General features: G+C 40.8%; 6 protein-coding genes across 8 annotated transcripts in view; 4 read left to right on the top strand and 2 right to left on the bottom strand.

Annotated features, from left to right (window-relative positions):
* The first annotated feature begins 9,179 nt into the window (after nucleotides 1–9,179).
* vax1 (ventral anterior homeobox 1) lies at nucleotides 9,180–14,995 on the top strand. Its single transcript, XM_067236962.1, has 3 exons — nucleotides 9,180–9,396; nucleotides 11,527–11,714; nucleotides 14,456–14,995. Exons 1-3 carry the CDS (start codon nucleotides 9,180–9,182, stop codon nucleotides 14,993–14,995), a joined length of 945 nt encoding a protein of 314 aa, XP_067093063.1.
* A 6,653-nt stretch (nucleotides 14,996–21,648) lies between these two features.
* atp6v1ba (ATPase, H+ transporting, lysosomal, V1 subunit B, member a) lies at nucleotides 21,649–40,935 on the top strand. The gene is made up of 14 exons (XM_067236083.1): nucleotides 21,649–21,843; nucleotides 30,236–30,291; nucleotides 30,448–30,546; nucleotides 30,985–31,078; nucleotides 31,821–31,898; nucleotides 32,524–32,663; nucleotides 34,788–34,889; nucleotides 35,740–35,837; nucleotides 36,245–36,368; nucleotides 37,687–37,837; nucleotides 38,141–38,223; nucleotides 38,336–38,440; nucleotides 38,608–38,737; nucleotides 39,893–40,935. The coding sequence occupies exons 1-14, from the start codon at nucleotides 21,735–21,737 to the stop codon at nucleotides 40,033–40,035; spliced, it is 1,512 nt and encodes a 503-aa protein (XP_067092184.1). The 5' UTR covers nucleotides 21,649–21,734; the 3' UTR covers nucleotides 40,036–40,935.
* Nucleotides 40,936–41,086: 151 nt separating this feature from the next.
* Nucleotides 41,087–65,580, top strand: shtn1 (shootin 1). Its single transcript, XM_067236082.1, is given in 18 exon segments — nucleotides 41,087–41,209; nucleotides 42,416–42,468; nucleotides 43,277–43,337; nucleotides 46,408–46,502; nucleotides 50,923–51,088; nucleotides 51,313–51,410; nucleotides 51,670–51,751; nucleotides 54,070–54,164; nucleotides 54,641–54,787; nucleotides 55,678–55,831; nucleotides 56,035–56,102; nucleotides 56,104–56,162; nucleotides 56,393–56,475; nucleotides 59,409–59,515; nucleotides 60,114–60,164; nucleotides 60,378–60,498; nucleotides 61,179–61,325; nucleotides 65,138–65,580. Coding segments are annotated over 17 exon segments (1,599 nt in total). The 5' UTR covers nucleotides 41,087–41,151; the 3' UTR covers nucleotides 61,280–61,325; nucleotides 65,138–65,580.
* On the bottom strand, nucleotides 65,576–77,332 carry eno4 (enolase 4). Its single transcript, XM_067235680.1, has 13 exons — nucleotides 77,156–77,332; nucleotides 76,559–76,687; nucleotides 75,244–75,437; nucleotides 73,166–73,308; nucleotides 72,394–72,563; nucleotides 71,919–72,047; nucleotides 71,645–71,713; nucleotides 69,439–69,603; nucleotides 69,093–69,218; nucleotides 68,083–68,278; nucleotides 66,751–66,812; nucleotides 66,215–66,332; nucleotides 65,576–65,693 (listed from the first exon to the last, which is right to left on the bottom strand). The coding sequence occupies exons 1-13, from the start codon at nucleotides 77,330–77,332 to the stop codon at nucleotides 65,632–65,634; spliced, it is 1,740 nt and encodes a 579-aa protein (XP_067091781.1). The 3' UTR covers nucleotides 65,576–65,631.
* A 13,050-nt stretch (nucleotides 77,333–90,382) lies between these two features.
* On the bottom strand, nucleotides 90,383–97,836 carry LOC136943484 (cytosolic phospholipase A2 zeta-like). 2 transcript variants are annotated; one of them, XM_067236825.1, is made up of 20 exons: nucleotides 97,801–97,836; nucleotides 96,946–97,024; nucleotides 96,458–96,594; nucleotides 95,859–95,993; nucleotides 95,619–95,659; nucleotides 95,490–95,532; nucleotides 95,225–95,270; nucleotides 95,013–95,149; nucleotides 94,825–94,923; nucleotides 94,671–94,705; nucleotides 94,438–94,576; nucleotides 94,131–94,267; nucleotides 93,287–93,509; nucleotides 92,964–93,081; nucleotides 92,405–92,542; nucleotides 92,217–92,324; nucleotides 91,820–91,999; nucleotides 91,479–91,651; nucleotides 91,091–91,277; nucleotides 90,383–90,980 (listed from the first exon to the last, which is right to left on the bottom strand). In XM_067236825.1, the coding sequence occupies exons 1-20, from the start codon at nucleotides 97,807–97,809 to the stop codon at nucleotides 90,724–90,726; spliced, it is 2,421 nt and encodes an 806-aa protein (XP_067092926.1). In that variant the 5' UTR covers nucleotides 97,810–97,836; the 3' UTR covers nucleotides 90,383–90,723. The 2 variants fall into 2 exon arrangements, with proteins under 2 accessions (XP_067092926.1, XP_067092927.1); XM_067236826.1 differs by having other exon boundaries at nucleotides 91,820–91,996.
* Nucleotides 97,837–128,186: 30,350 nt separating this feature from the next.
* LOC136943467 (cytosolic phospholipase A2 zeta-like) overlaps nucleotides 128,187–130,189 on the top strand; it is a 7,686-nt gene continuing 5,683 nt past the window's right edge. The window contains exons 1-4 of one of the 2 annotated variants that reach the window (XM_067236801.1): nucleotides 128,187–128,226; nucleotides 128,827–128,905; nucleotides 129,256–129,392; nucleotides 129,857–129,991. In XM_067236801.1, coding sequence (XP_067092902.1) covers nucleotides 128,218–128,226; nucleotides 128,827–128,905; nucleotides 129,256–129,392; nucleotides 129,857–129,991 — 360 coding nt within the window. In that variant the 5' untranslated portion in view covers nucleotides 128,187–128,217. Of the gene's footprint in view, nucleotides 128,227–128,826; nucleotides 128,906–129,255; nucleotides 129,393–129,856; nucleotides 129,992–130,189 lie in introns of those variants that run through there. The other variant, XM_067236802.1, reaches the window with a different exon arrangement.

Raw genomic sequence — 130,189 nt, 5'->3', positions numbered from 1 at the left:
CTATTCATGTTCTCTCTCTCTGGTCTTTGGACAGCTTACACTGCAGCCCCTCAACCCTCTTCAGTAAATCTTCTAACAATAACAGTCTGTTCAAGAACTGGGGCCTAATGTAGTTTAGATTCTCAAGAGCACATGTGAGTTCATGTCATCAAAATGTTATAGGTCAAGCTTGCTTTAATCTCAAAATGTGTTATATGTGTTTATGTACTAGATAGTACCCTAAATCATTCCTGCTATAAATAAGATAATAGCTTGGCTTTACTAAAAACTAAAGTTGTACAATTAATTTTTTCCCCCAAGATGCACTGTCATTGGAGGTTGAACTTATCAACCCCCCTACAACTCAACAGTGTAGTGTGGATTCATGTCCGTCTGCATTCTGTAGAGGAATGGCATTGCATACAACTCCTCACTATAAAGCTAAATGTTCCCACGTCAGGGTGTGTAAGTGTTTTTGTGTGAAGGATCTTGTGAACTGCTATATACAGTCATTTGAAATTGAATCTCTCTGTATGTGTACAAATTAGAATGGGTTAAGTTTCCAATGAGTAGCTCGACAGCCGGGCACTCTGCAAAGTTTATATTTCACATGTGTCCTTTTTAAAATCCAGGGCTCTCAAGTCTCACGCATTTCACCTATTTCTCACGCTCTCACGCAACACCTTGTATTTCTCATGCATTTCAACCATTTCTCATGCTCAGAAATAAGGGATAACTTGTCCCACTATGTACAATAAATGGACGAGCACAGGCATACTGAGATGATAGTTTCCTCGAGTTATACAAGTAGTAATATCTCACGCCAACATCACCACCACTTTATGACCTGCATAAGTGACTAGAATAGATAATGTGGACGTTGAACAAGTACTTCAGAAATGACAGAGAATCTCAATTGTGATCTGAGAAATATACCAAAGCTACTGAGAAGAACTGTCATCACAAGCTGCATCACAGGCACTGCACTATCTTTAATTCCAGGAATTTGTGTGTGTGTGCCACCAGTTTTATGACAGGCACTGAGCACTATCTGTAGTTCAAGTAATCTGTATTTGTGTGTTTCACTGGCATCTTAATCACCGACTGCATCATGGGCACTGTGCACTAGTAAATAGCATGTGCAACCCGCCCTCTTCAGAGGATTCAGAACGCGGCGGCCCGCCTGGTCTACAATCTACCCAGACGCTCCCATGTTACCCCGCTCCTCATCTCTCTCCACTGGCTACCTATCATGGCCCGTATCAGATTCAAGACCCTGGTATTGACCTTCCGAGCAGTGAACGGGACTGCACCCGTCTACATCAAGTCTCTCCTGCAGCCTTACACCCCCACCCGCCACCTACGGTCTTCTTCAGACAACCGCCTGGTGGTCCCACCACTCAAGACCGCCCGGTCCCAACACAAGCTCTTCTCCTGTCTGGCCCCCCAGTGGTGGAATCAACTCCCCACCTCCATCAGAGACACTGACTGTCTCTCCACCTTCAAGAAAAGGCTCAAGACGCACTTGTTCCGGGAGTACAACGGTACTTAGGAACGGTTCGCTTGACCCGATGTTAGTTTCCTCAAGGATCACAATGACTCTTGCTTAGAGACTTGTTGCTCTTGTGGTTAGTGGTAACTGATTTAAATTTTTGGTTCTCGCTGTGATATATTGTTTTATTACTGTTGCTTGCTTTTTTCCACAGGTACACTTGCACTTATAGCTGTTCATGTTGTTTGGTTGTGACTTGCTTAACTACATGCTCTTATGGTTCTTCCCTTTGGCACTTACTTTGGTTGTTCACAATGTGTGCTTCATGTTTTGGCTACTCGCGATGTTTTTTGGCTATCTTGTTGTTATGATCAGTGACCTATGCACTTTGTAAAGCTCTCTCTTGGAAGTCGCTTTGGATAAAAGCGTCTGCTAAATGAATAAATGTAAATGTAAATGTAAATAACAATAACAGATATCTAAAAACAAAACAATACCTCCATGAAACATCACCACATGAGGGCGCCAGAGGCTCAGATGTCACCCTTTAGCAATAGGCTCAAGTTTCTAGAGTTGTATTAAAAGACTGTCCAGTCCCACTCACCCATAAGTCCCAATGAACCTATTCCTTTTTTTTCATATATTCTCTACCCAATGGAAAAGCACAAATATGCATACTGTCTTTTTTCTTCACCCCATAGATGGGGTGGTGGAAACATTCTCACTCCTTATATCTTTATATACTCCCACACTGCATTTTGACTGATCTTCATTAATCATCAATTTATCTAATGGTTTCTGTTCTCAAATTAGGGATGTCTGTAGATACGTTAATCTCAAAATAACCCACATCCAGACCTTTTTAATACCCAAATCAGAGTCTGATTAAAATAAAACGACTTCTTCCCCCCAGTTTACCTCCTTGGACTTGTTTCAAGAAGAGGGTGATGGCTCAGAAACATAAGATCCAGACAGACAAGTTTAAATACCTCACTAACAGATTGGAGTATTTAGGATATTCCTATAAGTAGAGCTTTAAGGCCAAAGTGCTGATACCAAGCTAAAGTGGGACACTGTCCCTTGGGGGTGAGGGGGGGGGGGACTGTATGGGAGCAAGGGGGTGGGAGGGGAATAGTGCACTCATCTTTCGGCTAAAGTGTAAATGACGACACCATTGTAAGATCTAGAAACCATAATAAACATGTTCATCTGTGATGTAGCCAATGGAACCTTCGGTGTTCTGTGCATTAGGTTACATGCAAGAAGGCTGCGACTATATCCAGGCTGAATGTGGAACCCAACGTTCGGATCTCGGCAAAAAACAAATAGCAACACATAGTTATTTATTGAAATATTGCCCTGCTCCAAATATTACAATGTGACAGAGTGACGTCTGTGGTTGGACCTCACTCTGGTTACAGGCCTGGCCAGGCTCAAAGGTCAAGTTGCAGCTAAGCTGACATTCGTCATTGTTTTAACTACCTGTGTCTAATTATTATCATTTATTCATGAATTATGTACATTTATGTCAATGTTGACAGTGTTGCACAGTCCTAACAAGTACTTACTGTACATTAAATTGTTTCTACATTTTAGTTTTTTTAACTTACTATTGACAAATCAGTAAAGTTTGTATTTTGAAGGTGTAATCATCATGCAAAATCCAATATCAATTGATATAAGTATGAATTTATAACTGTAATTATGATAGGTGGTGGACAATCCATTCATGTGTTTGTGTGCTTTGATGAAGTTTACTGCACTATCATGTCTGCTGAAGGAGTGTTTGTGTATGATAACAATTGATCCATTTTCCCCTCTGAGACTGAGTGATGGAAAGAAAATGATTTGCTACAGTTTGAATACCATGTTGTCTGAATGAGAATATCCTTCACTGTTTACATACTGTTTGTAAGCTTATAGTCACTCTACATATTGAATGAAAAAGGCTGTCAGGAGCCTGTCTACATATTTTTCAATAATTCTTCTACTTCTTCTCTCTTCTACTAAATCATATTTTTACATTTAAGGGTAAATGCAATAAAGAGGCTCTTCCTTTTTCGTAATATCCTAGCCAAACCCTTGAAGTGTAGCTCATTTTAGAACCACACAACCTTGAGAGTTTTAGAATCCCATGTTACTATTCAAACTGCCTTTAGAGCTACAAGTCCTCAGTAATACACAAGCGTATTCCATCCAGTTCATTTCTCCAGTAGTCTCCAGCAGGCTTGATAAAAAAGGGTAAGCTTCTTGAGCTGCCACAATATAAACGTGAAGACTCGCAACGTCAGTGTCACAGTGTCAGTGTCAGTGAAATACAAAGTGACTCCTGTCTACGTACCTTCCAATGATATGTCTGCAATGATGCAATTGTGCTGTTTGTTTGTTTTACATAGCATGGTGTCACAACAATTATAGTATGTCTGGATCAGGCCTGCGGTGCATGAAAATGTAACACAGGGAAGTGTAGTGAAGAAAATGGATTGATAAAGTCCTTATGAGGTGCATATAAGATGAATGAACACTTTGCCAAACATGTATTCATTTATTCCACTGCATTTCACTGTTGAAAAAGAAAATATAGACAGGAAATGTCTGAGCATGTCTGAATTTATGTTATTATTCAGAGTTTAAGAGCACAAAACATTACGAGGGACATTTGAATAAGTCTGTGTGAAAGACTGTGAGGGGTTAACATTTCTTTGGAAGAAAAGCGTCCTTCTCTGTATTCCTGAGTAGTTTTAGATGGCACTCTTTTGTTCCAGTGTATCTCCTCAGAGCAGTTATTGCCACAGGTGTAATTTAAGCTGCTCCTTTGTATCTTTGAAACAGGCTATGTGCCATTGTCAGTCAGTCAGTCTGTTTACGCCTTGACTATAGCATGAGGGTGGAAGTGAACAGTACCATAAAGGCTTTGAAAATAGATTATGATTTTTAGTTTTGTTGCTTCTGTTGCTGCTGAACAACAATATATGTTATTTGTAGGAGTGGCAAGAGCTTTTTTGGGGAGGGCAAATCTTTGTCAGTGTTTGGAAACATGGGAGGCCTAGCTTTGGAAGGCAGTGGTGCTCTTTGTTTAACCTCATCTTAACTGTGTTGTGTGATAGAGAATTACAGTGGATTACCCCTGCTGGGAGTTGTAATGATTATGCTGCGTACGGTTGTTGAACAGTCACTACAGAAGGACTAGCCCGGTGTGTGATGCAGGGTTTACCTATTGGAAATATTTCACTCTCTCTCTCTGTCTGTCTGTCTCTCTCTTTCTATATCTGTCACTCACTATTTTTATTTCTCTTTCTCTGGCTTTTGTTTCTTGTCGTCTCCCTCACTGTGCTCACAAAGGCAGCAGCCGAGCATGTCTCAGGCTAAATCTGTTGGTATAGTACAATACAAATTGTGCCCTCATTCATTTTTAACACGATTCAGCCTATTTAGTTACTGTTAAAATAAAGAGGTGTGCTATGGTAAGAGATGGTAAAGAAGAAGTATTCTTTCAACTTTAGTTACAGAAGGATTTCTTAGTACTGTAACAATATATAGAAATAAAAAAGCTTATATGAATAGCTTCCATATTTCATTGTGATCTGGAGTGAAGTAAATGTACATGGCTGTGCTTCTTTGTAGCACCATTGAGTGAACCTGTTGATTAGGTTAGATTAGGAGGCCCCCTACCTCTGTGAAGACAAAGGAGTTGTCAATAGAGGGTTAAACAGGTCGGAGAACATATGGCATGTCTTGCCGAACACAAACCTCATTAATCCAAATTATTATCTCAGTTTTCAAGATTGGTCATGATTAGAACCTCTTCTATTACCAGTGTGTGTGCCATTCTCTTACAATGTTGAGTGTAATTGGAAGGAAAGTTTGTTTTCACAATATTGGATGTAACTATCAGAACTCCATTGTGAGACATAAGATGATTTGACAAGAAAAAATCCCAGGATCAAAATTCCTAGTGAAATCCCCATGCAAAACTACCCAGCTTAGCAATTAATTTTCCCTCACTAATAGATGAAAACGACTCTCTACAAAGTCGGGTCCAAGAATAGCTGTCTTGGCTGTATGGGACATGGAAGAACAATAATTGCAAACACAAAATGAATTCATGTTCATGCAGAATACATTAACATTAATGTATGCAATCGTTTTTCATTGACCAAGGCCTATTCCCTTAACATTAACTTAAGTTGTTGAAGTCAATGTTAAAAGCTGTGTTGGTAGGTGCCAAGGAACATTAGATTGAAAAGAACATTTCTGAAGAGAAGCTAAAATATTAGACATTAATAGCAACAAGATTATTACATGGTTCTCTGTCTCTGTTGAATGAACAGGTACTGTGTGCATGCCAAGAGTGCCTTTACCTGTCAAGTAAAGGAATTATGATAGAAATGTGTAACAGATGTCGGTATCTAGTCAATTCTTTTGAGACAACAGTTACAGTACCATTTTACTGTCTTTGAAATAGCTTGAAATTTTGCCCCCGTTTATTTGCTCCAATTGAACCGATTTGGATTTGATTTGATTTCCTGGAAGCTGTTTGTAAGACACATTGATTTCTATCCAGGCATTAAATGTGTTTAGAGGAGACCTCCGCTTTCCTGCTTTGATTGATGGAAGCATAATGAAATGTCCGCTATCAGTCAAGCCCACTGTACAACACACAATCAGACTGCAGGGGAAAGGCTGTGGTTTTGGACACTGTGGTCTCTACAATCATGTTGCGTCTGATGTTGACGTGATCAGGATGTTTATGATATAACTATTGGTCTGTACTTTCTTCTTTTTTATGAAATTCCAGTCATTGTTATGTTAGTTTTCTTATTGTGACTCATGACAAAGTTCACAATAGATGTGTGTATGTCCAATGATTAAAGAGTCACTCTTGATGCAGAACAGGCAGTAAACGATTAGGACTTCTAATGTGTCTTGCTAACAGGGATGCGGAACAGTACAAAAAGACACTAGTCCTGAAGGGATGTGCGTGAAACTTGTATGAATTCGTCAACTCTTCAGAGATGGCACAAATAAAGAAAAATAATATATCAGTTTGTTTATTTGAAAGGGACCAATGAAAAACAACAACAGACAGTAAATGTGTTTGCAGAGTTTTGACTAAACCTACAGTAAAAAGTACTTTTTAGTAGCCACCCAAAGGGATCCATGGCCCTGGGGAAGGACTACTGTTCTTGGGCTGAATAATGACCCTTTCAGAAATTATGTAACCTCCTTTTTTGATAGAGTGGAAGAGACTAAGTCTGCACCTGCTCCGTGGGGTGCAGCCGATAAGTGTAGCTGCTTTGCTTTTGCCATCTGATCCAAGGATGTACTGCTGTGCCAGGAGTGATCCAGGCATGGGCCGTACCCATTTAGCTTTAAAAGCGACAACTCAGCACTTCCTTTCACGCTATAAGACGAAATAAGATCCATATCTCAGGGAGACAATAAAAACATTTTTTTTTTTTTATTAAAACATGGCTATGTACAGCTTGTGAAAACATCACATGATAGCTAGGCCTCTGTCTTGTAGCTTACAATAAATGCTTCAGGGAGAAGAGCATAACATATCAGGGAGTCAGGTGGCTGAGCGGTGAGGGAATCGGGTTAGTAATCTGAAGCTTGCCAGTTCGATTCCCGGTCAAGCCAACTGACGTTGTGTCCTTGGGCAAGGCACTTCACCCTACTTGCCTCGGGGGAATTTCCCTGTACTTATTGTAATTTGCTCTGGATAAGAGCGTCTACTAAATGTAAATAACAAAAAATATTTTCTACTTTATTTTAGTGGGTCTCTCCATTAACACGTTGATACACATATACATACACTTTAACAGTATGCCTTCTGAATTCTTGACAATCTGTGGTGTTACATTTGCAATGGCAGACTTCTTCAGATATAGAAATTCAAGACAGCCCTTTTTTGTAGAATGGCCATTGTTGAGCAGCGAGAGGCCACTGTGCTGTATGCACAAGCTGTTTCCCAGGCTTGGGGCTCAGCAACACAGCTTGAGAAGCACAGGTCTCCTTCAGTCGCTCCCTTTTTAGCCCCCTTTTTTACCTTTCTCAAACAATCGCTACTTTCCCACTCCAAACAGCCTCCCCCTCCCAAAACACTCTGTGAATAAAGTTAGTGCAACATGCGGCCCTTAAACCCACCCCAAGACTGCTGCCTGGCGGCCATACTCTCAGAATTGTTTGTTAATAGTCCAATTATATAATTGCCATCTTTCACTCCTTTTCCTCTCTGTTTCCCATAAAGGAATGAATGGTGCTTAGGGAGGGGGGCAGTCTGAAGAGGGCTTCTGGGCCAGCAAGGTGACGAGAAGGGCCGGAGAATGCTCCTTGCACAAGGCCATTGGTTTGAATTGAATCATTGTAGCCTAATCAATGGTCTTATTGGATTACTGGCCACTGATGTGGCCTGAGATATTGTTGAGCTGACAATGAAAATAGCTAAGAGTTGGTGGGCGGATGGGTAGCAGGGTGGAAGGAGAAGGTGGGGGCCCATTCCAAGGGTGTGTGTGCAAAAGAGAGAGAGAGAACGACAGAGTGAAGGGACTAATTGACTGGTTTTGTCCCTCTTTTTGTGTTTCTCAGATCTGGAGGTTAAAATTATGAGTGCTGCAGACTCTCTGCTGCGTATATATTCATTGTGTGGACGCACCACTAATGACCGGGACCTGTTTGGGTTGCTCGCCATATACGTTGCTTGCTGTGAAGAGTGATGTGGGACAACACTGGAAACTTTAACACAGTTCCCATATACCAGAGACAAGGTGTCAATTGAGCATCAGTGCTGTTCCAATTTCGAAACGGGATGGATTTTTTTTTTGCATCCTCTGTCTCTCCGCCTCTCCAGTATTCTCTCTCTCTATAGCTTTCTCTCTCCCGCTCTCTCTCTCTCTCTCTCTCTCTCTCTCTCTCTCTCTCTCTCTCTCCCACTTGCCTATGATAGCACAGTAGCGGCGAAAGCTGTATGTTGCAGAGAGCTGGTGATTGGTGAACGAGCCAAACGTAAATGTGATTAAAGTTAGCCGTCGTGGCCGGAGGAGACCAGGTCCCGCGTGAAAAGTCAGGAGAAAATGGCTGGCCATGTTTTTTAGATGGAAGAATGAAGTATTTTGGAACTTTTTTATGGTCTGGAAGTGTCGAATCCCTGTGATTGTGTGTGTGAGTTCGAGGAGGCTTTTTTTGCAAGGCAAGACCAATCATTTGTCTTGATTCCCTGGGCTGAGAGCTGGCTGACAGAGGGGGACGGAGCGAGTGAACCCCTCCATTAAGACCTGATCTATTTCCCCAAACAATTTAGTGTATTCATGAGGTTACGCAAATGTGGAGGCAGCAAAATTACCGTAATCAATTGAAACTGCGAGCATGCGTCTGTCCATGGCTCTGATTATTTGGAGATCATCTATCAGGCTGATGTGTATGTAACTAGGCGAAGGGGCATTAAATCGCTGTTGAGTTTCACCGTCAAGTCCATGATCATTGGGCAAGTGAGTTTGGACAACCATAATAGGGCACCATAGTCCGGCAAGGCAAGTGTTCTCTCAACATTAGGTAGCCGACTCAGCCATCTGAAAGGTGCCGTTTTGAAACAAAACACCACAGTTCAGACAACTCAACGCTCAACCCTCTCAGTAATCGTATTTTTACACCTGACAAAGACAAAAAGAAGGTGAAGAAGAAAAGAAGTCCCAAAGGATAAGTGAGTATGGAGGTCAGATACAATCAAGATACGGATGCAGGGATGGTGCTGAAAAACGGACTAAAGGAGGGAAAAGATGGTAAGGAGTCCCAGGGAAGCCTGTCCAAAACGTTTCTCAAGGAGCAGCAAGAGTCTTTCTCCCCGTCTGGGCCAGTGGAAAACTGTGAGAAGAACCGGGGTAGCTCAGGAGACCCAGACTACTGTCGGAGGATACTGGTTCGAGGTAAGGGGATTTCTAACATAAACTGTGTTTTCCGATATGCTCATTCATTGATTAAGATCTTAATGTATTACAGACGTTTATGTTATGTCTGTATGAAGTGTGATGTCGGATGAGTAAGCACAGAAATTATTTTCTTCACCATGTACTGTACAATAAAATAGTATAATGCATTCAAGATCATTTGTTGAAATGACCAATGGGCAAATCTTGCCAAATCCCCGTTAGAACTTAGATTTTTTTTATTTAAAGTGAGGTTTGTGTCTTTTTCATAATCAGAACCGCTCATGAAAATTAAGCAGTATTGCTTGTCTATGTGCTTTCATCTCGCTTCCAGCTTCCGGGGCATTCTTGGGTGAGGGTGCAACTTCAATAAAAAAAACACTTATCCTTATGCATGGTTGTGTAATTCATTATCTTAGTATGTTCGACTTTATTTGTATAAAAATCATTCTGAATGAGGTGAATGACAGAGATTTAGCACTATTTACTTTTAATACATTCTTAATCAGGATTTAGTCTTTATTCAGCTCTGTCAAAGCATTTTTATGTTTAATGTTGCTTGCAATTGACGTTATACAATGTCTCATTTCAATTTACTGTAATTTGTTGAAATGTAACATGGTTTAGAATACGTTTTGTTTTTCTGAAAATTTGATTTTCTATAAGAAAAGAAATGGTTTAGGAATATAAAATTCTAGTTTTACGGATAATTTGATAATTATCATGTAGGTTTTTACATAGATTTACTCTAATTCACTCAATTCAGACTGTAATATACAAACCGGAATATCAAAGGATGTGTAGTAGCCTATAGTGTTTCCAAATATGTTGCAAGGTTGGTTCTGTGCAAATATAAATAAATATTTTTGACCCTAAGAAGAAATAGCAAATGTGAAGTAATAAAATGTGTATAGTTATAAAATGAGATTGTCTGAATCAAGTCTACAATTTAGACAACAAATCATCTGCAGGGGGAGGCAATGGGAAAAATAAGACAACTTTATTTATTTTATTTTCAGATTGTCAAACATGAGAATTGTATCAAAGTATGGACATATTTGTGATAAATGCATGTAAGTAATTACAGTACCAGTTGAGCACTGATATCAAGCATTGAGTTGAGCTGTTTTTATGTTCATGAACAGCTCAGCGCAGATTTAAATCAACTGCAAAATATATTTGTTATGGCCATTTGTCTTCCCTCAGCAAACAATATTAATTACACAAGGAATTAATCTTTGTCAGTATTTTGGTTAGTTGGTTAAAGACAGGCTAGTGTTTTTATGCTTTGCTACTTTTGTTTGCTTTGTTCATGAACAACACAGTGCAGATTTAAAACAATTGTAAAATAAATTTCTTATTGGCCATTTGTTTTACCTTAGCAAACAATACTAATTACAATTTGAATTCATTCTTATGTCCGTTGTTTTGGTTAGTTGGTTAAATTCAGATGAGTGTTTTTATGCTTTATTGATAAAGCATGATGACTTACAATAGCAATAAAAGCAAATGAGTGAACAAGAGATTAAATGTCTTTTTACACATATATTTATTTTATATTGTGGCATACTCATTTAGCAGTTCAAACTGCTTAATTTTGAAGAATTTTGTAATTGATTGTTATCAGATCAACCATATCCACAGTATAGAACATTTTTCATTACACGGAATAATGTATATGGTAACACAATTTAATAAAATTATTATTGTAGATGTTTGTAAAATATTTGTGATTTGAAACTTATGTTTTGTATATTTGCACAGATTTGATGCCCATAAAGCCTTTAATTGTATAAAAATGGGAAATACGTTTCTTTAAGAACAATGCAATTAACTTAATGGAATAAATTTAATAGTTGCACAACTAATACAGATTTCCCTCTTGCAGAAAAGCGGTTGTAATTAATGGGTTTACACATTTTATACTAAACTTTACATATTGTAGAAAACTCTTATGGTATTCCTTAAGACACCATTTTTTCATTTGTAGAAAACTTGGTAACAACTTGGAAAACTGGAACATAAACAATTATGTTGAATGTGTATTTTATTGTGATAAGATGCATAGTAGCAAGATGAAATCCCTAAATGTTGCCTTCTAACAAGATAATGTCTTGTCCTTTGTGGTAGATGCCAAAGGCTCCATCCGAGAGATCATTCTGCCAAAGGGCCTGGATTTGGACCGGCCAAAACGAACTCGGACCTCCTTTACAGCTGAGCAACTGTACCGGTTGGAGATGGAGTTCCAGAGGTGCCAGTATGTGGTCGGGAGGGAGCGAACAGAACTGGCCCGCCAGCTCAATTTGTCTGAAACTCAGGTATGCTGGTTGTGTTACTCGATGCACAAGGATTCTTCCAAAATACCATTTCATGCAGAAATGTATGGATGAGACAGAAAGTATGCTATAGTTATGATATTTGTTTCATAAACATGCTACGTATATAAAACGTTGAAGGTGGTGTGGTATTATTTTTGACAAAAAAAAATGCTTACCTGAACACACCGTAACAATGTATTCACATTATATACAGTATTACGTTGTATATAATTACATTATATTTGCACTTGATTTGACATTTTTGGGCAAGGCTTAATTTTATATTCATGTGATTTCAAATAGAAAAACAATGAAACAGCAGAGAACACAACAACAATTCTGTGCATTGTGTTTCAATTAAGTTTCGATATGGACTGCAAATTCACATTTGCATTTTAGCATTTTTCTATTGAAATTGATAGCTCAATGTATTCCATAATAATGAAAACTTGTGTAAGCAAATGTCCTTACTGAAAAAGGCAGTTTCTAGTTCACAGCCTTGTATTAAGGAGAGAAAAGCTTTTCTACCTCATGCTTAGCTTCGGGGTCAGTGAAAGGTCATGCTGCGCCCACTGAGTGAACTGTATTTGCACTCGTCTGCTTGCTCTCAACCAGACATACCAAACTTAGTCACCCTTCAATGTATAATTCTCACTTCAGGGAAATCCAGTTCAAAGTTCGGGACAGCATGTTTGCAGCAAGATATGACTTGTTTATTTTCTCTTGCAAGCTGACTACTGGAACAGTTTGCCTTGTGTATATGTTGATAGTATACGTCATGAATGTTTCAGTAAGATTAAACAAGCGTGACATTGGACAGTGGTCAGTGTTAGTTTCTTTGGGCATAGTACTAGAAAGTCTTCAATTTCATACATTTCTGACTCGCAAACAATTTGACAAAAGTCCGAGGCACATTGAATAAGCCTCAAGTTCAATATTTGTGCATTTTTAAGAGTAGAATAAGGAGTTCACGTAGACGTTAGTTTAATCCTGGAGGACAATGGGGCTTGGATATAAAAAATACTTCTAATGCAATATTGAATGTTGCACACAGCCATGCTCCTTGATTACATTCAATTTTCAAATGTCTCCTTCATGTCTTGATGAAGTGGCCTCTAATGACAGCATCGTGAAATTAACATTTTGTTCCGTGGTACTCATGGGGTGTTACATTAAGAAATGACAGCCATTTGCTGAAGGGTGCACACCTAATCATCTTTGTTTAACGTTTTGGCTTCAAAGCACATCTTTTCACATAAAATAACGCAGTTCATGTTAAATGTTTGAGCAATTTTCAAAATTCTATGGTACACATGAAGACTTTACGTTTGCAAATACATCTGCTCACTCTACATTAAATGCAAGATAACTTCAACAAATAAATATCACAGAGATTTCCGTTTCCGTTCAGTAACCTAGCCTGTATACATCTAATATGAACTGTTGAATATGATAATATTATTGGTACTATATCCAAAACAACATGGATGAAAATTCTATATTCAAATGTGATTGAAGTAGTTAGATTGTTGAGGGACAGTCTGACTACTGATTAGGACACATCCACCCTAATCATTGGTCGTCTGAAGCAATCAGGTATGATTGCCCCAGAGTTGACGTGGATGGGAAAAATAAATAAAATAAACAGCACAAATAGAAAGTCCAATTACCACTTCTGAATGCATGATGAAAATCGGCAAATCGAAATTTGGATAATTTAAATAGCATGTTAGGTATATGTAGACTGCAGAAAGACTATCCTGACCATGCAAAATTAAAGTGTTTACACTTGCCTTTAGCTGCAATTCAATCCCTGGCCTCAATGGGAACACATTCTTCTTCCTGCAGTCTGCATTGTCATTCATTGTTAAATGTGTATTTAGAGCCAGCTACTGGATGTGTCCGGTTTGGTTCTTTGCATTTCTTTGTGTAGAGGAAAACAGATTAGGGATTTCTTGGTCATGGAAAAGTGGAGAAGGTATATGTCATAATCACCACATCACCTCTGTTCTTTCTAACGTGCTAAATACTTTGTGACTGATTAATTATAATAAAGACAAGATTAGAACTCAATTCAGTTGACATAGTCAGAATAGCCCACTGGATATAGTAATGTGTTCAAGGTTAAATTGTTCTCAGAGATCTGTGAACATAACTCAGGTGTCTGATGACTAGCAAGATAGATGTTTTTACAGACCAAATAATGTTTATATTACTATTCATACAACTTTTATCATGGGTAAATACTTCTACACCGAGAGAGACTTGATTGAATATTAACTTACGAATTGAACAACATGGGCAGCTAGACAACATTTTTATGACTGCTGTCAAAATTCACCACCACTGATGTTTAAGTTTTTTATAAATAAATTAGGAAAGCTGTGTGTGTATGTGTATGTGTGCTCCCTGCAGACACTGAGAGACTGCAAACATTGTAGTGTAGGTTTGATAGTATTCCTGCTTCCATTGGCATGAAGGTGCTGTCATTACATCAAACTCTATTATTATCTTTGCAATTATTGTTTTGTGTACTCTTGTGGCCCGAGGGATATGATTATTTGCAACAACAACGTAATGATTGCATCTATTGCAAACCACTGAAAATCCTATGGATACAGATGTATCAGAAGTTAAATAAGTACAACATGTACTTTGTGAAGTTTATACAATGTTATTAAGAGGTTATTCATAGTTTTGGAGGATGTTTTTTGACTGTATGTGTCACTCATTCCTGGCAGGTAAAAGTTTGGTTCCAGAACCGACGCACCAAGCAGAAGAAGGACCAGGGCAAAGATTCAGAGCTGCGCTCCGTGGTGTCGGAGACAGCAGCAACATGCAGTGTACTGAGACTTCTGGAGCAGGGACGCCTCCTCACTCCACCAGGGCTGCCGGGCCTCTTGCCCCACTGCGGCAGCAGCACGCTGGGCTCAGCTCTGCGCGGGCCCTCCATGGGCATGGTTAGCAACGGCAGCAGTAGCAGCAGTAGTGGCGGCAGCTCAGGGACGGCTGGCTGCAGCCCCCCTCTGCCTGCAGTGACCAGCTCAGGGACCGTGGCAGGCCTCCAGGGCTCCCCGCCGGCCCACGGCATGTTCAGCTTTCCTATGCCCTCCCTGCTGGGCAGTGTGGCCACCCGCATCTCCTCTAACCCACTCTCCATGGCTGGATCCCTGGCCGGGAACCTACAGGAACTGTCGGCCCGCTACCTGAGCTCTTCAGCTTTTGAACCTTATTCCCGGACCAATGGCAAAGAGTCCATGGACAAGAAAGTTTTGGAATGATTTAGTTTTTCTCTCAAAATGTGGAACATTTTTAATTGTTTTGTTGTATCCCTAGCTTTTCGTCATTGTTTTTGTCTGTTCACTATTTTGCCTTCCTTTGTCTGATTTGTGTTGTAGATGTCGTCCATGTAAATCCAAGTACACATCTGAAACCTCACAGAAGGAGGAAAACAAAGGCATACTGCTCATTCTTACAAAAATATGATGATTTTTTTAAGCTTTTGCACTAGATCCAAGTTTCCTATGTTTTGAATTGTAATGCAAAAATCTAAAATAGTCACTTGTCTTAAGATTACATGAGGACTGGGTTAATAACTTTCATTTAGAAAGATATTATCTTACATTTCAAACATAATGACAATGGACAATTATAGCAGAAATATATATATATATATAAAAATCCACTTTCTTCAGATGATAACTTTCAAATAGTTAAAAATATGAAGCTGCTCTGAGAAAAATAACACAAAACAAAGCATTGATTGGTTAGGGATGGTGTAACATGATGGTGCCCTTTTGTGAATGTTGTGTTTCATTATTTGGTAGTCTTGGATGGACTTACGTCATAAATGTGCATTGACAAAGAGAGTTAGAAAGCATTACAGCTTGTGAACTATTGATGACAGGTGGGCTTGGGGAGCTTGAAAGTCCTTATCAAACATGATTAAATGATGGAGTAAGTGTCAAATTACTTATAACTTCACTAGCAAAGACTTGAATGACATATGACATGAGGAACACAGATCTTTAACTTGTGAACCACAATTGACATATGCAGGTGTTTTGCAATATTAAGCTACAATAACAGTCTTTTTTAACGGTTTGTATTCGTTTTTCTGTTTTGGGCAAAAACAATCTAAAGGAAAATGTTGTCATACAGTTTGATAGTTAAATTGTTCTGTGTTAATTGTTTTCTAAATGGCTTTGTGAGGGTTTTCCCCTATATGATTTTTAACACAGTCTAAGGTTCGTGACATTCATGTCTTAAAGATGCAGTATTCCACTTTTCGTCTGTGATTTTAGTACCAGAGTGGTCATTCTGATTTTCATGTGTAGGTAAAAGATAGAGAACAGCTTGAGTCCCTTGCAGTTGAAAATGTGGAGAGGGGCAGAAAGAAAAAAAATGGAGTTTTCAACTTCAGTAAGCTGCTTGCAGAGTTGGATATACTAGAAATGGAAATTCCAGGAATATGATGAAACCAGTAGAAGGTTTAGCAAACTTTAAGACAACATGATACCTTTTTCCTTGTATGAAATCTTTTAAGATCCGCAGCCATTGTGAATGGCTTACAAGGAAAGCATGAGATGACTGCGTGGAATTACTGTAGTATAAAGGAAAGGCAAATGAGAAATGTACCTAAAATTGTTATTTTATTGTAAATTATTCACGTCTGTAATTAATAGATGATTAGTATATCTGCAAAATAATGAATGATGAATGTAATGGAGGGGGTGATAAATCAATCAAAGCTCTTTGGTGCTGTTGTTGTGAAATATCTTGAACTTTGTGAAATGTGTGGTATGAATGTGGATATATATTATATATATGGCTACAAACAAAGCCAAGTGTGTTTTATTCATTTTCTTTTGATACATGTTTCCATTATAATGATCCAGTTGTGATAAACTTCGCTACTGTTATAACTTCTTTGTCAATGTTCTGAAGTGCTTAATTGAATTAGTTATTTTTATTCAATCAAGGCATAATGCTTTATAGAGATGAAATGCACATTTTCTATTGTAAGACCTGTTTTGTATTATTATATTGATCATTTAAGGACTGATACTCTTAATTAGCATCAAATTCACATAAAATGCTATAGTTTGAAACAAATAGTATTATTAGAGGACACAATTTTGTCAGAATCAAATCCAAGAATGTGATCTAGAGCTGTCTTTTGACACACTCTGGAAATACACCTGTTTAAGAATCCAAGAATCATGCATAGTGCAAAAAACATTTTCCTACTGGAATAGATATAACGCACCCTAAAATATATCTTAGAACAGAGCAGAACGGTGATTTCACTTGTTTAAGTCTAAAAGATCACTGTTTAAATCCATTTAAAAAAACTTTTTTTAAATCTCTGGAGACAAATATACAACATATTTTTTAATTGGTGTAGGTGGCAATGAATGGGTTTAGGAGAGACGACAAAACTAAAAAACCTGTCAGATTCACCTTTGTGAACATTTTGGTACAAGAATATGAGGTTGGTTGAAAATGTACAATTGGGAAGAGTGTTATTGAACTGTCAAAATGGACACAGAAAAAAACGTAATTTTGGGGGGCCAAGCTGTGCAGCGAAAAGGTGCTTTGCAGTTTCTATCTTCAAGAACACTTGGGGGCCTTTTCAATAGCATTTTTTTCTAAAGACAAGGAAAAAAACACTCGCCTATGAAAGGACCCAAGTTTAACCATTCGAAACACAACACACAGACTCAAGGAGAGATTGAAAAAGCCACAGTAAAACCACAGACATGTGTGTAAAACAAAGTGGAAGGGCATTAAACCTTTAAGGCTTAGATGCTATGCATCTATTACAGCAAAAATGCATATGGTACATCATGTGACCAAGACTTAACATTTCATTCTACAAATTGTACATGTGGCATATTGCTTGAAGGTTGATTAAGTGTTTGTGCAACTATGCAATCTATGAACCTGCAATGACTATTGTATTCAATTTCAATTCCATGGAGTCAGGTGGCTGAGCGGTTAGGGAATCGGGCTAGTAATCTGAAGGTTGCCAGTTCGAGTCCTGGCTGTGCAAAATGATGTTGTCTCCTTGGGCAAGGCACTTCACCCTACTTGCTTTGGGGGAATGTCCCTGTACTTACTGTAAGTCGCTCTGGATAAGAGCATCTGCTAATTGTAAAATGTAACGTAAATTGCGTGTGACAAACTTTATGTTCTCTGACATGATTTGCCATACAGCAACCTTCTGGCCTGTTTCAGCTGTTTGGGCATTTCATCACATTCACAATTAACTCAAAGTCATGGGAAATAACACACATTTCTTTAATCCTTACATTAAACACATGTGGCATCCAAGAGAGAATTTTCCATACGAAAAAAAACAAACGTACACGCTATGATGAAATGAAATAATATTACGGTTATTCTGGCTTTAAAGAAGAAGCGTTTGCACCTGACTAACCACAGTGTACGTATTCAAATGTGTATTATATTATTCAATGCAGCTACTGTATATAGTTTGTTCACAGTTAAACAGTTTTCTGGTCACGTACCGTAGCCTATAGATAAACACCCATTATGTTACACTCAAGTTTTACAGGGTCATATGTCCATGTCATACTCTCAAGTTCCATGCAAGTCCCAATTCCTGAGAAAGATTCTTTGAGGTTCAATACAAGGATGGTTCACTAGCATTGGAAAACAGAAGGTCTTTTGTCCATCAGCGAAAGCACTAGCTGAGCGCATAGGCAGAGAATCCTTCCTTCCCTACTGTGTCTTGGGAATCTCCCCTGAGAAAAAAACGGTCACATTTGTGCCCCCCTTTTTCTAACCCCACCTATTCTCTCCCTTCACCGAAGTCCAATTAGACAGAAGGTCGGAGAGGTTTTGTAAGTGGGGGGTTCGGGAGTGGGGTGGAGTTGTTGGGGGGGTGTCATAGCTCAAGACCACCAACACATTTTTACCATCACATGACCCTGTCTATAAGCCCAGGCCTTTGGGGTAGAAAAGAAATGAAAAGCTGCATCCTGTCTGTTATCTATGTGTTTTTATTTTGCTTGTCCTGTTTTGCTTTGTGTAAATTCACTTTATGATTAGAATGTAAACAGGCCCTAACAAAGAGCTTGCATGTTTCATACAGCTGCTGCAACCCCGGTTTCTGAAGTGCATGATATCCCCAGGATTTTCAAAAAGCCTTCCAAGACTCAAATAGGCCAGACTGCTTAAGACAGCCTTGTCAGCTCACTGGATAATTCATCTAATCAAGCAATCAAAGTATTTAGAGGAGACCCGAAAATGAATTACCTCCTATGTATATGTAACTAAAAAGAGGTAGCACCTAGTGAGTTCATGGGCCACATTAGGAGAGATGCAGCCCAGGTAGCCACTACACCTTTACTAGTCTCCTTTGCTCTTTCCAGGAATATAACTCAACCTGTCAGCATCTGTCCAGTTGAAATGAGTCATATTTATTAGGCTACCTGAAGTCTCTGGTAAGGCTCGTCCCTATTGATTTCTATTACTCAGCAGTCCATGTCTTAACGACTGTCACCTGTTATGTATCTACATTAACTTTCATAGCGGGTTTGTGCAGTGGCTTACACGAAAGCTAAATGCGTATGCGTTTCCGAAGTTGAATTAACGGTCCATCCTGTAACATATTAATAATTTTCTTGGACGGATTAACGCCACTCGTACGAACGGAAGCTCTCCAAGGTGCTGACATTGATTGTTGATGGCAACACTTTGAGCATGTAGAAATACATGCTCAAAGTGTTGCCATCAACAATCCAGAAATGTGCCATTCCCAATGCACATAACCTATTTGTGTATTAACTGTCACGTACATTTATTTAATTTGTACATAGGCCTACAACTTTTTAAAGTTTAAAATTACTCAAATGTATAGGCCTACTTAGACGGTCTAAGAATACTGTTCAGGAAGTTCTTAATGAAAACTATTTGCCTAAATGTAGCCTACTTGTTACCATTGACGTCGCGTATTGATTACTTAGGTCTCTAAACAATGATTTTTAGATACTTGAATTGCTTAATTGATTGAAAGAGGGATTAGCGTGTGTGACAAACTCATCTTTTGCAGCCTACAGAATTTCAAGTGCATAGAATTTGATTTGTAACTGGAAAGCCTCAAACTGTGAAGTTAACACGCATGAAGTAGCGCACTCAGTCCATTATAGCCAAAGGTAAGCTAAATAACGCGTTGAGAAAACATTTGTTCAAATGGCTTGCCCAACGTGGATCATATACAGCTAGTGGTTCGAGGGAAGGGGACCCAATAGCCTACTCATTCTTTACTGAAAACATTTAAATCTCGAAATTGCACTAATGGTCTTCCGCGGAATATCTTCCTTTCGGTTTCATTGTCAGAGGAGCATAAAATAAGCCTAAGCCTAAGGCTTTGTGTTGGACTCAAGAACTCAAACAAAATAATTTCATCAGTAGAAATTGAAGCAGCAGTTTTTAAAAGAAAATTATTCCCATGAGCACGGTCACTTGATTTAATGTTGGTGCACTGACATTCAGGAGCATTTGGTTTAAAAAAAGTCATGCTAGTTGAATTAACTGCCACCAAATGTCCAAAGGAATCACCTTCTAGATGCAGGACTCATCAAAACACAGTCTCACTACATTAAGCTCAAATGTATTGATAGTACTGGTATACTGTTGCTTGGGTGGGTAGTAATTGTGTGAAATCATATCCTTTTGAACTCATTGTAAAATACTCTGGAGAAAGCTGATATTTTTAAAACGAGGGCAGTGCTCCTGTAGGTGGGAGCTCTTCACTTGCATTAATTTGCTATTTTTTGCATGCAGTGTGAAACGTTTGGATAGGCTCTCCAGGGACTGCAGGAATGGGTTGTGCCATCAGCCTCACCACAGCAGCGCTTACCCACTTCAATCTGTAGTGCTTTTTTCTGCCATCAGTGAGCTGTACTGTGTGTGTGTGTGTGTGTTGTTGTGCCTGTGTAAGAGAGGAAACAGAGAAAGAGAGTTGGAGAGATGGTTGAGTGAGAGTGGTGTGTGAATGTGATATGAGAGTAAAAAATTGTATGAGTGTGTCTGCATAGTGTGTTAATATGTGTGATAAGGTAAGAATTACGTGTGCATGTGTGTGTGTGCGAGAGAGTGAGAGAGAAAGAGATAAGGAGAGAGAGAGACTGGTTGCCGGAGAGTTGGTAGGGGGCACAAGTTCAAAACCATCTTCAAACAGTCGCGTATAACCTATTGTGCTGAACGTGCTGCGTCAAGTGAGACAGGATCAGAGCTTCAAAAATGAGAAAACAGCAATAGAGATTTTGAGGGGAAAACATGTGCAATCATGCCGTTTTACCTGTCACTCAACAGAAGTGATAATGCACTCACCAGGACATTGTGCGGGTGAGTGTGTGCCACATGTGGATCCAGCAATCTAGAGCCAGCACTACCTCAAACCAAGGTCACAAGGCAATATAACAGCTGCACTGACTAATAGTTCCAACATTCAATGTGACAGACGAATCCTGGGCCACTGTGTGTCATTCATTTTTCCAATTGTTGTTAATATAGTGAATATACCAATCTAATTCTAATAAGCATTTTGAATGTAGCCTACATTCAAAACTGGGCCTTAGCCCCAAATTAGTTGGCTCTGCTAGCCTACACTATAGATCCTTAACTCAACACATACGTGAATGACCCATTGGTAACGCCCATATATGCAAAAATGACACCATACATGCTTTGTCTAAACACTAACTTTCTCTATCCAAATGCTATGCTTTTATAGTAGGCCTCTCAGAACAGTCAGGACATCTTTGTACCAGCTTCAGTCTCCTGACGTGCTGAATTGTGTGAGTCACACAAAAAGCGCGATCACGCCCGTGTGAACGCGCGGCTCTTTCGTAGTTTCCGGTTCAACATCCTGATTCCAATGTCATATGACTAGCTAGCAACACAGTACCATTGAATACCCTTAGCCATCATCAGTACGTCGTCAATACTGTAGACTAGCACAGGCTCCCTGGTTTAATTAATTCTACAATGGCAACATTGGTGGGAAATAGGTTGATGGACCTTAACGGCCCCGAAGCTGCAGCAAGAGAACATGCACAAGCTGTCACAAGAAACTACATCTCACAACCAAGGCTGAGTATGTACTCTGCTAGTTGCAAGCTAGAAATTATTTGAAGCTAATATGTTAGCTAGCTAGCTGGCATGGATGTGTGCACAAATCTAATCATTACATTGAAATGGCAATGAATGTACAAATATACAGCCACTGCTGTTGCAAATAAAATGATAGCACATCGTCATACAAATGTTTGCCAGGTGTTAGAATTTGCTGGCTAACGCTATTAGCTTATTAGCTTCAAGCTGACGACGTAACGTTGATATCGATTGGCCCTGCTCTGGCTAGCTAGCACCTTGTTTGCTAATGGTATTCGCTTACTTATTTGGATAGATGGAAATGTAAAATTACTACATTTCTAACTACAACATTTTGCAATCGATGTATAACTATGTAGCTTAAAACGTGGCAGTAATGTATTTCATAGTTTAGTCGACGCCAAGGCAGCTAGGTAATAATAATAACGAATCCGTTTTAGTGAGTGTCAGTCTTAACACAGCTTGCTATGCAGGCATATTAGCTAGCTAGCTAACTTCTTGGTTACGCTGACAGCTGAATAATTGTTTTGATAAACACTTTCTTGTTTATATAATGTTCATTGGTTTTGTCAGTTTAGGTAATTATCATGATTTGTTGCTAATTATTTCGGGGATGGGACATGAGACAAATAACGACAGATGGAAGTAAGTGATGATCCTTCGCGTGACATCATCACGTGACACTCACAAGGTTGCAGCTGGGAGGATGGTGACATTTTTATTCCCGTTACATTGATTTAGGTCTGCATAATATCTCTCTCGACATAGTTTTGACAATTGCACTTCGTTATAACATGATCCTGCATTGTCTCTAAGCACATTGATAACTTGAAAGACAACCAAGGCTAGAGTTCAGATTTCCTACATTCATTTGTAGTATCAGAATCAGAATCGTGTTTAATGCCAAGTAAGTGGTCTCAAACAAGGAATTTACTTTGGTGGGCAGGTGCATACAGTAAACACAATAATTGTGTAGAGAAGTAATAGGGATACGCTTTGGTTTTGGTCTTACTAGTAAATGTAAGAATAACATGGTTAATTACATAATGGAATAATAATGGAATGGTTACGTAGACAAATACCATCTATTCCATTTCTTATGTTCCTTATGTTTTCCACAGCTAATGGATGTTTTCCACAGCTAATGGATTCAACATCCATCTGCGATATGCAACAGTATTTTAACAGAGGTATAGGATATTGGGAGGAGGTTGCCTTTCAGGCATAAAGTCTGCACCAATGTGTGAAAATAGCCAAAGGCAGAGACAGCCTGCTTATTTTTGCTGTGTTGGTTGAATGTTGAGCATTGGTGAAACTCATTTTCAAGACAAGCTCATTAACTGCTAGCCCCAAATTGCCCAATACTGGCGTTTCTAAGATAAACCCAGGCTGTGGTTTCAGTGACTTGAAAAACACTTGCTTTAAAGTTAGTACTGTACGTAATGTACTGTAATGTTCCTATACATTTGAATATTTCTACACAGTTTATGGCAATACCTTGTGAACTAAAGAGTTAGATGTGTAATATTTCTTTATGAAAATCCTGTTTTTGGGGTTGATTTTGGATGGTTCTCTTTTATTTACCTTTGCCCAGGACACAGAGGACACCTACACTCCTTCCCCAATCCATATATGACCATATATGTTAGTCACTGTCCCTCTTATTCATTTACACCTCAAACATGGCCTATCATGGGAGAGCAGCCAGGTAGTGTTTTTTCTTATAAGTGTCAGTAAGGGAAGCATGGACTAAAAGCCTCTTAGCAAACTGGAAGGAAATGACTTAATGGAGCCAAGGCCATCTGAAAGCTAAGGGGTGAAGACGTTGTATGTGTTAGAACCCCCATCCTGAAACACGCCTCTCCCATCCTACTTTTCAAATGTCCTCTCTAATGTAGGCAGGCCAGATTGCAGCATTTTTACTCTCTCCAAACAACTCAACGAGCAGCCGTCACTCAGAGTGCATACTGATAGTCCAGCATCAATTTTAAACCCAAATGACGAACAGGAAGCAAGAGCAATCTTTCAGAAACTGTTTAGCCTCTCTGCTGTGTTTGTCTAGAACTGGCATGAGCCAATACTAGTCGGTTTCAAAGGATAGGGTTTTGTGTTCTAAGCAAAAAGAATAGTAAACGGCTGTAAAAAGCCAAGCTTGTCACCCATGTTGTCTCAGTATAACAAAGCTGTTTCATGAATGATAATGATAGAACTCAGGCTTTTTAGAGTTAATTTATATGTGTGCGTTACACAGATAGTTGGCCTAGTTAGAAAAACTATTTCACAGGCGTATGCGTACTGTAACCTGTGGGTGAAGAAAATGTTTCAAGCATTCATTCCCAAAGCTTGAATACAGCCCATAAGATCAAGACGTTCCAATGCTTTGGATAACATCAGTGGCTTGACAGGCTTCTGAAAGAGGTGGTGACAAGATTCTATAAGGCGGGGGTGGAAAATAAACAAATAAAAGAGGTGTACAGTCAGAGCAAGTCCTAAGATATAAAGGTCCTTTGTCTCTCACATGTCAATCGCAACAAAGGCAATTAACCCACTAGATGGCTTGCCATTGTTTTAGCTGCACACAGACATTTAAATGCTATAAAAAGACATTGAACAAGGCAAGATGTTTCCTTTGTGAAAAGGCAATTAATGGTAATGATGTAGGCTTAGTTATGATAAACAAATGCCTCATCTGTCACCATGGAAAGTAAGTTCTAAAAAAGAAAAATCCCCCCCAATTTTTATGTGCATTTTTTTTGTTCATTCTTTCAGTTTTTCAAGTAATTAAGGAGTTAGCTTGTCAGTCAGAAATAAATGATTGCTGTGGGCGTTGCTGTCTTCCTGAAAGAAACTGTAAAATGTGGGCTAGTAACTTGGAGCAGTATTGGATAGTGATAAATGTATTTAAGTGAGATCTGATACAATTCACTGGCTATCTGTTGTTCTCCTCTGTGTCCTTCACAGACGTGAGCCATAGAGAGAAGTGAAGCCAGCGATTTTCCACTGCACTTCTCAAAAAATCTCCCCGTCATGCTCCATGATGACTTCCTTTTTAGTTACCATACAGGCTGGTTTTCCCCTTCCCTGCCTGTGACCGTGAATACTGTTTTGTTTTTTTTGTGCTTTAAGTCTCTTCTAGGCCTACATCTGTTTGAGAGAGAACAGTTGGTTGCGAATATTACGGGTTACAGGACTTTCGCTAAAGATGGCCATTTGCCCCTGCCGACAACAAGGGGTCCAGTCTCTAGGCAGGCTGCCAAAATTGTGGAGAAACGCACCCCTCCACCCCATAAACGAATGCAAACTGTTGTTTTGACATGGCGCCTGTTTTGATCTACTGTAACTGGTCCATTTTTGCCACCTTTGCATCGTGACTCTGGGGTAAACCAGCTGTCCCTCTTTATAGGCTGTGTCACCCCATCAGTATGCTCCCTGCCAGCAAAAAGACCCCACAGATAAGTGTTCCCTGCCAGCCAATTCTCTCCCGTCCAAGTCTGATTACATGCTCTTCCAATCAATGCAGTCAGGTGGGGAGTCCTCTTTACATACTAGGGCCATCTACCTGTGGGGTTAAAAGCATGCCCATTTGGTTGGGTTGCCATCACCATGAGGAGCATTGTTAGTGAAGGGTAGTGACGGCACAGTGGAATAGAATTTCTGTGTAGCAGGAGATGGACTTAGTGGCTTTGTTTTAATGGAATGTCCTTGTATTGAATATTTACAGAGTTAATATTGTAATAAGTGTCCTAGAGATTTTAAGAATTCCATGCATGTCCAAAATGTTCACCTGCTTAGGTTTATCAGAAAGGTTTTGGATATGCTTTGAGACAAATTATTCTATTGGCCTAAACCCATTTTTCATTGTTGAACTAGATACAAGTGAGTTCTATTTGACAACAAATGTTCTGTAGGCATTTCGAAACAGATGTACACAGTCAATAAAGCAGATGTGCTTCTATTCAGACAAGCCTTTTGTATGAAACCCAGGCCTAATTAGACTACAATGTTGGATCAAGTAAATGGATCCCATTTAATTTCCCTCAATGAAATGTCTGTTGTTCAACTTGTCCTTGTACTTCTGAATTGTATATTCAACTGATCTCTACACATCTTAGTAAAAAAAACGTATACTAACAATTTACATCTGCACACCTATTGTCCACACTATTGTGACCTCTGCTTCTATTTTTTTATACTATTTAGTACAATTTTTGGTGGAGTCTGAATGAATCAGTTTGGCAAGAATAGTGACTGGTTCCCCAATGATGCGGTCAGTATCTTTGGTTAAGCTCTCTTAGGAAAAAGATGTAGCATTGCCATTGGGCTCTGAGCTTTGTATTGTGAAAAAGAAACTTTTCTTCCAGAGTTCCAGACACCTGGGATGGGGAATTTGGACTTTGTTTGTTTTCAGACCAAAGGAGGGAGAACAGGTTGAATGAATCAGGTTCTAGGGCCATGCTAGTGATTGGATCTGATTATGTCGCTGCATGTGTGAGGAGTTGGTTCCAGGGTTGAGGCTTGAATCCATCCCATTTGCTACAGTAGCTGCCAGTTGTGAGGATGCATCTGTGTGCTTGTGGCCGGACAACAGTTAAACATGGGACTGGGAGCCCTGTTTACATCCACAGAGCACCACTGCTTTGTTCATGGATGACCAAAGGATGATGCGACCCCCCCCCCCTCCCCCCCATCTCCATCCCAACACCCCACCTCTCCTTCCCCCACCCTATACTCCCCCTCCTTACCCCCCCCCCCCCCCCCTCTTTTTTTTCAGCTGGGAAATTGAATTGTGTTGGAATGCTCTGTGCCTCCTTTCTCTGGCACTTGAATGGGCCCTTTAGTATTTCACACCAAGGTGTCCTTCAGGGTGCGAGGTCAGGCTACCAAAACAGCTTCTAGTGGCGGATTAGGACCAATTAACATCTATATACACAAAGGACTCTGGCAGCTGAACAGGCCGCAGGGTGACCCACACTGCCGTTGCATGCCAAGCCAGGGGACCACCGCACTTGAGCTCAAGTAGTAAAAGAGGGGTGGAGAAAGTTTTTCAAACCTAATGGGAAATGTTGCTACTTCACACCATATGAATGTATAGTCCCATTGATTAATTGTTATCTTGTGAAATGAGCGGGCAACTGAATTTTTGGGTTCAGGCTGCAAAATAAGAAAGAATTTAGCTCTGCGTTAAAGAGCTACTATTTTATAGAAGAGAATATGACTTCTTGTTTCTTATTAGCAAAGTGTTTCCTTGAGTTCAGTTTATTATTTAAGTTGTTTGGTTTTATAGGTTGTTCCCTTGATTCTTTGTTTGTATATGGGTGCCCTATCCCACCAACTACCCTCCTTTGAGGGAATGCAACAAATGCCTATATTTACCCACAAGAAATCAAAATATGAAGTCCTTGTAAATATCTAGAAATTGCTTTCACGTCCTCATTACTGTTTCCAAAAATGTTCCATTAGAGCTTTGTGGACTTTGAAATATTTCTAAGAGGTTGATGCACAATTACACAACTGCAATTTTCTCGCATCATAATTACCACCGCCCTTCAGTAAATAGCCATATGTATCTCTTTTGAGACATATGGGCAATTTGTAGGCTAAGTGTAGCTATTAAGCACATTTATAAACACAACCCACTACTGAACAGGACGCAATTTGTCTGTGGGAATGGAGGGGAGGGGGGATTGTAACGTCTTGGAAAATTTCACTGAATTTGCACAAAGCATAATGTATGTTCCTGGCCCTTGATAAAAGGGATATGGGGTTTTGTCGCGAGGCCGAAACACAATTATGTCAATCATGATGCTTATCCTTTACTTATACAGCTGTGATTGTAAGGCCTGATGATCTTGTCGTCCCACCAAAGTGCGTGATGATTCGCTGTTTAAGATTCTGGGCAGGGAATCAGAGACTCTTGTTTGTGGTGTATCTGTGGCCTTTGACCTGAGGTTTGGGATCTGGTTTTATTTTGGAGTTATTAATGAATTTAGAAATTCTTTACAGTTTGTTTTTATTAGTTAGTTTATTCTGTGGTTTGTTTAGAGTATTGACAACGTGGCCCTTTGCTGTGATGTAGAAACTTTCACAGCCTGAAGATCTGAAAGAATCGTGAAGTTTTCAAATAGAACGGTGTTGCATAGTTAATTGAAGGATCATTACAGCAGTGCCTTGGTGGGAGGGGGTGGGTTGTGTGTTAGCTTAGCACTGGGGCTCTAAGATGTTAATTCATGCTAGATGGCACATTAGTCCACATCCAAGGAATGTGATATGGAGCAGAGGGGATGAAGACGAGAATCACTTGGTGACTTTGCTATCACAAGGATATCCCACCATCAGCAAATCATGTTTCTACACTGGAGACAAAGTAAGAGGAACAGTTGTACTATATTCATTATACACTGCACCTACAATGCTGATTTGACAAAGCGGCCACTGGAGAGAGACAGTCCACTCAGAAAAGTAAAGGGCAACTAGCTCCCCCGTGTTGTGGTGCTCCTTTTATCACACTTGGAGCTCTTTCTCCGTCTCCTCTCACCGTCTCCACCCTCCCACCCTGTCCTCCCCACCCCCTCAGCTCTCACAGCCTGTGGCTAATGGGGGGCGAAATGCAGGTGTGTGGGAAATGGCTCAAGCGCTATAGCGCATTGACAGGTTATTTCGTCGGGCGCCGCCTAATTAGTGGCATAGTGGATGCACCCTGCTAGGCTTTAGTGCTTCGTGTTAGAACCAGTCTGCTCTAATTTCCCTCGCGCCTTTGATTTTGGCGGAGAGATTGACGGTTCACCAAAAAAAAAAAAGGGGGGGGGGGGGGGAGAAACACAAGGGCAAGATGGAAGACCTGGTGGAAACAATGCTCTGCCGCCCCTGGTGCTCCTTGTCCTAGCCTTCCTCCCCGTGCTGTATGTGCGTGGAGAGACGGCCTGGAAGTCCCAGGCTGTTCCGCACAGACCCGGCCCAAATTGGCTCCAATGTCAGCGGAGCTAATGTTTTCCCAAAGAGATTGAATGGGACAGTGTTGTCAAGACCACACCCAGGTTCTATTATGCCTTTTGGTCATTAATGACTGGAAACAGCCCTCCCCCACCCATTGTCGTCCCAGTCAATCAATATCTATAAAGAGTTATGGTCCAGAATATTGATAAAGCTTCATGTTGTTGAAAAAAATAATCAAAAGAAAGTCACTGGTAAGATGAAACCTGTCACAGGTTTTGATCAGGCCCACAGACTAGCTGTGGCTCTTTCACGACTACATCATAGACACCTTTTTTACTTTTATCCACTTGCCTTAAATGGAGGCCATCAGACACTGGAAGTAGGACTATCTGCTGTTCTTAAGTGCCCTACATGCTTAGCTGGCAAGATGAAGCTGATGTGGCCCAATCTGCCTTTGGTAGAATGAGTCTCTGTGCAGACTGTGTGTTTTGAAATCAGGAAATATGTTGAAGCAAAGCAGACCACCCACACTTGTGTAAAGTGAAAGGATCTCTTCTGTCTGTTGGGCTTTGACCACTGCCATCGTGTTTGGGTCTCTAGTTATTTTTTTGGTGTGCAGTCAAATAAATGTAGACCTATTTACTTTTATTTTAGCAACAAACACTAAGCTCACGTTTGTCACTAACATGGTAGAGGCAAAAAATCTATATATTAATAATAACAATGATAACTTTAAAAGTATGCTTGCTATATGAAGCATGAAGAGGGGTACAAGGTAAATGAACCAAAGGATGACAGATAGCAGTGAATGTGTTGCTCAGTTTGCAGATGGGTGAATGGATTCTCCTGGGATAGTCCACAGTATACTGTATAAGCCCCAATTGCACAAATATTTGCACTACTTTAAATACAATCACCTTTAGGTACAATACCATGTCACAGTAATTATAGACTTTGATCTTCTAGGTATTTTATTTTATTTTGCCCTTCATGTAAAGTACATGTATTTCCTTTGACATTTGCCTGGCCTTGACATTTGATCATCTAAATGCGTGAAAGCCATTAGCCCCCCATAAAAGGTCAGTTTGTGGTTATTAACGTAGCCCTTACAGGAGACTTCATTTCAATTCTGATTGTCGGCTTTCACGCTAAAATAACACTAGCTTCATCCATAGCATTATTTTCCTAAGTCACTTCCACCTTTAATATTTCAGTGTCTCTGTACATCTTATAAAAAGCATTTAGTCAAAGCCAAGTTTTGTTTACATTTGACAGATGGAGTAGGTTTTCCGAGACTTCATTTTGAGCAACTAACTTTTAATTAGAGCGGAAGTCATGTGTATTGTTTTATAAAGACATTTATCAGATGAACAGGAGCTCTGAAAATGGGAAAGCTTTTTGTTGATATTTTGACGTGAAACTACTTAATTTCTCTATTTCAGCGTACTCCACTGTATCTGGTGTGAACGGCCCTCTGGTGATTTTAGATAAAGTGAAGGTGAGTTATGTTTTAGAGAATTATTTATATTTTTTAACCCTTTACCTATTTATATTTTTTCAAAAGAATTGGCGGAGTTAGTATTTGACCTTTCATTTTGAATCAGGTGTATGTCAAATGTTGAATGTTCGACAACACTTTGTCTTGTTGATCTAGTTTCCCAGGTATGCTGAGATTGTGCACTTAACTCTTCCTGATGGCACCAGAAGGAGTGGTCAGGTTTTGGAAGTGATTGGCACAAAGGCCGTTGTACAGGTAAGATGCCAGGAAACGCAGGGAACGCTCCACACGACAGACATATCTGGACAGATCATGTTCACACCAAGTGTGCTCACATCTAACTATGAAGGCAGGAAGCTGTCTGTCTACCAACGGGCACTGCATAAGCATGCACCGTTGCCGGGGCTCTGTACTAGTACGTCATCATTTTCAGAGACCATAGTTATACCTACCAGAAAGGAGGTAAGGTGTAAGATCACAATCAGAATCAGAATTTGGTTATATCCGCCATGTAAGTTTACACAAACACGGAATTTACCGGACTTTCACGGATACAAACCATAGTGGCTTAACTGCAGGTATTAAGCCACTGTAGTCTTCTGTAGTGCGAGTCATTTGATTTTAAAGACAGGACATTGTGCACATGAAAAGTTACAGTGAGCTGAAGCTCTCAACTGTCTTTTTTCCCCCCAGGTGTTTGAAGGGACATCGGGCATTGATGCCAAGAAGACCGCCTGCGAGTTTACTGGCGACATCCTGCGCACACCTGTGTCTGAGGACATGCTTGGTAAGACGAGCCTTCCACCGTTGAGCAAAGTCGCCCACCAGAAGGAAGCGTGAAATCCTTCGCTGATTAACCTAACATGCGTCTCCTCTCCAGAGCTTTCCCTGCATCTGGGTTTTCATCAGTGCCTCTCACTAGTTTTCACCCCTCTCACCCACAAGAGGAGAACATCGGCTGATAAGCGTTTCTCGCTAATTGCCCAGAATCCAATTGTTTTGCACTCTTTTAATTCAGCCGCTCCCACTCCCTGGTATTTCAAGCATGCACCATCTGCCTAGGAAGCAGAAAAAGAGGAACAGAAACATGAGACGTGCACAGTTTTTAGTATGTCGCAAAATTAAATATATTTGAACTTGTGTTTTTTCTGAAAATAGATGATTAATTTTTTACTTTGGAGAGGTCACTGATCTTAGGAGTGGATGAGTGGGGATCAGCGTTGCAGCACAGATCATGGCTGGATCATGCAAATCATACGAGATCCAAGATAACCTTTCAGGGAATACCGATGGGTGCATTTTAAGAATCTTAACAAGATCCGGCTAGCACTTCTAGACTAGACCAATGGACATGGGTTAACTGAAGAGGTCTTCATCCACCTAATCTATTTATAGATCTGTAAAACAGAACAAAGTGTCCTTCACAACTTGTAATGATGTTTGAAATCCATTTCCACGTACTCTGTGCTCTTTGTGCTTGTAATTCACAATGTGAATTGATGTGATATAAAGTACCTGTCACACTTCAGGGCGTGTCTTCAATGGCTCAGGCAAGCCCATCGATCGCGGCCCCAATGTACTGGCTGAGGACTACCTGGACATCATGGGTAAGATACAGTTACAGCTCCTACAGGTCATTTTTTAGTATAAAGTAAATGTCAGAAAAGGACAGTCTCTGGCTGTGTTAAGCATATGCCTTTTCTTTCATCTTCCATCTGTTGCATTCTCCTTTTGCACCTGTCCACGTTGCAACCAAGATTGATTTAAGTACAATAAATACATTTATCTCTTTCCGAATGCAAAGAGACACATTGATACGTAACCGTGTCTCCTGCTTTTCATCAGTTGCATAGTATTGCATTGCATGGTATGGTATGCATGTGAAATGAGAACTGATGCTGGGTAGGAGTTGAATGTGTTGACACTGCCTTGATCTGCATATCACAAAACCAAAGAAAAAGCCGGTCTTTATGCCTGCTGTCGAGTTCATATTTAGCTCCTTTCAAGTGCCCATGTACAAACAGGGAAAGGTAAGCAACAGCCTGTCCCTGGCTTTTATGTAACTGTACAATGTGATGGCTTAAAGACCCACAAGTCCCCTTCTAGTTAAGTAACCATATGTGTGCTCTTAGGTAAACCTTATTGACGGTTACTGCGGTAAAACATACAAATGTTCATAGGATGGACACTTATGGGGGTCTAAGAGAACCTTGTCAAATCGTCCATCCCCAGGCCAGCCTATCAACCCCCAGTGTCGTATCTACCCGGAGGAGATGATTCAGACGGGCATCTCTGCCATCGATGGCATGAACAGCATTGCCCGAGGACAGAAGATCCCCATCTTCTCCGCTGCAGGGCTGCCCCACAACGAGGTGAGTTTGGAGCCCGTGAAGCTGTTAAGGGTCAGGGTCGGCACGCAAACCAGACGGTGAAATCGCAAAGGTGCTTCATGTGAACCTGGAGGACTTGCCTTTTGTTAAGCACTTTCACCACTGATGTTTTGAAAGGTTTCTCCCCCCCCCCTCCCCCAATAACTCTAAAATGAAGAAACTGGACTCATAGAGAAGATTCTCCAGAGACAGTAGATTGTTGTTGCCAGGTGAAGCGTCATACGGTGGCGTCACATTTGTCATGCTGTAATCTGTCCATCCTGTTATTTCATGCACTGTCAAACACCTCTTGTGGATCTGTATATGTCTGAGTTAAAGGTGTGCCCACAGTAAATCTCAATAATGAGTGCTAATAGCTGGTGGAGAGTTAATTTCTTAGTCCCTGTAGTGTGCACGTTTGTAAACACTGGGATGTGGGTCACAGGGATGTGGTAGGAATGCAGTATAACATTTCCCTGCCTGTGGAAGGCAGTTTGTGACTCCACACAGAGCGCTGTCCTATCCCTTTTTCTACAGATGGATCTGTGTGACATGATTCACCTCTACATGAGATTTTGCAGGGAAAGGTAGTCGATTGAGGGCACATTGGAGAGGCTCTGTTTTCACACTGTGAAAAGAACCCCATCCTTTTTGGTATGAACAGAAAGGAATGGCAGTAAACTAGTAAAAACCGTTCCACCACAACCTTGAGCACCTTGTTTGACCTTTGGTTTAGAAGAAAATAGGAATTCTTGACTCACCGACACCCCTGCATTTTGAAACGAAATAATTCTCCATCCTCACGTGTCCCTGATGTGTTCTTTTCATCACACATCAGGGACAAGAAAAGGAGGCATGAGCACAGTTTCCCTCATCGGGAATAACAAACCACAGCCCCTTGACTTGAGAGACATGGCGAAAAGTTCACACTGTTTATTATCACACTGTGTCAAGACGGCTGCCTTGGAATACCAAAGAGCACCCTTGATTGCGACCTCAGAGCGAAAGCAGGACTGCAACGGGTTCAAAAGCGCTTACAGATGGAGTTGGTGAGAAAGAGGCAAATGAGGTCCCGACGAGGACCCCAAGGTCTAACTGCTAAACTAATTAAACTAATAAGACAATGGTGGCAATGAAGGATTAGGCGATCATGTGAATGGCACTGATTAATATAGGATCGGTAGCCCATGCCATGAGACTGTTAACGCTTGAGGTGGCTGTCCTGTCACCGGACATCACCATTTACCAACAGCCTCATTATGACCTTGGGGCCTAGACAATAGGCCTCCCCCATTTTCCAACTCCGTTTTTGTGAGCGGGGAAATTGTGAGAGGCCCGTGTTGTCCGTTAGCTAGGCCTGGCATCCAAACAGAACTTGCACAATAAGTTTAGAGGGACTTTAGTTCCTCAATCGAAGGCTTTTAAACCGTACATCCACAACATGGCACAAGCGCCAAAGCTCAAACTGTGTTTATGAAATGAGAAAACACCGGCGTTATTGTTTCGACTTGCTCTGGTTGCATGATCAAAATGAGCTGGGCTTGAATGAGAACCTGTCGCCTGTCAAAGTCGACTGTAAAAACAGTGGAACAGGAGCGCGCCTTGTCTGCCTAATGATGACAGTTGGCCTGGCATGTCTTTGGAGCACATAACCCCTCATGCCCCCCCCCCCCCTTCTCCGTCTCGTTTCATTAGCCAGATGTCACGGGGGTCATCGGCACACAGTCCCTGTATGGACCAGGTGTCTCAGCTCAGGGTGCACTGAGAGGTCAGGCCGGATCAGCGGACAGCCTGCATTACATTAAGCGATAAGCGTGAAATTCCTCCCCCTTCGACAATCATGTTGTTGCCCTCAAACTAACCGCCCTCCACCCGTACTGTATCCTTTGTTCACACACACACACACACACACACACACACACACACACACACACACACACACACACACACACACACACACACACACACACATACATACACACTAACAAAAGGAAAGGCATGGATATAGCATGAAAACGTGTCTCCCAACATTTTTGAAAAGCCTTATTGTTGTGTGCAGTTGAAGTGGCAAGTTTATTTATTTATCCTCTAAATTGTAATCAATTTCTCTGCTGTTTCCCTTTTCAGATTGCTGCCCAGATTTGTCGTCAGGCAGGCCTGGTGCAAAAGTCCAAGGATGTGATGGACTACAGCTCCGATAACTTTGCCATCGTCTTTGCCGCCATGGGGGTGAGGACGATGGCTTGTGATAAACTGACCCCCCCCCCCTCCCTCATTTCCCTCTTCCTCCTCTTCTCTCAGTTATTTTTTTTTTTTTGTCTCTGTTTTTCCTATGTGGTGTTAATCCCCCCTCTTAACCCCGGTGTGACACTCTTCCCCTCACCACTTCTCCCTCTCATTCACCAGGTGACTTGGTGCTAAATCTCCCCGTATTACTTCTGCTCCCCTAGGCAGGGCACGGCCACAGCGACAGGTTGCTTATTCTGAAGTCGTCCCCCCTTTAACACTCATCCAGTCAGTATCGAATTCTCTCCAGTTCAGCTGCTCTCCTCTTGACTATTTAACTCCCAGTCGGGAGGGGTAGGTGGTGGGTGTTTGTGACCTGTGACCGGGATGTTAGAGACCCTCCCACACCTCTGCTCCTCCCCCACCCCTGCCCTTATCCCCAACCTTCCCATATGATGTCTAATTCACACCCCATTGAGGACCTTGTAACACAAGCACTAAATCTCTAATGGAGCGTGGAAATTCAAGGCAGATGGGTATGAATAGGGATTTGGACACATGGACACTCACATTCTCAAAAAAGAAACCTCCAATTAAGGAAAAAACACTGTATAAAGCAGGTGATTTTAGCAAATTATTGAATGTTTTTACAGCACTGGAAGATATCAGGTTTACCAGCATATAAAAGAGGCTCAACAATTACTGTGTCGTTTGCATCCTTACACATGGGTAATCTGTGAATACATGCATGTCTAAAAAAGATGTTTGTAGAGACAATGGATGCATAATTTTTTAAGGATTTCCACTGTTCCAATCCGAAACTAATTTTGTTCCTCACTTTTCTATGCTTCAGGTCAACATGGAGACGGCTCGCTTCTTTAAGTCAGACTTTGAGGAGAATGGTTCCATGGACAATGTCTGCCTGTTCTTAAACCTGGCCAATGACCCGACGTGAGTTCCCCACACCCACACACATCTCAGCACATCAACAATGCACTAGCTGCTATAAAGTATTTTGTATTGTACTAGCGACTCAATAAGTATTGTAGAGGCGTCAGGTGGCTGAGTGGTGAGGGAAGCAGGCTAGTAATCTGAAGGTTGCCAGTTCGATTCCCGGCCGTGCCAAATGACGTTGTGTCCTTGGGCAAGGCACTTCACCCTACTTGCCTCGGGGGGAATGTCCCTGTACTTACTGTAAGTCGCTCTGGATAAGAGCGTCTGCTAAAATGACTAAATGTAAATAAAGAACAACCTACCTGTTAAATCACCTCTTGGTGGCTGTACTGCATGTGCTGTTTGAGAGACTTAACAGATGTGCAGAGGCCAAATTCTCTAACGACAGTTTGTCATCCAATCAGGATTGAGCGCATCATCACTCCGCGCCTGGCTTTGACCTCAGCAGAGTACCTGGCCTACCAGTGTGAGAAGCATGTGCTGGTTATCCTGACTGACATGAGCTCCTATGCAGAGGCTCTGAGAGAGGTAGGGGAACTTAACAAATTCTGAATGGAACATCCTCAAAGTATGTTATCTTGGCAGAATGGCCCTGCCATTTGATCCTTTTGATCTATTGGGGCAAGATCGGTGTGATTTCTGAAGCATACATGTCCAAGTTGGAAATGGCTTTTAGGCTTTATCTATCTAATACACACACCGAGGGGTCCTAATAACACGCCTCAGGAACACACAAGCGCCCCTCAAAAACCACCATAGAAACCATTCACCAGTGGTCAACATTACCTGAGAGGAAGTGGGCTGGAACCGCATGCACATATACATGCCTCTAACCTCTTCTCTCAAAAACATCTGTTAATGTGTTGATTGAGTGATAAGCTCACTATGGTTTCCTGTGTTCTGTTTGAGAAAGGCTGGATAATGTGCCCTTCAGCCAAGATGTCTTAACGTCATTATTCCCCTGCTTAGCATGGAAGGAAAGAGGAGGCTTTTGATTACACCGCCCTCTCCCATGCTTTTTTTCTCTCTCCAGGAGTCAGGCCTTCTCCCCTCCTCCTTTTATGGCTATAATAATCCTTTTATACAGCAGAACATGTTTTGATGATTCAATGTGTCAGCAGCACAAAATCAGGTTTTAAATAGTTTATGCACATGTGAAAGCATGGCTGCCTCAGTGCATTGTCCGTTCGTGACCTTGGCACACGTGCTGTATCAATAGAGCCATGGCTAAGTCTGTGGCTTGTCTGGTATTTAACCACTTACAATGAGCGAACGGGGCATTTTCATTTAACTTGCGCTCCCATTCACTTTCGTGAAGGTTGAGTTTCAAAATGAATCCACTGTTTACAAGTGTCAGGCTGTCTGTGCAACCTCCACAGGCCAGGGTAAATGCAAAACTGACTGCACTGAATATAGCTGTAGAATTGACTATGAACGTTTGTCATTCTTAAATCTTTTCTGATGAGAAAATGGCAGTGCTTGACTGCTCCAACCTACTTGTTTCTTTAAACCGTGTGCATCAGAAATAACAGGTGGTTACTTCAAATATCTGTTTTTAATACATGCTTATTCTTGATACAGATATATGGAATGTTTTTCCATGATGGGGAACATCCTTGAATTGAACTAAACTGTATAGGGTTGCATGTATAATTAGGATGTGGTAAAACAAGTAGGTCAACTAGATATTATTTGTCGAAGTTTTCACAAACCATGTTTTGGAGCTTTATTGATTTTTTTGCTCTTTTATTGATCCAAATCCTCCAAAATGAACAGACTTACCATTTAAAGGAGACGCGAAGGCATAGAACCCTGTGGATTTCTGTCTGCTCTCTTGTCCCTGTAGGTGTCTGCTGCCAGAGAGGAGGTCCCTGGACGCCGTGGCTTCCCTGGATACATGTACACCGATCTGGCCACCATCTACGAGCGTGCCGGCCGTGTGGAGGGCAGGAACGGTTCCATCACCCAGATCCCCATCCTCACCATGCCCAACGATGGTGAGCGCATGCAGGCACTCTGAGTAGATCATTTGCTTGCCACACAAATGGGAGACTAAATGTAGAATAGACCAGGAAATATATATGCCGTACACTGATGCTGTAGGTAGACGGGTTGGGTTGACAGAACTTTATTGATCCTGGAACATCACGCCAAAACACCAATAGTGTTCCTTATAGACCGCGAGTCAGCATAATGAGCACACAGTGGCAGCAGCCTGGTTACATGTGTATATTATTCTGCAAGTTCTCTTAAGACCTGTGTTGTGAGGTTATGGTGTTTAACTCTGTTTGTTTTAATAGACATCACCCATCCCATTCCTGATCTGACTGGATACATCACTGAGGGCCAGGTCTATGTGGACAGACAGCTACATAACAGACAGGTACTGGATGGAATGTTACACCGGTTTGTTTCCCCATCAGTACTGTTTTAGGTGAGATTTTAAATATGCAATTGACCTTGATTGAAGCCGGGGGATCCCATCTCACTTTCAGATCTATCCACCAATCAACGTGTTGCCCTCTCTGTCTCGACTGATGAAATCTGCTATTGGTGAGGGAATGACACGCAAGGACCATGCCGACGTCTCCAACCAGCTGGTAACTGCCGAATTCCCCGCACACACAAACCTGACACACAGACCTGACCTGGGGTCCGGAGCTTTTTTCAGGTCTCTGTGAATGGTAGTAAGCTCCCCTAGCTATGTCACGCTAATCATGTGATCTTCCGTTGTTGCTCTGTGCTTTGATCTTCCCCCTTTTCCCAGTACGCCTGTTATGCCATTGGTAAAGACGTGCAGGCCATGAAGGCTGTGGTGGGAGAGGAGGCCCTCACCTCAGACGATCTGCTCTATCTGGAATTCCTCCAGAAGTTTGAGAGGAACTTCATTGCTCAGGGTAAAACAGCCTCATAATCACACAGCTATTATATATATATATATGAGTACTGTAGATTTTTTTCGGGGGGAGGGGTGACATGACGAAGATAAGAGAGTACAGGTATTGAGTTTCCAGTTTTCATGGCATGATGAGGGTCATACGGTGAACTCGGCAGCAGCGTTACATGAACTTGCATGTGAAATTCCCAGGGGGCACATGACTCTGTGTTGGGGTGATTAGGAGTGTTGGCAGGCTTTTCACACCGTTAAGTGAGAGGCATTAGATAGCACCCAGACAGGTCAATGGCACCCTTCTGGCTCTGGCGGCTTGTTCTCTGAATTTATCTACTCGTCAAAGTACCGCTTCGGAGGGGTATGCATGGCTTAATTTGGCTTGACCTGAGGTAGTTGACATGGAGAAAACAAAAATGCATAATTCAGTGCCGTGTCGGAGATCAATATATAACGGCGTTACTCTCAATTCATGCATTTTAGGGGGAAGAAATTGTTTGTTTTTCGATGGGATATTTATTTCTACGATGCCTAGGCATCTTTGGTTATATTCAGGTCCTTTGTTGTTCTTGTAGATTTGTCTGTTGCTCTTCCATAATATTTCTAACTGAAGAGAGGAAGCAACAACACAATTTTATGAAGTAATTAGATGAAACGAATAAAGTCATAGAGCCTTTTGATAAAAGACAATTGTAAACTTTCATGGCATATTCATAGATCTTTTTCATTTAGCCAGTAACATCTCTAAGAGTCCTTCAGAGATAATGTTTTGCCAACCTTCAATGCATTTATCCAAATATATTCTCTTCTATGTCCTTGGTGCAGTGAGATGTGCTAAAATGACAGGCAAGCATTTCCATCCCTCATGTTGATTGCAGAGAGCAATGGAAAGCTCCTATGTTTAATCATAAAATTGAAATAATCTAATTCGAAATTAGGAAGTCCAGGGTTACGGCAAAGTGCCGTTCATTCTTAGGACAATGAGACTTAGAAAAGGTATTTTATATTCAGACAGTTGTTGGAATATAATGCTGATTATTCTGCCATGGCCCATGGTTTAAACTGATATAATTATTGACTCAACACGTAAAAAATTAGAGGCCAGAAACATTGTAGGGCATGACCCATTGGATTACATTGTTCTGCTGATGTCCCTCCTCAGGTCCCTATGACAACAGAACCGTGTACGAGACTCTGGACATCGGATGGCAGCTTTTGCGTATCTTCCCCAAAGAAATGCTGAAGAGGATTCCCCAGAGCACCCTGGCTGAGTTCTACCCCAGGGAGTCTGCTGCCCGCCACTAAGAGGATGCTCTCAGGGATGTTCTGCATCCACCCCCACCTGATTCCACCCATCTCACGCCCCTGCACCCCAGGGGAGATACTCCACCTCCCACCCCTATCCCCACACAGAGAACAGAGCATTAATCTTGGCTCCCTCTGTAGATGTATTGTACTGTACCTGTGTTCCAAATCTTGTATTAATAGTGTCTGTGATTGTAATCTATATTTTATTCTTAAATGTAAACTTACCCTTAGAAAAATTATAGAAAAATACTGTTATTTATTGGGGTATGTTACTGCTGAATATATATTTGGTTTATGGTATGTTTTCAATCCAACACAAAAATGGAATTGAGCCTTTAAAAAAGAACATCCTTTAAAATTCCCAAAAGGGAATTGCTGTTATAAGGCTATATTGCAATGGTTTTAATTGTCCAGTGTACATTTATCATTTACCTTATTTGATTTGGATGTAAGTGAACAAAGTATTGATTGCAAAGATCTGATAGAATGTGACTATTGTAAACCAGCTTGTGATCAATTATATTCGTTTGACCACATCATTGGTACTTCAATACATCATTGGTTTGGTGGGGTATTTGATAATGAACAAGTTGGTTAACTTGAAATGGATTTCAGTTGTAGATGTTGATTTTCCATTGAACCTAAAATGATTGATACCCGTTGCTTACTACTTTTTGCCCCTCGTGCTTGGTGTTATTATTTTGGAAAAAAAAGTGCAAAGGAAGTTTACATTGTGTTTGTCTGTTCTGTGTGATATGTGAAATGAGAAAAGGTATACTAAACATTCCCGTCTCTCCCACAGCAAATTATCTGTTTTGTTTGGATAAATTTAAATGTATCTGTATTGGTATTGATTCGTGTTTATCTGACCGTAAATACATTAAATTATATTAGAGTGGACAATGTTGATTTACTCGTCCTTAAATCGTCTGCTATTCATTAAATACAAATTTCCTTGGGTTTTCTTTACAAGGGCACTACTTTGTAAAAAATTAACAGCACTGAAGGACAATACCTGTACAGGTGTGTCATTTCCTGTTGGAAGCAACAGTAGCCTACTGTGTAGCACAGATTATTAAAATGCCCATTTAGTGTACTTCATTTCTTACAATAATGGCGCACGAAGAGGAACGTAAACATATGGAGAAATTTGCTGACCTGTCCAATCACGGTGAGTGTGTTAGACCACGATGTCACTGAAAGCTTTGTAATTATACGTTCATTTGTCTCTACGAAAGACTTGCGATTCAATCCTGCTACAAAAACGTAACATTAGCCTAACGAAATTACAGAAGGCAATTCGTTCTCTGGGTCCGAATCATATAGGTCCGAATAGCAAAGTCGACCATTCTAATGTGGGGATTGATTTTGGGGGCAAAGTTCAACATTAGGATGTGTCGCTGTCGAGAACTTATTTTTTGAAATGTCATTCGTTTGATGTTGATTGTTTCCGGACGTACTTTGAGATTTATTGACATTTAATTTTGACTTCATCAGAGAACAGTCATTCATCTCACCACCAACAACAAAATTAGAATTTCTGCCAAATTAATTGCCCAATGGTATCCGGTTGTGTAGGCAATGATTAAATCGTTTTATTCCTAGTTAGTAGTCGAGAGATATGAGACATCTGTTTACAGAAAGACTGCTGCTAACCTACTTATGAAAGTGGGGTTGTCGACACAGAATATACATTCAAGTGTTGACCTAGCAGAGTTGGACTAAGTCAGACTTTATCCTTTAATTCACCTGTGCAGTTCATAACCTGATGAATGTTGCACTTAGTCTGCAACCTTAACAAATACAGGATGAATCACTGTGTCAAGTGTTTTTAGTTATGTCACGTGGGAGAGAGGGGGCGGGACGGAGAGCTATAACACGATGTGTGGTATAGCAAAAGGGGTGAGTAAGCACATGTGACCTGAATGTTGTACCATAGAGGAAATAGTACTTGACCTGGTTTGCAGATGGAAATATGACTTCAGAATCTCACTCTGGAGTAGAGCATCTCTGTTACAGCCAGGTTATGTTCTTTATATTAGAGTGCCCTAAATCTTCTGTTTCTATCAGAGCAGTTGTACAACAGTTACCATACCAGGAGACATGTTCCACTTCGTTCAATACATCATTATTATAAAGTCGATGTACCTTGTGGGGAGACATTGCTAACTGTTTACTTTAACACACAAGCAGTACTTTGAGACTAGAGTGTGATTCATTGTCATGTTAGACTTAAGTCATGAGCAAGTCACTTATTCTTTCCATGTGGCTGTTCTGTATTTAGAGTTAAGGAACTGGTAAAGATTCCAAAGGTTTTAATATGGGGCTTGTTGTTTCCTCCAAAGTGTGACTGGCTGGTACTGTTTGTGTCCCACAGCTATCCAAGAGTACGAGGGCCTTCAGAGGGAGCATGAGAGAGCAGAAATGGAGGTGAGTGTTTTAAAAGTCTGGGTGTTAGTAGAAGTCTACTGTTTTCTAATGGACATGTTGTATGGTGGTTCTTATACTGCACTAATCAACATTTTATAGGGATAAATAATTGATCATGTTCATTTACAACATGTTCGTATGTGCATAGATGGAAAAAAGGGACAGTGTGTTTTATATGGAGTGATGGGAGGGGGGGCGGGTCAGGGGGTCTGGGTAGTTGGATGGGGGTTATTGTATTGTATTGTAGTGCTGTGGCAGGCCTTATAATTGTATATGGCAGACATGGCTTGAGACAACACCCGAAAGGTAAATTCAGTGAATTTCCCCATAGTTCTTCAGTTCAGTTAATTTACTGTAGCATGACAAAACAAACATGAACTGTCTTAGGAATATGATGCTTTCCAAACTTATTGTACTGAACTAATGTGTATTCTCACTTGAAAAGCTGTTCTTCTATCCCCCACTAAAAATGAAAATATAAATCTGTAATTTTAGAATTGTTTGTTTAAAGTCAATATAATGATAAACATATTTTCAAAGGAATCCTTTTCAGGAATACAGTAAATTACAATTGATTACTAAATTGATCGGTATCACCTTTTTTATTTCACTGCTGGATATGTGGACATATGTATGATTAAAACTTAGCTCTGGAAAGTTGTATTAGCAAAACAGCTACTTCAGCTATTTTGACAAAGAAAATATCTTAATGTTGAGCTCAAGTGGAGTGTGATGTCACATAGACAGTCAAGGTAAACCACAAGGTAAAGTATTTTAACGTTTGTTTTTTTCCACTTGGGTTTATCAGTGCAAACGCATGCAGATAGAACGAGACGAAGCGGTCAATAGACTAAAGGAGTTTCAGCAAGGTGAGGTCTGATTCATAATATGTCTTTGCATCTGTTTGAAGTTTTTACACTCATATCTAATGCTCTTATTATGTTAAATGTTTTTCCTCCCTACAACATACTCAATATGACCCGGGTTGTTAAAGGTCTGTGACAACTTGATTTCTACCTTGATGACAAATCATATTGTCCAGTCATGCACCTATTTCTATTTTGTTGTATTGTTCATGTTGAGGTGGCCAACCAAGGCCAACCTGCTTACAATGTGGAATACAAACGACTGACTCTTAAGGCCACATAAGATGTATAGAATGTGTACCTCAGTTATATCAGATTGTTTTTTAACGTAACTAAAATGTTGCAGAAAAACTGCTCGGCCTGTTATTTGAACTGTGGAATTCGTATAAGTGTACAATGTTCAATATACAAAATGTTAAAGGTGGTTCAAATAGTTTTCCTTTTATCAGGGCAGTTGTGGGGAATTTTATATGAATAATTTGGCCTTTGCTCATGTAGCCAGTGGTTCTCCAGCCAAAAATACATATTGTGTTTGACTTCCACTTTAATAGAGGATGCCTCGCAATGCCAAGCAGCTGCATATTAGGACCTATTACGTGATTTCATAGCTCTTAGAAAATTGCTCCTATTCACAACGAAACGGCGGGGGGAGAGAGGGAGAAAAAGCTCCCCAACACACAATCACGTCTTTTCAATTGGGGATGGCAAGGTTGATGACAACATGACCATTGTGTTATAATGATAACACCACAAAGGCATCTGCCCCCCTCATCAAGGCTTCGGTGCGGCTGCAGATACAATTTAATTCACTGCTCTGTCGGCGGCGCTGATACCATTATGCGCCACGTCGACACAGGGGTAATCACTGTCTTGGAGGGGAAAAAAGAGGAGTGGGAAAAAAGATGGAGTGATGATGGGGAGGCTAAAACTTACAATTAAGACTGCCAATTCTGACATGTAAGAACCCCCGTCGCCACACACTTGTACACTTTCCACTTCCAGCGCTGTTTATTTACCATGTCTACCAGTAATTATAATTAACGTGTCATTTAGTTCAAGGCGTCCTTTGCTGGTTTTGAGTGTGGCTGGGCATTATAGAGTCTGTGAAAGAGCGGAAAGAGAGAGAGGCCGGGGATGAAACTGGCAGCTAAGTGCTATTGAATGACTGACGTGGAGAGGACGCGAGAGGAACTTTGATATCGCGAGGCACAGGCCTACCAAGTTTTAATTAGGTGTCATTGGAAAAGGAAAATACCAAACCAACGGCATTCATTTCTATTTTTCCCCTTCGACCACAATGTTTAATTAGTTAAGTGGCAGTAAGCCCGTTCTCCTCTAGCCAGGGTTTTTTGATTACAGCTTCAAATTATGTCAATGTTTGGAACATTAAGCTTGTGACATGTCTCTGAATTATATATTTTTTTCTCTACGAACTAGCTAAAGGGGATATTTTGTACCTTACAGTTCTTGAAAGGTCTTTGAAAAGAACATCAGTTGTTCCTATTAAAGAGATAGATCTGTTATTTTGATTTGTGTCTTTACTATCGATTAAGACAGAATTACGTTTTAATCTTAAACGATAGAAGATGAAAGCACAGTGATTTTTTGTTGTTGACAAAACACACATAATTATTATAAGCCTACCAACATTAAGTTCATTTAAGGAGACAGAAATGTAAAATAGCTATCCCTTTATCTTTAGACCATTATTACATAAATATTAATGGTTTCACCAGACTGTCCTACTAGAGTGTTTTATAAGAAGCTTTTGTTAGGAATTTCTTTTTGTAGGTACATTTTTTGAATGGACAGTCTGTATCATGTAAGGGGATAATAAAATGTGTCAATAAGTGATACAGTAATGGAGTCTGTAGACAATTGTGACTAATAAAGTATAAGCACATTACTAGAAATGAAGACAATGAAATTAAACTGATTTCTTAATTGTGAAGAAAGGTGAATTAAGGTCAGCCAAGTTCAGCAACAAAACTGGAATGCACTAAGCATCAGTTTCAAACATTATCGTTGTAGTCTGAATACATTTCTATTGGTTAATCACTCTTCTGGTCTGTCTGTGTTCAGCCACAGTGTATCAAAATGAAGAGCAAATGTAGTGTATATGATGTTGCTTTTTGTAAGGAGAGAATGATGAATAAATCGAAAGCATTGGTCTTGTATCTGAATTAGCATATTCTCTAAAAGGAGCACATGCACGCAATCATTCATAGGATCCCATTCACTGAGTTTCTTTACATGGCATTTTGACTGAATGTAAATATGAAAAACATGACAGAGGGTTTATTGTAATATCTGAGTCAAGTTGAAAATTGCAGTGTGTATAATTTAATTTTGAACTGGGTGTGGGGAGTAATATTTAATTCTGAAAAATAATTCCACCAAAATGCCACTTTGTCTGTTGTTCATTCCAATGTATAAAACACTCTAAACAAGACATTATTTTGCCTATATACACTTCCATGTTCCATCCTAGTTACTTTATCAATGAAGACAAGTGATCCAGTTCAAGTGTCAGCCAAACACTCCAGCCATTTCAATATCTACCACGTTACATAGATGAGGGTTATAGTTTGGACCCCAGGTTGTTTATATTTTTGTCCACCATCTGTAACTCATCTACAGTTTCATTTGTATCTTCGTATATGGTCAATACATCCCTGGATACATACTGTTTTGATCATTTTATTTGTACATACTTAGCAACTACTCTGGCAGTCATGAAAAATCCCAGTTATAATAGACCACAGGTGACAGATAAGTGTTTGTTTTGAATCTTAATTCCTTATATAGTTGAAATAAATGTACAGTTTTGTCATTCATTAATTTTTGAATACCAGGCAATTTTATTAGTCACTGCACTTTGCAAAAATAATATTCAAAGTTGCAATTAGATCCAAACCATAGATCAGGCCACGTTGTATCAATTTTCTCATTTGTTGATTAAGGCAATAATTTGTGCTCCAGGCTATATACAGTATATAATAAATTATTTTGAATGAATATGAAATATAATGTACCGTATAATATTTCTATGTATTTTCTTTCCCTCTAACAGTGTCTCATATGGTTATTGAAGAAGTAAACACTATTCAAGAGAACCTTGAAATTGAGAGAACGTGCAGAGAAAATGTGGAAGTGCTGGCCTCCAAGGTATGTCAAATGACCATTTATATAATTTTGTTATGCTTTTTCTCCTTTTTTGTTTCCTTTTTTAACCAACATGACCCTCATGTGTCATGTGCCATCGGTTGTAGTCCACTTTGTTAGAGTTAAAATGGCAGCACCTGACTCTTGCGATGCAGAGCACACTTTTTGGGTGTACTGCCTGCCAAAATGTTTGTTGTGATTAGGAATGGGCAGGCTGGTGCAGAGTGATTTCTCAGCTCACTGCTGGACTCATCACGGTAATCATTACCCACACAATTTTCCGACAAAAGCCCCCCTGGATCCACCTGGCAGCGTCGGCTTGGGGGACTGGTGGGCAAGTAGGGGTTTGTCTGTGTATGTGTGTCATGGCCTTTCAGCTTCTGCTTTCTCCTCTTTCACAACCCTTCCATTTCTCTCATTCCTACCTTTTCCTATTTGTCTTTCTTATAATTCTCTTACTCTGTCAACATAGATACATAATCGTAATTACAATTTACAACAACATAGAATTTCATATCGGGTCTCTATTGGATTTGCATCTATTCATTACATTATAATGTTAAAGTCTGTTCAATATAGACAAGGAATAATAATTTGTCGATATTGTCTATCATAATGTAATATATCATTCACATATTGACTCATCCTGTTTCTCTTTAATCCATAGAATTGCTTTCCCATATCATATAAATAAATTGATCGGATTGATTCATCGCTCTAGCATATTAAAACACTGTGGGGTCTGTGTCTCTTGCAAACATAGATTAAATAAATAATTGTGGTGATGCAACTCTGTCAGTTACAGTATCAGTGATTTGTTTTGTGTTACAATCTGGGAATTGTGATATGGCTGAGGTGTGGCTGAAAATCAAATCAGTTTAGGAAGATGAGGAGTGGAGGCCAGAGAGTGCCTATAGAAAATGTAATAAAGTTTACTACTTGCAATTCTAAATGTGGCACGGTGTAGACATAAAACAACATTATAGAACTCCTAAATGGCTCAGACCAGCCTTGTAAACACAGCTTTGTTCGCATTTGTCTCAAGCACAACGTTCCAGCTTTCATTCACTATGATGACAGACATGCTTTTATTGAATCGACTCAAAATGGAATACGTCTTTGAATGAACTAAAAGAGCAGAGAACCTTGAATATCATGTTATTTTGTTTGTGCTCTATTGTGCTTTGTGGAGTGGACATTGAGGTCACAGCAAATAACAGACAGAAAGGTCTAGAAAGAATTTACTATATAGAGTGGACATTGAATTCCATACTGTGGAACAAAACAAAAGGGTGTATAAAGATTGTAAAACTCATATATGATAAGTAACAATCAATTTGTGGAATTATTGCAGATCTACAATGGAGATATCACATCTTGTAAGCTGACTTTGCTTCCCTTTATTCATTGACCATGTCTTTGTTTCTTTGTTAAAAGGAACACAGCAGTACCAAGCCATAATTTATACCCACTAAAATGGATCACAAATTGAAAGAGGCAGCAGTGGAGCATCACTGACTTACTATTTACCCCATCTCTCAAATACGGCAGAGGCCATTTTGGGTTCTTTAAGGGCATGCTGACTAAAAGCATGCTAGGCTATGCTCATTTCAACCACTCTTTCTCTGTCTTTTCTTGGTTCCCTTTATCAAGCTGCACCAGCACTCACGTTTGCCTCTCTCCAGGGGCCTCAGTGCCTCTGGAACCTCTTGGTTTGAGCCACACTTTCATTGCAATCTACTGTACCTTAGCTCCTTAGCTTCTTTCTGGGACAAAACATACAGTATTTAGTATATATGGCACAGTTTTTCACCTTGCTAGGTGTAATGCAAAACAGTCCCCAGTGTTTCACATTTGTCTTTTGTTGAATGTGATATGGTACTGTATGCTACAACAGATGAACTAGTAAGGTGACAAGTTACGTGACATGCCATACTGAGTAGGAGTGTGTTTTAACCATAACCACTTCCTATTTCTATAAGGATCTGTTTGTTCACTATCATTCATATCTTATGTTTTAGGTTCATAGCTCATTTACATTTAAATCAGACAAAAATATTTTGGAAGATATTACAAGAGAAAGACATACAAATCTACCTCCCTTTCTTCTTTGTTTAATATCCTTGTTTTCCAATGTTGGTCATTTTGCCGCCCCATGCCCCAAGTCCTGTAGGAAAAAGGAGGAAAAAATACTATTGAACATTTTGAATTAAAAAGCAATGATAGAGGGTGGATGTTATTTGCAACCAGTCAAATCAGACAGCAATTGCGACGTGTTACATTCTTGTGTTGATGTTTTATCAAAGAAGATAAGAGGGCCGTGACTTTGTAATTGTGACCTCTGTAGCGTCCGTCCACAAGCCAAGGCCTGATTTCTCTGAGTATGTAATTTCATTCATTCGCACTCATCAATTGTAGATTATTATCAAAAGAGTGTGATTCTGCGTTATGTGTTGTTGATTGCATTTCAAGAAAGATGCACTCTGAAGGGCATCATCAGAAAATGGAATTGCTGCAATCTGCTCAGACCGGGACATCATTAATAAACGCTCCTTTGCCATATCTCAGCTTTCTCTCAGCTTTATTCTCCGGACACATGTTCTTCGTGAAATGACATCAAGAAATATGCATAATTTGCATCCATCTTCTTTCTGTGGGGCTCATTAGTCTTCACTTAGTGGTAGTACCCTTAATTGACTCACATGGTAATCTCAATGATAGAACTTTTAAAAAGGGAACATTCCATAGTGGAAGTTCAATAGCAATGGCTTTAGCAACACATCAAATTGCCAAGCATCTGACAAGGGAACGTGTGAGACCATACCAGCACAAAGTGCCATCCAGGAGTGGTGCATGTAAATAGGCATGTTTCTCAGAGCACTGTGATTATCTCTAAAAGCAAAGATATTCTAGGCTTTTTCTCCCCAATGTCACAACTACTAATAAGATGTATGTTATTTCATACCTGAGTATGGCTTTTTCACTTCTTCCCTTGGGATATTACTTCCAGGTACAGTGTGTGATTAAGGGGAGTGAAGAGATTGGAGCAGCCTTTCATCTGGCATATCCTGCACAACATCACCTATTATGTTAGATTTGTTTCCTCATAGGATTCATACAAAATATCCTTGAGACAGTCTGCACTGATAAAAATGTAACGTATTTTTCGGAAATAAAGCCGCGGTTTATTTCCCCTGATTTAAAATTGTTCTCGTGGTGGTGCAGTTTATATTTCAAAGCAGCTAGCATATTTTTATTTAAAAAACCGGTAGAAACACTTTTTTCATGAATGCTATTTAACCTGTTAAGGAGTAGCGTCGCACATATGTGATCGTCCCACATTCGGCGTATTATACCGTGTTAATATAATATAGCGTGTAGGTAAGGGATAATGTCGCATATGCGATTTTGAACATTCCAACTGAATATTTTCCGATGGACAAAAACTATGCCACTAACGCTTTAGTATGGCTTCAAAATGTACTAATGAGAAGGCTATGGTAGTAACATTGCTACGAGTATTATGCTAGCTAACTTAGCCCGGAAGCTAACTAAAGCTAGCTAGCTACCGTTTCTGAAAAATAACTTTCTACTTTGGGGACCGTCGGAAATATTTATAACTCACGCGTCTAAAGGTAAATATGAGTTAACTGAATTCCCAGGAAATAGAAAACATACATTACGCACTTACTTTTGTTTTCAAAGTGTGTTACACAATGGCATGCTGTAAGATTATGGAACGCCAACTGTGCCAAAACGTCTGAATTTGTCGTTTGTGTACAGACGTTACATTTTAACGTGTACAGACGTCAATTTTTGACGTCTGTACACGGCTGTTTTTAACGTCTGTACACGTTTTGATGTCTGTACACGTTAAAATGTAACGTCTGTACACAAATGAGAATTCAGACTTTTTGGCACAGTTGGCGTTCCATATAAGATCACCTATACTCGTGCATTGCTTGGTATCATTGTTCCCGGATCAAGTGCGGCATATATTCTAGTGCAGTTTATACTCAGATTTACAAACACAAAGCTCCCATTCTGGTGGGGTGCGGTTTATAGAAAATGCGGCTTATTTTCCGAAAAATACAGTATGTTATATAAATTCTTGTGTTTCTACGTTGTGGATTCCATGCATACTGAGTTGGTATGCAGCAACCAGTCTGAAAAGATGCCAGTCTCATAACAGCATTTAGGTGCCCTTGAGAACACTACTCGTCTCCTTGAGTGTAACAAACCATCAACTAAATCTGATTTAAGTGTAACAACTAGAATATCTTATTTATTTATTTATTTTTTGTTGGACATGGATTACGACCCCTTACCTTTCATCTTCCAAGGTTACTTGCATGTAGGACCACTTTTAATTGTAGTATCATTCAATGTTAAGGTCTCTCGCTTTCTTTTTCTCTCTTACCAGTTGAAACGAGAGAATCGCTCCCTGAAGAGGAAGAGTATGCTATTACTCTCTCACCTGGGATCAGAAACTATTGCTGAGATCAGGTTGGAAGATGAAGAGAAGGAAGAAGAAAATGAGGATTGGGGCAAGGCCTGCTCCTCTGCCCAATGCCAAAGCATCATCACAGGTACTGGGTGTCATCTTGGCACCTGTGCATGTACTTTAAATGCATACACCAGTAGACGCTGTTGTCAAAACTATTCCCCAGACTGGGCCATCACTAAAATAAATTCTATTGGTTATATGATTTTCATGTAAGATTTTTATTGAAATATTCCCAGTTCTCATTTGATTGAACCAGTATATCCTGCACTCTAAGACTGAAACAGTATTTTCATTTTCATGGACCAGAGCTAAGTGATAAATTGAAGTTGACGCTAGAAGAGAAAAAACAAGTGGCCATTAATCTTGAGGGAACAAGAGAGAAACTAAAGGACCTCAGAGAAGATGTAAGTTCTTGACTTAAAATATTGATTTTCCAGAACAGAAAGAATTCTGTACATGGTATATTTACTGCTGTTTAACTATCGTCAGTATAGTGCAAAGAATGTAAATCCAGAACGTCCTACAATGAAATGGCTTTCACTATCTTAAAATTCAGTTGCAGCTAAATCATGCCTAAATCCTACTAGTGTAACAAATCAATTAATGACACAATCCAGTGAATTGAGTTCCTCCCTTCTCTCTCCGTCTTTATCCATATTGTAGCTGCAGAAAGAAAGACATGATAATACGGTTTTGATTGCTGAGACGGTGCGACAAAAGAAGCACTTGGAAAAATACAACAGAGGTCAGCGATGGTCTGCTTCGATGGAATATTGTCATGTCGATCACTGGCGCTTGTCCCTGGAAACAAGCATGACATCTGTGTGCACCTTCAATGCTAAGCAATTAACAGACCCGACTCTCCTGCTCTCTTTGTGCACAGTAACCTTGAGTGGTGTTATATTTTATAAAAAGAAGAGTCAAAGTCTGAACCTACGTCCATGTGCAGGAAAAGCTGGGTGAAACTTCATGACTGGAAGCACATATCTCCCACAGATAATGCCTAAATTGGCTAAATCACTAATAATACAGTTAGGTCCATAAATATTTGGACATTGACACAATTTTCATCATTTTGGCTCTGTATACCACCACAATGGATTTGAAATGAAACAATCAAGATGTGCTTTAAGTGCAGACTTTCAGCTTTAATTTCAGGGTATTTACATCCAAAACAGGTGAACGGTGTAGGAATTACAATACATTTTATATGTGGCCCCCTTTTTAAGGGACCAAAAGTAATTGGACAATTGGCTGCTCAGCTGTTCCATGGCCAGGTGTATGTTATTCCCTCATAAAGGGAGTTCGTTATTTCATTGACAAGGAGCAGATAAAAGGTCTAGAGTTCATTTCAAGTATGGTATTTGTGTTTGGAATCTGTTGCTGTCAACTCTCAATATGAAGTCCAAAGAGCTGTCACCATCAGTGAAGCAGGCCATCGTTAGGCTGTAAAATCAAAACAAACCTATCAGAGAGATAGCAAAAACATTAGGTGTGGCCAAATCAACTGTTTGGTACATTCTTAAAAAGAAAGAACGCACTGGTGAGCTCAGCAACACCAAAAGACCCGGAAGACCACGGAAAACAACTGTGGTGGATGACAAAAGAATTCTTTCTCTGGTGAAGAAAAACCCCTTCACAACAGTTGGCCAGATCAAGAACACTCTCCAGGAGGTAGGCGTATCTGTGTCAAAGTCAACAATTAAGAGAAGACTTCACCAGAGTAAATACAGAGGGTTCACCACAAGATGTAAACCATTGGTGAGTCTCAAAAACAGGAAGACCAGATTAGAGTTTGCCAAAAAACATCTAAAAGAGCCTGTACAGTTCTGGAACAACATCCTATGGACAGATGAGACCAAGATCAACTTGTACCAGAATGATGGGAAGAGAAGAGTATGGAGAAGGGAAGGAACTGCTCATGATCCAAAGCATACCACCTCATCAGTGAAGCATGGTGGAGGTAGTGTTATGGCGTGGGCATGTATGGCTGCCAATGGAACTGGTTCCCTTGTATTTATCGATGATGTGACTGCTGACAAAAGCAGTAGGATGAATTCTGAAGTGTTTCGGGCAATATTATCTGCTCAGATTCAGCCAAATGCTTCAGAACTCATAGGACGGCGCTTCACAGTGCAGATGGACAATGACCCGAAGCATACTGCGAAAGCAACCAAAGAGTTTTAAGGCAAAGAAGTGGAATGTTCTGCAATGGCCAAGTCAATCACCTGACCTAAATCCAATTGAGCATGCATTTCACTTGCTAAAGACATAACTGAAGGGAAAATGCCCCAAGAACAAGCAGGAACTGAAGACAGTTGCAGTAGAGGCCTGGCAGAGCATCACCAGGGACGAAACCCAGCGTCTGGTGATGTCTATGGGTTCCAGACTTCAGGCTGTCATTGACTGCAAAGGATTTGCAACCAAGTATTAAAAGTGACAATTAGATTTATGATTGTTAGTTTGTCCAATTATTTTTGGTCCCTTAAAAAGGGGGGGGCCACATATAAAATGTGTTGTAATTCCTACACCGTTCACCTGATTTGGATGTAAATACCCTGAAATTAAAGCTGAAAGTCTGCACTTAAAGCACATCTTGATTGTTTCATTTCAAATCCATTGTGGTGGTATACAGAGCTAAAATGATAAATTGTGTCAATGTCCAAATATTTATTGACCTAACTGTAAGTCTCTTGACTGGCTGAATGGAATGCTGGCTGGTGGATGTGTTTGCTTGCTTTTAAGACAGCACATTTCTTATTAGAAGGAGGTAGAATGTTTTCTATATTCTGCATCTAGACAAACCCCTAAGTTTAGTTACTAATAGCCAATCAAGGAATTCCTAAAGGCAACGTCTATAGTTCTGAAACCCTGTTAAAGTTTTTACTTTTAACCTTAGAAGTTTTAACCATCATTTCAGACATTTTCTCTGAGTATATATTTTACTGATCATTCATAGCAGGTATACTGATTTATTTATTTTTATTGTTATGTTGTTTATGTACAAATGATTTAAGTAGGCTTGCAAGTCATAACAAAATGCTACCAATGATTTCTACCCAGTGTCCTTGTACGCAGTGGAGGAGTATGAATCCTTGCAGGAGAATCTGAACCTAGAGAAAGACCTCAGGGCAGAGGCAGAGAACTTTGCAAGAGAGGTAAATCATCTCTCTTTTTCTCTCACCTCTCTCGTTATCTCTCTACTTTTGTCTGTAACCATAATAGGTTTAGCAGCTTTGGATGGATATTTCGGTCTGCTCAACATGCCATCTCAGCTGTGATTAACATGGCGTTGGTCTAATCCCATTTCACACACCTGATCATCCACCTGTTGATGCTAATGACTCATCATCGCTTGGATATTAAAGCCTGCAATGTTTTTATATTATAAAATACAGCCATTAGTTCAATCACATTGGGCAATTTAATCACTGAATTAATAAAACAAAGTAACCACATAGTGCCACTAGTCAAGACATATGTTTGTGAGTTTTTTATTTTATTATTGTAGCTTTGTTAAGCCTTGTACAGTAAACTAGTCATCTTTGCGATTTGGTAGAACAACCTCAGAAGGTATTTGTGATTGATTCCTATAGTGGCGATGCTAGCTCTGGTGTCTTGTATGACTGTATAGATGTTGGTTGAGCAGAGGAAGCTGAGAAGACAAAGTCAGGTCCTGCTGCAGAGTACGAGTCCTGGTGAGGCCCTGCAGTGTGCCCTCAGTGATGTCAGCAGACTCACTGAAGCCCTGGAGAGAAACACACTGGAGCACCAACAACAGGTCAGACACCAGCAACGTGATAACCTGTGGGCCTAATCCCTTCATAACCACCCTTGAATGAATGTTCGTTATCAGGCTTCTGCTGAGCTAAATAATGACTTAATCATTTGAATCATGTGTGTTGGAGCAGGGAAACGTCTAAAACATGACAGGGGTCATTGAGACTAGGGTTGAGAACCACTGGCTTAGATGTTTGAGACAATGTATATTGTTTCACTTAAAGATTGTTATTCTTCCTATTTTACCTGAGATCGATATATGTATCAGTAATAGAAAAAATTGCAATTGACTGGCAAGATGGTCTTTGAATAGTAATGGCTGCTTCCAGCTCTCTGGGCAGCAACTTGCTAGATCCATAATGATGAGGAGCATTGCGAGTGCCATTCACTCTTGTGCGTGCTTACATTCATGAAAACAATTACACAGGAGTGGGATCAGTGATCTCTCTGGGTCTAGGAGTGGAGGTGAGCCAGACCCTCCATTTAAAGAACAATTAACACATTATCTGAGAAAAAAAAGAAAAAAGAATGTGTACTGGCACCAGCCCAAAGCTACTTATCAGCTATTATCACCACAGGAGCTGTTTATCGCAGGGGCTTTGAAAAGCTTACTTCCTGGTCAATCTCTTTTTAGGAAAAGACACACAGTTGCATGGTTCATTGCGATGTTCCAAGTTGTGTTTCAGCCTGTCTTGAAAAAGGATGGCAAAAAAATCACTTATTTAATGGGAATGTCATTGACAGTATGAGTATCAGTTTGACCAGAGCATCACTTACATTTATAATACATCTGTCACTATTTCTCAACGTCAAGGGTAGGACTTAATACTGTCTTCCTAAAAGCACTACTATTCAAACTCATGATAAGAAATGATGTGCGTGTGTGTCCAGATGAAGGTGATGGAGGAGCAGCTTCGAGGCAGCGTGCTGCAAAAGGAGGTGGTGGCATTACAACATCAACTGGAACTAGTGGAGGAGGAGAAGAACGAGAGCAGGAGGACGTGCTTCAAGGCTGAGGGGGAGGCCAAGGATCTTCGCTATATGGGTGAGTCAGTATTGGGTATTGAAGGACTGAACATAACATAAGAACAGCATAAACCATAGCGTGTTGCTCTTAATCTGGCGTAGGAAGGTTATAGCAATAGTAGGTCAAAATGTTTCGGTTATGACCACAAAATGTATTTGTTCCCTCAAAGCACTCTGTGTCCAATAGCAGTTAAAGAAAGACCTTCTTTTTTGATGGATCAGTCGAGGAACTTCAGAAGAAACTCCAGGCAGTGATGAACCCGCCTCTTGCTTCAGCTTTGCCTCCTCCTCCCCCCCCCCCCACCCCCACCCCCTCCACCCATTTCACAACTGCCCTCCAACCCTCTCAGGTGAGATGTCCATGTACCATGCCCTCTTAACACATTCATAATATTATTATGATTCTTCGATCAACAGCATGAACCAAAGTCATACAGAGTGTCTGACAACAAAATTGGTTTAGAGTTTTGCTAACTCGGGACCATAACAAATACATTACATCAAAATATCAATCAACCTTAGCAAGAATTGGGATGTTCTAAAATGAATGCCTTGCTTCATATTAACTGTCATTTTACAGTGCACTTCTATCCATGCTCGTCAAAAGAAAAGATAACAGTAACAACATTCCATTAGTGGTCCAAGACTCCTCCAAAAAGCCAGGTACTGTTCAGATCTTCTAGAACTCTCAAAACTTACGATTTCCTAAATTCCTTTGCTCCATCAGTTGTTGTAGCAATCATCCAAAGTAAGGCATTATTTGTCTCTAAACACTGAACATTTGAATGGACATTTTTTGTTCAGAAATTGTTGTTAGGAGTCATTATGCCATTATGCATGACTTCAATTACAAAATATACAAATATTACAAAATAACAAATCAAGTAGCTGAACAGCATAAGAAAGTGGTACTCTTTGTTGGTTGATTTCATTGTGGACCTAAATGTGTAAGTTACTAAAAGTAATAAAATACATATTGTGCTTGGTTATTCCTCTGTGTAGCCTTTTAAATATTGCTTGATTTCATTCCATCTTAAAACATTTATAACCTTTTTCACAGTTGGAGTTAAGTTAGAATAAAATGTACTCCTGTACAAATATAAAAGCCCACATCAAGATCAACAAGGACAGTGTCGGATTATTATTTATGAATTGAGCATTGACTACTCAGGTCAGTTTGAGTACCATTCTTCCATTTTTAGTTACATTCTTCCATTTACTTGAACAAAAGAAAACCTTGAATAGTTTGAGCAGATGAGATCTATGAACATACAAATGTTTTTAACCATTGTTTTTTTTTACTGGTACACTGTCCCTTAATGTTTTTTTTTTTAATGCCAAAATGTGGCTACCCCTTGACAAATAGCATATTATTTTGTATTTCTTTTAAACTAATTATGTAAATGCAGTCTCTCTAGGTTATGGAAAAACTAAATGTTCAGCAAACATTAATGCATAGTTACTTGTTATGCCATAAATTGAACAACAACAAAAACATTGTGGTGTGTGAAAAAGTTTGGGAAACCTCCTTTGTGATTAAGTAACATTAACTCTGACAGATAATCACAGCTTGCAAATGCTTTTTGTAGCCAGCAAAAAGTCTTTCAACCTTTGTATTTTAAATTTTCGCCCATTCTTCCTGGCAAAAGATTTCTAGTTCTGCAATATTCTTGCATGCACAGCTCTTTTAAGATCTACCCACAAATGTTGAAATATGTTTGAGTCAAGGGATTGTGATGACCATTCCAAAAACTTTCAGCTTGCAGTAGCCTTCGAGTAGTCAATTGTGGATTTTTAGGTACTGTATGTTTAGGATCATTATCTTGTTGTAGAAGCCATCCTCTTTTCAGCTTTATCTTTGTAGAGGTTGTGACGTTTGCTTCCAGAATATGCTGGTATTTAGAAGAATCCATTCTTCCCTCCACCAGTGCAATGCCCCTTGCTGCAACACAGCTCCAAAGCATGATAGATCCGCCCCCATGCTTCCATGAAATGCTGCTCCTTATTTTCTCTAAACATACCTTTTCTGGTTGTGGCCAAAGAGTTATATTTGACCTTCATCAGTACACAGCACTTGTTTACTAAATACATTAAGCTTCTGTAGATGATCTGTTGCATACTTCTGATGTTGGATTTTATTCTGAGGACGCAGGTGAGGTTTTCTTCTGCTGATATGAAGGTCTTGTTTGTGCAAGCATTGCTGCACAGTGGAATGGTGCACCATTATTCCTGAGTCTGCTAAACCTTCCTGCAGGTTTTTGCCTTTCTGACCTGCATACGAGCGGTTCCCTCCTAGAGTTTTCTTGGTCTTCCTGATCTAATTTTGACCTCCACAGTTCCCCCAAACTGCCATCTCTTAATTACATGTCCCACTCTTGAAACGGCTAAGGTTGATTGACGGCGCTTGACGGCGCTTTGCTGTCTTCTTTTGGTAGTTCTACCTTTGGTAGTTCTACCTTCCTTTGCATTGTGGGCATGAATAACTTTTATTGTCAGAGTCTTACACAGTTGGTTAAAGGACCCATAGTGGCTGAGTGCTTGCACAAGGTTTGAAGTCAAGAGCATTTGTAAAGCTTTGAAATTGGCACTAGCTGACATTTACTAATTGTTGACATGCCTCAGGCCTAATGATCTGACTAAGGTCGGAGACCTTGTAAAATGAATCTGACACTTTGGGAACTCTAGGGGTCCAAACTTATTCAATATATGACTAAAACATTAACCATGCATTAAGTTTTACTGAACATATCAAGTTTTTTTTCTATAATGTAGAACAGGGGTTGGCAACCTTTTTCATGTAAAGAGCCATCTTTTCATTTTCAACTAAATTAGGGTGCATTGGGAGCAACAATGGATGAATATCTTAATTTGAGTCTATGTTAGATTGGGCTAGGCTCCACTGGTAGAGTTAGATGGGCCAACAAAAACTGCACGTTCTTAAAGGTCCATGATGCTCATTGTTGCACCCTATGGCTGCATTCCAAAACCCTATTTGTGATTCCTAAGTTTTAGGCTACTTACTATTAATTGTATAACAAATCAAAAAAAATTGTGGGAGCCACATAATAAGTGGTTAAGTAACCCCGGGTTGCCAACCCTTGAGACAGATTCTTGGATGGAAAGAAATTGCCAATAATGTTTTTTGTCAAGGGTAGCCAAACCTTTGCATACAGTTGTATAAAAACACATTTTTATACAGTTTAGAGGCAAATTTTTGCAATCAATCTTTTGATTGTGTAATTTTCAATTACAAGTTTTGGAATGAATGATTGTCAACTACAGCTCTGCTATTTTTTAAGATTACGTTTCTTTTGACGTTGAACTTTCCCCACTGGAACAAAGTACAAAGTACTGTCTTTGTAATGTCTGTCTTGCAAAGAATTGAAGGTTCTCTATTCAAAATTCTCAACAGCACTCCAGCATGGCTGGAGTCTCAGTTTTCTAAACACTTTCATGTTCATCTGGACCTTCTAATAGAATACTGTTCTGTCTATAATAACCTCTCCAGGAGTATTGTCGGTTATAATAGAATAGGTGGAGATAGCAAGCTCCTTTTTGTCCTTGTCCCTCTCACTGTCCATCTGTGTCTGTCTCAGAGCCGGACATCAGGCAGCAGGCGGTGAACGAGATGATGCAGAGAATCAAGAAGGGGGTTGCCCTCCGTCCTGTAGGCCAGTCACCCAACAGGGCCAGACCCATACAGGTACAGTGTCTTCTCACTGGTGGCCACATAGCAGCGCCACAGTAGTCCTCAGAGCAATAAACTGTCTGATGAAAGACTATGGCTGAATGACCAAACCCGTCAGGACCATTGTTGCACAACTGCAGCACTCTTCTGTGCTAAAATAGACTGTACTGTAATACTGTAGCATCTGTTCAGACAGGATTATTAAATGATTAAATATTATTAAATTACTCGACATTTAAAAAAAAAATCCTTTCAAAAAACACTGGCTCTTTTTAAGGTTTACGACATCTTGAAATGCATGTTGTTGTTGGCTTTCTTACACTACTCTACAAAATGATGTACCATGAAAAGTTATACCTTGACATGATTATAAATAATGTGAAGATTAGAACATTTTCACAAACTTTTACAATTCAATGTTATGTTTCCTTGGTTTCAAATGAAGGCATGAAATCCCCAGGTTATTGTACTTGTACTTTTGTTATTGTGACCAGATGCATAATTTAGCCTCACGTAGTTTGATGGATAACTGGAGCAAATGATAGAAAATAGGACTAATGTGTCTATTTTCAGTTTATTCCAAAACCTTTCTATCTTCTTTTGCTTTTACCAGAGAGAAAGAGTTCCCTCTAATTCTGCCATTCACGAACTTAAAGGAATTCTGGTAATGTACTTCTTGGTGGAACATTTAGATGAAATGTCAAATGTATAAAACTCTGTTGCTTAACTTTTTGGGGGTTTTGTTTTTGTTTTGTGTTTGTCCAAACTGAAAGCTAGCAAGGAAAATCTTTTGGCAATTAAAAAAGGAAATATCACATTTAAAATCCAATTTATGTTGATAAGACCATAATAGAAATTTGTTCTTTAAAATTTACAGGAGACTATTAAAAGACCCTCCCCCCAACCTAAAACAGAATCTCCGTCAACAAACAATGAATCAGAGCTGGATAGAATTCTTCAGAGACGACGGGGCACATTCAAGACCCCACTGGATAGTAGTGAGTTTCTTTTTTGTATTGTACTGCTTAAGTCTTATAAACTGTGACTTTATGTGCTGTTAGGAAACAGTATTTAGTTTTGTGCAAACATTTCTTAGAGATAGTAAAACTGTAAAAGATATTGTTAAAACGTAAATTACTTGTTCATTATTCACATGCGGTAGATAGGACCTGCAGTAATGTTTCTATAATCTTCCTAGCAACATAGGCTCTCAACATAAGTGCAATAAAAACAATCATGTTATTCTAAAGAAAAAAATAGGAATTTATCTGGTCTATACAAACTTCTTATCTAATCTTCCCTCTGAACTGTACGTTATACTTGTGTGCAATGTCCAGTAGATCATTATGTATCTCACAGTGGGCAGGTTGATAAAGCTTTCATTAACTCAGATTGTAGAGCATTGCTTGCGGTTTGGTTGTTAATAGGTGGCTACAGTGAGAGGAGCTAGGGTTGGTGCTTCCTTTATCTGTACTTTATTGTTGAATCTCCTGATTACTCGGCAATCAATAATGTGTCCAATATCGCAACAAAACTGTCACCCTGAGACATTTCTTTTTAAAGCAGAAACTCAAAGCCAGGCGTACGAGAGCCGTATCTAATGGAATATTTGGATTGTAACTGTGAGCCCAAATGGTGTTCACATGTATGTCTGTGTGTCCTTGTACTGGTCCCCCAGCCTCCCCTCAGACCTTCCCCAGCAGTGTGCTAGACCTTACCAGAGTGAAACAAGCCCAGCGCCAGCCCACACATATCTCCCAGGACTCCAGCCCATGTTAGGCCCAATCAACTGATCTGATGGCTGGGTGCTTCAAAGGCCCTGAGTGTAAGTATGGTTCACATGCTTCAGTCTTTTAATGTTGAATTAGGCCTAGCAGGAGGCTGTGTAGACACAATGTCTACACATATGTAAATACATCTGGATTTTTCCCTTTGGATGATTCCAATGAGGGGTTTCATCTTATCTACACAGCATTTGCCAAACACAGGCCCTTCCCTGCTATACACCGTAGTTACTAAGTCAATGGGAATTACCTTCAGTCTGAGGTATAAAGCTGTATGTAAAGGAATGAGTCAAATGTGGGTAATTTCCCTGCATACATTTCTAAACAGTTGAGGTGTGCCTTAAACTACAGATTGTATTATGAAAAGTTATTTACATTTCCAAGATGGCTTTGCAAGCACACAATTGTAAGAAGGATTATGATATACAGTACATTGTTCTGTTGGGGAAAAGGTTGTCAGGCACACCATTCTAGTGGAGACAATCAGTTTAGGCTTTGGGATAGGTTCTGACTCTGAGTATTAGAATAGCTGCTGTTTGAAAAGAGAGTTAACACAAACCTCAACATAATGCATAGTTGCTACACCGTGACCAATTCAGACACACTGTGGTATTAGCAACGTCTCTCTAAGCATGAAGGTCAGAGGACAGAATTGATAGAGAATAGAGATAGACAAACAGTCAACAGGTGTTCCTTTAATTCATTTAAATCAGGCACATACTGCATCATAGACCAGACCGTCACAGTATTTTAAGAAAAACTACAGGACTCCTACAAGCCAGGCCTAGAAGGCCATGGATTATGGTTATTTTGACTCCAGTGCTCGTCTCCACCCAGTGTCTATAAGGCTGCTGCTCAGCCTGCAGAATGTATTTCAGGCCTGACTACTGTTCTTTACAGGACTTTCATTGATACAAAATATTGATGACAGTAAGAACACATATGAATGAGTATTGAGATAGAATACATAAACGAATAATAAGGAAATAGCTAATCTGCTGATTATGATTAACATAAGCACATAGAAAATCCTTGTACCTCTCACAGTAGCCCCGTCTCAAGGATTTGTCTAACAGATTCTAATGGTGAAGGTGAAGCCCAAATTATTGAGACAATCTTTGTTTGCAGAGCAGGCCCGGCTTTTGTAGCCTTGAACATTTGCCAAAGCAAGCACGTCTTTAAATTGGTCTGTCTAGACCAGTATTAAACTTGCAGTCGCCCAGTGAGCAATTACAGGGGCACTGTGATGGACATTGTTTTCACTGTACCCCATGTTCTGTAACTCTCTAAGCTTTTAGTTGATTAGAGCTTTTTCAAATATGTTTCATTTAGTCAGACTTCGCTTTTTTGAGACGCAAATTCTGTTGTACTGTTTAGACTTTTTACTGCTGTGGAGAATCTACTGATTGCTATTGGTTGAACATGGACATACAAAAGCATGTGGGAGTATAATGTAGGTCTTCCCTTTACCACCACTAGACCTTAGGAACAGTCTCCAAATGCATACATCGCCTAGGGGTTAAGCCGTCCAACTGGGTGTTTCTTTTACTGGGATAAGTTGAAGGATTAATCTTAAGCCCTTGAAAACTACAATGGCCATCATGGTTAGTTGACCACAAGGTTGGGCTTTTTTTGTTTCCGTTTTTCCCTCACCTGCATAGACTATTTTTGAGGTGAAACGTGAGAGGTTGAAAACATTAGCAAGGTCCATTTGCCATTGTGTGTTGCTGTAATTGAGGTTCTGGGGTGTGATTTGGTGATTTGACACTGAGGTACAATTTCATTTCCAAGCTCAGCTAAGAGAATGAGTCCAAATCCTTTAATATGATGGAGGAAATACAATTTGGGCAATCCCATTCTCTTCTCTCTAGTTTTAAAATAGAATACTAAGAAAGCCTTGTGGCATTGCATTAGATGATCAACAAAACAATTGAAGCGATTTCTGACTTTATCTCATCTCGAGAACATTTGTTCGTCTGCTTTTCAAATCCTTTCTCTACCTGATTACCCCAAAAGACAGAGGAAGTCTTTCTTTAATTTTATTTTACAGTACACTTGGCTTTGACAATGGTCTTATGGACAAAGGAGATGTGGATGATGGAACTCTGTATGGACCAGGAACTTAGGAATGACTGATCGTTCCGACTCATGTAGTTTCTTTCTGCCCTTCATTTTCTCATGCTGAAGGAAGACAAGGTTAACTTGGAATTAACTCGGATGGCAGCCAAGGGGAGAGTGTCATTGAGAAACGCATCTTGCCTGAGTAAGCTGCTCCACGCATTGTAGGTAGGCAAAGAAGGCAAATCAATTATATAGAGATGGAAATTGAAGGAAAAGACGGTGATGAAGGCAAACAATATCACGGTACAGGGTGCTTCAGTCTCCATGTCTTTTTGAAACCGTTGTACTCTAGCAGTATGCCAACATGGTGCTCTCTCCATTTGAACCTTATTCTGTAATCCACTGTCTTTAGCTGACGCTTGCTTTTATGGAAGCCATCTTTAGGTGTGTGGACATCTTATTGATGTGTTGTTGAAAGAGTCAATGACCTGTTCACTGCCTTTCCTTGCTTACCGCTCCTGTCACCACAAGCCTGACAGTGATTGACAGGCGGTAAACATTCTGCCCATCAAGCCGAACGTATAATTACCCGAAGCCATGCTGGGTCTCTTTTTCCGTCTTTGGTGCTGCCCATCTTTACCTCTCTATTCTTCTTCCCATTAGCCAATACAAGTGGGACAACAATTGTGTTGTTGTTGTTTTGTTTTTTTTGGTCTCCTAGAGGCACTGGCAATTAGGGAGACCTCATTTTGTGTGCCTGGGAAACACTCAATTTAGCCTATTTTGTTAGTCATTTCATTTATTTTACAAACACAGTAATTGCCTGGTGGGGAGTCATGGTTGCTCATGGCCAGTGCAGTAGACTGGTGACTGTGTACACACACACACATTGATTAGTATAGGTTATATGTTTTGTTCCCAGTTTTGATGATTTAACTTTCAAGACATGTTTACTATAATAACCTATTTTTGTGAAATAGTGGTGAACATGCTACATGTTACGTTTTCTACATCAATAAAAAGTTCAGTTATATTTTCTGCGCCTTTTCCCTTGGATATATTCTCTAACGTCTTACAAGGATGTAGAGAAGAAATTGAGCTACATCTAAATGTTGTCTGTTAAGTTTAAGAGGAATGAGAGAACTCAATGGAGGGGGCTATTGGTGCAGCTGTGTGGATGTCCTGTCCTCTCAGTCGCCCTCTCCCTTTCTTTCTGTCAGTGCTCAAAGCGCCTCTGAACCATCTGCTTCTCACTGTAACAACTGTCTCCTCTGTTGCACTGGAATGGAAGATGCTGCAAGTGTTCAAACCGTCCATTTTTTGTCTTTACAAAGTGACATAATCGTTTCCTCTAGGAACTGTGGAGGCGTGAGAGCGGTGGGGCGGGGATTGGAGCGATGCTGAAGGAGCCTTTCCTTGAACAATAAGAGGGCTCTGTTTGGTGGGCCAACATTGAGAACGCTCTCTCAGTGTGCTTTGGTATTTGTTTGGGTGCCTCTTCAAATGCACTATTCGCTCAAACCGTCCTTTCACAGCAAGTTCCCTCAACAACCACTCTGATGAATTATTGAACAACAAAGTCTGTAGAATTATTAAATGTTCATATAACTTTTACTAAGAGCGTCGCATCTGTCGATATCAAGCCATCATGCTTTTATGTCTTCCCAATCAAGGTCGCTGTGAAATTGTTGGCCCACCTGCTCAACACTCTCAACAACTGATGAGTGGGGAAACCATTGATGTGGCTCAGTGTGTCTTATCTCTGTGCCTGTTCATCTGTTTCTCTTTAAAGGATATAAGGATGGACTTGCACCTGCCAATGCTGCCGCTGCAGTGAGCTCTCTGGCTGAGGGGGGCAGAGCAGACCACTGCCTTGTGACAAACCTTGGTTAGGAAAACAATGCTGGACTAGCCAACAGACTGAAATCTCAAGAACTCAGAAACATAGAGTTTGAGTAATGGTCTCATATATCAAATTGATTTACAGAATTAGAGTTGTTGTTGTTTGATCAGTCTCATGAGGTGTGCAAATAGAACATTTGATTTACTTTTGACATTTTATTTAATTTAAATGGAAAGATATTTTAATGAAAGACAGTTTCAATTATGCTGACAATGTAAAATTCTGACTGATGGTAGTTTTGGTTGTAATTGTATTTGTCACTGATGCAGTATGTAATTCATAATTAAAAAATAAACAATTAACATAAATGTTAAAGAAAGGGGTAAATTCTGAATAAATCTTTTTCCTTTGGTACTTGTTTACATCCTTGTTCCCAGAGACCATTATGCTGATGACTGCTCCTCTGGTTTGCTGACAAATAGAAATGTGTGTTGCTTCCTTAAATCTTCAGACAAGAAAAAAAGTAAGAATAAGTTGAATGGACAACATGAGCTTTAGGAAAGAGGGATTGAGAGGAAATAAGCCCTGGTTGGTGGTGTATTGAAACAGTTTTGTTGAGGTCTAGCCACATTGAGCATGCCACTCCTTGCTCCACTGGCCTTTATCCGAGGCCTATGCTCTACAAGACTCTCATTGTATATGCAATCATTCTTTATTTTACACAAAGATGAACTTGCTTTTTAGTAATTGCCCAATGCAGTGTCCCTGTCCTTTTTCTGGAGGGGGGGTGGGGGTGGAGGTAATTAGGTGGCCAATTAATAGAACTAAGGTAGTTTTTTTAAATGCCAGGCCCCCCCTTCCTATGATTCCTGACACACAGCTTCCTTTCAGGTTTAGAGGAAAGAGAGATGTGTTCTCACCAGCCCAGCCATTACAGCCTCTCCCTCCTCATGGCTTTGTCTACATCCACCTTCTATTTTTTCTGCCTACCACAGCTGAAAGGACCAGGGAGGGAAAAAGACATACCCAGGATTCCCTGCTGGGCCAGTTCTTCCTCTATAGAAATCAGACGGTTGTATTTATTCAGCCGCTCGCCACGACTCAGACCTCCCAGTTTGACGTAGTCTGCGCCTACTCCTACAGCCTGAGGGAAGGCACAAGGGTGCAGAGAGAGAGAGAGAGAGAGAAGCATGTTTACTGGCCTTAGAGCACCAACGTGTGACTGCACGTTGCCAAGAGAAAAGCGATCATGGAAAAGATGCCTTTTTAGGCTTTGTTACTGGGCAAGACCTCAAAGATCGGTAGACTGTTTATGATATCACTACGACCGACTTCTCTAGGCTTGCTGAATGCACTGTAGACTCCTGTATCCCGTGTATCCCGCTGTAGCGTTGGTGCAGAGCACAGTACCCACTAATGACAGAATGCAGTGACGCGGGACATCTTTCACTGAGAGAATTTTAAACAAGAAGCGTCTGACACCAAAAATAGCACCTGTATGTCCGTTAGAGCTCGTGTGAAAAGACAGATGAAGTAAAAAGGAGTGGACAACGGAGCCTCACCACATCTGCTAAGGAGTCGTCACTGCAGGGTTCTCCATATGTCGTCCCAATGATGACCGCACCTGAAACACACAGTCGTTTACAACTGCTTCCCTAAACAACGTCACAGTTCTGTATTCTAGATCCGTTACAGTATATGTTGTGCCGTTCAGTCATTGTCTGGCCCTGATGGTTGACATTGATTGGACTCCCTTTTATCTAACATTTCATTTCATTGCACAAATAGGGTTTTTTGTATTGAGTATAAGGCCAATGGAATCTCAGATGCAGTCTGAACAATATTAAAACCTCTCTCTTTGTATGCTTATATGGATCAAACATTCGTTACACATCCTTTCAAAACATGCCATCCGAATTGTTTGTGTCACTATAGCAAAGTAGAAAAGTTAAGTCCTGTTTATTTGTTGCTTTATTTGTGTGCCTGCTGAAAGAAATTGTTCATATTGATAGAAAGATTATTAAAAGAAAAGAAAGGTGGAGATGAACACATGGATGGATAGAGAGGGGAGGGGAACGAATGCTGAATTTCGTAAGTCAGATGGAGTCAGATGGCTGAGTGGTGAGGGAGTCGGGCTAGTAATCAGAAGGTTGCCAGTTCGATTCCCGGCCGTGCAAATTGACGTTGTGTCCTTGGGCAAGGCACTTCACCCTACTTGCCTCGGGGGAATGTCCCTGTACTTACTGTAAGTCGCTCTGGATAAGGGCGTCTGCTAAAATGACTAAATGTAAATGTAAAAGAACGAGTAGGAGGGATAAGAGTAACCGTATGAATGACTCAAATGTCCCCATGGTAAAGGTAAACAGTCACTAAGATTGTGCAAAAGAGATAGAAGTTGAAAGATACTGATACAGACTATTAAAGCTAGAAAGGCTGAAGGGTGGATAGACAAAAGCTGAGGAAAGGATCAACATGGTGAGAAGAACAAGGGGAGGATCTTCAAGCATTAACATGCATAACTGTGACATTTTTTTAGCTACTTTACAACCCTTAATACATAAAATAGTGATAGCTGTAGGGTAAAAGTGGGATAGATGGATGGTAGAGATGAATTACCCACTAAAGAACCAATTGAGAAAATAACACAAAAATAATGTAAACTGGCACAGTGCTCAATCTGGAATGTTTAGGAAGTTGAATGGCTTGAATGATCTTTTAAATGATCTCTAGGTTATAAAAAAAAAAAACCTGACAACATAACTAACAATTGCATGTATACATTCAATTGAGCTAATTATGGCATGGAATATTACACCAGAAATGTACTGGTGTGATGCACCCCATTGCAGCTCCCTTTAGCTTCGTCTCCATGCCAACAAGGTTATCATCCTTACCTTTGTGTCTTCTGCTCACTCTGATCAGTTCACTGACTGTCATCTCATTGGTCTGTTTGAGAATGTAACCTTTGACCCCTGGGAGAGGCAAGGCATCGTCCTGCACACTGTTCCTGGGGGGCCTGGAGGTGATGTCACAGAGCAGGATACAGGATGCACCAATAGCAGTGTTCAGTTTCTCCCATTGCTCCAAATCCTTTAAATCAAGATTCACACAGCAAATGAATGTATACAGACACAGAGAGATGTCACCCACTGGGGCACTGTAGAAGTGCAAAAAGCATTCTTAGAATATTGGTTTGTATAGCCAGTCTGGGCTGCTAATTAGTAGTGTCATTTTGCAGTTAAAGTACATTTTCCTAATTCATTTTATCAAAGGGTACTGCTAAGGTTTTTTGTAACATTTACTTCGTTTTTCCATAGACTTTTCTATGACTCATTTGTTTCTGTCTCTTGTCAAGGCATTTTAGAGAATACATGTTAGGTAAGCAGTGAAATTCCATAAAAAGACACCTGAAGGAGGTATGGTGGCACATGCACAGTAAGTGACTTGAAAATAACAATTGCTATACTGCCAAAAATAGACATTCAAATTATTCAAAATACCGCCCCCAATTATTGTCGAAATTCCTGCGCTGTCTTACGCTCAAGTTTGATTTACGTGAAATAAATTAAGGAGGAAGGCATGTCAAGCCGAGGAAGGCATACCTTGCCAAAGGCAATTGGCTGGAACAGAATTGGCTGGAAAGTAGCGGCACACTCCGGAAAACAAAATTTACATTCCACTGGCACTGAACTGCTAAAACAACTCCCAGAGGGCCTCATTAACTTACAGAATATGTTTATAGGGAATAGTAAAATTTAAAAAACACCTAGTCCCCCAAAACAGAGGTGTTAATGTGTACCATATCACAAATAAAAAATAAATAATGTTGAACCTGAATCTTTACATCCACATTCTGTCTGACGTGATGTAAATGTAAATGTCTGAGGTGCCCTACTCATCTTACCTCCTTTCTTAGAGGGTTGATGAGGGCTATGATGGCTGGGTATTTATTAATCAGAGCCTCATACAGGTCCACCAGCTCGTCAGGACTCTTTGGAGTTCCTGTCATCACGTCATACTTTCCTTTAGCCTAGGTACAAACACAACAATGGAAAAATAATTACATTTCCATTGACTAATAGAATTGATTATACACTTCTGTTGAGGTAATCATGTCAAAATATCACTTTCTTGAGACTAGCTTTAAACCACAGAGGATATTTTACACACTAGTATTTATAAAACCCGAAAATATACAATGCATAAAGTATCAAATGAAAAGGTGAAAAGGACACAATTTTTTTACTTACATAATCCATCAGCTCCTGAGCAGCACAGTTTATTGCCAAATGAATATCCTTTCCCAGTGCCAATCCAATGTTGTTGCATGCTTCAGTGACTAGATCCAAGGGCTGTTCAGGACGCTCATAGCTGACTACCAAGGCCCCCAAGTCAGATACTGATGTAAGCACAGGCTAGGGGCAGAGGAGGCAATTCACATCATGAATGTATAATCCTCACTATCCCTTCTCATAACATGCCTATATCTGTTGATATACATTTACATTTATTCATTTAGCAGACTCTTTTATCCAAAGTGACTTCCAAGAGAGAGCTTTACAAAGTGCATAGGTCACTGATAATAACAACAAGATAGCCCCAAGAACATTGCGAGTAGCCAAAACATGAAGCACATATTGTGAACAACCAAAATAAGTGCCAAAGGGAAGAATCATAAGAGCATGTAGTTAAACAAGTTACAATTAAAAAACATGAACTGCTATAAGTGCAAGTGTACCTGTAGAAAAACAAGCAAAAATAATAAAATCAATATATCACAGCGAGTACATTTTTTTCAAATCAGTTACCACTAACCACAGAGCAACAAGTCTCTAAGCAAGAGTCATTGTGATCCTTGAGGAAACTAACATCGGGTCAAGCAACCCATTCCTAAGTACTGTTGTACTCCTGGAACAAGTGTGTCATGAGCCTTTTCTTGAAGGTGGAGAGACAGTCAGTGTCTCTGATGGAGGTGGGGAGTTGATTCCACCACTGGGGGGCCAGACAGGAGAAGAGCTTGTGTTGGGACCGGGTGGTCTTGAGCGGTGGGACCACCAGGCGGTTGTCTGAAGAAGACCGTAGTTGACGGGTGGGGGTGTAAGGCTGCAGGAGAGACTTGATGTAGTCGGGTGCAGTCCCGTTCACTGCTCGGAAGGTCAGTACCAGGGTCTTGAATCTGATACGGGCCGTGATAGGTAGCCAGTGGAGAAAGATGAGGAGCGTGATAACATGGGAGCGTCTGGGTAGATTGTAGACCAGGCGGGCCGCTGCATTCTGAATCCTCTGAAGAGGGCGGGTTGCACATGCTGGGAGACCAGCGAGCAGCGAGTTGCAGTAGTCAAACTTGGAGAGGACAAGTGCTTGGACTAGCAGCTGGGTGGAGTGCTCAGACAGGTATCTCCTGATCTTCCGGATGTTGTAGAGGGTGAATCTACACGACCGGGAGACTGCAGAAATGTGGGCCGTGAGTGAGAGCTTGTCATCCATGGTAACCCCAAGGTTCCTGGCAGAGGATGAAGGGGTCACCGTCGCAGATCCCAGGGTGATTGAGAGATTGTGGGGGATGGAGGGTTTAGCCGGGATGATGAGAAGTTCTGTTATGGCGAGGTTCAGCTGGAGGTGGTGCTCGGTCATCCAGGCGGAGATGTCTGTGAGGCAGGCCTCAATCCTAGCTGAGATCCCCGGATCGGTCGGGGGGAACGACAGGTACAGCTGCGTGTCGTCAGCGTAGCAGTGGTAGGAGAAGCCATGGGAGGTGATAATTGGTCCAAGTGAGGTGGTGTACAGAGAGAAGAGGAGGGGTCCAAGGACGGAGCCCTGTGGGACACCAGTGGAGAGCTGGGAGGGCCTGACAGTTTGCCTCTCCAGGAGACCTGGTAGGATCTTCCCGACAGGTAGGATGAGATCCACTGGAGTGCAGTGCCAGTGATGCCCATCTCAGAAAGTCTGGAGAGCAGGATCTGGTGGTTAACCGTATCAAACGCTGCAGAAAGACCTGGAAGCCGCTCTGGCAGATATAAAGAGTACAATTATCAAGGGAGCATACCATGAGTACATTTCCTTTAATAGTTGTGATTTTAACCTGTGAGATTATGGTTGAATACATTTATGAAAGCTTTTGGTTGAATCACGACTTGTTTTTGACAGAAGAAATTTGATCACATGATGAGAGCAAGTAATAGGCCTATAGAATGGCAAAAGTAAATTAACAATTCAATTTGCAGGTCCCGAACAGTACCCCTAGAAAGGCAGCACTGAATTGTACTTTCCCTTTTGACCCAGAGCTCCGCTGTGCAATTCACATAGCATTTAAGTGATGAAGCAGACTAGACAGGTTTAAACTGCTATAAATGAAGCATGTCCACAGACTATTAGAATGCATCTACTGTGTTCACCAGTATAATCCCGGTTTAATGTTTAGTAATTAAAATCATGTACTGGCACAATCTCACTCACCCCTGTTTTTGATGCTGCATTCATGATTCCAGTCATCTCCTTCTGAAGCTCGAGGACTTTAGTAATGAACTGTGGGCACAGGTTTACATATCACCTCTAAGATTCGGACAGACCTTGTATGCGTACAAGTCTACATTCTGTCAACAAGAAGCACAACAATAAAATACTCCACATATACTATACTGTGTCACAAAAGTGTGTGTTCGAAGTTGATTCTAGACTTTACTTGTATTTGTGCTAGAAAGGAGAATGAATGGATGTATGTATAGCCTACTGGTTTGAATCTCTGTCCTGATTTAGGGATCAAAATGACTTCCTCCAGTAAATTGAGCTTTCCTGGGGAATTCCTTCCACAGCTCAGCAAAGTCACCAAGGGCAAAGGTACATGGACTTGTTCCATACTCTGTGGAGACAAAAATTACATGTTATATTTCAGTTTTGGATCTACAGTGAACTCATGTTCAAATAAATAATGTAATATATAGGAAACGCATCTTTCCTAATTGGGTGTTAAATGAGAAATAGTAGCTGATACATGGTTACTTTGCGATGTGGCTCCTCTACAGACTGTGTCCTGACTGACCATGGAAACACTGCAGAACTGCACACTTCTGATCCTTGATCTTCAGCTGTACTTTCTATATGCACTATTTATATGTTGGATGTTGGATAAAAGAGTCTGCTAAATGAATCAAATGTAAATGTACATGCGCGTGGGACGTGGGTGGTTGTGTATGTTTCTGAATAACCTTTTGGCTGTTCAGAATCGTGATGTACTTGTACAGAGGGATGCCTTGTAAGAGCGCCCCGGTCTTAGCCACAGCCAAGGACACTGTTCCGACCGCCACACTGCCTGGTAAGACTGGCTCGGAGTGCTCCGGAGGAGGAATAGGCTTCTCTATGATGTTGCCTTTCTTACCTAGGAAAACGCACACGTAAATAAAATACTGCCGCTCTGTACACAACTCAAGAGGAACCACCATCTCCTAATTCCACAGGGACATGACCCAATGGGGCCCTCCTTGCAAGACCAGATGGGCTACTCATTTCTTACTGGCGAGGAGTGAAAGGAGACCGGACGGTTCACCACAAGCGCCACTGGGGGTACGAGCAATGCTTTGGGCCAGTGAGGTTCCTGCAGAGTAGTGCAGTGCTGATACTAGTGCATCAGAAGCTCTTTCAATAACACCTCTCACTGTGTCTTCCAGGTAGAAGTGCACTTAACAGCAATGATCTCTACAGCGTGAGTCTACATATTTTTTAAGACTACTCTACACGAAAGATGCCAAAAGGGTTAAATTAAATAAAAACCTGATGGAAACCTACCATTTTAGTCAAAAAAGTTAAGTAATGTCAACCATGATTATGTCTCTGTCAGGAAGACTGCAAGACTATGCCTGGAGTATTCTTTTGATACAGCAAGGGTTACAGTACAGGGGGAATGTCCCTATACTCACTGTAAGTTGCTTTGGATAAAGGCGTCTGTTAAATGACTAAATGTAAACGTACAGTGTGCATTACCTTTGTCCCCCCCCTTCTTGTCTTTGGAGGTGGCTATGGCGGCGGGAGGAAGGGGGTCAGGCAAAAGCTCGCTTGGCGACTGATCCGTCTTCTCCCTGTTGCGGAGGTCCATATCCTCCAAGTAGCGAGCCATGAAGAAATCACTGGCGCATACAACACAGAAATTACACTTGACCTAGGGCCTTTGCAACAACTGTATGGGGTGGGTCAAGTAGAAGCTGCATGAATGAATACCCTACAGAGGTCGGTCAGGGTAGAGTCTCTGTACACTACTGTAGCTTGGCATTGTGTCAAGGCAAAATAGAAAGTCAGAATGTCAGTTACCTGAAAGTATAGAGAAGAGTATACTGTACAGCAGATAGACTTCATTCTGCTACAGACAAATAATGGCTTCAGGAAGTTATTATAAGATAGACATGATACAATGTCTTTATTAAACTTTATCTGTTTGAGACAATTGAGTCTTAAGAGCGTCTGCTAAATGACTAAATGTAATCCAAAAGCAAGTCTGTCACAAACAAAGCTGCTAGAAAAAGCTCAGAAATGTCACATTACGATACGCTGTAGCCTGAGGGATGCCTGCTGTAGTATTATATGCTGCAACACTGCCTTCAGAGACCTTAACCAAGAATAATCTGACATATCAAAGACGTATAAGATGTGTGGTAATATGATGCAAGTAACTGACTTATTTATTTGTGGTTTTCACTGGTTTGTTCTATGTTCAAACAATGTTAAAATTGAGTGAATCATCACAAACAAGGAGGCATTGGGGTCCAATCAGAAACTATCTGGTGATGTAACCCAGCTGTTACATTAATGTAATGGTCTCAGACAAACAGTATCTTACCCTACAGCTACAACAATTCAGGGAAACTCATCAGGCATTTCTATTGTTTCATGCAGGAAATATGGAGAAAGAGGACCAATAAGAAGAGCCCAGCTCACTGTAATGATACGATTGGCTCTGACAGTTGGCAAAAAAAGCATTGAGGTTTTCCCCCTCCACGACCCCACTCTGGAAGGTGCACACAAACAACAGTCTTTGGTTTCATTTTTCAGAAAATTGCAAACAAAAAATAGCAATTAGCTGCTGCAGAACTATTGCATTGAATAATATTAAATCACACACAGATGTAAAAAAAAATCCATATGGAACTATACAATTATATAGTTTCTGGAACAACACACAACATGGGTCCCTATTTTAGATATGGTGCCTTTGCCAAGGGAGGGAAAGATGAAGGTCCTGTCCAGACTCTCGTACCCTCCTGACCTAGTGTCCTTGTGATTCCCCGGGGACGCCCAAGCCACAGCGGCAACTCTGGGAGATAATATAATGTGATTGTTGCGGCTGAAAGCCAACAGTTGGAGTGGTGCCACGTCTTTCAAAATCATTTAAAGGGCATGCGCTGTTACACTACATGTGACGTGGCAAGTTTGCCAAGCATTTGGTCATTTTATAACAGTTTACCCAACATAAAGGATGTTTCATCTGAAAAGCAGCATCCTAGGACATGACTGCATTTAGGCATCAATAATAGGTTTGCATTTAGGTATGCTTTTTATTTTACCTTAAAGCCTTACATAGTGATACCGTATTTAGTTTAGTTTCTGGCAAGATCATTCCCATCCATTATTATCCCTGATCCTATCTTCCAAAAAAGTTCTCAACTGAATGACGGCCCACATATTTTGTGTTTTTTAACAGTGTTAATGTTAATATAGTAGAGTATGATGCCTACTGTTTATTGTATTTGTACAGTCTAGAAAATTTAAATGTCATGCAATGCAATTCAAGACATTTTAAGACAATGCATTCCATTTATACAAATGCAATAAAGGCAATCTTACAGGAGGGCTGCAGTCTATCTGTGCTGTGCACCCTCATCTTAATGACAGCTTTCTTGTAGGGGGCAATATGAGTGCCAAAATGCTCAAAATAATCTATTATAACTATAATCATCTCTTATGACTGTAAATGTCAATAACTTTACTCTGCACTATATTTTTCTCCATCATGTTTACTATCCCAAACCCATGTACCTTAGACAGAGTATCTCACATGCTATCCATACCTGAGTATCTTATCCACCCCTTCTTGGTCACAGGGATTGCAGCCCTTCAGCATGGTGCTCAGTGGGTCGTTGATCCAGTGTAGAGCAGCTATAACGTCCCTACTCTTGTTGCCGTTGCCAGGTACAATACCTGGGTCCTGGGAATTGTCTTCCAAGACCTCACTGACACTGGATATTTCTGCAGAGCATGTTTTCTACAGACCGAGGACAGGAAAAAATGAAAGAATAAGCCCCTTGACAGTAAAGCAAGGAAAGGCATCAAAGCAACAAAGATCTAAGTGCCATTCAAATGTCCCTATCACAACACTAAGAAGTGTCTACCACAAGTGGGTCAACATACAATATGCATAATATCAGGTTCCAAATGGCGAAAACAGCTATTAAGCATGAGTGGGTCAAGGTCAGAGAAATGACCAAAACAAAAGCATACATGTCAAAAGCATTGTGTCAAAGTTCTGATGTGAATTTGTGAATCAATCCAAATACGCAAGTGGGACAGGACAGTGAGATAAAGGTTTGTTTGCGTTGCACGCCTCTCTTCTGTCTGGCCTGCCATAATAACACAGGGCTCAGACTGTGATGAGCACTGAGGCGGACAGACACAGTCACCTCCCTGTGACCTGAGGCCAACAGCATGGTTAGAAGGTGGAGTATCTGAGTTAATATCCAGTCTCCTCCCTTTCTCTCTACCCCTCCTACCTTCTTTTCCCCCCTATAGGTTCACCCACTAGCCTGGCTGTTCACTGTCAGAAGAGATTACCATCAGCCTTCTCACTGTATCTCCCAAATGGGTGCAGTAATAATCCAAGAGCATCACTCTAAAGGCTGCTAAAGCTGCTGTTCCAGTGCCGAGAGACACAAATAGTAAAGAGCTAAACTGAGTCTGTGTGGTGCTACAACTGCTGGCCTCAGTACTGTCTGTTTCCACATGTTGAGAAGATGTCACAGAATGGCCGATGATACACTATTTACATACAAATATGTAAACACAGTTCACAATTAGCCTAAATCTGACAGCTCCTGTCCTTCTCTCCTACTATTACTGTTTTATTATTTTACAGGCCAGAGAAAGGCCCAAAATCTTCTTCTCACTATTCTCCTTGTTACTCAAGTGTTCACTCTGCAGTGAGATCATTGCATGGTTGAAGAAGTTCAACTGAAAAACATCAGCAGACACGGTTGAAATTAGGTAGCCTAATTGATTGCATGTATATATTCTTATCATAGCAATATGTTCATATGCTTTTAAGTGGTGTAAAAACTGTGGCTGTAGATATAACAAGAAATAAATTCAGCAGCTTTGTTAAATGTTTACCTTTTCTTCATTTTTGATCATGCAGAAGATTTCTGCCTGCACAGACAACTGGCCTTTTCCATTAAAAATGTATTTCCCCATCACTCTGCTTATCACTGGTGTCGTTGACCATTTTGAAAAGTAATTTGCCTACAATAAAATAAAATTCATTAATGTAATAATTTCATTACAGTCAGTTTATTATGTTGCAGAATCAGTTTAAGGCACCATAGCATTGTGCGTTATGGTTTGCTGGGGCCACAATGTAAAACCAGATGTTTCCTCAAATGGCTTGATGAAAGAAATTGCTTTGAGCCATTTGAAGAGCTGGATCAATTGAGTACTTTCAACTCCAATGGCTCTTGGCCATTCATTTCATAAAACCATGAGTAAACTTAACTTTTCAGGTTTTAGTGTCCATATAGTAGACCATTTCCAGCATGTTATTGCACAGTAGCTGGCCAGCTAGGCTAACTAGCTACCAAACAAAGAGAGTGTTACTTTTGGGTAGCAAAAGCTTAACGTAAGTTACGCTAATAATTTACAATGTTCATTAATGTCATAGCATAAGTGTCAGCATAGGCCTGCAATAGATATAACTCAACAGCAAACGCATACCAGGTATCCGTAAATATCATCAGGCTGATCGAAGAACATCTTGTTCAAGACATCTTCAATCTTGTGCTGCATTCCACTTTCCCTATAAAATTCAGCAGCTTTATTTTTCAATTCATAAAACTCTTGATCCTCTTTTGATATACGACTGTTGCTTCCAAGAAAACCTTTATAAGACATTGCGTACACTTTGTAAACTATACAGTTGTTTTTTTTACTACTGATAAGTGCAGTGACAGAAAGGTTTAATCAAAACGAATACGGGTTTGTGTACGCTTGGTGGTTGCTTAGCAACTTAAAGGTGACATCACAACAGAAGACCTCAAACGTTACAGTGTAGCCATCATATTTATATATCTATGGTAGCCATAAGGTTGCTTTTCTGTGACTATTAATTACATAATTGTAAATGTTTTTATACTAAGATGGTCTACTTCGTCACCTACCGACAGGAAATGGTTTCCGTAAAAGACAGAAAATTCCAACATTGTAATGTTGCTAACTGGAAGACAGCAATTTTAGCTGCACTAAATTAATAAATAGAAGTTGGCAAGTAATTATATAGGCCAACTAATCTTTTTTATAATTGTTGTAGCCTGCCTGATTGCCAACTTTTGTTGTGGTGGGCCGAGTAGACGTAGGAATAGTATCTGTGTATTATTATTATTATTATTATTGTTGTCGTCATTAGTAAGCTAATTTGACTAAACATGCTATTATTATTATTATAGCCTATTGTTGGTTAGCTGTGCTGCGAAAATCTGGGCTTGAAAAAATTTAATGTTATCCCCTTTCGCCCTGAAATACTGAATGACGTGCTTGAATTTCCTTATGCGAAATGTGTTAAACCTAATCGTATGGCATGACCAATTTGGATTAGGCCTACGCAAACTCTACCAAAGCATAGGCCTCTGTGGAATTTATATAATTGGCCTGCAGCAGTTGGAGCAATCCATGGTCCATAATATACCCTACATTCCTGTCTGCATAGCTTTTGCTTAATTTGACAAATACATTTTAATAAACAACCTTTGAAAATCAACATTGGATAATACATGTATGATCTCTTTTCTCTATCGTCATATTTTTTTAAGATATCAACAACTGCCTTACTTATTTCGAATTTGCCTTTTTGTATGCCGCTCTGTTCAAATATTGTATATTATCTGTTATATAATCCCCCTGCTTTCTTTATCAATATGATGATTATTATAGGTTAGTTGTACACATTTGTGGATTATGGTATTTGTGGATTATTTATGAATATTAAATAATGTAGTTGTTCGAGCAGAATCTGGGCCTAAAGGATGTGTCAACAAATGTAGACAACAAAAGAAATCCTGTTTAATTTCTGTTTTTCCCAACAACAAAAAATTACTCGTTGAAATTGTATTTTTGTATTAAACAGTTCTGTCACACTTGTATTCAAAGCGACTTGTGAATATAGACTAAACCAACTATTCAGTGATCGTCGGCTAGGGTTAGTCCTCCACAAGTGACATCTAGCATTCACATTGAAATATAGGCTTCACATGTCAACAGTTCCCACACAACAACGAGAGGTCAGAGGAACTCTCATGCTGCACGGTCAAATGAATTGAGAAAAACGTAATTCATTCCTACATTACAAATAAGATATGAATTACGGTTATTATATACTGCACTTACTTTTTCCTTAAAAATTTAAAAGAAATTATAGTAGGCTAATCCACAGAGTTTTGTGACCTTAATCAATTGGGTACCCTATATGGGTACCACAATTTAACGTTTGACCCTGTTTGTCGTGTGACTCGAATTGTTTGGGTGATATTCAAGCACATTTAGTTACAGATTTGCATAGAGGTGACAAATATAGGCTATTTGGCTAATTGCAATAGAGAATTTGGTTACAAAGGCTTCCAGGGTTTATTTAAAAAAAACAATGGTTGTGCCATGTAGTTCTCCTTAACAGTGTCTATCGCGTATACTTTAATTCTATTCATCTTCAAAAAAGGTAGGCCTAAACGTATTCATCACATATTTAGTATAATAAATCTTGCATGGAGGGTGGATGGCAGACAGCCAGCGTTCAATCCCGCGACACATGTTCAATTTACTTGCAGAAGTGAGATTATAAATTCAGCATGACAGTGTAGTTTTCTGAATTAAGATCAGTCGTATTGCCAAAATGTTATTTTGTTTATGGCATAACGGAAATCAACTGTTAACTGAAATCACTGAGATTTATTTATTCAAAACCTAGCCTATGGCTCAATTTTTTATAACAATTTGCAAATGCACGGATTATAAAATAGCTCACAAATTGGCCTAAACATAATTCAGAAATGTGCCGTTTATTTCATTGATTCCTATTTTCCATTGACTGGCCTAATGTACAATTACTCGTCAATCCTCCAAGGGCTAGGCTGAATGAAAATAGCCAGTGGCCTAGGCCTCTGTTTAGGCGAATCAAATATTGTTATACTGATATCTACTAGGCCTACTCTGAAAGTCCTGCACCATTATCTCTGTAGAATATTAGAACATTATTTTAGTTTTAAGAACAAATAATTGGAGGATTAATAAGTATTATCCATTCCACAGGATACTGTAGATAAAGTCGTGCATAAACTGGAAATGGGCTAACAAAAAACCGTATAGCATCTGCAAAAAAACGAACGCCATACCATGTCGACATTTAAATAAACAAGGGCCATTTAATACTATGGCGTACACTATGCACAGTCCTAAAACCGCACTGGATAAAGAGTGGGGTGTAAGGCTCGAATTTGCTCAAGCCTCTAGGGTTCACTCAAAGGGCAGTTTGCTCCAGGACAGGAAGTCAACAGGAGAGCAACGGCTACGTCATGGAGTCAAGTGAATTAATTGGCTTGAATTCAGGTTATGATGGAATGCACGGATGTCAGTGACATAAATCATGTCTGCGTCGCAAGAACAAAGTCTTATCATTGAGTCCCATATTTATCGTATTTGTTTAGGTCAACTAACATATAGCTATATCATGTTGTTCTAGGCTAATACAAAATGTAACACTGTGACTTTACGACGTTAACGCAACATGTAAAAACCAATGTTTCGCAACTGTGAAGGTAGGCCTAGCTACTAAAAACAAAGCAGAATACCCCCTCCACACACACACACACACACACACACACACAAATATCAGCCAGTGTGTGTGTGTGTGTGTGTGTGTGTGTGTGTGTGTGTGGAGGGTGTTTGTGTGTAGGGGGGGAATGTAATCAAAAATATTGATCGAAAAGCATAGGCTACATGCATATTCCAAAGGATTTGCAGGATTATTAGGTCATACCAAGGTTGACTTTCAACGAGGCAATTGCTTGTTTCTGCCGCCACCACCTGGACAATGTCTGAAAACTACCTAACCTTTTTTCCCCTAAGAAGGGTATTGGTCTCACAGACAGCCTATGCATTGAGTTTATAGCCTACACATTTTCAGTAACAGCCAGGGGAATATTATTATGATCAAATACATTGATAGACCTTCCCTAAGTATTGCATATCAATAGGTGGATATTTTTGAGGACAAGACAATATCATCGTCAGTCATCTTCAGTGGGCCTATTGGCTCATGAAAAAAGCAACACAATTTAGATTTTACACAAATGGGGTAACATGCCAATGGCCTAGGCTTGTGGCTGTCCACATAGGCTACTGTTAACCTAGCCCTAATAGCGGCGTTACATCAGGCTACCGGATTTGGATTTTTATCCGGTTCGACAAAAGGCATGTGACTCGTATTAAACTACACTTTAAGTATCTTTAGCCTTTATCGATGTAGGCTATTTGAAATTAAATTTCCTTAATCTTTATCTATGTAACCTAATTCATGGCGTACGTTTCCTTTAACATTTATGGATATTTAATTTCCACTCTGACCCAACATTCGAGTTGTTTAGTGTTGATTTGTTTTGCTAATCATCTGCAGTTTATTGTGACCTCCACATATCTCATGCCCAAGTAGATCTTAAGAGCCAATGGCCTGATAATCTACGTGTCCTAGCCTAATTGTCAAGCCAACCAAATGGCTCATTAATTGAATTCACACGTTTTAATTGTTTAACTAAAGATGTTAAACAGCTTGCCAGGGGTCTTTGTGGGTCACATGAAAAAGTGGAGTTTCTACCTAATTAGTGCGTCTTTTCTCAAACTCAGAAACCGCCCAAAACACACAGATTTGGTCTCATTTTTAATTGCCTCTAACTGAAATACCAGTGTGTCATGTTTTCAAGGTGTTGAATGCACGGTCTTCAAAAGTATATTTCGATGTTATGTACGATAATTACGATTTCTTTATTGAGCACATTAAGAACTGTAGAGTTGAACTAGCATAGGGTGAATTCGGGTAATCTTGGAAAAAGTTTCATGCATTTTTTCATTGGAGTTTCCTGATTAAGTGCCCTAACCCTTTCTGTGACACCACACCAATCGCTTTTTGTGGTTTCAGTCAAATGACATGCTAAGAGTCAAAGTTCTGTGGACAAGACATTGTCATAGCAGGGAAGAAAACGCGCTGGAGTTTGGGGTCCCATATTATACCGATGTCCCAGATTACCCGAATTCACCCTACCTTGGTGGTGAGAAAATCCATTAGGCTGTAGCCTATATATCAAGCGTTATTAAAATCAAGATAGGTTTGCGAAAAGTTTACATTCGAAAATATGCAATTTACTGTCGTTTAAAACGCTTCAGAGATGTCCAACATCATCAACATTCTTTGAACAATTGAAGGTTAATCAGCCTTATCAAACTTTCGTTCTTCATGCGACTTATTTGAAATTGAACATTGTTAACACTGCTAAACCATTTGGTAACTGGATGGTCTCCTTAATCCTTTTAACTTGGAATTATATAGCTATTGGCTATTTTTGTTGAAAATGGTACACAATTGTTATTCATTTTTATCGTGACTGAATTTCGGCTATAGCCTAGCAACTTTATATAGAACAAACCACAATCAAGCGACTTGCAAGGGTTGCATTTTAGCCTGGCATGTTGGATTGTGGACAGTGGAACTTCAAATGGCATGGCATGGGTGACGAGAGAATAAAGGAAAAATATATAACATACATTGAGAATTGTTGCCTGCATGCGTCATGGCCGCTTAACCCAAATTAATGGTCGACATGTCCCATAAACCCTTTCCATTAGTTAGCTTGGGAGAGTGACTTAAACAAGATTTACTGAACTAATTAAACCAGGTCTTAAGAACATACTTTACTCAAAATCACAAAATCAATTTATTTGTGTTAGATTTGCCAAGAACAACTTTTGACACTACACTTCCAAAAATTTAACTTTCCACAAGCTTGCATGCTTATCCGCCCTCTAGCCTAATCAATTACCCAACATTTTCATAAATTGGACTGTCTTTGATGACAACAATGACGAGTAAGCTAGGTGAAAAAATTATCAAGATGTTTGGCAAAAATGTGCAATTGTCAACATAAAACAGTTAAAGATCCTGTAAAGTAGTATTTGAGTGATAAAAAATGATTCAGAGGTTTTTGACGTTCTTAGTAGTTTGATACATACTATAGCCTATCATGAAAGCATAATTCCATTATTTCAGTTGTCACTTCAACATTTTGAATAATTCCTTCAATGAACAAACTTCAGCTGACCTCATCTCATGTATGTTCCACCAATAAGACAAGGGAACTCTGTTCTATTCTCCTCGCATTCAAGAACCAAATAGGCTAGACTACTTAGGCAATTAGCATGTACAATTCCCTCCTAAAGAGGATATTTGAAGCTGTCAATCAACTGATATTTGCATATAAAAGTACGAAATCTAGTCAAATATAAAGTGTAGACCAAGGGTAGGCCTATATATAAATAAATCCAGTGTGGAAGGAAGGTTTGGGGGTGATGGGACATAGAATTGGGGGTGGGGTTCTCAGGCATATCAGTCTGACAGCTCGCGGTACAAAAGAACGCCTGAAACACTCAATCTTGCACCTGGGGGAAGAGCCTGTAGCTGAAGTTGCTCTCCATCAGCCTCAGCTCATCATAGAGAGGATCGGAGGCGATGCCCAGGATGGTCCCTTGATTTTGTACATCATCCTCCTATCCACCACTGCCTCCTGACTGCCCAGTTTTTGACCAACAACATTTGGTTGAAAGGTTACACAATCTGAAGAATAAACACCATTTTAACATCTTATTGTTGATATTTAAATCTTTGTGTTGAATAAAGATGACCTTAGACTGAGAATTCAATTCAAACTGTCAACTATTTACAACTTTAAATGCCTACAAAACCATCTATTTCCAAACCAGCCAGCCATGTACTAAAGGCTGTACAAAAGCACCAGATGGTGCCAAAGCAAAGCTTTTCTCTACTTATCTAAATATTCAGAGAGCAAATTTACATATCTCACATTTCACACCAGAGTGTTATAATTCATATTTCCAGTGGTATTGTTTAATTTTATGTAGACTACAATCATTGAGTAGACTAGAGGTCATATAAGATAATGTAAAATAACTGGATTGTTCTGATTTCTCTTAACATAAGAAATACTACTGAAATTGAATCATAACGGTGAGCTGAAGGCAGCATTATCTGTTGCTTGATGGGTTTCAAATGTAGCCTATAGTAAGTACAAAGCAGCTATTAAACTTCACCCACATAAGTTCAGGAGAAGAAATATTGTAAACAAAAACCTCAACAAGGTTTTTAAACCACCACACAATAATATTGTCTTAAGAGCCTTTCAGTGTATAAATACTTTGGATAGTTGAGTGATTTAACTTTTGATAGTTATTACTTTGTAGTTAAAACGTGGATCTTAGGTCAGACCAAATAAAAAGAGTGACATTAGTGTTAGACTAACCTGGTTTGAAGCCAATTCACCCACAACATTATCATATCAAGTGATTACTAATGAAATAAAGTGTGTAATCTCAAGAATTTAAGGGAATTCTTAGCTTATTGTACTCTTAAACACAGATGTGTTTCAGAATGATAAGGCATCACATACCTGTCAAGGCAGCTTTACTGTTTTTTCATGCCATGATACTTTCTCATGTATCCTACTGTGTTACTGTATGGGGTCAAGCTTCCAAGACAACAGTCAAACCCATCACATCAATACACAAACAGGCACTGAAAATAATGGATCAGAAACCATGGCACCACTGTTTGATTTTACAGAGATACAAGCTTTATAATTTTGACAGTCTTATGAAGTTCGTTTTTCTTAAACTGACTTTTAAATGTTCCAATAATTTAAATTTTATCCAATAATTTAAAATTTAAATGTAAAATGCTAAATGACTAAATGTAAATTTAGCTCCAGCCGTACTATGTCCTTTTGTGACAAAAACAAATACAAGAAGAGTGGCCACTAGAGGGGCAGTGGGTGGCAACTGCATAGTAGAGGTGCGCAAAACCACTTTCAGCCAATCATGTTTTTCAGTGATAGGGACCCATTTATGGAATAATTTACCAACTGAAATAAAAACACAAACCGAACTGAAAACATTTAATAGAAAGGCGAAACACTGGCTGAAAGAAAACCAAACATGTAGCCACTAAGTCAGGTCCATAAAGGCAGGAGCACACAGTGTGTCTCTGTTGTTCCTGTTGTAATGTATTGTGTTGTTACGTGATGTGCTGTTGTGTGTAATGTGGTCATGAATCTGTAAAATGTTGATATACTAATACATTGCATCTGCTGCATGATTGTGTAACTCACACTATGCAGTAAATTGTATTTGCCTAACTTTTTAGAAAGGTCTGACCAGGGACTGGGGTTGCAAATTAGCCTATTGGCTAAAAACCTTTTATGCAACACATCTACAACATTTTATAGGCCTATGTATGTAATAATGTGCGCTGTATTGTCCCTGACAAATAAACAAATAAATGTGCAAGAACTACATTCGTCAATAAAATCAACTAGCGTTTCGTGCCAATTTCTGCAGCAACACTTCCCTCTTGTGGACAAAAAAGTTACAAATTGATTTATAAGCATGTACACACAATAAATGTAATCAATAGCCTACCATAACATATGTAGGATACCACAAAGATCGGAATCAACTTGTACTGAAGGGACAGCTTCAACTTCTGCTTCATTCTCCTCTGCACTGCAAACGTGACCTGAAACGACTAAATAATGTGTTCATATTACTACTTGATGTGTTGGAAAAACATTAGACATTTGTCATTCGAAACATTAAAAGAGTCAGAATCAGAAAGGGTTTTAATAGCCATGAAAGTTTGCACAGACGAGGAATTTACTCTGGCAGGAAGGTGCATACATTCAACATATAGGAGTAAATCTTAAATAAGTGGTGTAAGTTTAAACAAGTCTAACTATACTATACAAAAGGTCTAATAATAATTAGACTAATACTAAGGGGACATGTATGTAAAATAAAATTAATATAAAGTATAAAATAGCTATGATGTACAGTATAAAAATAGAAGTCTGTGGGAGCCCTTGGCCTTGTTGAAGAGGCCAGTGGCAGATGGAAAGAAACTGTTCTTGTGGCGTGAGGTTTTGGTCCTGATGGACCGCAGCCTTCTGCCGGAGGGGAGAAGGCTGGTTTTGGACCCCTGGTCCAGGGTGGGAGGAGTCGGCCACAATCTTCCTTGCTCGCCTCAGGGTCCTCGAGGTGTGCAGGTCCTCGAGTGTAGGCAGATGCGGATGATGCGCTGCAGTCTGCTCTTGTCTTTGGCAGTAGCGTACCAGATGGTGATGGAGGAGGTGAGGATGTTCTCAATGATGGCTGTGTAGAAGTGTACCATCATTGTCTTTGGCAGGTTGAATTTCTTCAGCTGCCGTAGGAAGTACGTCCTCTGTTGTGCTTTCTTGGTGAGGGAGCTGATGTTCAGTTCCCACTTGAGGTCCTGGGAGAGGATAGTGCCCAGGAAGCAGAAAGACTCCACAGTGTACACCGGGGAGTCACACAGGGTGATGGGGGTGAGTGCAGCTGTATTCCTTCTGAAGTCCACAACCATCTCCACTGTCTTAAGAGCATTGAGCTCTAGGTTGTTCTGGCTACACCAGGTGTTTAGGAAAAAACATCACACTGTTATAATTATGAACATGGGTAACGATTATGGATTATATGATTGAAAATGAACCTCTTAATATTTTTTTTACCTTTATATGCTATATTACTGAAAACCAGATGCAAAGCTGTTGACTGATGAGTATTGCCACTAATATGTAGAAGATAATAAGCCCAAAAGTGCAAATAATATTTAGGGGCTGAGGGCGAGAGAAGATGGTGTGTATGTTTCTTCCATAAAAAACTACAAGGCCCAGATATCATGGACTACAAGGCCCAGAAATCATGGGACAGATTTACGACTGTCCCATGATATCAACCCAGTGCAGCTGGGTCTTCAAGGCCAGAGCAAGCCTAAAAAATAGGAGAGTTTTCTATGCACCTGTAATCTGAAGCCTTTAGAGAGAGAGACCAATAGAGTGTAAAATGCATCATGCATCTGTGACAAACAGTAATGTACCAATAGCAAAATCACAGAACTGATAAGGTTTTGATATAAAAGAGGAATGTCCGGAGAAAAATTCCAGTCTGCTCCCGGGAACACTCACTTGTTTAGATACGTTTGTGTCTGAATAAACTTTTGCATCAAACTCTGAGTTCCAGTGCGCCTGTTTGGACTTAGGATCTAACCCTTCACGACACTTAGAACTATTCTTCACTTCAAGACGTAGTATATTTCACAATATAAGGAAACTTACAAAAGTATTTACATCATTTCAAACATTCAGAAATTGATCAAACGTAGTACATATTTATCCACTTCACAGGTCACCAGGTTGTCAGCTTCCCACCTATAATCAGACTCGTCCCCACCAGAGATGAACCCAATGATGGTGGAGGACTTGAGACAGGCTGGCACATGGTATGTCTCCAGGGAGGTGTTGAAGACGGTGGTGAACACCGGAGACAGCTGGTCAGCGCAGTGCTTGAGGGTGGCAGGGGAGACAGCGTCCGGCCCAGCTGCTTTGCGGGGGTTCTGCCTCTTGAAAAGTCTGTTAACTACTCTTTCCTGAATGGAGAGTCGTCGTCTCTGTGTTGATAGGGGGGGGAGGGATAGTTCAGGACAGTCCAATTGTCTGTCAAATCTACAGCGAGGCGAGAGTCGTTAGTGGAGTGGGGGGCTCTGGGCTTGAAGTTGGTAATCTGTCTGAGCTTTTGCGTTAGAGAGTTGATAACCACCGTCGTGATACCGCTTATCGTGATTGCGGTTGTTAGGGTTCACAAAGCCGGGGAACTGAAAGTAATCCAGAGCATGTTGATCTTGATTCGTAGTACAGGCCCCAGGTTAGTCTAACCCTAATCTCACTCGTATTATTTGGTCTGACCTAAAATCTACGTTTTAACTACAAAGTAATAACTAAAAAAAGTGAAATAACTTTCAACTATCCAAAGTATTTATACAATGAAAGGCTCAATACCATATTATTGTGTGGTGGTTTAAAAACCTTTTGGGGGGTTTTGTTTGTTCCTTATCTGCCGCTTGTCCGGGGGTCGGGTCGCGGGGGCAGCAACCTAAGCAGGGAGGCCCAGACTTCCCTCTCCCCGGCCACTTCCCCGAGGCGTTCCCAGGCCAGCCGAGAGACATAGTCCCTCCAGCGTGTCCTGGGTCTTCCCCGGGGCCTCTTCCCAGTGGGACGTGCCCAGAACACCTCACCAGGGAGGCGTCCAGGAGGCATCCTGATCAGATGCCCGAGCCACCTCAACTGGCTCCTCTCGACGCGGAGGAGCAGCGGTTATATTCTGAGCCCCTCCCGGATGACCAAGCTTCTCACCCTATCTCTAAGGGAGAGCCCGGACACCTTGCGGAGAAAGCTCATTCGCGATCTCGTTCTTTCGATCACTACCCACTGTTCGTGACCATAGGTGAGGGTAGGAACGTAGATCGACTGGTAAATAGAGCAGTGGCGGAACTAGAGTTTTATACATGGGGTGGCCAAGGGGTGGCCATGACTACTTCAGGGGGTCCATAGTCCAGAGTCTTGGGTCACTGTTTTCATTAATATATACAGTATAATCTGGGTCTATAAGTGCTGGAACATCCATAATATTTTTAGGAAAACAAGCTCAAGCACCAGGGACTTATAATAGCATTTCTGTGTTACAGAAATAACACAGTGCATTTTGGGTGTGAAATTACACACCCCAAAAAACACTTAAATTTGACTTGACAGGTAGCAGAAATCAAGCAGAAATGGACTTGTAAAATATAAATAACTTGGTGCCCAACCACATTACAAATTTACAGTATAATATTTATGTTAATATATATTATGTTAACTAATAGCAAAGAAAAGTTTTGGAATTGGCCTAAACAAGACCAAATTAAATCTGTGTGATAAGAAACAATAAATATATAATTTTAGAATGTCAGTGTACAAGCTAGTACACAGTGCATGTATTATTTATTATACCTACTAACACAGATGTAAACACAATGTTAGGCTAAATTTGGAACCGATCTCTCGTCTATCTGATTACCGTATTTTTCGGAAAATAAGCCGCATCGTGTATAAGGCCCCCCCCCCCCCCCCCCCCCCCCCCCCCCATATCACCGCCCCTCGCTGCCTAGTGCCTACTTCCGACCCAGATAATGGACGCTATGTCAAGCCGAACAAAACCGTATAGAATTAGAATTTATTTGTTCAATGAGTGAAACATACAGATGCATATAAATGAAATATTCCCCTGAGCTGTAACACAAGAGTAAACATTTACAGCAGAGGCAGCAGACAGTGAGCTCTCCAACTACTTCTAGCACATTAGCTACCATTTCACCAAAATACCATCATTCTACACAGAGTAGCCTAATATCAAGTTAGCGGTTTGCACTAATTATAGCAGAGATACTTCTGGAAAAGTTATCTAGTATAATTATAACAAGCACACAGAACTGAGTGATGAACTGCAGGCGGCGGTGGATGGTCCAGGTGCGACCGGAGGATGAACGGCCGGGGGGGGGGGGGGGGGCGATGCTCGGTAACGCTGCGTTCACACTGCAGCGGAGCGGGCGGCGCGGGGCGTCGGCTTCCAATTCATTTTCAATGAAACCAGGCGTTGACGCTCGCGTAGGGCATTGTGGGAAGGCGAGCGGAGCGTTGCAAGTTGGATTTTCTCAAATTTATGTAAATGAGGAGCGTGAAAACGCTAGCGTTGGCCAATCGGATTGGTTTCTTGTTTCTTGTAACGTAGCAACTGTTCGTCATGGTAAACATTTCTAGGTTTGACAATTTCAAGATGGAGAAACTTTTCGTATGTGTCTGCACCATAGACATATATATGTCTATGGTCTGCACACCCAGTTCTGTTCAGAACAAAGTTACTAATGTGACGAGCCTGAATTTAAAGAATACATTAAACTAATAATGCATGGTGCATGGTTGCCGATGTCGTCATTGTTCCTAGTGTGTTTTTATAGCCTACTTTTAAATTTAGTCTCGTCACATTATGTGACTGTTCTGTGCCACTGCTAGCTCGCTAGCCCAGCCTACAAACGACTGGTTGAGTGACCGGTGGCGTAACATGTATTCTACTGTAATCTTGCACTAGTAAAATCTTGCACTTACATAAATGTTGTGTAAAAGTGGTATTTTGATCGATATTGTGAGTACATGAACCCAAATCTGCACGCTTGGCCATGACTACAACAGTGACCTTCGAGAACTACAACTCTGTATTAACTTGTCTAACACGCCCCCGAGCGTGGTGTACTGTGGGAAGGCAAGCGATGCAGAGCGTTAAAAAACGCTGCAGTGTGAACGCAGCGTTAGGCTCCGCGCTGCAAGAGAAGCAGTGTGTTGTTGAACCCCGTCTGTCTCTGGTCCATGTTAAAACTGTCCGCCGTGAAATGGTCAGTGGCGCAGAGGCGGCTGTTGGAGTTTATCCGAAGCTTTCCATGAGCGTGGCTCTTCACAAAATCTATATCCACCTATTTTTCCTTTCATTATCAACAGGGAACTTAAATGGCGTTGTAGCGCAGCTGGAGTTCTTGCATCCAGGGAAGATGCATTTGCGGGTGGTGGGAGAAATCCTGAAGCTAGCTAGGTAGCTGATGTAAGCTACAATAACAGTACAGCAGGAGGAGACATTCAGTGATCTGACGTAGATGGGGCGAAATGACGTAAATAGGGCATTGCCACTACATAGGAGAGATCCCCCGCCTCGCCCCGTTCGACAGTTGAAAAAATGTAACTAAGTAACTTTTACTTAAAGTACATTTTAAATGAACTATTTATTACTTTTAATTGAGTATTTTTTCAAATAGGTAATTTCACTTGTACTTGAGTAATATTTAATCAAAGTATTGGTACTTTTACTTGAGTACAATATTTTAGTACTTTTTCCACCTCTGGATTTTAGCATATGAGAGGTGGGGGGCAGGGTGACACCCATTATTACAAGCTATGTTGAATTTAATTATTAGCGTTATAACCAAATCCTTATAAAATACTATTTTAAAATGTCCATGTTTTTGTGAAACAGGCATGGTTCTCCATTCCAATGTTTCTACAGGAATTATACTACGTCCCTCACTGAACTGATTTTTTTACTGGCTTATCCTGATCCTGACTGGCTTCTTCCTTCACAGGGACTGCCCTCTCTAGGGAACTGCGAAGAGCCTTCAAGATCGCATCCTTGTTGTTGACAACATTGTAGGTGGTGAGATCCACCAGTGACCTGTAGTCCTTCACAGAGTAGGTCAGGTTGGAGGTCTTGTAGGGAGAAGAGTCAGAGCTAACATCAACTTTCCCCGCCTCCATCTCCTCCTCACCTTTCCGTGGTTGACCTGTCAAGTATCATCAAAGTACATACAAATGATGTCTTACTGTTTGAAGACAACAAAGGGCATGACAGCTTTCACAGAATGCAGTCCTGGCATCCTCAGAGAGCACTTACCAGGAGCCTTGAACTCACGATAAGAAACATTGACAAGGGGCATGTGCAGCAGAATGGGAGCCTCTGGGTTCTCTTTGTCTTCAAAGACGTAGAGCTCTCTCACAGGCTCAGCCTCGAGCTTGCTGAAGTCAATGTGGGGGAAGGGTATCTTGTGGTCTTCACAGTAATCCTGTGTCAGTTTTATAACCTTAGATAGAACAAAATCATCTTAATATGGACTACTGATTTATAGTAGCAGTGGATAACCATATCATTCAAGCACTTTCAGATAGGGGTTCATAGCCAGTGCAATACTACCTCCTACCTAGAGTATGCAAACAGCTAAATTATAAAATTCTGATAATTACCCTTTGCATAATTCAAAAATGGCTGCTCCCTTATTATTTACCTGTAAAACATCCTGCGGATCCCATGAGTAGCTGAAAGTCAGGATGACATCTACACCCCTCTGGGGACGCAACACTGGAGGGCAACCAATGTTTATTGCATGGCCAGCATCAACTAGTTGCAGTTTGGAGTCAGCTGGTGTTAGGTTGTTTGGGAAGGCATCAGGGTGGCTATCTAAACATGGAAGGCCAGAAAGTCATTTTATGTCCTAGATTCTGTTTTAGCCAACCGTAAAATCCCCTTTAACAGAATGTAATATTTTTTTGCAGAATTAGAAACAGCAAAAGACTAAGGTATTTAAACGCATTTTCACAGTGTTTATGAAACAGTGCAGCAAGTCACCTTTCCAGTCGGTAAAGTTTGAGTTTTTGTTATAATAGGAATGCATGAAGAATCCACGCATAAAGTTGTATATCTCAGTGATGACGGGTCGGCTCTTGAAAAAGCTGGAGACCACGCTAGCCGTGCTGGTGATCGGCGTGAGGAGATATGTGTCCAGGGTAATTGGCTCACTGTCTGCTTCTATGTGGGAGAAGTTTGGGAGAAGTTGATGGAGAGCAGATGAAAGTAATTGAAGCAAACACTGGCTAATCACTAATCACTATCAGGACTGTGGTGTAGCTAAGGGGATGCACACCTTGGAAATACTTCTAAACTAAGCAGAATGTGTGGATGAATCAACGTTTTCTGTTGCATTATTGCTATTTAACCACTGTGTTGAAGAGAAATAGGTCGTTACCTATGTTGCTCACATTCTCCCCCAGCCATGGGCTCCAGGAAGGTGGCATTCCAGTGAAAGCTGTCCACAGCTGAGTCAGATTCATAGAAAAAACACTACTCCAGATTCCTGTCAACGGACAAACAGATTAGAAAGATTATAAATACTGGGACACACGTGCAAACATGCATAGATGTACACAAACACACCTATCAGATAGGGGAGACGTGTCTCTGGGAGCTTCTTGATCATGTGACCTAGGTAGAATTCACTGCCAAAATCTTCAGTACGGACAAAAGCCCCATACTTTGGGATCCCCACTTCGTATGGCGTGAACTCACACCATTCTGACAGGAAAGGAAGAAATTAAATAGAAAGGTATGAGACACAGATGTGAAGCATAAATCACATCTAATATACATATGAAATGTGCTATATCTATATTTCTTAGATACACTAAATGAAGGCAAACCTTTTAACCCTTTAAGACCCCTGGTTGTAAAATTACGTCACTTTTCTCTAATTGCTAATTTCTTTTTTTTGAAAGACCACATTTATACAATGGCATTGCAAGGCAAGACAGTAGGACCCATTGGCTACCCATAATGGTCTTTCAAAAAAATAAAATATTTGCATATATATGTGTTTTTTGGAGAGCTAAAAGTGATGTTGTAATTTTAACCGGGTCTTACAGGGTTAAACATTTAGAAAGACCCTATAACAAGAGGAAACCATAAGCTGCTTTAGCTGAAGAGGAGCTTTAATGACCTTTCTCAGCTGTAGTGCCTTTCCTTCCTTCCTTCATATTGACAGCAGTGTAGATGGGGAGGGGGTTTTGGCCCTTTGACACTGCCCTCTGCTGCTCAGACAGAGTATGGCTGTTTTTCTTTTAACAAACAGTGGATTCATTCACACATAGTTTAGGCTGGCCAAAAAATTCAAGGGACGCTTGAACAATGATTTTTGTACATAGTGGGGTCCAGCATAGATGCACGACAATGGCGTTTCCATGTCCACGCAATTATATAACTTTTACTTCTGATTTGCACTGTAACAGAGCGGTGTTGTGTATTATCATGAGTGTACTATACCTTCCCATGGGTCAGCTCCTCAATGACCAATCCCCACATGTCTATGAGTGACACCGGGTGTCCCTCCTGCTCTCTCTTTCCAGTTTCAGTGTGGTAATACTGCAGTTTCTCCACGGTGAAGGCACTAAGAGCACTCTTTGTGATCTCCTTCTCCAGTTCAGCAATTGCCTTTTTCATGTCACAATGGGACCAATCATCTTGCTCGTTTAATTTGGCCATGGCCCTGTCAAAAAGGAATTTTATGGATGCGTTCATAGTTATGCTTTGTGGTTTGGTAGACTCTTCCGGGGGTCATTGTCTAATTTGCACACTGGTTAAAATCTGTAGCATTTGGGGTAACTATTTTGCACACACAGCTAGTTTAGAATTGACTTAGTGTTTTACTTCAGTCTTTACTTCACTTTTACTTAATATAAATATAAATGACCCTCCATAGAATTAAAGTGGTGAAGGAAGTCATCTGCTAGTCATGCTAGCATAATCTTGATGAATAGCATTTATGACTGTGCCAAGGGAATTGATTACATGTAAGGCCTGTGTCATCACCAGCCTAAGTAACTTGCCATTATGCCTTTCAGGGATTGTCAAGTTTGAAATGTAAAAATGGCCCAGAAACAGGGATGTGGCTCTGTGGTTAGTTGTTTTGACACCTTCTTTTTTTCCAATCTGGAATACAGTAAGTACAGGGACATTCCCCCGAGGCAAGTAGGGTGAAGTGCCTTGCCCAAGGACACAACGTCATTTGGCACGGCTGGGAATCAAACCAGCGACCTTCTGATTACTAACCCTATTCTCTAACCGCTCAGTCACCTGACTCCTGACTCCCCATAATACCTATACTCACCAGGTAGAACCAGACACTCCAGTAATATAAGTCACAGTGTCCAGAAGGCCAATTCTCTGTAGGCCCCTCAGGCTCCCATACATGCCAGTCATAGCTCTAGTCCCGCCCCCTGAGGCCACAACAGCTATTACAGGTACCTAGGGAGGAAAATAAATGAGCAGCACTTGGGTGGTCGTTGGGCCAGAGACGCAGTAGTAGACATAGACTCAAAGAAAATCTGATAGACTTTTAACTGCATATTGTTGTCATTGTTACAGTTTCTAATTAAAGTTAATGTGACCTCACAGGAAATGTATTTTCAGAGTACCTTTTTGAGTGTACGGGCAGAGTTAAGCTTCAACACTTTCTTTAAGGCCTGATCCACCACCACTCTTCTCTGCTCCAGGAACTTCTTCTCTTGGGGTGAAAGGTTGAAATCCAAACGAACTTGAAAACCTTTCTCTGGGCTGTAAATAATATATTGTGTGTACACATAAGCATACTAATTTATAATATATAGAATGGGAAACATTGACACTAATGCATGCGATGCACATTTACCAGTCCTCCATTTTCAAATGTAAGTCCAGCTTTTCCTGTGTTGGAAAACATTCAGTGTCAATGAGATTAATTGGAATGTAAAAGTCACATGCTTCTGTTTGGATCCTTCTAGGCCATACACAACTTTCCAGTACTTGTGTAGTACCTACTGTACCTCTCCAAAGGGAATAGACACGTTAACTTGGTCTTTGGCTGGCAATTTCTTAAGCTGAACAGCATTTGCTGAACTGCCACTCGAGCTGTCCAGCTGATTCTGGGGAGAACAGACCATCACAAAACATATATGAACAACATAATGTAACTGATGAGTAGCCAGATGAAAGATGGTAAAAGTAAACTCACTATCATGAGTTCTGTCTCCAGATCTCTGTTCACATAGAACCGCAAGGTTTTTGCTAGCGCTGTTTTTTGTTCTGAACTGGCCATCTTTTGATCTTCATTATATGCTCCTGTTAGTCTCAAAATAATGTCCGAGTTCACTGTAAAAACACAGTACATCACCATGAACAACTAACTGACTGACAGAAATTTAGCAAATATGACCCTCTACTCACAGTTGTTGTTGATCAAACTAACATCCACAGCAGTGAATGGGGCAGCCTAGGATACAACATTTAGCAAATTACTGATAAAATAACTATAGCAGCGATCAGCTCCTGGGTTAAGATGTACAAAAACAAATACAAACAAAGAACTTACATGAGTCTAATGATTACAGTGATAAAATGTTCTAAAACATAATATAAAATGTGGTACTATTAACATAGTAGAACAAAGTGTCACAAACTGATCAGGTCATTAGCATGCCACAATACTTACCATTAGGACTCCGTTTGAAATATATTTACAAGGAGGATCACCACTGAAAAAATAATAATATAAATATCTTGTAATGGATTTTTGCATGAATCTTGCCATATTGCATCATTTAGTCAGTGTGCCACATACCACTCAAGCAGCTGAAATTCCATCCACAGTTCATCATTCGTCTGAAAGAAATAGAGCATCCAACCCAGACTAAGAATACAGTACATCCAAATATCGATTTCATCTTTTTAATTAAGTTTATTTGAGTTAAATACAGTATCTGAGAATACATACTTTAATTCCATACAATTAAGTTATATGCTACTAAATACTCCAAGGTCTAGAATATTCCTTAAAGTTTCAGAAAGGCATATTATTCACCTGTGAGTCTCTGTTGAAGACTTTAGTCTCCTTCACTCCTGGTACGAGGTTGTTGATGTCAAATAACACAACTGAACACAAGTCATCACCATCTATGAAAGTGTCCTCATCATACAGTCTAATCTCCAGGATGTTCTGAAGACAAAAATAATGATTTATGTTATTCTTTCCATATTTTTTTTCATAAATTTCCAAATAATAATCTGATAGGACTAATTGATAGAAACTAGCCTAACTAGTTAAATTTATAGTCAAGCAATTTACATCCATCCATCGTCAACCGCTTATCCGGAGTCAGGTCGCGGAAGGAGAAGCTCCAGCAATGTACATTGAATGTGTCACGTTTGCATGAGCAAATATACTCAGTGGCCTCCTTTTCCAGGCTTAACATCACATTACAGAATAACTTGTAACAGGTTTTTGATACCAACTGGCCTTAACATGGTGTTAAATCTCATGTACCATGTGAGTTTGAATGAACAGTTGTGGTAAGAAAACTTTACCGATCTTTATTTTGATGACTGTGTCTTATCAGAAGTTGTATGATCATAGAATCATGCTCTGACTGCTGCTTGACCAAAAAGGATAACATGACTTACCTTTACAGAAGACTGGACCCTAAAGTTGAAAGTTTCATTCCACTCTGGGGAGCTGCTATTGTCGACAGTCTTGGTACGGTGAATCTTCGTAGAGGCCGTGGGCATATGTAATGTGACATAGCAGTCTGACTCAGACCCTATACATAAACACGAGATAAGCCATTATGGATTGATATATGAAGAGATTGTAGCAGCAAAGAACAGGGAGAAGAATGGATTTCTTCACTTACAAAAAGCATGTTATTCATCTATATAATATATATGCACAATAATATAATTGGGAACCCTGCCCATAAACTGAGCAGTAATACAATTAATACTACAACAACAATCCATAAGAGTCAACAGTCAATTCTGTGCCAACATGCCTTCATGCTCATAACCATCCATTCTGTTTAGAATTCCCCCAAGTTTAATGTAGTTTGACGATAATAATATTCCTTTATTTAGTTATCTTAAACATTTGTGAATGTTTAGAGGACACTCACAATAATCACGGGAGTAGATGGTATTTGCTCTAAGAACAGTAACCTCCAGATTTGAGTAGAACCCTGTAGGACTCTCGTTCTGTTGAGGCAAAAAAAAGGTTACAGAATATTCAAGAATACCATTAAACTTCCAGTAATATATACAAATGAGGGCTGAAAGAAAGTCTATCAATGCCAATAGTGTGCATCATACTTTGTCAATCATCATCATTTGCAAGTGCTGGATGTAAACCATATCCTACTTTTTAGTTTTAAGATTTTTCCCAACATTGAAACAAGTTTAATAGATAACAGTATAAATGCAACATTGAAATACATTTGGTAGATAAGAGTTCAAATGCAACCACAGCCAAACTCATCAACAAAACCAAAACGCTCACTCAGAAAACCATTCATTCTTCTGTTCCCTGTATTACTAAAACAACGTATTCTCTCTGACTGTGTTATGGCCACAGCCACGGCCTGGTCCTTGTCCCTTTTACACCCCTGCTGGTTCTCCTGTGTCATCCTACCTAGACCCTCCACACCTGCTGCCCTGCACCTCATAATCCTGCAATACTTCAACCTGGCTTTCCAACCACCCCTCGTCAGATCTTTGTCACATCTACTGAGGTAGTATGCGCTTTTGACCCTCAAGCATTGCTTGATTTACTTGCCTTCTACAAAACCGGTTTTCTTTGTGCCCAGGATTGTCATCCGTGTACCCAGTACCTGTCTGCCTGCAACCCGCTGGTTCACAACGCGAGACTACAACTCAAGACTACACCCCAATAAATCACCTAATTGTATCTGTGCTGTGTTTGGGTCCACTCTGTACTACACAGTAACAGACTGTCTGTCTGACGAAGTACCTACGTTTTGCATGATTCCTCCTTTTCAGTCACCAAGCTCTTGCAGATCTATCAGTTTGTGCACAGACCTGTAGGTTATATCTTGTTTACTGGCTGAAGGTGTGGTCAAGTTAAAAAAGGGGCGTAAATATTTCAGTTGTTAGAGACGGCTTGTATCAACTTTATATCAGATTGATCAGAAATATAGAATGTAAATTTATTATAGATCAATAAAAGTTATATATAATCAGCACTACAAAAGTAAACTTTGGCATGTCTTTTTTTCATACGTTTGCATAATGAACTGTAAAAAGAATTATATTCAATTTTTTTATGTTATTGTCACACTCTGCATGGAATGTCTCACAATGGAGCAACATGCACATTTTCAGCCCGGTAGCAGCATACATTGGAGTACAAGACACATTTTAAATTTGGAAAATGAACACTTCAAGGTAGCGCTGTTGAGCCTCTATGTGGCTTAGAGGTAAGGCCATATGAATTATTTACAGTTTTTTCCGATTGCTTAGACACAAAAATGTAAAATAACACACAGTTAGTGAAATCTGACACTCAAGGAGCACAACAGAAGGCCAGACCTGCACAACTATAAGCACATTCTCATCCTCACACTATTTGCAAAATACAACACAGTGTTTTGCAAATCACTAAACACAATTTTCTACATTAGACACAGAAATGTAAGATTATGTCACTTCATTGCCTTTTTTAGACACTGCCTTGTAAAATGCCACACATGTGAACAGATGGATCAAACACGGGCGTCAGGTGTACAAGCACTAAAGTGCTAAACTGTAAACATACCAATCAGGTGTAAGCACTATAAAAAGGCAACAGGTCAGTGTACCTGTCCTCATAAAAAATGGAAGGCAATGTTGCAGGTAGAGGAAGAGGTAGGATGAGAGGGGGGGCCCGTGGAGGAAGGTAGGGAGAGGGAGAGGTAGACCTGGAGGCCGTGGAAGAATAGGGACAAATGTACAGTATCTAATGAAATTCAAACAACATTGAACATTGGTTGACCATGTTGTGAACCATGGGGCAACATTGAGAGAGGCTGGACAGAGAGTTCAGCCCAACCTCAGCAGATATACTGTTGCAACAGTAATTTGGACATTTCGACAAGAGCACAGGTGAAAACTACTATTCTGTACTGTCTACAGTACAGTAAAATGTAGCTACATGTAGCTACAGCTATATGCACTACATCAGTACTTTTTTTGTAAATATTCACTGCAGTCCATGATTGAATTTCATTTGCTGTATTCTTTCTTTTGTCTCCACAAATGTATGTGGTGTGTTTACAGACTACTATGTAGCCTACTACAGTATTTGATTTGAAATATGTTCTGATTTTCTGCACAAAATGCTTGATTTGAAATATGTTCTGATTTTCTGCACAAAATGCAACCTTTACGTAGACAATGTGGAAAAATACAGTAAATATTTTCAGCAGTGTGCAGTACTGGGGGGTATTCCAGGTAGCGGGTTTAACAAACTCTGATCCTAACCCTGAACTCTGAGTTGAGTTACTTTAAAATTGGAAACTTTGAAAACTCGGTTCCAGAAAAGCTGATTTGAATTTGTTAACTCAACTCGGAGTACGTCAACTCTGAGTTAAGCGCGCTCATGAGAACTATTAAAAGCCAACATCAATGGAGCTCCGATAGTGGGATCAACCATGGCACCCAGCAACAAAAAACCTTGTCCTACTTCACCACACTTCTGATATAAGTTTTATTTCGTGTTCAATCTGAGCACATATTACGGAAAAAAGCAACACGGCTTTAGTAGCGTATACAATTGGCGTGGGAGACAAACTGCCAAGTCAATGCAAGTCAATGCATACATTTGATGTAATAGCCAGTCCATACCGTTAATATTACAGAAGAAAAAGTGGGAGACTTAATAAAATAGCATGTTCAATGTTATATTAATTATAAAAACATACTACAAACAGGTAAGACATATTTTGCTTAAGCTATAGGCTTGTGATTGTAGCCTCGAAGTCACCTTGGTTTTAATCATATATCGACATGATACAAAGTAAATATCAATTGGTGCCTATTTCAACTTGTAATAGCAGTTTCCCCCAACAGAATGCTTTTCAAATCAAATCAAATCAAAATGTATTTGTATAGCCCTTATTACACGCAAGCATGTCGAGGGGTTCACATACGTCCATAGAACTGCCCCTCAACCAACCTAAACCCTCAAGGAAGACAAGGAAAAACTGCCAGAAAAACCCACTGCAGGAGAAAAAATTGAAGAAACCTTGGGAGGAGCAATTCAATGAGGGATCCCCTCATTGAATTGCTACACAATACAGGATTTTTTGTATTTTGGCTATATTGACTATATTACGTAGATGTAAAAATGCAGTTCTGGTAATTTGCTTAATATTTTCATCAAAGGATGATGACGATGATGATTAAGATGACGAAGAGACATTGACTGCTGCAGCAGAAAATGGATGCAGAGAATTATGTATGGTAGCTACTGGTAGTTCTCTCCCCATGTACTTTTATTTACAGGCTTGTGTGGAATTGTCAGTTACACTGACATTATGAGAATAATGAATATAAAAAACGATTTGCACATTCTGATCCTGTTGAACAGAGCATGGATGCAGTATACAGTGATATGTTCATTTAATGGCAGGTGAATTCTGCATGTGGAACTGTGAAATGTAATGCAATCCCATGTATTCCCAGTTACAAGTAAATGAGTTGTACAAATTGCACCTCATGAAGAATTGCCAAAAACTGACCAAGAGATGGTGTAGGCCTACTTAGGGTAGACGAATAAAGGATAATCTTGAAAAAGATTTACTGGAACACCAGTTACAGGAGGATGCATGTAACAGGTGATGTTAATTGTAGAAACAATAATCTATATCAATATTAATTGTTGAATTTGCTGAATTTCTATTTTGACCAAGAGATGGTGTACTTAGGGCAGAAGAATAAAGGCTGATCTTGTAAGGCTATCAACCTATCAATCTGGAGTTACTGGATGGAGTCTCAACTTGATGGCTCTCACACATCATTGTGTAACTTACTGTGGCATTGCTAGTCATGTTGATAAGTAAGGGTCAAGATTGTGGTGTTATTAGTTGTTTTGGGTATAAAAGGAATTGTGAAGCATCTGGATTCTTGATCTCCTGAGACCTTCTCCTCAGCTCTGGCTTGTCCTACTCCTTCTTCCTCAACTCTTGCTTTCTATCTCTAGTTTACAATAATCATGGTAGAGTAGGTAAGAGTTAACCTTCATTGATTTCATTCATTTGCAATATGATTACATTATTATATTATTTAACCTTACTTTGACCATTCTTGCTCTGATTTAACCCATAGTCGAATAACTGTAATTCCATTGGTATTGGCATTATTTGGTTAATGTTAATACACTGTTCAGTTTCCCATCTTCCTTCAAACCATAGGGGAATTAGTTTCAGTTTGGCCAATATTGACCCCCTACAATGTTGAAATAGATTTGCTGAAACACCAGTTACAGGATGGTACATGGTCACAGGTGAATCATGTAAATTATAGGAACAATAGCCAATAAACATACTCATTGTTAGATTACTATTTGTAGGCAATGAAGAAGACCAAATACAATTTCAATTATTTGTATTTATTTCAGTGCCAAAAAGCATTTGGTCAGTTCTGAGTGCACGTCCACGGCGAGTAACATTAGCGATGTTGGCCTAAGGGCTGACAATGTTGCTAAAATACATTACAGATTGTGACGGGAAACGGTAACGTTAACCAGGTATTCATCAGGGAATTAAAGCACATCGAATCGCAGTCTTAAAATCCTCTCCCGGCGTATAACTAAGCGAATTAAATTTTGTTCGAGATCGGTTGGCTGAACCAGGAAAGGATATCCCTAGTCTGCCAACGCTATCAGGCTCAGAAAGAGGGAGGGGATAGATAAAAACGCAGAGTTTGGCAAGATTGTGGCAAACCTTCTAGGAGTAAGTTATCATGGAAACTTACCTAAAGGTTTCGTTACCTCTCTTTCTGGAACGGAAACCTCGGAGTAAGCCTCTTTTCAGGGTTAAACAACTCAAAGTTTTCACTAAACCTGCTACCTGGAATACCCCCCTGGTCTTGTTGGTTGTGTTTGGTCAACATATTCATGTACTTGTACGTACTCTACTGGAATATCTCTGACAAAATCAAGCAGGTTCTATCATTAGAAAAGAATAGTTAGTGTAAAAGTGTTTTACATTTTTCACTACAGTGTGTAACTGATTCAAACAGAGTCCAATTTTATGAACCATGTGTGTGGCATACGGTGACAGAAATGGGTTTTTATACATGATTGTATAATTTTGAACGAAGTGTTTCATTTTGCAAAAGATTGGAGGTGTTCTGCTACTTGTGTGTCTAGTTGTGTGAATCGTGTGTTGTGTTTTGACAAAGTGAGCCCTGTTTTCAAAATTGTGCTTACGTAAGCAATTGGAAAAAACTGTAAGGTATTGACAACAGATAGGCACAATTAGCTACATGAATTCAGGCAACAGAACTTTGTTCAGCCAATGGGTTTTAGTGTTTTAGCAATTGAGAAAAACTGTAAGAACTTTAGTGCTTATACACCTGACGCCTGTGTTTGATCCAAAATATTCGACAGGCCAAGCCACGGACATGTACCACGAAGGACAACAAACCCCTAACCTTAATTTGATAGCGGGGTCTGTTTAGACCATGTCTTATACAGAGCAAATGATCATCTTTTAAGTTTGAGGATAAACAAATGCACAAGTGGGTCTGTACCCCTAATATTGTTTGTGCTAAACCAGGACTATGTGCCACCAATTTTTGGGGGGACTTTGACCACTGATGTAGTCTATTTAGAATATGAATAGTCTTGGAATCTGTACTTGGAAAGAAACCTCACCTTAATGGCAGGTTTGTATTTGAAAAAGATTTTGTCGTACAACAACATAAAACCCATTTCTGGAAAGGTCTTAACTTTTAGGTTAATTTATGTTAGTTTGACACATTTCTGGCAACTTTTATCTGATATATTGACCTTTGAACCCTTGCCAGGGGTCACTTTTAAAGCCCTATATTTCAGTTATTACGTAAAAGAGCTACTGAAAGTGGATCCTTGACAGGAGGTTTGACGATAGGGAAAACATAGTATCCATCTAAATGGAAAGTTATGGAACAAGTGCTCTTACCATGAACTTTGCCTCAGGCTTAGGAGGAATGTTATAACTGACATGCAAGTAATAAGAGACCGGTTATCTTGCAACACATTTCTGTTTTTATGAGACATCAATCATCGTGGCTAGGGGCTTGACTTAGCTGGAATCCAACAATGGTTGATATCGAGCCAGGTCTGTCCAAACCTTTAACTCAAACAGTGAATGAGTTGCAGAACAAACAGGGTGACATCACAGATGTAGCTAGGTAGCAGATACTTTCCATTACAAGTTAGAAACTCTTTACAGTTTTTCTCAGTTGTTAACACACAAAAAGCGCACATTCAGCACAATTTGCACAACCTTCACTTCATGTACCAATCGCTCGACCCAATTTGGCACTACTTCACAGTCTCTTATCTGCATTAGATTCTGACTTTCCTACTTTACATTCTGATGTCAATTACACATCACCTTGTTGTCAAACACTACAAAGAATGTGCAGTTGTTGCACACACTTCTCAAGTAAAATCTCAAAGCATCAACCTTCAACACACAAATATTCAAATCTCTACACTTTCAGGTCTGTTGAGCAATTTGCAATCAGGACTGCAGCATAAAAGCACCTTGAGCCTCTGTTTTGTTTGGTGAACAATGGAGAACTTTGAAGAGATCGACAACCAGAGAAGGAGAGGGGTGAGAGCGAGAGGAGGACAAGAAGGAGGGGGACAAGAGGGAGGAGGAGTAGCAGGAGTAGCAGGTAGAGGACAAAGAGAAGGAAGAGGAGGAAGAGTAGGAGGAAGAGGACAAGGATGAAGAGAAGAAGGAGGAGGACAAGGAGGAGGAAGAGGAGGAGAAGGACAAGGACAAGGAGAAGAAGGAGGAGGAGAAATAGAAAGGAGAACGGTCATCTCTAATGAGATTCGGGCCACTGTGGTAGACCATGTGCTAAACCATGGTTTGAGCATGAGGGAGGCTGGCCAGAGGGTTCAACCAAATCTCAACCGCTTCACAGTTGCTGCCGTCATTAGAACCTTCAGGATGGAGAACAGGTATGAAATCTATTTGCCTTGTGTACTGTAATACTGCATATCAATAGAATACAGTGTGGTCATAGTATTTGTATTTTGCAGGACTGAAAGAGAACCACACCGGGAGGAAGAACACACACTTTCACAGCCGAACAGGAGATTGAAATTGTAAATATGGTTTGTGAGAACAACGCTATCACACTCCGACAAATACAAACTGGGATCCTGGCTGACCATGCTACATTCAGAAATGTCCAGACCGTCAGCCTCTCTACATTGGACCGTATTCTTCGCAGGAATACCATACGGATGAAACAGGTGTACAGGGTCCCATTCAACCGGAACACAGACCGCATCAAGGAGTGTGGATGAGGCCCTCTGGCCAGACAGGAACCAGAGGCATGATGCCTAATTCATTTTTGTGAAGGGGGTAGGGGGGGGGGGGGGGGGGGGGGGGGTTGAGCAGGCCAGTTTACAGTACTGTATTGTTCTCTTCTGTGTGTACCGAAATAAAACTTTTTTGCTGCATATTTGTGTGCTGTTTTATGTTTGACTATAAAAAGAATTGGGCCTACACTGGATGGCCTCGATGGCAACACTTCAGGACATGTTTCTCTAAAAAATAGTTCCAGTGAAGAAGCAATTAACCAAAAGAGGGTGTGGTATTTGGTATACAACACCCCCAAACCATGTCATGGTTTCATGGAAAGGTGAGGTTCTCGTGTGAACTTTCCCTTTTCCTTGGTATCAATGTGTCTTGTTTACCAAGTTCTTGAAGAACAGGTTAGGTTAGCCTACATCAGATCAATGTCATGTCAAATTTAATCAAATCAAAAGGTATTTGTATAGCCCTTTTTACAAGCAATGTCACAGAGGGCTTCACATACGCCCATAGAACTGCCCCTCAACCAACCTAAACCCTCAAGGAAGACAAAGAAAACTCCCAGAGGAACATAAAATGGAAGAAACCTTGGGAGGAGCAATTCAGTGAGGGATCCCCTCCTCCAGAGACGGTTAGTGAAAAAGAGGTGCAGAACACAGGCTAAACATAGTCATACAGCAGGGAAGTGTCAATGGGTGTTGAAACACCAAAATACAGTGTTCAACTCGGGTCAGAGTTGGTAAATGTAACTTTAAGCAGAGGTAGCCACAGGACTGGGGACTGTGATCGGCGCAGCGTCACAGGCAGGGGGATGAGGAAAGGGACAGGGAACTCGCTGTTGTCCATCAGGGAGACCGTTGTCCACTTGGCGACTAGATCCAGCTTTGGCAGACTGTCACAGATCGATATCCACTGGCGACCAGGTCCAGCGTTGGCAGATCGATGACCAGGCAGATGCTGACAGCTCAAAGCCCCCACACCAAAGGGAGGTGTGGTGGGGGGACAGAAAGAGGATAGCAGGAATTAGAGAATGCCAGGAGCAACTAACAGTTACAGTAATATTAGAACGAGGTCCCCACCGGTCAAGTGTGGGCTAGTGCAGCAATTTTAGAAGACCAAAAAGGGCACCAGCCCCCCTCGGTTGGAACATGAAATCTGTTCCAGGGAAGAGAAACTCTAAAATACGAATAAGAATGCCCCCTCCCCCGTCGTCAACTAGCAACAAAAACAATAACAGTAACAATATACAGTTTATTTGTAAATTCAAGTCGGGCCTCCAGGGACATATAGAAGATTTATATGTAATTTAAAAGTTATATATGATACATATACAGACAAACACACACTTCAGGTTTACATTAAAAGTACATATACACTCACTTTAGCAGTCGTAGAACTGACTAAACAAAAAGGTTTTTAACCTACGTAACTTTGAATGTCGAAACAATATCAGCCTCTTTACAGTTTTTTACAATCGCTATGACAATTTCTTCAATACTTCTAACAAGTTTCCTAAACTCTTAACGCACCAACACACCTACGACACAAATTTGACAAAACGGTTAATTTCATGCTCAAAATCACACATTGTAAACTAAACTCAAACACTAATTGTCATAACACAAAAATACACTAAACATTACACCATGTCTACCAAAACACTAACACACGTTCTCTTTCAACAGGAACAATGCACAATGTCATAAAAAACACTAACATCAGATGGAATTACAGAAACTGCATTCTTTTATATGTGTCAGGTCTCACAGTATATGGATCATAGATTGTGTTTTGCAACGCAAAAAAAATAATTTATGCAGTAAAGGCTTCATTTGCAACAGGACATTACTGCAAGAAATATTCAATATGGCTGCCATTTATAGTATTTCATAAGTTACCCTAGCTCTGGACCTTCTCTGAGTGCCACCACACATTCTAACTCCTCTCCCTTTCCCTTGTCCCACTCCTCTCCCTTGTCCTGGTACTTGTCTTCCTCTCCCTCGTGCAGGCATTATTCTTACTTTCTTTGTGTTGCTCTAAATTGTTCTTTTTCCACAGAAGATCAGCCCAAAGAGGCCCTCTTTATATACCATATGGTCATGCGATCGAAATAACCTCAACACCTGAGTGTTTTCTAGTTGGGAATCAGCTGTGACTTACAGTATTTCCATAACTTCAACCAGCTGGTTCTCAGTAGCGATGGAATAAAATACAGGGGATATATTTGTGTTTCAATTCACAATATGTACAGCTTTTCACTTTGACTTTAGCCAATAAGTTAGGTTTTGAACATGATGTTATCTGTTCTGACATACAGTGTGAAAGCATTGGTAAATTGGGCAGTAAAAATCTATTGTTTTGGTCTTGGTTAAATTTGTGTTTACACTATGCATTTTATGTCAAAGCAACAAGAAATGTGTTAATTGTATAGCCAACACAGATGGATGTTGTGCTAACTGTGTCAAGAGTTTCGGAAACTTGTTCAAAGTAGGCCTATTGAAAAGATTGTCATAGCGATTGTAAAATACTGTAATTGAGACAGATAATTTGTTCCAGAGAAGAGGTGCTCTATATGAGAACGCCCTGCCTCCAGCAGGCATGTTGAAACAGAGCTACAATAATTTAGTGAACTAGAGAGGGTACAATTTCTGGGGAAATTGTAGGGTGTGCTTGCTTGCGTCGGTTGCAGGTAGGTCCGTCCCCTTAAGTTTTTCTCTTGTAGTGACATTTTTCAAGCATTTAGCCTACTCATATTGCGTAATTCATTAAGAACCCCCTTTGAAACAAGCTACTGTAACAACGTTGTCACCGGCAGTATTTCAGATGGAATCGCGATTCAAACAGTACCATCTATTTAGGGAGAATTGTCTCATTCAAAAGAGGTTTGCTACGAGCAAGCTAGTTGCGGTGGCTAGCCAGTAGCCAAACTTCACTGAGTGAGGGGATTGTTTGAAAGCGCCGGAAATGAGAATGTTTCTTTTGACATAAAGTTTAGGCTGTGGCACTGAAGCCAGCGACGCACCACAAAAGCTTGAGTTTAAATACATTATTTAATGTTACATTACTTACTGTACATGCAAGTCTTAATTTGCTTAAATGTACATGTATGATGCTGCTAGTACACCACGGCACGATACTCGCTGTGCAACATCACATCTATGCACGTTGTATCCATGCGTCGTTGCTAACGTGTGCTGACGTTGTGACGTAGGCTAGCACTGATACCCTTTGTTGACACAAGGCACTTTTTGCCACAAAAACTTAAGTTCAGCCTAAATCGTGCCACGGAACGTAAATCCCAGGAGAAGCAACGCAATCGTGACCAAGACGAACATTTTGACACCGACGTTGTCTATGTAGTCCAAATATTGACTGATCCTTAGGGGGGCGAAAATAAACAATAATAATAATAATAACTAGAGAGGGTACAATTTCTGGGGAAATTGTAGGGTGTGCTTGCTTGCGTCGGTTGCACAGGGGTCCGTTTTTGAATGACATTTTTACAACTGATATTTCTGTATATTTTATATAAAAATGCATACTTATTATTTATAAAGATTACATAGATTTTAAAGCATTTTTTTTTTGCTGCTCATTTACAACTGAAAATACGAGTGAAGTGTAGAATGAAATAGATGTCTTCTCATTTCCCCTGCAAGAGGCAGCCTCATCGTTGGATCAAAACGAATAAATTTGGCAGACCGGTGTAAAAATTGACCTAATCTCTATGACCTAAACGTCATTTTAAGTTTTTCCCTTCTCGTGATATTTTCAGGCATTTAGCCTACTCATTGCATTCATTCATTAATAAAGAACCCCCTTTGAAGATTATTCTACGACGTTACCCGGTAGTAGAAGATGGAATCGCGATTCAAACAGTACCATCTGCTAACTGAAAATATGCCCCCCAAAACGTAAATAAGCTTGACATTTATTTTGTGGAAAATCGCTCATTCATAAAAAGCTCACTGGTAGCGATCATTGTCAGTAACAACGCAAAATGCGATATAGCCCTGTGTGGAGAAGCTGCCCCGGTAAATTGTACTACTACGGTACAGTACTAGTAGACTACCGCTGTGTTTGTCTTGGTAGCGATTGCGTTGGTTGAATTGGATTTAACGTTCCGTTGTACGGTTTAGGCTGAAATTAATTATTTTCATGAACAGATTGACAACGTTTAGGCTGTGGCAATGAAGTTCAGGTTAGTAGTTAGATAGACTTTTGATTGAAGTAAGGGGAGTGCCGAACATTTTCTGTCGCCGTTTGACTTCCTAAACAGCTGTGTACTGTAGCTAGATGTTTTTGTAGTGTGTCTCGTAAGCTACAGCGTTGCAGTGAGCTACACTGGTTTGAAACCACAGGTAATGGTAATTTCACCAACAAATCGTTTACTAATGTCAGAATAAATCCTACAACGAAAATGTATATGTGAGGAATGTTTATTTTAACGATTGAAAACAGATACATCATAGACCACTGTAGTATGTGTTGCCCGGGCAACAGAGGCTAATGTCATGATGCTAATGCTTCAGTGAAATAGTAGACTACTGTTTCCAAAAGTAGATGTACTTCCTTAATAATATCAGCTTATATTGTACATTACACATCACAATTGTGTGTCATATCACAAAGTAAAATGAGTAAATATTTATCACCCTGGCCTCTTTGCTTGTGGCGTTTCTGCAGCTGCCTTGCAGTAAAGCTATAGTTAGCCTAGCTATCCCCCAAGTTAACAGATGCGAAACGAATGTTCTGCCAAAGGTAGTCACGCGTGTTTTCGTGACGTTAATGACGCAGTGACGATAGTAACGTCAGTGACTGTGGCTAGCAAATTAGCCACCGTTAGCTTCACTTTTCGCCACAAAAACTTAACTGAAGCCTAAACCATGCAACGGAACGTAAATTCCAATAGAAGCAACTCAATCGCTACCAAGACGAAACCTTTGACACCGCCGTTGTGTATGTAGTCCAAATATTGACTGAGTTTTAGGGGGGCAAAAATAATAAAAATAATAATAATAATAATAATATATATGTGAGAGAACAAAGGTTGTGCCCTTGCCGAAGGCAAAGCACACCCAACTAGAGAGTATACAATTTCTGGGGAAATTGTAGGGTGTGCTTGCTTGCGTCGGTTGCACAGGGGTCTGTATATTTTATATAAAAATGCATCGGGCTATACTATTTATAAAGATTACATAGATTTAAAAGCATCTTTTTTTTCCTGCTTATTTACAACTCAAAATACGAGTGAAGTGTAGAATGAAATATGATGTCTTCTCATTTCCCCCTGCAAGAGGCAGCTGACAGGCTGAATCAAAACGAATACATTTGGCAGACCGGTGTAAAAATGGACCTAATCTCTATGACTTAAACGTCCTTTTAAGTTGTCCCTTCTCGTGATATTTTCAGGCATTTAGCCTACTCATATTGCATTCATTCATTAATAAAGAACCCCCTTTGAAGATTATTCTACGACTTTACCGGCAGAAGATAGAATCGCGATTCAAACAGTACCATCTGCTAACTGAAAATATGCCCCCAAAAACGTAAATAAGCTTGACATTTATTTAGTGGAAAATCGCTCATTCATTAAAAGCTCACTGGTAGCGATCATTGTCAGTAACAACGCAAAATGCGATATAGCCCCTGTGTGGAGAAGCTGCCCCGGTAAATTCTACTACTACAGTACAGTACTAGACTACTGCTGTGTTCGTCTTGGTAGCGATTGCGTTGGTTGAATTCGATTTAACGTTCCGTTGTACGGTTTAGGCTGAAATTAATTATTTTCATGAACAGATTGACAAAGTTTAGGCTGTGGCAATGAAGTTCAGGTTAGTAGTCAGATTGTTTCAACTATTGAAAGACTTTTGAGTAAGGGGAGTGCCGAACATGTTCTGTCGCCGTTTGACTTGAACAGCTGAGGATTTTTTGTTAGCTACTCACACTATTGTCTCGGGTAGGCTACAGCGTTGCAGCGAGCTACACTGGTTTGAAACCACAGGTAATGGTAATTTCACCAACAAATCGTTTACTAATGTCAGAATAAATCCTACAACGACAATGTATATGTGAGGAATGTTTATTTTAACGATTGAAAACAGATACATCATAGACCACTGTAGTATGTGTGCCAAATATTGGCTGAGTTTTAGGGGGGCAAAAAGAATAATAATAATAATATATATGTGAGAGAACAAAGGTTGTGCTCTCGCCGAAGGCTTGAGCACACCCAAATATAGCTGCAAGCAGCGATGCGGGTTCCTCCGCAAAATGGCAAAATATTATAAACATGTAATGTATAATTAATCTATGGCATTGCATACCATATCATTGTTGTTGAAACGTTTTCCATATGCATATATAATTATAATATTTTGAAGACTGATCAAATTATTTCAAAGATTATAAATGTGACCATTCATTAAATCTAAGGTGGAATGAAACCACCGCGCTAGTGGTTGTTTTGATTTCATTCTGCGAGTTTAGAAGTACAACAAGTGAGAAAATGACTGTGGTAATTGTTAAACAATGTCAATGCTGTTGCTGTATTTGGCTGTTCATTGAGATTGGGGAACAAAAAGTTGTCCACAATCAAGATATGTAAATTTCCTATAAAAACAAGACATGGGGATGACCTGGTTTAGCCTGGCTGCCAGCCCAACTTCTCCCCGCCCACAAAAGAATTTGGTCGGGAAGTTGGGTCTGGAGGGTCTCGTATTGGGAACAACTACATAAAACCAGGATCTGGACGGACCAATGAAATTGCCAGGGCGGGCTTTATACGATGATGGACAGATGATCAACAGTAACGTAATCAACAACGTCACGAAAGAGCCCTTGGGTTGAATTCGTTTTCAACAAACAACATATTACGTTGCTCTGATTGGTTGTAGGTCTATCCAATTGAGCGAAGAGGCATTTGTTTTACGAGTTCGGTTGAAACAGGCCCCGTAGTCACAGCCCAACGGAGAGTTTTCAGACTCATATTCTGACTAGAATTATGAGTATGACAACGTCAGGCTAGACCTGGTTGCTGCTGTAAAGAATATATTACTCATAGTGCTTAGATTAGGTTGTTTGGGGTGCCATAACTCAACATAAGTCATGGAAGAGAATTTCAAATCATGCCTAGCATCAGTGGCCGTGTGTCCTAGCTTAGGTCACTGAAATAATTTGCGCAACAGGCAAGGGGTCCACCTCAATAATCAATATACTTCATTAGAGCTAACTCAGTTGTGAATCTAACACTACCATGTGTAGCTAGCTACTGTGGTGAACCTGGCTTGTGTTGCAGGGGTTTTACACAGTCTCGCTAAACAGATGTGTTGTGATGGGCTCAAATAAACACACATTGCTATGTTTTACAACCGGAGGATTTATCGGGAGACTAGAAACCGTTTGGTCAGAATAAAAACTATTCCTCTGACTGGTATTGAACCTTGATTACCAGCACAACATCTCAGCCAATTGAGCCATTCCCAGGCATGGAATACACAAAGTTCAATAACTGGATAATAAAAAAAAAGCTGTTTCTCCAATGGCGAGCATTGTCAGATTTGGTCCAAGTTCAAACAGCTGTAATTCAGTCATATTTCGACATATCAACGTGAAACTTTGCATGGTACTTCAGAGGCATGTCACCTTAAAGCTTATTAGGTTTGAACCATCCTTCAAAAATACATTTGATTTAGTGACACAAACATATTGAGGCAATGTGGACATTTACATAAATACACCCATTTCAGCCATTTTGTACTTGATTCAATTGCCTTACGTAACGTTTTTAAATACGTCAATGATACATATCTGTACCAAATTTCAAGTCAATTTCACCTTTGGTTCAAGAGAAGAGGAATTTTGAAGGTTTTCCCAAATTATCACAGTACAGGAAGATCCATCATGGTGGACCTTATGGGTCCTTGAGGCTTTTTTGTTCCTCATGAAAAATGAGGCATGCACACCAAGTTTCAGAAGAATTGGAGCAATGGGGTGGAAATGCCATCACTTTGAAAATCGGACTTTTGGGCGTGGCCTGTGGCGCCCCCTATGGTCCGATGTGGCCCATATTTGGTGTGGGGGTACCTACTTGGATGTAGTATCAATGTGCCAAATTAGAAAATTTATGACCAGGGACTTTTTGAGATATTGGGGCGCAAGGAGAATAATAATAATAATAATAATACCAACAATAATAATAGGTTCCCTCCTACCGGAGGAACCTAATAATAAGAATACCAACAATAACAATAGGTTCCCTCCTACCGGAGGAACCTAAATATATATGTGATAGAACAATGGTTGTGCTCGCCGAAGGCGTGAGCACACCCAATAATAACAGTTAACCAACTAAGGGGCCAAGGCTCCCCTGAATCCCCTTGGGGCTGTTACATTTATATGTATTCATTTAGCAGACGCTTTTATCCAAGGCGACTTCCAAGAGACAGCTTTACAAAAGTGCATAGGTCAATGATCATGAACAACGAGATAGCCCCAAAAACATTGTGGATAGCCAAAACATAAAGCATACATTGTGAAAATAAGTGCCAATGGGAAGAAACTTAAGAGCATGTAGTTAAACAAGTTACAATTTAAACAACATGAACCTCAAAAGAACCCCCAAAGACACTCAGTAACAATCTGTCACGGGGTTAAATGGCTGAGCGGTGAGGGAATCAGGCTATTAATCAGAAGGTTGCCGGTTAGATTTCCAGTCATTTTTGACGCACCGTTGCTTGACTGCGAGTTAACATGATTGGCTGCTTTGACAAGTAGGGCGTGACCAGACGTCCGGATTTCGTCCGGACAGTACAGTTTTCCAGCCCTTTGTCTGGACCGCTGTTGCGTGTCCTCCTTTTTGCCCTTTTGTCCTCCTTTTTGATCCTTCCTGCCCACCGTCGCAATTTACCACCTGCGTGGGCTTCAGTGCCAAAAAGAAAGACCTCCTTCAAACCTCCGTGGAGTTCAGAACTTCACTTTTCCACTAAGACCAGCACAGATCAATATCAGGCCTTCTGTAAGCTCTGTCGCATTGATATAGACGTGAGTAGTAGGGGGAAATGGGCTTTAGAGCTAGCCTGGCTCTGCCCTTCTATGGACTTCCGCTCAATTTCCATTTTGCTTCTGTACTAGGTCTGGGAATTCTAGCCTGGCTCTGCAAGACACAATTGTTACCATTATGTCATTTAGAAAACACTTCAGTTTGATAAGTAAATTCAAACCAGTGCAATTCAAACACCCTTAACAACCAATTATCCATGTGTAAGCACTAACAAGCAAAAATACTCAACAAGCAATCAGGGGTATGGAATGAATTAAAAGGTAAGCTCATCTGTACTTTGAAATCATGGATGCAAATATCAGAGGAAGAGGCATAATTGTCTCAGGCATTCAAGGGCATTTTCCCCTGCTGTTTGGCTAGAGAAAACATTGCCTGTGATGTTTACATTTACATTTACATTTATTCATTTAGCAGATGCTTTTATCCAAAGCGACTTCCAAGAGAGAGCTTTACAAAGTGCATAGGTCACTGATCATAACAACAAGATAGCCAAAAAACATCGCGAGTAGCCAAAACATGAAGCACACATTGTGAACAACCAAAGTAAGTGCCAAAGGGAAGAACCATAAGAGCATGTAGTTAAACAAGTCACAACCAAACAACATGAACAGCTATAAGTGCAAGTGTACCTGTGGAAAAAAAGCAAGCAACAGTAATAAAACAATATATCACAGCGAGAACCAAAAAATTTAAATCAGTTACCACTAACCACAAGAGCAACAAGTCTCTAAGCAAGAGTCATTGTGATCCTTGAGGAAACTAACATCGGGTCAAGCGAACCGTTCCTAAGTACCGTTGTACTCCCGGAACAAGTGCGTCTTGAGCCTTTTCTTGAAGGTGGAGAGACAGTCAGTGTCTCTGATGGAGGTGGGGAGTTGATTCCACCACTGGGGGGCCAGACAGGAGAAGAGCTTGTGTTGGGACCGGGCGGTCTTGAGCGGTGGGACCACCAGGCGGTTGTCTGAAGAAGACCGTAGGTGGCGGGTGGGGGTGTAAGGCTGCAGGAGAGACTTGATGTAGACGGGTGCAGTCCCGTTCACTGCTCGGAAGGTCAATACCAGGGTCTTGAATCTGATACGGGCCATGATAGGTAGCCAGTGGAGAGAGATAGGGAGCGGGGTAACATGGGAGCGTCTGGGTAGATTGTAGACCAGGCGGGCCGCCGCGTTCTGAATCCTCTGAAGAGGGCGGGTTGCACATGCTGGGAGACCAGCGAGCAGAGAGTTGCAATAGTCCAACTTGGAGAGGACGAGTGCTTGGACTAGCAGCTGGGTGGAGTGCTCAGACAGGTATCTCCTGATCTTCCGGATGTTGTAGAGGGTGAATCTACACGACCGGGAGACCGCAGCAATGTGGGCCGTGAGGGAGAGCTCGTCGTCCATGGTAACCCCAAGGTTCCTGGCAGAGGATGAAGGGGTCACCGTCGCAGATCCCAGGGTGATTGAGAGATCATGGGAGATGGAGGGTTTAGCCGGGATGATGAGAAGTTCTGTTTTGGCGAGGTTCAGCTGGAGGTGGTGCTCGGTCATCCAGGCGGAGATGTCTGTGAGGCAGGCCTCAATCCTAGCTGAGATCCCCGGATCGGTCGGGGGGAACGACAGGTACAGCTGCGTGTCGTCAGCGTAGCAGTGGTAGGAGAAGCCATGGGAGGTGGTGATTGGTCCAAGTGAGGTGGTGTACAGAGAGAAGAGGAGGGGTCCAAGGACGGAGCCCTGTGGGACACCAGTGGAGAGCTGGCGAGGGCCCGACAGTTTGCCTCCCCAGGAAACCTGGTAGGATCTTCCCGACAGGTAGGATGAGATCCACTGGAGTGCAGTGCCAGTGATGCCCATCTCAGAAAGTCTGGCGAGCAGGATCTGGTGGTTAACCGTATCAAACGCTGCAGAAAGGTCCAGCAGAATGATAACGGATGACCTGGAAGCCGCTCTGGCAGACTGGAGGGCAGTGGTGACTGAAAGGAGGGCAGTCTCTGTGGAGTGGCCAGTCTTGAAGCCCGATTGGTTGGGGTCAAGCAGGTTGTTCTGAGAGAGAAAGTTAGACAGTTGGTTAGATACAGCACGTTCAATTGTTTTTGAAAGGAAGGGTAACAGTGATACCGGTCTGTAGTTCTGGAGAACGGCAGGGTTAAGGGAGGGTTTTTTGAGTAGAGGGGTAACTCTAGCCTGTTTGAAGGCAGAGGGGAAGGTGCCAGAGGTGAGAGAGGAGTTTAGGACATGGAGAAGAAAAGTTATGATGGAGGGGGAGATGGTTTGAAAGAGAGGGGAGGGTATAGGATCAAGGGGACAGGAGGTGGGGCGATGAGAGAGAATGAGGTCAGAGATCTCTGCCTCAGACAGGGGAGAAAAAGAGTTTAGACATTTAGTTGGGTCAGTCATGGAGGGTGAGAGGGTAGGAAAGGTGGGTTTAGGGAACCGACTGCTAATGTCGGCGACTCTTTTCTCAAAGAAGGAGGAGAAGTCGTCTGCTGTCAGGGTGGAGGGAGGGGGTGGGGGAGGTGGGTTAAGAAGGGTGGAGAAGGTAGAGAAAAGTTTGTGGGGGTTTGAAGCAGAGTTAATTTTGTTCAGAAAGTAGAGGGTTTTAGCACCAGTTATGTGAGAAGAGAAGGATTTGAGGAGGGAGTGATACTTATCAAGGTCCAGACCGCCTTTGGACTTGCGCCATCTCCTCTCGGCTGCCCGAAGGGTGGACCGTTCTTCACGAATAACATCCGTAAGCCACGGGCAGGAGGGAGAAGATCGTGCAGGCCTGGTTGACAGGGGACAGAGAGAGTCAAGTGATGCAGTTAAAGTGGTTAACAAGGTGTCGGTGGCAGTGTTAGTGGGGTGGGACGAGAACTCGTCAATGGGGGGGAGGGAGGATGTTACAATAGAGGAGAAATGGGAGGGGGATAGTTGATGAAAATCTCTGGCCTGACCCTGTTTGGGGAGTAACGGATTACAAGTAATCGGATTACTGTAATCTGATTACAAAATAATTGTAACTGAAATCCATTGCGTTACTGGCAAAAAAATGTAATCGGATAACAGATACTTTTACATTTGGGAGTAGTCGATTTTATTTTGAAAAATGTATCCTTTTAGTAATTGCGAAATTGGCTGTTTTATCATTGGCAAAGAAGAATTGTTCAAAGAAGTAAAACAGCGACATCATCATCATGTTTGGACAGATCCAGGCTCTATGTCAACCATTGTTGACATTCCAGCGAAGTCAAGCCCCTATCTACCATCCATTGATGTCTCCAGGAGAGGGTTAGGCATGTGCACATACACACACACACGTACACACACTCATCTACCTGGTAATAGTAGACGTGTGCTCTGTGTTCATTCAAGACATCTGTGGAAATCAAGTACATGCCACAGAACAAAAGCCAAAACTAAATAATGGGTTTCAGATAAGAACTTTCTGATTCCATGGAACCAGGACATGGCTGGATGGGAGCGTGCCTATGTTCCCACAGCTCTATGTTCCCACAGCACTATGTTCCCACAGCCCTATGTTCCCACAGCTCTATGTTCCCACAGCTTTATGTTCCCACAGCCCTATGTTCCCACAGCTCTATGTTCCCACAGCTCTATGTTCCCACAGCTCTATGTTCCCACAGCTCTATGTTCCCACAGCCCTATGTTCCCACAGACCAATGTTCCCACATTTATAAGAGCTTTTTCAAAATTAGAGGTTCACCATTCCGTAGCTGGTGATTTGAAGGAGCTAGCTAGCTTCCAAACTCTCTTGACCCTAACCCTAACCCTAAATAAATCTGGGAACATAGGTCTGTGGTAACATAGGGCCTAATTTTCTAAATTGTCAGTGAAAAAAAAATCATCTTCGTCTAATTAAATATCCGTATACATATTTACATTAAAAAACTATTTAACTTACTACGACATTAATTTATACTGTTAAGAGTGTGCTAACCGAATAATCTTTAAATGTTGCATTAAAGGTACATGCCCATGGATATTTTGAACTACTTACCAAATGACTCGCCATTGAAATTATCAGCATTCTAGTTTTGTTCTTATTTGCTGACGTTCTTTGTGTGATAGACAGACGAAAATGTCCAATGATACTAGACACAGAAATGGCTATATTTGATTGGCTTAGATGGTTTTGGGAGCATTGTTCCCGCCTTCTTCTACGGAGACACAAAACTTTTTTTACAAGTACACAAATGTTTTTCTTCTACGGACACAAACATTTTTTTACAAGTACATAAATCATTTTCTTCTACGGAGACACAAAACTTTTTTTTACAAGTACACAAATCTTTTTCTTCTACGGAGACACAAAACCTTTTTTTACAAGTACACAAATCTTTTTTGCAAGTACACAAATCTTGCCTTCTTCTACGGAGACACAAAACTTTTTTTGCAAGTACACGAATCATTTTCTACAGAGACACAAATCTTTTTTGCAAGTTACAAATCGTTTTTACAGAGCTCGCTCTCCTGGGTCCGTGTACCTTGTGGCCATTGGTTTTTCTATTTTGCAACCCGTGTTGACAAACGCAAAATAGGGCCGTAATATCGTTTTGTCACTTTAGTAAGTCGAACACACATTTAAGTATAACGGCTTGTTTTTGGTTGTTTCGGTTTTTTTGGAATAATGAAATAACCATATAACACAAATGGTATAACGAGCCATTAATCGTTGTTTTGATTATTCCATATCCTTTATGCTGATATCTCCAAAAGATGAAAAATAGGCTCGTAATATCGATTTGTCCATTTCGGAACTCAGAACCAGATGATGGGGAAAGGCTTGGTTTCCGTTGTTTTGTTTCATTTTGGAATTACGGAATATCCATATAACACAAACGGTATAACGAGCCATTTACTCATTTGTTTGATCGGCCGTATTATGCATACTGGCACAAGTGAAAAAGAGAGAGAGGGGGGAAAATGTGAAACTATTGGGGGTGTTATTACTTGCGCACACCAGAGGGCAGCAACGACTAGCTTTAAAAATATTTTTTCCTGTGATCTGCAGGCCTACAATCTTGACGACATGGCAGCAGGTTTTTTAGTAGAAGACACACACACCAAACTGAAGGCACATGTTGACCGCGTTTGCTAGTTGCTTAGTTAATAAATCTTTGATGAACCCAAGTTTCTTTAATATATATTAAGTTTCTTTAATATATATTAGAAACATTACAAGACGGGGCTCCAGTGTGTGTTCAAACAAGGCCAAAAGTGCCAGACGGTATCAATCACACCCGTGCAAGTAACATTCCACGCCCCAACCCTCCCTCCCCCCACCTAAATTACGCTTTCAGTTCTGTTGTACGTCTTAATGAAGTGCATTGAGGCAATCATAGTAAGAAAGTTGAGGTCATGTGGGATACCTTTGCAGTTTACATAGACACACAACTGACAGAGGCACTGTTGTGGATACTTTTTTCAAAGTTCTGATCATATTCCAAATTCAACTTCTTCAAAGTCCAAAAACAGTACGGAGCAGCAACGAGAGGGTTACCAGGAAAATCTGATTTCCCTTTTGTCTGTGTGTGTCAAGTGTGATGACTGTATTCCTCCACAGATACCATGGGCTTGGACATGGAGTTGGACCAGTTACTTTTCACTTTGACTTGATGGGTGTGACCTGTGAAGAATGAATGGCACCATGCAATGGTGAAGGGCTATAACCCAGGGTTGATTGCAACTGGTGTTGGAAAACACATGTAGTAGGGCAGAATAGAGGAACTGGGCACAAGTTACTGGTTTGGTCCCTGGTTAGTTCCCAAAAACGTGGCAGAAACAGCAGAAACTATTCAATGGCATTGCATCAAGGCCCAATTGGAGCAGAAGTCGTAGGATATTTACAATTGTAGTAGGCCAATAGATCTGTTTTAAAAGTTCAGGGGTGTAATTTGTTGGATGTAAAAGGTGAAGCACAGACAAAAGGGAAATCAGATTTTCCTGGGAACCCTCTCGTTGCTGCTCCGTACTGTTTTTGGACTTTGAAGAAGTTGAATTTGGAATATGATCAGAACTTTGAAAAAGTATCCACAACAGTGCCTCTGTCAGTTGTGTGTCTATGTAAACTGCAAAGGTATCCCACATGACCTCAACTTTCTTACTATGATTGCCTCAATGCACTTCATTAAGACTCAACAGAACTGAAAGCGTAATTTAGGTGGGGGGAGGGATGGTTGGGGCGTGGAGTGTTACTTGCACGGGTGTGATTGATACCGTCTGGCACTTTTGGCCTTGTTTGAACACACACTGGAGCCCCATTTTGTAATGTTTCTAATATATATTAAAGAAACTTAATATATATTAAAGAAACTTGGGTTCATCAAAGATTTATTAACTAAGTAGCAACTAGCAAACGCGGTCAACATGTGCCTTCAGTTTGGTATGTGTGTCTTCTACTAAAGAACCTGCTGCCATGTCGTCAAGATTGTAGGCCTGCAGATCACAGGAACATTTTTTTTAAAGCTAGTCGTTGCTGCCCTCTGGTGTTCGCAAGTAATAACACCCCCAATAGTTTCACATTTTTCCCCCTCTCTCTCTTTTTCACTTGTGCCAGTATGCATAATACGGCCGATCAAACAAATGAGTAAATGGCTCGTTATACCGTTTGTGTTATATGGATATTCCGTAATTCCAAAATGAAACAAAACAACGGAAACCAAGCCTTTCCCCATCATCTAGTTCTGACATCCAAAATGGACAAAACGATATTACGAGGCTATTTTTCATTTTTTGCAGATACCAGCATAAAGGATATGGAATAATCAAACAAACGAGTAAATGGCTCGTAATACCATTTGTGTTATATGGTTATTCCGTTATTCCAAAATAAAACAAAACAACCAAAAACAAGCCGTTATACTTAAATGTGTGTTCGACTTACTAAAGTGACAAAACGATGTATACGGCCCTATTTTGCGTTTGTCAACACGGGTTGCAAAATAGAAAAACCAATGGCCACAAGGTACACGGACCCTCCTGGCACTAATTTCACGCCATATTCCCTCGTCTTAGGCTTTGAGGAAACTGTCATTAGGCTATTTAATTCATGTTTAATCAAAATATAAATTATGTTGTGCTGCACTTTAGAGCCTATACGATTAGTATGTCGTGCTTCTCGTAAAATCCGACTGTTTATCTCAAGAAAATAGACGTACTTTGAAGCTGCAAAACGATGTTGATGTCGATGTTGTGCTACACTGTCCTATTATCGGAATGAGGGTAATATGTGAATTATGTTGTAGTTGCGACTGCTGTTGTCACTGTCTGGTAAAAGCGAGAATCGTTCTTTGTATTCATTTGCACGAATCACTTTTAGTAGAACCATTCACTTCTGATTCTTGATTACGTTGTACTTGCTGTTATAGGTATACTTATTAAATGCACTATATGCCAATTCATTGGCATATAATCGTCTGGTAAATGAGTACATTATTTTACAAATGTAGGCTATATAAAAAGGCCCCTGCTCACAGGTCCCTCCTACCAGAATTCTACTTCTATTTCCCTCTCAGTAAACTACTTGCCACACAACTGTTTTGTGTTTACAATCATATCCATTTTATAGATCCTGCTTCCCACTGCCTAGTTTGTGTCTTCTAACTTGCAATGTACAGTGCTTGGTTTTAGTAGCCTTCCCTTTGTGAATGGCTAGTGAAAAACATCTAATAAATGATGACATTTTGATTGGTTCCATCACAATTATTTTAAACAAAAAACTATAATGATATATTTAACAAAAGGTAGAAAAAAAGAAAGAAAGTGATCATTTAAAGAAGAGTTTTAACAAGTTTGAGGCTTGATCATGAAAACAGGTCAGGGATGTTTACGGCAGGCAGCATTTTGTGTAAACATTGAGATTAATTTGTGGAATGATAATAAATGATCAAACATTAGGAATGGAAAAAACTGTCACCTATAATAACATTACCACTTATACAAAGAAATACCAATGCTTCATTATAAATGTGTCTAATAGTGAAAAAAGTATTGTATTCAATACCAGTTGACAAGCTATTACCCAGTTAGTGTCGCCATCCAGATTGTCCACATCCCCGCATAGTTGGGGTGTGTCAGATCCTATAGCCCCAAGATATGGGGAGGGGGGGGTGGATTTCGGCAGGTATGAAAAACAGTGTTGCCAAAATCCTACTCCCCTTCTAACTTTTACATTTATGCAACTAGTATCAAAAGCTTTTTATGGCACACTCTACAGGCCATGAGGAGCCACCAAAATAATTTTGGGGTGTGTCAGATCTTATAGTCCCAAGATATGAGGGGGGGAGGATTTCGGCAGGTAGGATGTTATCCACCATCATCCCTGTGCCCAAAAAGCCAAGGCCAACAGGACATAATGACTACAGACCCGTCGCCCTGACCTCTGTGGTAATGAAGTCTTTCGAGCGCCTGGTGCTGGCACACCTTAAATCCATCACAGACCCTCTACTGGACCCCCTGCAGTTTGCCTACAGAGCCAACAGGTCTGTGGACGATGCAGTTAACATGGCCACTTCACTCCACTTCACCCTACAGCACCTGGACTCCCCAGCATCCTATGCCAGGATCCTGTTTGTGGACTTCAGCTCTGCCTTCAATACCATCATCCCCACCCTGCTTCAGGACAAGCTCTCCTAGCTGAACGTGCCTGATTCCACCTGCAGGTGGATCACAGACTTCCTGTCTGACAGGAAGCAGTGCGTTAAGCTGGGAACACAAGTCTCTGACTCCCGGTCCATCAGCACCGGATCACCTCAGGGCTGCGTCCTTTCTCCTCTGCTCTTCTCCCTGTACACCAACAGCTGCACCTCCAGTCATCCGTCCGTCAAACTCCTGAAGTTTGCGGACGACACCACCCTTATTGGGCTCATCTCTGGTGGAGACGAGTCTGACTATAGGTGGGAAGCGGCCAACCTGGTGACCTGGTGCAGCCAGAACAACTTAGAGCTCAATGCTCTTAACCCTTGTGCTGCCTTCGGGTCACATGACCCAAAGGTTCACAACGAACCATCGTTGTGTTTACCCAATTTTACCCAATACAAAAACAATAAATAGCATTTTCTTTTAACCTTCGCAATGTGGGGGGTCTGAGACAGCCTGACGGTTAAAAGAAAATTCCTCACTTTGTTTTTGTATGCAGTAAAGTTGTCGCAATACGACGGTGGGTCACAATGACTGATGGGTCAGAATGACCCGAAGATAACACAAGGGTTAAGACAGTGGAGATGGTTGTGGACTTCAGGAAGAACACAGCCCCACTCACCTCCATCACCCTGTGTTACTCCCCAGTCAACACTGTGGAGTCCTTCCGCTTCCTGGGCACTATCCTCTCCCAGGACCTCAAGTGGGAACTGAACATCAGCTCCCTCATCAAGAAAGCACAACAGAGGATGTACTTCCTTCGGCAGCTGAAAAAGTTCAACCTGCCAAAGACAATGATGGTGCACTTCTACTCAGCCATCATTGAGTGCATCCTCACCTCCTCCATCACCGTCTGGTTCGCTGCTGCCACTTCCAAGGACAAGAGCAGGCTGCAGCGTATCATCCGCACTGCTGAGAAGGTGATTGTCTGCAATCTGCCTGCCTTCGAGGACCTGCACACCTCGAGGACCCTGAGGCGAGCGAGGAAGATTGTGGCCGACTCCTCCCACCCTGGACACTCCCTGTTTCAGTCACTCCCCTCCGGCAGAAGGCCATCAGGACCAATACCTCACGCCACAAAAACAGTTTCTTCCCTTCCGCTGTTGGCCTCTTCAACAAGGCCAAGGGACCACACTGACTCTAATGACTTCCTGCTTAAAACACACTGCTTTTTTCTCTGTCCCCCCCCACACACATCCCTTGTGGTGTGGGGGGTTTGAGTTGTCAGCACCTGCCTGGTCGTCGGTCAGCCAACGCTGGACCTGGTCGCGAGTCTCCCGGTCCTGTCCTACATCTATAAAGTTGAACAATGGATTTTGGTGTTTTAAAAACCCACCGACACTGTATGACTATGTTTAGCCTGTGTTCTGCTCCTCTCTCTCACCAACCGTCTCTGGAGGAGGGGATCCCTCTCTGAATTGCTCCTCCCAAGGTTTCTTCCATTTTTCTCCTGTTGAGAGTTTTTTGGGAGTTTTTCCTTGTCTTCCTTGAGGGTTTAGGTTGGTTGAGGGGCAGTTCTATGGGCATATGTGAAGCCCTCTGTGACATGCTTGCGTGTAAAAAGGGCTATACAAATAAATTTGATTTGATTTGATTTGATTTGATTTTTGCACTGCATTAAAAAATTGTATTGTTGTGGAAAAAAACATCAATACTGTTGTAATTATGAAGATGGTTAATGATTATGGACTTAAAGATATTTGTAATCACTCTTTGGTATATGCTATATTATTGGAAACCATATTATTACAAGTTATATTATAGGAAACCAGATGCAAAGCTGTTTGCTGATTATTGTTATTCCTAAACAATAGTAGGAGACATGAAGCCCAAAACTAAGGTTTAAATAATTAAAGGAAGAGTGGGGGAGAGGAGCATGTGTATGCTTTCATAAAGGACCAGGACGCACAGCTATGACTTATGAGACATATTTGTGGCCTTTCGCCCAGAAGCCTAATGCAGCTGGCTGTTCAAGGTCAGAAAGAGCCTAATTGGAAGAAGTGTCTGTGTAGGAAAGTACCTGTTTTGAATCCCCTGAGACAAGGGATCCGCTTTGTAAGATTACCTAATGTCTACGAAACCAACAAATATCGTACCATATTAACATACAATGGGGAGAAGACTATATAAGTTAAATTGTCCGGAGAAAACTTCAGTCTGATCCCAGGATCAGGCTCACGTTCTATTGGGAATCTTTGTTACCTGAGAACCAATAAAACACTTTGCATCAACCCTGCTGAGTTCCAGTGCTGTTTTTAAATTTTGAGAATTGACTGAAGATGTACAGAACTTTTGTTTCATCAGTATCTTGTACATTTGTATTTTTTGTATTTTTATATTGTAAATTACGGCAACTTATATTTTATTGTATATTTTATTTAATTCTAATTCCACTTAGTACTGCTAGTTTATGTACCCTTAGTATAGATAGTCCACATATTTAAATTTTAGGTCCCTATATGTTTATTGTATGCACCTTCCTGCCAAAGCAAATTCCTTGTCTGTGCAAACTTTCATGGCGAATAAATCCCATTCTGATTCTGATTCTGATAGGCATAAACTGCAAACCTTTTATTTGTCTAAATTTGATTATTTTGGTTTCTGTTTTTATTTATTTATTGAGTGTTATCCTCTAATTTGACTGTGCTAGTACATCATCATTTACATTTCTGTGACACAAATAGTGGTGTTTTGTCAAATGTTGGACTGTAAGTTTGTCTTGACTATTTTAGTCTATGTGTCACTCACATAGACACATTTGGCATCAACAATCTCACACCTGGAGTGAAGGAGACTCAAGTCTTCAACATAGACTCCAGGTGAATATCAGGCCTCTTTTACTCTATTGGAAAATGAACTAGTGTCGTGACACACAGACTTCTGGAATTATAGATGAATTGTGTATTGCCAGTGATGCAGCTGGTGATGACAGTTTTTCTCAGTGGCTTTAGTATCTACATTTCTCAGATCACATTTGAAATGATCTAAAGTACTTGTTCAACCTCCACATCATCTAGTCACTCATGCAGATCATAAAAGCAATTTCTCATTCTTTTGACCAAATTGCCAATGCTCTGATACATTCATGCAAATTATAATGTGGCCTGCAATTTTCGTCTGTTTCCTACATTATTAATTGCTTATTTAGCGACCTTTCACCTTCCCTCGAGTCAAAAAATTGTTTCTTTCTATTGTTTCTTTCTATACTGTTGCAATCTCCATTTACGTTGTGGCGTGCAGCAGGAGAGAGCGAGAGATAGAGATTCACTGTGAGACACGCATTTCAACCAGTTTACATGCTCACACAGCACACCTATTATTTCTCACACTGAGAAGTAAGGGATAACTTGTTCCGACAATTAATCGATGAGGCGCAGGCATACGGAGGGAAGTTTTCTGCCCAATCGATAGCTGTCTTGAGTTATACAGAGGTAAATGCCACCTACCAGCCATGTAGGTAGGTAGCCAGTCAGAAACATCAGATTTTGGTACCCACATGTTGACAGGTAGGAGTATGGTAGTCTCACTCCAAACTTTTTATAAAATTTGGGAGCACTGCTACAGTAGGCCTATATGCATGATAAAAAATACCACTGGAAATTGCGACAGACTGTTACTGAGTGTCTTTTGTTGTACAAACTTAGGAACTTATGAATTGTTTGCGTGCTGGATAGGTACGCTGTGTGCAGAGCAGAAGCAGCCCTAAGGGGATTCCATTCATTTAGAAGTTTGTGAAATGTCATACGAGCCTATACATGACATTTATCTGTGTCAGGGTGTGAGGAGGGGTAGGACCCAAATGCAAGGGAGTACACAGCCATACTGAAACAAAGGGTTTATTACCGAAAAAAGCCAGGGACACGGATAGGGTACTCACAGACAGGTATGGTAATGACAAGACAAAGACTGGACACAAAACAGAAACCTAAATACACAGAACCAAACAACACAGGTGGACACAATGACGCTAACGAGAACGAGACACAGGTGAAGACAATGACAGGGAAACACTAGGACAGGGCAAAAAACTGAAACTGGGGGGGGCACGGCTGTGGCCGTGACAGTACCCCCCTCTCAAGGGACGTCACCCGACGTCCCATAAGGCAGGGCAGGGGGTTGGAGCAGGTCCGGGGGACAACCCGGAGGCAGGGCAGAGGACCGGGGCAGGTCCGGGGGACGACCCGGAGGCAGGGCAGAGGGCCGGCGGCCGGAGCAGGTCCAGGGAACCACCCGGGGGCAGGACGGGCACAGGGGACGGGCACGGGGGACAGGAGGCGCCTGGGAGCGCGGACGAGGGGGGCGCCTGGGAGCGCGGACGAGGGGGCGCGGACGAGGGGGCGCGGACGAGGGGGCGCGGACGAGGGGGCGCGGACGAGGGGGCGCCTGGGAGCGCGGATGCGGTGGCAGGCTGCGGCCAGGAGTCCTCGGGCGGAGGAGGTGGCCAGGAGTCCTCGGGCGGAGGAGGCGGCGGCCAGAAGTCCTCGGGCGGAGGAGGCGGCGGCCAGAAGTCCTCGGGCGGAGGAGGATGCGGCCAGGAGTCCTCGGGCGGAGGAGGCGGCGGCCAGGAGTCCTCGGGCGGAGGAGGCGGCGGCCAGGAGTCCTCGGGCGGAGGAGGCGGCGGCCAGAAGTCCTCGGGCGGAGGAGGATGCGGCCAGGAGTCCTCGGGCGGAGGAGGCGGCGGCCAGAAGTCCTCGGGCGGAGGAGGCGGCGGCCAGGAGTCCTCGGGCGGAGGAGGCGGCGGCCAGGAGTCCTCGGGCGGAGGAGGCGGCGGCCAGGAGTCCTCGGGCGGAGGAGGCGGCGGCCAGGAGTCCTCGGGCGGAGGAGGCGGCGGCCAGGAGTCCTCGGGCGGAGGAGGCGGCGGCCGGGGCACAGGGCAGGAACGAGGCTGGGGCACAGGGCAGGAACGAGGCTGGGGCACAGGGCAGGAACGAGGCCGGGTACCGGCGGCAGGCGGCCGAGACTCCCCGGCAGGCACAGCCTCGGTGCTCTGGGTGCTGGGCGGCACAACCTTTTTCGTCCGGGCGCTGGGCGGCACAACCTCAGGATGAGGCAGGGGCACAGGGCAGGATCGAGGCAGGGGCCCAGGGCAGGACCGAGGCTGGAGTCGGGGTAGGAACCAGGACTTGGGGTGGGCCCTCCGCTGCAGGCTTCGGGGTCCACCAGCAGCAAGTCGGGTCCCTAGGAAAGGGTTCGGGGAACTCTCTGCTGGGTCCTTTCTTGGTCTTGTCATTCTGTCAGGGTGTGAGGAGGGGTAGGACCCAAATGCAAGGGAGTACACAGCCATACTGAAACAAAGGGTTTATTACCGAAAAAAGCCAGGGACACGGATAGGGTACTCACAGACAGGTATGGTAATGACAAGACAAAGACTGGACACAAAACAGAAACCTAAATACACAGAACCAAACGACACAGGTGGACACAATGACGCTAACGAGAACGAGACACAGGTGAAGACAATGACAGGGAAACACTAGGACAGGGCAAAAAACTGAAACTGGGGGGGGCACGGCTGTGGCCGTGACAATCTGATATAACCTAACAGAGGCGATTCTAGGATCAGACCTTTAGGGGTGCTCAGCCCCCAATGAGAAAGTGACCTTTCACCTTCCCTCGAGTCAAAAAATAGTGTCTGGCGACTTTCTATACTGTTGCAATCTCCATTTACGTTGTGGTGTGCAGCAGGAGAGAGAGAGAGAGAGAGAGAGAGAGAGAGAGAGAGAGAGAGAGAGAGAGAGAGAGAGAGAGAGAGAGAGAGAGAGAGAGAGAGAGAGAGAGAGAGAGAGAGAGAGAGAGAGAGAGAGAGAGAGAGAGAGAGAGAGAGAGAGAGAGAGAGAGAGAGAGAGAGATTCACTGTGAGACACGCATTTCAACCAGTTTACATGCTCACACAGCATGTAAACTGTGTGACAAAACAGACACAACAAATTGGCAACTAGTATAAAATAACATAATGCAGTGTGTCGGTTTTCGTCCTGTCCTCCCCAATTTTATGAGTAACCAGCTGCCACTGACACATTCCTGGAATTATAGCCTCTCTCACAGTTGAAATATTTAGGAAACGCCCCTTTTAAAAATCTAGACCAACCTTTAGCCAGTAAACAAGATATAACCTACAGGTCTGTGCACGAACTGATAGATCTGCAAGAGCTTGGTGACTGAACAGGAGGAATCATGCAACACGTAGGTTCTTCATAAGACAGACAGCCAGAAAGAATACGCTGTTTTAGTAATACAATGCAACACAAGAACGAATTGCAGATGCTCTGAATGCAAGGTTGTTTCTAAGGGCATGTAGCATAATTGACAATACTAAGAATTATTTGTCAGACTTTTTCTGCTGACAATTCTGAGATACTAGCTACAAATAATACTCGGATATTACTATATACATTGATATTAAGAATAAAAGAGCAATCAGTGGAGAATAAATTGTGTTATTGCGGTAGTATTTGTGTGAGAGGCTTGGTTTTCTGAGTGAGAGTTTTGGCTTCGTTGATGAGTTTGCCTGTGGTTGCATTTGAACTATTATCTGCCAAACTTATTTCAATGTTGCATTTATACTCTTGTCTTTTAAACTTGTGTCAATGTTGGGAACAATCTTAAAACTAAAAAGTAGGATATGGCTTACATAGAAATTAAAATCCAACAGTTGCAAATGATGATAATTGACAAAGTATGATACACACTATTTACATTGATAGACTTTCTTTCATTTTGTTTATATTACTGGATGTTTAAGGGTATTCTTGAATATTCTGTAACCTTTTTTTGCCTCAACAGAACGAGAGTCCTACAGAGTCCTACTCAACTCTGAAGGTTACCGTTCTTAGAGCAAAGACCAGCCTTTCCCGTGATTATTGTGAGTGTCCTCTAAACATTCACAAATGTTTAAGCAAACTAAATAAATCAATATTATCATCGTCAAACTACATTAAACTTGGGGGAATTATAAACAGAATGGATGGTTATGAGCATGAAGGCATGTTTGCACAGAATTGACTATTGACTCTTACGGATTGTTGTTGTAGTATTATTGTATTATTGCTCAGTTTATGCTCAGGGTTCCCAATTATATTATTGTGCATATATATTATACAGATGAATAACATGCTTTTTGTAAATGAAGAAATACATTGTTATCCCTGTCCTTTGCTGCTACAATTTCTCCATATATCGATCCATAATGGCTTCTCTTGTGTTTATGTATAGGGTCAGAGTCAGACTGCTATGTCACTTTACATCTGCCCACGGCCTCCTCGAATATTCATCGTACCAAGACTGTTGACAATAGCAGCACCCCGGAGTGGAATGAAACTTTCGACTTTAGGGTCCAGACTCGTGTAAAGGTAAGTCATGTTATCCTTTTTGGTCAAGCAGCAGTCAGAGCATGATTCTATGATCATACAACTTCTGATAAGACACAGTCATCAAAATAAAGATCGGTAAAGTTTTCTTACCACAACTGTTCATTCAAACTCACATGGTACATGAGATTTAACACCAAGTTAAGGCCAGTTGGTATCAAAAACCTGTTACAAGTTATTCTGTAATGTGATGTTAAGCCTGGAAAAGGAGGCCACTGAGTATATTTGCTCATGCAAACGTGACACATTCAATGTACATTGCTGGAGCTTCTCCTTCCGCGACCTGACTCCGGATAAGCGGTTGACGATGGATGGATGTAAATTGCTTGACTATAAATTTAACTAGTTAGGCTAGTTTCTATCAATTAGTCCTATCAGATTATTATTTGGAAATTAATGAAAAAAAATATGGAAAGAATAACATAAATCATTATTTTTGTCTTCAGAACATCCTGGAGATTAGACTGTATGATGAGGACACTTTCATAGATGGTGATGACTTGTGTTCAGTTGTGTTATTTGACATCAACAACCTCGTACCAGGAGTGAAGGAGACTAAAGTCTTCAACAGAGACTCACAGGTGAATAATAGGCCTTTCTGAAACTTTAAGGAATATTCTAGACCTTGGAGTATTTAGTAGCATATAACTTAATTGTATGGAATTAAAGTATGTATTCTCAGATACTGTATTTAACTCAAATAAACTTAATTAAAAAGATGAAATCGATATTTGGATGTACTGTATTCTTAGTCTGGGTTGGATGCTCTATTTCTTTCA

Source organism: Osmerus mordax, chromosome 5 (genome assembly GCF_038355195.1).
Source record: "Osmerus mordax isolate fOsmMor3 chromosome 5, fOsmMor3.pri, whole genome shotgun sequence".
Classification (NCBI taxonomy): Eukaryota; Metazoa; Chordata; class Actinopteri; order Osmeriformes; family Osmeridae; genus Osmerus; species Osmerus mordax.
The sequence above is the reverse complement of the archived record's forward strand: the minus strand, read 5'-3'. Positions and strand labels throughout refer to the sequence as shown.

Excerpts from the sequence above, each read along its gene's own strand:
- LOC136943484 (XM_067236825.1), bottom strand. Across the intron at positions 92,325-92,404 it reads ACGTCTCCCCTATCTGATAG|GAATCTGGAGTAGTGTTTTT; the intron begins GTGTGTTTGTGT and ends GTCCGTTGACAG. Across the intron at positions 90,981-91,090 it reads TCGTGAGTTCAAGGCTCCTG|GTCAACCACGGAAAGGTGAG; the intron begins GTAAGTGCTCTC and ends GATACTTGACAG.
- vax1 (XM_067236962.1), top strand. The coding sequence starts at position 9,180 with ATGGAGGTCAGATACAATCAAGATACGGATGCAGGGATGGTGCTGAAA. Across the intron at positions 9,397-11,526 it reads TCGGAGGATACTGGTTCGAG|ATGCCAAAGGCTCCATCCGA; the intron begins GTAAGGGGATTT and ends CCTTTGTGGTAG. Across the intron at positions 11,715-14,455 it reads TCAATTTGTCTGAAACTCAG|GTAAAAGTTTGGTTCCAGAA; the intron begins GTATGCTGGTTG and ends CATTCCTGGCAG.
- atp6v1ba (XM_067236083.1), top strand. The coding sequence starts at position 21,735 with ATGGCAACATTGGTGGGAAATAGGTTGATGGACCTTAACGGCCCCGAA. Across the intron at positions 31,079-31,820 it reads TGTGTCTGAGGACATGCTTG|GGCGTGTCTTCAATGGCTCA; the intron begins GTAAGACGAGCC and ends GTCACACTTCAG. Across the intron at positions 34,890-35,739 it reads TCGTCTTTGCCGCCATGGGG|GTCAACATGGAGACGGCTCG; the intron begins GTGAGGACGATG and ends TCTATGCTTCAG.
- eno4 (XM_067235680.1), bottom strand. The coding sequence starts at position 77,332 with ATGTCTTATAAAGGTTTTCTTGGAAGCAACAGTCGTATATCAAAAGAG. Across the intron at positions 73,309-75,243 it reads GGGGTGGATAAGATACTCAG|TGATTTCTTCATGGCTCGCT; the intron begins GTATGGATAGCA and ends TGTATGCGCCAG. Across the intron at positions 66,333-66,750 it reads ACGACTCCTTAGCAGATGTG|GCTGTAGGAGTAGGCGCAGA; the intron begins GTGAGGCTCCGT and ends GCCTTCCCTCAG.